At 46.5% G+C, this 140,389-nt stretch overlaps 14 protein-coding genes, 2 long non-coding RNA genes and 1 pseudogene across 19 annotated transcripts; 9 read left to right on the top strand and 8 right to left on the bottom strand.

Moving 5' to 3' along the window:
* Positions 1-8,638: 8,638 nt before the first annotated feature.
* LOC117834544 (uncharacterized) lies at positions 8,639-10,284 on the bottom strand. The gene has a single exon (XM_034714098.2). It carries the CDS (start codon positions 10,001-10,003, stop codon positions 9,080-9,082), a length of 924 nt encoding a protein of 307 aa, XP_034569989.1. The 5' UTR covers positions 10,004-10,284; the 3' UTR covers positions 8,639-9,079.
* A 21,267-nt stretch (positions 10,285-31,551) lies between these two features.
* LOC117833764 (disease resistance protein Pik-2) lies at positions 31,552-35,425 on the top strand. Its single transcript, XM_034713364.2, has 2 exons — positions 31,552-32,844; positions 32,989-35,425. The coding sequence occupies exons 1-2, from the start codon at positions 31,973-31,975 to the stop codon at positions 35,177-35,179; spliced, it is 3,063 nt and encodes a 1,020-aa protein (XP_034569255.1). The 5' UTR covers positions 31,552-31,972; the 3' UTR covers positions 35,180-35,425.
* A 1,371-nt stretch (positions 35,426-36,796) lies between these two features.
* Positions 36,797-38,577, bottom strand: LOC117833837 (uncharacterized). Its single transcript, XR_011898897.1, has 2 exons — positions 37,452-38,577; positions 36,797-37,338 (listed from the first exon to the last, which is right to left on the bottom strand). It is a non-coding gene; the product is annotated as an uncharacterized lncRNA (long non-coding RNA).
* Positions 38,578-39,238: 661 nt separating this feature from the next.
* LOC117833240 (disease resistance protein Pik-2) lies at positions 39,239-49,652 on the top strand. 2 transcript variants are annotated; one of them, XM_034712671.2, is made up of 3 exons: positions 39,239-41,083; positions 44,193-46,453; positions 48,927-49,652. In XM_034712671.2, the coding sequence occupies exons 1-2, from the start codon at positions 39,825-39,827 to the stop codon at positions 46,435-46,437; spliced, it is 3,504 nt and encodes a 1,167-aa protein (XP_034568562.1). In that variant the 5' UTR covers positions 39,239-39,824; the 3' UTR covers positions 46,438-46,453; positions 48,927-49,652. The 2 variants fall into 2 exon arrangements, with proteins under 2 accessions (XP_034568562.1, XP_034568565.1); XM_034712674.2 differs by lacking the exon at positions 48,927-49,652 and having other exon boundaries at positions 39,239-39,620; positions 39,748-41,083; positions 44,193-46,760.
* Positions 49,653-69,240: 19,588 nt separating this feature from the next.
* Positions 69,241-73,507, top strand: LOC117867084 (acyl-coenzyme A oxidase 2, peroxisomal). The gene is made up of 7 exons (XM_034751415.2): positions 69,241-69,770; positions 70,906-71,021; positions 71,195-72,078; positions 72,235-72,414; positions 72,492-72,658; positions 72,905-73,028; positions 73,127-73,507. Exons 1-7 carry the CDS (start codon positions 69,295-69,297, stop codon positions 73,280-73,282), a joined length of 2,103 nt encoding a protein of 700 aa, XP_034607306.1. The 5' UTR covers positions 69,241-69,294; the 3' UTR covers positions 73,283-73,507.
* Positions 73,508-73,654: 147 nt separating this feature from the next.
* LOC117867083 (uncharacterized) lies at positions 73,655-78,568 on the bottom strand. Its single transcript, XM_034751414.2, has 6 exons — positions 78,400-78,568; positions 76,221-77,325; positions 76,042-76,122; positions 75,741-75,958; positions 74,883-75,106; positions 73,655-74,459 (listed from the first exon to the last, which is right to left on the bottom strand). The coding sequence occupies exons 2-6, from the start codon at positions 77,188-77,190 to the stop codon at positions 73,793-73,795; spliced, it is 2,160 nt and encodes a 719-aa protein (XP_034607305.1). The 5' UTR covers positions 77,191-77,325; positions 78,400-78,568; the 3' UTR covers positions 73,655-73,792.
* Positions 78,569-79,303: 735 nt separating this feature from the next.
* Positions 79,304-82,039, bottom strand: LOC117867087 (thioredoxin domain-containing protein PLP3B). Its single transcript, XM_034751418.2, has 8 exons — positions 81,815-82,039; positions 80,588-80,662; positions 80,427-80,474; positions 80,204-80,346; positions 80,039-80,111; positions 79,897-79,958; positions 79,720-79,817; positions 79,304-79,613 (listed from the first exon to the last, which is right to left on the bottom strand). Exons 1-8 carry the CDS (start codon positions 81,896-81,898, stop codon positions 79,507-79,509), a joined length of 690 nt encoding a protein of 229 aa, XP_034607309.1. The 5' UTR covers positions 81,899-82,039; the 3' UTR covers positions 79,304-79,506.
* A 572-nt stretch (positions 82,040-82,611) lies between these two features.
* Positions 82,612-86,453, bottom strand: LOC117867086 (uncharacterized). The gene is made up of 7 exons (XM_034751417.2): positions 86,130-86,453; positions 85,925-86,010; positions 84,111-84,257; positions 83,915-84,023; positions 83,661-83,784; positions 83,025-83,298; positions 82,612-82,949 (listed from the first exon to the last, which is right to left on the bottom strand). Exons 1-7 carry the CDS (start codon positions 86,239-86,241, stop codon positions 82,848-82,850), a joined length of 954 nt encoding a protein of 317 aa, XP_034607308.1. The 5' UTR covers positions 86,242-86,453; the 3' UTR covers positions 82,612-82,847.
* Positions 86,454-86,856: 403 nt separating this feature from the next.
* On the top strand, positions 86,857-89,425 carry LOC117867085 (F-box protein At2g14290). Its single transcript, XM_034751416.2, has 2 exons — positions 86,857-87,016; positions 87,930-89,425. Exon 2 carries the CDS (start codon positions 87,945-87,947, stop codon positions 89,028-89,030), a length of 1,086 nt encoding a protein of 361 aa, XP_034607307.1. The 5' UTR covers positions 86,857-87,016; positions 87,930-87,944; the 3' UTR covers positions 89,031-89,425.
* A 5,047-nt stretch (positions 89,426-94,472) lies between these two features.
* On the top strand, positions 94,473-106,257 carry LOC117833714 (disease resistance protein RPM1). 3 transcript variants are annotated; one of them, XM_034713307.2, is made up of 6 exons: positions 94,473-94,585; positions 94,765-95,953; positions 96,040-98,878; positions 99,077-100,146; positions 100,318-100,541; positions 105,987-106,257. In XM_034713307.2, exons 2-3 carry the CDS (start codon positions 95,941-95,943, stop codon positions 98,853-98,855), a joined length of 2,829 nt encoding a protein of 942 aa, XP_034569198.1. In that variant the 5' UTR covers positions 94,473-94,585; positions 94,765-95,940; the 3' UTR covers positions 98,856-98,878; positions 99,077-100,146; positions 100,318-100,541; positions 105,987-106,257. The 3 variants fall into 3 exon arrangements, with proteins under 3 accessions (XP_034569198.1, XP_072146283.1, XP_072146285.1); XM_072290182.1 differs by having other exon boundaries at positions 94,765-98,878; XM_072290184.1 differs by having other exon boundaries at positions 94,484-94,594; positions 94,765-98,878.
* Positions 106,258-107,165: 908 nt separating this feature from the next.
* Positions 107,166-111,318, top strand: LOC117833715 (disease resistance protein RPM1). Its single transcript, XM_034713308.2, has 2 exons — positions 107,166-110,505; positions 110,704-111,318. Exon 1 carries the CDS (start codon positions 107,735-107,737, stop codon positions 110,480-110,482), a length of 2,748 nt encoding a protein of 915 aa, XP_034569199.1. The 5' UTR covers positions 107,166-107,734; the 3' UTR covers positions 110,483-110,505; positions 110,704-111,318.
* Positions 111,319-116,567: 5,249 nt separating this feature from the next.
* On the top strand, positions 116,568-118,592 carry LOC117866839 (uncharacterized). The gene is made up of 2 exons (XM_034751128.2): positions 116,568-116,722; positions 116,881-118,592. Exon 2 carries the CDS (start codon positions 116,965-116,967, stop codon positions 118,114-118,116), a length of 1,152 nt encoding a protein of 383 aa, XP_034607019.1. The 5' UTR covers positions 116,568-116,722; positions 116,881-116,964; the 3' UTR covers positions 118,117-118,592.
* A 3,602-nt stretch (positions 118,593-122,194) lies between these two features.
* On the bottom strand, positions 122,195-122,821 carry LOC117834543 (agamous-like MADS-box protein AGL80). Its single transcript, XM_034714096.1, has one exon. The coding sequence runs from the start codon at positions 122,819-122,821 to the stop codon at positions 122,195-122,197; it is 627 nt and encodes a 208-aa protein (XP_034569987.1).
* Positions 122,822-123,742: 921 nt separating this feature from the next.
* Positions 123,743-124,918, bottom strand: LOC117834542 (probable LRR receptor-like serine/threonine-protein kinase At3g47570; annotated as a pseudogene).
* Positions 124,919-125,454: 536 nt separating this feature from the next.
* LOC117834174 (uncharacterized) lies at positions 125,455-127,348 on the bottom strand. Its single transcript, XR_004635731.2, has 2 exons — positions 127,009-127,348; positions 125,455-126,019 (listed from the first exon to the last, which is right to left on the bottom strand). It is a non-coding gene; the product is annotated as an uncharacterized lncRNA (long non-coding RNA).
* A 1,638-nt stretch (positions 127,349-128,986) lies between these two features.
* Positions 128,987-133,254, top strand: LOC117867035 (disease resistance protein RGA5). The gene is made up of 3 exons (XM_034751346.2): positions 128,987-130,225; positions 130,928-132,968; positions 133,056-133,254. Exons 1-3 carry the CDS (start codon positions 129,399-129,401, stop codon positions 133,107-133,109), a joined length of 2,922 nt encoding a protein of 973 aa, XP_034607237.1. The 5' UTR covers positions 128,987-129,398; the 3' UTR covers positions 133,110-133,254.
* A 3,958-nt stretch (positions 133,255-137,212) lies between these two features.
* LOC117866618 (F-box protein At2g26160) lies at positions 137,213-139,127 on the top strand. The gene is made up of 2 exons (XM_034750874.2): positions 137,213-137,349; positions 137,556-139,127. Exon 2 carries the CDS (start codon positions 137,569-137,571, stop codon positions 138,748-138,750), a length of 1,182 nt encoding a protein of 393 aa, XP_034606765.1. The 5' UTR covers positions 137,213-137,349; positions 137,556-137,568; the 3' UTR covers positions 138,751-139,127.
* Positions 139,128-140,389: the final 1,262 nt, after the last annotated feature.

The following is a 140,389-nucleotide window of genomic DNA, read 5'->3' as shown; positions in this document are numbered from 1 at the left end:
GGCACATGGCGCGTGTAGGCTCTAGATGGGACACACGGCATGGCATATGGCGTTGGCACTGGACGTACGGTCGTGCGCTAAGAGGGAACAATCCTGGACATTTGCCCATGTGTGGGTAAGTTGGACCGATGAGGACGTCAGGTTCTTTGAGGGGGGGTGTATGTGACACCCGGCCCAATTTGGTTAGCCCAATCTGGTCCATGAGCGTAGGTGTGCATGTTTAGTACCACCTTGCTAGTTGCGCAAGGGTGGAGCCAACTTATAAGCCTTTGTCAACCAGCCATAGCACCTTCGGGTTAACCCTTTTACACGAAACGAGGACGAAAGTGTAAGAAGGGTCCTATGTGTACGTGGGCCTGCCCCTCGGAAGGGCTGGGCGGTGCGGCTTTAGAGGACGGGGTGTTACAAAAAGCCTATTAATAGTAATTTGATCTATGTACAACATTGATTAGTCATTTATTATAACAAATTGTATAAGTATATAGTCATTCTTTTTTATTGGATTTTATTGTAACAAATTGTATAAGTATTAGTCATTTTTTTAGTCAGTTATTTTTACAAAATGTATATGTTTTAGCCATTCTTCTTTGTAACAAATAGTATAATTCTTTAGCTCTTTTATTGTTGTCATTTACTAGCAATTCACAGTAAATATTGTTGTAGTCATTTATTGGAACAAATTGTATGGGCGTTTAATTTTTTTTGTTGTCATTTACTAGCAATTCATAGTAAATATTGTTGTAGTCATTTATTGTAACAAATTGTATAAGTGTTTTATTATTTTTTTAGTCATTTATTGTTTGAAAATTGTATAAGTTATAGTCATTCTTAGAATAATTCTATTTGTATTATATTAGTTACAATGGCATGATTAAAGGATGAGCAGGCCCGATTGGATGAGGAATACCTAATGGACTTGATTGCTCAAGGTTGCACTAACGATCCACCAAATGAAGAGGTCGATCACAGCCAGACTGACATCTACCTCAACATGTCTTGTGATGGCAATGAGGAGCAACCAATTGCCGAGGGAGGCAATGATGGGCACCAAGGCGAGGTACAGCAATTATTATACGTAAACATGATTTGAATTATCTACTTATCAAGATTATTAGGAATTAATAGTTATTTCGTTTTTCAGCCATCTGGATCGAGTAGGCCTAAATGGAAATGAGGTCCAAAGAAGAAGTTAGAGGGTCATATCATCATCACAGAACTTAATGAAGAGGGTGAACCAACTGCTCCAAATAATGCTAAGACCAAATTGGTGAATCAAATTGGATTTCTTGTTAGGGATAACATCCTAATAAGCTTTCAGAACTGGAAAAACCCTAAAATCGATGAGAGCATGGTCCCCACAAGCACGGTCCCCATAAGCATGGTCCCCGAGTGAGAGAAGGAAATGATATGGGAGCAAAAAAAGAAAACTTCACGTTCAAAGGTGTAGATGAAGAAAAAGTGAAAGATTAGGGCTTTCAGAAGGGTGCAATTGTTTTTCAGACATACAAGAAGAACCTAAACAAAGACTACATAAAGAAGGGCCTTACACCAGATTTCATGAAGCAATCGAAGTTAAGAGATCACTGGGATTCATTTATGCAGTTCAAGCAATCGCAAAAGAGCGCTAAGGCAACTAAAACCAACACCAACAATGCTCATCAGAAGAAATACTTTCATCATCTTGGACTAGGAGGTTACAAGAAGGGGATCATCAAATGGCAGAGGATGGAAGATGACATAATTGCTAAGGGAACAGTATCGGCGACTCTCGAAAGGCCAGAATGAGCAAAGCATTGCTATTATGCTCATGGTGGCACGCTCAATCCGAAAGATGGATCATTTGTGTTTGGCCAAGAATTAAGAGAAGCGGCTACGAGGCTTGTTGAGTTAATAAAGGCTACGGTCGAAGGATATGTCGTGTCTGATCGAGAGAAGGACGAGCTTACAATGGCACTAGGTAATCCAGAACACCCTAGGCGTTGCCGAGGCAAAGGAGTAATTCCATGGAAGTTTGCCTTTCGTGAGCACATTGATTCCTACAGAAGTCGCCAAAGAAGTAAGGCTGAACATGCATGACAGCTGCGAGAGTTGCAAGAACATGTAGCTTTGACAGAGGCAAGAATGGAGGAAGTAATCGACCGGCGTGTGGCTCTAGCTCTTAGCAAACAAGCCAGTGAACAAGCAACTGCATCATCAGGGGCTAATGTCGACCTAAGCCCCTCTCAGCGTTGAAGCAGCGTTGCTTCCATGGAAGCCCCAGCTGGAGGATCTACTGACATGGTTGAGAACAACCAATGCCACCCCATGGACGACATCACTAGGAGGGCCCCTTGTGAGCTTGTTACTCCTGTGAAAAACAAGCTCATCGTGGTGGCTTATGGTGTGGCTGAACAATCGACACAAGGCCAAACAATTCATGGTGTAGAGATTCCAGCTCGTGGTTACGCCAAAGTTGGGGTGTACCGAGTGGTCGATGATTGGGATGACCTCAAAATGGAGGTACCTGGACGTGATGGGGAAAAGAATCTAGGAGAAGCCATCCACAGTTGGATTCTAGGACCTAAGCGCCACATAAGGATTCCACAAGTGAATCCCCTGACCTTGGGATCATCTCCTAAGGGCTTAAGGCAAGATCACATATGCCATCTGCCAGGGCACCCTCTCCACTAGCTGACAGGGACCCTAGCATGAGTCCACTAGCTGACAGGGATCCCAGCACGAGTCCACGCTCTCCACCAACTGACAGGGATCCTAGCATGAGTCCACCTCCCCCTGTTATGAGCAAGGCTACACGGCGAAAGACACCTTCAGTTCCGCCTACTGCGCCTACAAAGAAGAAGCAAAAGAAGCCGAAGAAGAAGCAACCATAGCCCATGAAACCTTATGCTATGACTGATGCGGAACTCAATGCAGTAGTGGATGCTCAAGTTAAAGCTCACTTCGCACCAAAGCCTCCTATGAAGAAAGATCCACCACTTGATAAGTTAAATTTTAGGCTTTCATTAGAGGTATAGAGTTGGAGAAAAAGAAAAAGCTAGAGAAACCATCGCTATTTGACTACGACCGCAAATAACAAAGGCTTTTCAAAAGAAGAAGAAAAGTGGGTCAAGTATTCCACAACTTGGAACTCAATCTAACCAATCGATTGCCCCGCTCCAGATGCTTTCAGAGTTTGATAAGAACCTGCTTCTATTAGCCAAAGATACAAATCTCACCGCAGCTCAACTTCAAGGGAAGGATCACATCCAAAATCACCTTGGGGCTGCTAAATGGAAATTTGAGTTAGGGAAAGAGTTTGTGTGGCCGCAGTTGGTGGACTGTCTTCCAACGAATATGTATAAATGCACCAATGGTACATGGAGGCTTCAGCCACCAATTTGCTCATGCTAGAAGTTTGGATTGGAGATCAGCATTATTTCTGTGGTGATGCCATTATAAATGTGCCACTCAAGAAACTTTATTTCCTTTACAATCAAGATGCACTTGACAAATCACTCATCAGTTCTTGGGTTCTGTAAGTGCTTAATTTGCTATAACTTCAAAATCTCTGCTCTAGTCATTGTGCGATGTCTTATCTCCTATTCTATTTTGTATCATGCAGGATAGAGATTCAAGCTTGCTGGAGGATAGGATTGTATGACGTCGGCTTCATGGACCCGGATGTTATAAATGAAGCAAATGTAAGAGATAAACCAAATCAGACCTTGAAGAATATATATAATTTCTTGGACAAGCAACATTACAAGAAGTATATAGTTCTGTCTTACAACTTCAAGTGAGAGTGTTTTCCATCTCTTTTATTTTTCGAACTAGCAGTTAAAAATAAGAATAAATAGCTTTTCACCATGCATATATGTACAACTTCCACTGGATACTCCTTATTATCATGGTTGATCGAAGCATGGTTTATATCCTGAACTCTCTAAGGAAACCAAGAAATCAATACACCAACCTCATAGACATGCTTAACAGAGCATGGGCTCGCTTCCGTCAACATCACTCAGGTGAATTTAAGCAGCAACTTCATATCCACTCTGAATTCCTAGTATGTATTGAATTTCACATCTCATGTCACTTCCTTGAACACAACAAATATTTCATAACTTCTTTTGCCATATATATAGTGTTTAGAGATAGAATCTGGGGAATAATTTATGCGGATACTACGTATATTAGTTCCTCCATGGCTTTATATGTCCCAAGCATATAACTGACCACGAATTTAGAGTACGTATACAAATTTCTTAACAATAAATTAGTTCTAATTGTGTAGATCCATTGATCTAATACAATAACCTTTGCTAATGATATAGATTATGCACATGAAGGAAGAACTCCTCGAGACGGAAAAAATCAGGGCAATTCAAGACCAACTTAGTGAAAAAAATCCTTGGCCACGCGTGACATGGCAGCCAATTTAGTACCGGTTGGTCTCTCCAACCGGTACTAAAGGACCCCCTTTAGTACCGGTTATTTGAACCGGTACTAAAGGACCCCTTTTAGTACTGAATTAGCAATACCGGTTGCACAACTAGTACTAAATGGGGTGTTTGGACCCGGTACTGAAGGCACTTTTTCCAGCAGTGTAAACAAAGCTCGTTTTATGCCTAATAACCCAAGAGCCCCTCAATTTGGAAATGCATGATGCGGGAGAAGATTGTCAAATGAGATTTTAGCGTAGAAAAGAAAGAACAAGGAATAAACAAAATGGATCAATGACGTAACAACTCAGATTTCGGCGATGGATGGTGAAGTTAGATTTAGATCAGGGGTTTAGGGTTAAGTTACATATGGTGTCTGGGATAAAGGGAGCTGCGAGATAGGTGGACGGATGGTGATGGTGTTAGGGTTGTTGGCGCGATGGCAAGGCAGCCACTACTGAAAAACTGAGCATTGGTCCTAGCTGTTAGTACCGATTGGTTTTTGACCCGGTACTAATGTGAGCATTAGTACCAGGTCTAACAGCTAGTTCCCCATTAGTACCGGTGGAGGCTCGCCTCTACCTATAACTAATGGGTGACCTTTAGTACCGGTTGGAGCCTCCAACTGGTACTAACTTTCCTCCTATAAATCAGGCATCTTCTTCCTCCTGCCCGAGCCATTTCCTCTAGATCGGGTTTCATCCATTCATGGTGAAATAGGCTTGGTGTTGCCGGATTTTTAACCATTTTGTGGGGATTTCACTCATTTAAGTGTTCTAAAGATTAGAAATTTCATCCTCCCTTGATACATGGTTAGTATACTAAGTTGTATGCTTTAGAGCTAGAGTAATTTGTGATTTTTAGAATAAGGTACAATGGAGAAATTTTTCATTTATATGCATGTGTTATTTAGAGCTCATATTTGTGATTTTTAGAATAAGCTACAATTTTTTGGATGCTATGTTTCATATTAGTCAAAGAAATTGATATGAGGTTAGAGGAATAATTTCATAGTTTAGTCCTTTACAAATATGAGGTAAGTAAATTATGGGAAAAATATAATTTATTCATATTTTAGTCATTTGCAAATATGAATGAGATAAAAGATGAAACAAAGGTATGTAATTAGTTATTTTTAGAATAAACTACAATGGAGAAATTTTTCATTTATATGTTATGTTTGAGCTAAATAAATTGTGGAAAAAAATATAATTTGTTCATAGTTTAGTTATTTTCACATATGACTAAATAAATTGTGGTACATAGAGTGGTTCGCTCCTCGTGCTGGTGAAGGTGACGCCAGGAGTCAAGCACGCGTGGGTCATGGTCGAGGGTAGTGGCTCCGGTCTAGTGGCAGATCCACCGCCGGAGCCAAGTGGGAAGCGCTGGCAGCGGAGGGTGTTGGATCCCTCACATTAGCCGTGGTCATGGGCAGGAGCTCCGGCAATGGTGGTGCTGCCATAGCTGGCTGGGAAGGAATCGGCGCACGGATAAAGAATGCGAGGCTGGGAGGGAAGATGCGCGAGGACGAGGAAGTCAAGATAAGATGGTGGTGGGACCCACACGCGTCTGTGGGTCATTTCTGGACCCTCATGATAGCTTTAAATGAAGAGCACTTTTCATGTAGTTGCCTCCAAAGAGAAATGAGTTTAATATATTTAGCATTCTGTCATTCCATTGCACGATTGGAAGAGAGCATTCAAGTCGTAAGTAGCTGAAATGCAAGCTCCATTAGGAACTAATGGCTGACTGAAGCCCGATTTTACCACATTGTACAGGTTGCAAACGGAGCCACCAGCCCAGGAATGGACATTGTGTTGGTCCAAGCTGTTCGATGTAGTCAATCAAAATCGATATTGTGCTGATGTAGAGGTGAAAATGATTAGAAATATCAAGTTTTATGTTTAGGCAAAATCGGAAACGAAATGAAATCAATTTTTTTTTAAACCGAAGCTCAATTGGTTAAGAATTTCCATCACCATTTTCACCCGGCATTCCCGTCCATCATCCTCCATGGCTGAGGTCAAGAAATAATGCTCGAGGAATTAGCGCGTCTCCTCCACCCAGCTCCTGGCAGATTGACTCAATGTCTGTTTTGTTACTGCTCACTGGTATTGATCCAAATTCACACTGCACCGGGGCTTATGGTCCCTGGATGACCTGGAAAAGTTCTTTTTATGGAAAATCCCTTTCTGCACCTCTTACTATTATTTACGGCTTTGGTATGATGCCTGAGAGACAAGTCGTCACGTACACTATTAATAATTTGGTTTAATACAAACCAGGATAATAATTGTGCCCGCTACAAGATCATGTGGGGATCATGACCACCTTTGCTTTAATACAAGCATTTGCTTTAATACAAGCATTTCCGAAATGATGTTTAAAATGCTGTCAGCGAGATGCCCGGATCAGAGTCGGTCTCAGCCAAACGTTGGAGGCATTATTAATTCACGACTTCGATGGAAGGAGAAAAATGCCTGCTAGTAGCGTGTGAAGCGGTAACTAGCATAGTTATATTAGAAATGAGGTCTCCTTGCAAAGGAAATTTATTAGAACCAAGGACAGTAGTGGTTGCAGCTGTAGTAGAATATTGCTTATTGACAACCATCACTTCTGTCGAATGTCCATCCAGCTGTACATGCTTATGGTGTTTGGTTCTATGGATTGAAGTTTAGTCCCTGTCACATCAAATGTTTAGATACTGATTAGAAGTATTAAATATAGGTTAATTACAAAACCAATTGCATAAATAAAGACTAATTCACGAGTTCGCGAGACGAATCTATTAAACCTAATTAGTTCATGATTTGACCATGTGATGCTACAGTAAATATGTGGTAATCATGATTTAATTAGGCTTAATAGATTCGTCTTGCGAATTAGTCACGGCTTATGCAATTAGTTTTATAATTAGTTCACGTTTAGCCCTTCTAATTGGTATCCAAACATCCAATGTGACCCGAACTAAAAATTAGTCCATGGATCCAAACACCCCCTTAAGCTACTAAGCATTATGTGTGGCAAATTTTATGGTGCAGCTAACAATCTATGCTCCTATATAGGAATAGGACTATTGTTTTTAGAGACCCTGGCCCTAGAGCATATAATATTGGCAATCATTTATGTCATATCCAGAATATTGACAATCATTTTGCATAATTATTTGGAGCAACCACCAATGTGTTTGACTAATTCTCTTGAGATCACTGGAGTATACCGGGAGCTCCTATCTATCTAAGATAGATAGGAGTTACTTCCAGCCCACCAAGGCCCATCTCAACCTTATCTTCTTCTTCCTCACCTTCTTCCCCAACCCTCCTATTTGATGATGGCTCACTGAAAAAATGTTGGATAAAAAATGTTGTCCAATAATTTTTCAAAAAAGTTAGACCAATATTTTTTCCAAAAAGTTGAACCAACATTACTCCGGAAAAAAGTAGAGCCAACATTTATTCGAAAAAAGTTAAGCCAGCATTTCTTTAGACAAAGTTGAATCCAACATTTTTGGGAAAAAAGTTGCACCAATATTTTTTCAAGAAAAGTTGATCCAACCTTCTTCTCTGGCTCCGGCGGCCGGTAAGGGCGGCGCGCTGAGCGATGGAACATAGGCCCGCGGTGTCGGTGTTTAGACCCGACAACCTACCGAGGGATTGCTTGAGGTAGTGTTTTGGTTAGTAGAGCTCGTCAAGATCAATAACTCGAAGGTAAACATAGACACACGATTTAGACAGGTTCGGACCGCTGAATAGCGTAATACCCTGCGTCCTATGTGTTGGTTGGATTGAATTGCTTTGGAAGGGATCCCTGCCTCACCTTATATTGTCGGGGCACATTTTTTGAAGAAATATTGTATGTCTTCTTCAGTATATCCAATGAATTAAAAGGGAGAATACAGAACAGAACTACAGAAATTTAAAGTGAGTCAGATGCCTTCGCTGACTAATTAACCACGTGAGAGCATGTGCAAAGATGCATCCACTTTCACTTGAAAACAATCTGCTTGTGCTCAACTAGAATCTTTGTAAATCGAGAGAGACTCAATGCAAGTGGTGAAGTCAAGTCAAGCAAAAGATATACTATATACAGGCAAATGGAACTACGGGCAGGCAGAGCGCACGATGGATATAAAATGTGTCGAATGCATAAACAATTTTTCCCTAGTGCAGGTATCACATTGTGCTGCCACCAGTTGGACTCTTGGTAAGTGGTGACTTGGTGCATATATACTCTTTGGAACTAGGGTTCTCTCTGGTTGATATATCAGACTTGTGTGATCCATGCAAACTATGGGCGGAAAGCAAATACCGAAATTAAAGAAACAAAAATTTAGGTTAGAAGATTGGCTAAACCACTAGTTAGTTCATTTGTTAGCCGTAAGGTGTTTCAGTTTTGATAGCCGAAATCAGCCCTCTAGTAATATGGTGCCATCTGAGGAACCACTTGAATGAGTACCTGAAGAAATACTTGAGGAGATTTGTCAAGGAACCATGTGGGAAATCTCTCCAGTCTCCACTCAAACTGACGTACTTGAGATACTCAAATCCTTGCTAAACTGTCTAGTAGTTTCCTAGTACAAATTTTTATGTGCCACTGATAATTTCAGCAAGGATAACCTACTTGGGGCTGGAGGCTTTAGCTAAGTTTTCAAGGGCCAATTAGATTACGACCTTGGCCCACCGTGATTGCGCGAAGTTAGCCTCGAATACTGCAACCTCAGGCTCACACAGTCCAGCAAAAGTGTGTATCTGTCCTTTGCCGTTAACATGACTATGGAAAATGCTTCTGCGTACCAACAGCAATGAGCCACCCGATTCAACCAGGTAGAGCATCCTCTTGAAGATCAAGGGATCATTAAATTTGTTCAAGAAGAGATCATCAAAATTGTTAACTTTGATGACCTGCCCACTCCGAGCAACCTGTGGGTCGCCGGTGTTGTCATCCAGACTGATGTCCAAAGCTAAGAGGTCCTCGCCATAATCAAGAGCATAGAGCTTTCCCTGGTAGAATGCCATGTCAGTAATCCATAAAGATAGGTCCCATGCTACTGACCACAGGCACGCCCCTGGCTGGCACACTGCGATCCGATTGCTACTACCAGCACGGAACGGTGCAGCAATGAGGTCAGATGAGCAAACGATTAGTTTGATCACTTCAAAGTGATACCCTGACACCGATGGCACATCAGACTTGTAGGTGACGCTAGACTGTGCAGGAAGGGTCATGGTAGCACCAGAAAAGGGGTCCACCAAGAGCAAGCGCCAGAATTGACGGTACACCAGCCAGCTACCAGAAGCTGTGGCGAAGTCACTGTCTTCTCTCGAGAACGTGGGGAAGCCATCCTCACAGCCAGGGAAGCGGAGGCGGAGCGGCTCTCCCGAGGGCATGCTGTAGAAGGTCGTGCCGTTCTTGAGAGCGAGCAGCGGCAGAGGAGGGGGCAGACGGACCTGCCGCGCGGCGGAGCGCCACTTGGGGCACACGGCGGCGAAGCGGACGCGGTCGACGTGGGAGGGCAGGCGGCCGAGAACGAGCCCCGCGAGCTCCAGCGGGAGGTCCTCCCACGAGCGCAGTGGCCCCGCCATGGGCCGATCTCGGATCGTGAAACCAACGAACGCGGACGCGTGTCAGTGAGGCAATACATCGAACACCTCGCACGCGCGACGCGGTGCGGGCTGCGGGAGCAAGCTATGGTGGGAGAAGTTGAGTCGCAAGGCAGGTGTAATCGTGTAAGTGGAGAAGGAGGCCGATGATGGAAGGAGAGGGTAGTACCAAACGCAGCTACGGGAGCGGGGAAGCTGCGGATTCCGGTGACCCAGCGGCGTGCTCCTCGCCGCCTCCTGCTCCGGGCGCTGCGGCTGTGGCGCGCGTCGGGAGAGAAGGGAAGGGGAATGGAGTGAGACTTGGAAGATGGCTTGGGCCGAAAAATATGTGGACTCCTCTCAGCTCACCGCGTCACATATGGGCCGAGCCCAATAAGAAATCTAGGCCGTTTCTAGTGTTGCTCACTTGCTCTTTCTTTCTGCACAAAACCACTGGTTTTTTTAAAAAAAAATATGAATCGGTTTGGTGAATCTATACAATTTTTTTGTCTCATTAGGAACACGAAGTTTTAATGGATTTCATAATAATCCGTCCAGTTAGTGTAGGATCTCTTCGCATAAAAAGGTAGGATCACGGAAATAGTTTTAGCTTTTCAAAAGGGCCGTTACCAAAAAAAAACGCTCAATTTATCAAAACTAATGGATATGCGGGGACATATGATCGAAGTGTCCTAAATGAAGAGACAAGTGGCCGGCCTTGAACTACTAAAAAGAACTTCAAGAAGAGCAAAAGAGCTCTCCACTTCGCAAATGCATAGATATACAGTTCAGATAATGAACTAATGAAGGTCCTCAGAAGCCAACAACTTGATTTTACTCAAGCGAGGATGATCTCTCAAATTCAAGCAGTTTGACAATTTATATCCCGGTCTCCTCTACTGAACATGTCATTGCAGTTGTCAGTCGATGCTCAATCCTGTAGTGTGTACGGCCAAACACAAATCGCATGCACGGCCCACCTAATCAAAATTAAACAGGCCCCAGTTTGGATATTGGACTCAAGTTTTCATCGCAAACTCTAACGATATTGTCGTCGCAGTCCTGCCTGCCTGTACGATGGAACGCATCAAGATCACAAAGGCGGCAGAGTTTGCTTCAGTGTAGTCCGTGGAAGAGTAGTCTGAAAACATTTACACTCAATTCTGAATATTCCGAAAGTTCTCGGTTTGAATCAGACACCACAGAGTAGATTTTTGCCATCTCTGAACCAGACACCATCAGACCCAGTCCATTCAAACTTCATCTCCCGCCACAGTTGCCGTTCTCACGCTATCACCGGCGAGGCCATCTACCGGGGATGACGGACAGCGTCTCCGAGATCTCCTTAACATGGGGAGCACTGCTGGAACTTCCCTTCGCCCTCCGCCGCCACCGCCGGAGCTCGTTGGGCCTCCTCTGTAATATTCCAAAAATTTATAATATTTATTTGAGTGAAATTTGCAAAATTTTAAAAAAATTCAAATATGAGCCAACTCTTTCCTCATCCCAAAAATTCCATTTTAAAAAATTGTGTGGAATGATTTGGATATTTTTGAATTCTTATTTGGATTTCATGTTTAAGTGTGAGTTTGAATTTTGAATCTAAATCAAAATTCAAACTCAAAACTAAATCTAAACCTAAATCTAAAAATAAACAAACCCACCTAACCTACCTAACCCGCCGACCCGCTAACCTCTTCGGCCTAGCCCGCTTCGCCGCCACCGCCCGCACCGCGTTGCCCGAGAAAGCAAGCCTAGCAGGCCGACCCAGCCCAGCGCTCGCCCGCTCGCACGCGCCCGCCTCCCTCTCCCTCCCACTGACCAGTCGGCCCCGCCTGTCATCCTCGCCCGATCCCCTGTTCTTCTCCTACCTCCCACCCATACACCTTATGCGCCCGCCTCATGCGCGGGTGGATGGGATGGGAGCGCCGGCCACCGAGCTGGAGTGCACTACCGCGCCCTTGTGCGCACCCGTGACCCGCTCCGAGCCCCGCTTTTGCGCTCGAGGCCCTGGATGCGTGCCACGCCGCCGCACCCGAGCCGCCGCCTCATCCCGGCTGCCCACGTCACCGGTGCCGCCCCACAAACCCTAGTCGCCGCTTCGTTATAAATAGGGACCCCTGACGCCTTCCTCGCCATCCAAGCCACCGGGGTCCTCCCTACCGCCGTCGCCCGAGAGGGGGAAAACAAACGAAGAGGGGAAGGAGGAAGGAGGAGAAGGAAGTGAAGCAGAGGAGAAGAAGAGGAGAAGGAAGCGAGGAGGAGGAGGCCACCCGTGGGAGCCGGAGCTGCCCGACGCTGCCACAGACACCATCCACCTCTCCTTCCGTCACCCCCCGTGAGCTCACCTTTCCCCTCTACCTCATGTCCTCTAGCCGTTGTCGCCGTAGTTGTAGGCCACCGCCGCCTTGCTTAACCCCCAGCCGCTGCGGGCTGGGACTAGCTGGAACCCCCCGCACCGCCGCACCATGTCGTGGCCGGGGGCAACCCCGGGACCGTGCGCCTACGGGCGCAAGACCGAGGGACGAGGGCCGGCCGGGCCGCCGCGCGCCATGCCCGCCCGCGCACTGTGACATCATAGGCGCGGTCACTACGTGCTCTCGCCCACCTGCGCGCACCGCAACCATGCCGTGGCACGCCACGCCGCATCGTATCGCTCCACGCAAGTGCCCACGTGGCAGAGCCACGTGGATAAAGAAAGCCACGTGGTACTGACGTGTCAAAGCCTGGGCCCACGCGTGAGGCCTACTAACAGTCTAATGGGCCCACTAACCTCTGGGGCCCACCGCTGACCGGTGGGGCCCACCGCTGACAGGTGACCGATCAACGCTGACGTCAGCGGACACGTGGCACACTCTCGTGCTACCACGTGGACCAATCAAATGCTAACACGTGTCACCCTTTTTAATAAATATTTTCTAAAAGAATTTAAATGATTAAATAAATCCTTTAATCTTTAAAAATTCATAACTAATTCATTTTAACTCCGAAAATATGAAACCAGTTGCATTAAATTCATAAAATTGAGCTCGTGTTGTTTGTAGCTAGTTTGGTGTTATTCGGATCTCTAAATTTGACTTTCTTGGAGTTTTTGCCTAGATGTAATGTCTTTTAATTTACGTTTCATCGTATCTCGTTCTGTTCACACCCGAGCTACGACTCAGAAGACCTTCAAGACCCCGACTACACCGAGGAGGATCCAATCGACTACGGATAAGGTGTCATGTCATTCCCAATCATATAGATCCTATGCATGCTTAGTTGCTAGAACTTTATTTATGATGCTTGATAATGATGGATTGCATAGCCAACATTTTAGCCATGCCTTGATAATTGTTTATCCTGATTTCCTTGTTTACCTACTTTGTGGAGTAGCTACAGACCCCGAGCTAGTCCACCGCTCACATATCCATATACATGCTTTTGAGTTATGGATGGGCATTTGCCATAGTTTTGGAGATGGAATTCCTTGATCACTCTTGCGTGTGTTTTGGGTAAGTGCAACTCCTTGATGTGTTTTGACGGGAGCGAGCCATGATTGGTACTGAGGAGTGCCTTGCTGGGAGAGAGCATTCTAGACTCTCTCTATACCCCGTACCTGTGGTGGGTACCTTATTTATTACTGAGGAGCAGGTGGCGTACTTGTACATTGCATGTGCTTCGGCACATACTTGTTGGTAGAATGCTCGCTCTCAGCCGCTTAAGGACCGAGTCAGTTTACCACTAGTCACAGCAGTTACTTTCGTACAACCGCTCACTTACGTTATGGGTGGGGTTCGGTCTGAGACTAGTGGTGGATAGTGCTCTACCTGTAGGCGGATTGGAGGATCGTGTAAGGAATCCGAGGCATTGGCGTGCTCTGACAAGACCGCACCCCAACGTGGGTAGGTTTCACAGCTTCGAGGTCCTCACTGGTGATGGCGTGCCCTGCAGCTGAGGACGGTTCCAGACTCGAGGAAATAGGAGTGAGCTATCCACCTACTAGAGCTCCAGCTGTTAGCTGGGGTTTGGACGGATAGCTACCGTTGAGTCTCCATCCGTGTGGTTATAGTTGTACAACCTCTGCAGAGTGTATAAAGCTATAGCTATAGTCCGTATCCACTAATTATGGATAGTACTGTTGACTACCGCTACTTCTGGCTAGACTTTTCTTATTCTTCTACCTCCCCCTTTTGAGACAGGCTGGTGTTTGCCGTTGAGATGTGAGGGAAGGGAGCCCTCACATCGCCTAGTGTGTTTGGGTACTGGATCCTTAGGTGAAGGTTCCGGTGATTTGCATCGACTTCCTTGGGTGAGGTGTTGACCTCAGGGATGATGTTGCTTTGCTACTTCCTTGATTGTTGTTGCTGCATAAACCCCTACAGCCATATATAGGTTTTACTCATGCATATAGTATAATTCCACCATTTCCTTGGCTTGCTGCTTTCGGAGTTGACATGGTCTACCTACTTCTCGGCTAGATGGTGCTTTTTATAGTCGAAGCCCGACTACGACTTCGACAACGACGGTTGCAAAGACTAGGGACTGTTCTTCGCTCGAGTTGCATCTGGAGATGGAGTTTGCCATAGCTTCCGTTCATGCTGCGTAAATGTTTTACTTTTCTTGATTCAGTCCAGATGGACTTGTACCTGCATGTGCTGCTTAGATGTACTCGTTACTCATGTTATCTATGATATTTGTACTCTGTTGCTTTTTATATTTCTGTGTTTGTATGGATTTGTACTATCTGAGATAGGGATTTGCACGTGATAGCTTTTCTAAGACTATTACCGAGATGCGTAGGTTTGAATTCCTCAGAAATAGGAATTCAGGTCCGTTATCCTCTGCTTCGCTCCGCCGCCAGACACCACAACCCAGACGAGGGGCCTATGTGCAAAAATATGGATCGCTATTAATAGTCGCAATCCGATTAAGGGGTATATCTGTAAATATTCGGATCGCGATCCAAATTAGGGGGTAATATGAAAACGATAGGAGGCATTATGCCAAATACTGGATCCGTCCAGGGGGTGCTTTGTAAAGTACATTGACCGTGGTCCGCGCCGGCTACGGCGTCGGCGATGGCTCCCGTTCCGCCGCCCGCGCCAGGCCAGCGACGTCCTCCCGAGAAAGTCCGCCGCATTCTCCTCCGCCGTCGCCCTCACCATTGACCCCGAACCCCATGGACCTGTGCGCCGACTTGACCGCAGTCAGCCACCACCGCCACGACGCTCAGGCTGCCGCCGGCGACCAGAACGCAGGAACCAGGAAGGGGACGGATGAGATGGATGCCACCGGCACGGGAACGGGCACGCACGCGCTCTACCGCCGCCGGCCGATCGATTTGCAGCAAGTGTACTTGGACGCTCTGCAAATTTGTCCAAACTTTAGCAATTTTCTGTGTTTTTTTTCCTAAACCACCTAATTCGGCCAATGTAGATGCGATTCTTACTTCAAAAAAATGTAGATGCGATTCTCATGGAATGTGGCAGTAGACTTTCATTTCCCCATCTCAACATGCTTATGGATGTAAAATGTCCGACGCTTGAGCCATCAAACCACGAGGTTTCGTAGAATATGCCCTGAATTTAACCAAAAAGATATAAAAAATGTCTTCTTTTTCATCTATGAAGGATTTGCCCCTAAATCTTATTTGTACTCCATTGTATGATATGATGGAACACAAACTCCATTGTTAGACCTTTATAACGACAAAGTTGGTTAATTTAGATGCAAAAGAACGAGAAAGTGAGGGATGATGGACTGCAGGGCTGCCCAAGGCGACAGCACAAGAACCTGACACCACCCAGCGTCACGTCCAGTTTCCAGTGCATAGTCAAATTGCAGAACAAGATTGTCCAGGCACACTGAAAACTCAGTTTGTTACTACCGTTGGCATTACTGAAGCTCCAATCCACCCAAAATTGGCAGAACAGAAACCTGAACCTGAGACGGAACGAAGTTTTTAAGGTGGACCAGAATCTGAACCTGATCAAAGTGCTCCAAAATGAACAGGATTAGGAAGAGAAGACTGATGCGTCAGTAGTACAGGATTAGGAAGAGAACCTGACCAGTGTCTCGGCTTGTTAGCAGAGTTTGCTTCAGTCAGTCTGAATATTTACAGCATACGCTCTTTTGCGTCGCTTTGAATTTGGATGCACGAGACATTCTCAGGATTCAGAAGCCTCTTCAGGATTCAGGATTCAGGATTCAGAAGTAGCGTGCTGGGTGGCCAGCTGATGCAACACATTCTACACCGAATTCAGATGCACAAACAAAGACATTCTTTTGTTCCAATCAAATGTTCAGATTCTGCAGGCCAAGCACTTGCAATGTGACCCTGCCGCAAAGTCTGAAAATTCTGGGGTGCAGGATTGGAGTGGTGAATTGGACCACGGATCATCCCGCGCGGTGCTGGGAGCTGGAGCTCTGCTTCAACGTCGCGCTCAATCGGCTCCCCACGGCCAATGCGGGTGCTGGGCTCGCCGCTCTCGTCGCCGTCCTCCTCCTCATCCGCGCGTCGTCCACATCCTTCGCGGCGTCCATCCTCCACCAGCCAAGCCCGACGCTGTCTAACGCGCTCGTCGCCGCGCTCAAGCGCGCGCAGGCCACCCAGCGCCGCGACTGCATCGAGCTGCAGACCCAGCCGCCGCCGCCGCCCGCCATCCACCTCGCCGCCGCAGCAACAGCAGCCTATGCTGACCATCAAGGTCGAGCTCGACCAGCTCATCATTTCCATCCTCGACGATCCCCAGTGTGAGCCGAGTTATGCGGGTGGCCGGCTTCTCCAGCGCCGCCGTCAAGACCAACCTCGAGGAGGAGAGCACCACGGACATATCCTCGACATGGATTACGGCGGGAGGGAGCATCCCTTCGCCCAATGTGTGAACAGCTAAAGGAAAGCCCCGCCCAAGTACGCCAAAAATGCACCAGATCAAAAGGGCATGGGCTTGTGTTTTCTCGTGTACTCCCTCCATCTTAAATATACGACACTGTTAATTTTTTTTCATTTGTTTGACTATTCATCTTTTCTACAAATATTTTTACAAATAGATAAACTTAGAAGTTAAATCTAAAGTACATTTGACAATAGACATAATAATACACATTTTACTTTAGTTAACTCACTCGTTCAATAGATATTGGTGGTCAAAGTTGGAGTAAAAAATCAATGGCGTCATATATTTAAGAACGAAGGGAGTACTCACATTGGCCATTCTCCTCAATGCGCTCAGTGTTGTACGTGCAATGAGATCAACTTGATCTCAGTGGTGAATGTTATAAAAAGAAGATATATTCCACTCATGTTCAAAATTCACAAAAATATATGCGAGTTCCATAGAAGAATCTCGAACATAAATCACCCAATCCATAGGGTTTCACATATGAAAATTTCCTATAGAGTTTCAGTTATATTTCTTTCAAGATTGACTTGTTCCAGAGGGACCATCGGCCTTTTCTAGCGCTAAGCTAAAGGTGGTGAGATGATATGGAACCTGACGACTCTGATGCTGCCAATTGGCAAACATGCCTCACTTACATACAAGAAATCAGGGATAGAAAAAATATTTGTTGGACATAGCTTGCCCCAGGACAAACAATCTCAACAGACACATCTCACAAGACCCACCGGATGATTACATCAAAAGTTAGCCTTTGGTTGACATAAGGATCATAACAGCATGATAAGGAACACATAAACCTCTCGAGTCTTGCTTCCCTACAAAAGATCCAAGATAACAAAGTTTCGAGGCGAAGCCGACACGTCGGACTTCCCCAGCTTAATACTACCTTAAAGTTATGCTAACAGAATAGGTCTATTGACTAGATCATACCACAAGGTTCATCTCAAATTCGCAAAGTTGAGCATGGCACAGTCATGCAACGGCAAGTCAGCATTGTAGAAGCAAACATGCCACCATACTACGAGAAAACAATACTGATGCACTCAACAGCTTCCGTTGTACTTGTAACAACTGTTCAACAAACTGCATCAGTTTGAAGGGAAGAGCCACATCGCCGCACTGTTATAACCTCATTGGAAGGGGGCAGGAAAACTTCCTGCTGATTGCCATGTCGTCGGTGCCAGAACTCACGCTGCAGCTAGATTTGAACTTCTTGTAGTCATCCAAGAACCACACACGCCTGTCCAGCGAGTCACACAGAGGCATGAAAACAGCCCTGGAGCATTGTCCTAGAAACAGCATCTGGTCATCCCCGAGAGTCATCACCTTGGCCCACTGTGATCGTCCGAAGTCTGCCTCAAAAACTGCAAGCTCAGCACACTGTTCAGCAAAAGTGTGCATCTGTCCTTCGCCATGGATATACCCACGGAAAATCTTTCTGCACACCATCAGCAGCGAGCCATGCATGTGAACCAGGTGGAGCACCCTCCGGAAGATGTCAACTGTGACGCAACCAACATTGATGACCCGTCCAATTTGAGCAACATGTGGATCGCCAGTGTGGTCATCCACGCTGATGTCGAGAGCTAAGAGGTCGTTGAATTAACTGTTTGCTTCCTCTACTTATTTTTAACAGGTGTCACATCGAATATTTAGATACTAATTAGGAGTATTAAATCGTAGACTATTTACAAAACCTATTACATAAGTGGAGGCTAAACAACGAGATGAATCTATTAATCCTAATTAATCCATTATTAACAAATATTTACTGTAGCAACACATTGTCAAATCTTGAACTAATCATGGATCAAATCCTCGGATATGACGATCCACAAGATCGTGGCCTCGTCGGAGCTCGGGACCACTTCGTCTGCGTAGGGGAGCCTCATGCTTCTCTCCTCTCCGTCCTAAGATCGAGATCGAGGCGCGTGCGGGACTGGCAGATCGGCGCGGCGCGGTCGGATTCGGGGCGAGGCGGAGCGGCGTGAAGTGGCGAAGGGATGCAGCAAGGCCGTCCAGCCAGCAGCGGATCCCGGCCATCGGCGCACGGGACCGGCGGATCCCGGCCGCCGGCACGCGGGGCGCCATGCGACGACCTCAACGCCTGCTGCCACGACCACTGCAACGCTGACATCGAGAAGCAGGCTGGGCCGACGCGTGCTGGGCTGGCGCATGTGGGCCGTGCGAGTGGTGCTGGGCCGGAGGGAGCGTGAGCGAGCTGGGTTGGGATGGAGCGAAGCTGGGCCGCGTGCGCGCGCGCGCGCGAGCGTGGGGCGGGGAGATGGAAAGGAGAAGGCGGGCCTGGCTAAAAAAAAGAATGGGCCAGAAAGAGGTTGGTGGCCCGTGAGTGATTAGAAGAGGTTTTCTCGACCTGTTCGCTTCAGCTTATTCAGCCGGCTTATCAGCCACCAAACAGTATTTTCCTCTCACAACAAATCAGCCGTTTCAGCTTTTCAGCCGGCTTATAAGCTGAAGCGAACAGCCCCTCCTGTTTATGTGAGAGGAGTTTTGAATTCAAATTTGAATAGGGTTTGGAACGTCGGTTTGAAATGGACTTAGAAATGAGATCTTTTAGAGAGGTTTGAGGTTTAATGAATATAGCTAAGATTGGGAATGGACCTTATAGAAATGTTGATGTATTTAATATTCCGATTAAATTTGAATAATAGTTCTAGGATTTTAGGAAGGGGAATTCAGTTTCTAGAATTTGGAGGGTTTGATTTAGAGTAGAATTTTTAAGACAATCAAATGCATAACATATATAGGTTTAATGTATAGTTTTCAAAGTATAAAAATAGTTGAATAATTTCAAGAAAAGAAATTATGTTAGGTTGAAAGAAAATTTTTAAAAAGTTCATATTTTTAAATGCTCTAGAAAGTATTTTTAGGGATGTTACAGCCCTCGCTTTATCTTGATGAGTTGGTCCTTGCAATCAACCTCGAAAGGTTCTTTGTTGCTTCATTTCCTGCGAAATGAACGATTGGAATGGTACCAAAGTCTGGTACAAAATCCGAAGCTTCGAAGGTTTGTATATAAGGAATGCCGGCGACATTCATAACCCTCGAGATCTTAACATCGTGGCGAACATGCGAGGTTAAATAAATTCCGTGGTCCTTCACTTTACTTCAAAGCAGGGATGAAAACGGTTACGAAATTTCCCGATCTACCGAGTTTCGTTTCCGCAAATACAAGAAACAACGAATCGGAAAATGATACGCGTCGGAAACGATACGGAAACGGGAAAAATGCGTCGGGAACGAAATCGGAAATGGGAGATTGTTTGTTCCACCAGATAGCTCGGTATACCGTTTCCCCTCGAAAATTCACGTCGAAATTTCGAATCCCCGGGAGAAAACCCAGAACCTGATGAACCATGTCACCGTTCCTCACGGACACCTCGCTTCTCGCTCATGTTGTTGCCGCCCCCGCCACCATCTGGAAGCCGGGCGACAAGCTTGATGAAGATGACACGCCGCCACGGCCTCATGGCCGTCGGAGAGGTTCCCGCCCGCCGAATCCTGATTCGGGCCTGATTTGTCAACAGAGACGACGAATCGGAAGCTAGGTTGTCAGACTCGCCCCCAATCCCGACGTTTGACCTACCTCACTCACTAGCCGCATGGGGCCCGCGAGGTGTCTCCATCTCCACCAAATAAGAAGAAAGGGAACGAGGGAGAGGCTTGAGACTCGTCGATCTGTTTTTGTTGAGCGGCATTGCCATGGACGCACGAGCAGAAGGTGAGCGGCGGTGGCCTTGCCTTGACGAAAGGAAGGGGAAAGCAGGGGAGCGTGAGCACGGGGAAGGCAAAGGAAGGGCTGATATTTTATTGGATGTAGGACCCAGCTTACTATCTCTTCCCAATAGTATTAAGCATCATAGAAAATTAACTAAAGCATTTTTTTTCTGAACCCACTCTTATTGCCTAGTTCGGCAATATACCTTGCCCACGCACTAACAGAAAGTCAGATACAGGAAAAATGTAGTAATTAAATTAATATTTGTCTGTCAGTTTCTACAATCGCAAGGTGTAAATTAAAAACATGTTGTGATTATGAATTTTGATTTTTTTTTTATAGTGCCTCGTGGGGAAGCCCCTCTATGTTTATATGATTCACTATCAGAGTATTAGTTGTTGAAAATTATTCTCCTTTTGTATATTTATGTTTGTGTGATTTTCGATTTGACTTACCGGTATCGACCGATATGGACATGATTTCAATCCAAAGGTTTCGTTTCCGATATACCGGCTTTTTCGTTATCGGTATCGTTTCCTGACATATCGTTTCCGTTTTGTTTTCGAGTAAAAAAATATGGTTAGGAAATGATAATGAATATTTTGGATGTTTCCGACTGTTTTCATCCCTAAAGATGCGAGGTTTACAATCTGATCCTTGTGACCGATGTTCGAGGGTAGTGATCATTTTAACGATCCCCCAACAGCTATCTTGTCGCTGGAGGAGCATGTCCCATGTACGCAGACCATTGGGGGCTGCATTATCATTCTCGCGACCTACACGCAAGGAAGAGGAAGTTAAAAGCTTCTGACGCACATGCGTATGAATAGGTTTCAACTTAAAAAAAAAGCATAGATCTCAAACTCATTATCCAAATTAAATTTCGATTACATCATAATATTTCTTACGATAAAATTTTCAAAATAAGGCCACACTTAATTATATTTGGATTATAATTTTACGGTTTTTTTAAGTGAAGTTGGAACATCTTTTACTACTCTGAACAATACATGATCCACACAAATAAATAATTATTTTCTGCAAACAAAAGATTATATATGACACAAATAATTTAAGCTCACGAACAAATGGCTCCACACACGATCAAATTGTTGTACATAGAAATGGATGTGTCAACACCACGAATAAATTAGCACACAAATGCGAAAAAAGATGGCTCCAAATGCGAAGAACAGATTGTTCTACATAGCGAACAAACGTGTCCATATTGTGAACAAAATTATTATTAGAGACAGATAATGTAGTCTACAAAGTGAACAAAATAGCTCCACACACGGATAAATTGTTCTAAATAGAGAACGAAACAGTGAAACACCCATATCAAGAATTGATTAGTTTTATAAGAGAAAAAATATGTCGCCGGTCTCTTATATAGTGAAAATTGAGAAAAAGAAAAATTATCCCTGCGGTGGGCCGGCCGGCGTATGGACTGCTGTCCGATGCCAGTTCTTGGGCTGCTATATCGGCCGGGCCGGTACAATCCTCCGACTGGCCTTAAACTCGTCCTCGATCTCCAGCGCTCTCTATCTCTATCTATACACGTTCTCGAAATTGCCAAAAAATAACGATGACCTCCCTCGTATCGAGGCCGTGGGAAAAAAAAAGGCAAGTAAATCCAATTTATACGCAGCACACGAGGACGCATACTTTGCTACTCTTAATTGTCTAGAAAAAGAAAATATTTCCGACCTCTGTGCAGCCGCACCGGAAAAAAAATTAAAATTTGCTACTGCAGTTACAGCATCTAATGCTTGGTCACAATCAGAGGTTTTATGAGGTCTTGATTAGTTCCCAACTTGGGAGTGGTAAAATTGGCATTTTACCATAAATGCGCAACTGTATCGTTTCGTTTGTATTTGTGAATTATTGTCCAAATATTGACTAATTAGGCTCAAAAGATTCGTCTCGCAAAGTACAACAAAACTGTGCAATTAGTTTTTGATTTCATCTACATTTAGTACTCCATGCATGTACCGCAAGTTTGATGTGATGGGGAATCTTCTTTTTATATAGTGTCAAAGTTGAGAGTTTGGAGGGAACTAAACATGACCTGAGATGTACTACTCGTACAGTACAGTTGCTTGGGGAGTACTCCATCAGACAACCACAGTAATGCACTGGATCGAGATGAGTAGATGACCAGGACAGGAGCGAGTCAAGTCTTGAGCTCTTGGCAGTAAGCATCGTCCGCATCCTCCGATACGAAGCAACTGCAACCGAGGGGACGAGCCGATCATGCAAGCGCCAGCCCGAAAGATACATGCAGACCCTCCGACGGGACCAGGCATTCCCACTTGGCAATAACTTGCCATCCACAAGGTCAAGTCCTGAGTTCTTGCAGCTAGCGAACGGCACACTCTTGCAATGTTCCGTCTCAAATACACGACATGAAACAAAGGGTGTGTTTGATGGAGGGACGGGACGGGACGGTCCTAATTTTACAGGTGTTTGGTTGGAGAGATATTGGAACGGGGACAGCATCAAAGTAGCATATTCCACGAAAAAGTGGGACGGATCGGTCCCTCAAAAAAGTGTCCCACGGAAAATCTAGTTCGCTTGATAACTCCAATCTTTATTTTCCACCGTATTGGACTTAGGGCACGTACAACCCACAGACGGCCTTCGTCTTTTTGTTGCCACATCAGCTGAGAAAGTCTACATGTACATCATTTAATGAAGAAAGAGGCGCTCGTCGTCTACCACTACTGGAAATTGCTTTTTCCCTGTGGGTGAAAAACTGACAGGAAAATTGGAAACCCCGACAGGGAAAATGGAAAACAATTTTCTATCAGTTTCCCGACAAGCAAATATCGACAGGGCTAGCTTGACAGGAAAATTAAAATTACCTGAAGGGCAACCGACAAAAATAATTTTCCTGTCGGTTCCACCTTGACAGAAAAATAAATTCTGCCACCGACGGGAAAACCCATATTCCTGTCGTCGAAAACCCGACAGGAAAATACAACATAACCGACAGGGTAAATATTATCCTGTTGAAAGTGTAACCGTCAACGAAATTAGTATCCCTGTTTTTTTTACCGACAGAGAAATATGTCATCCTTGATGATGTCATTCCAATAGGACATTATTCATTTTCGGAAATGATAATTCCAATTAAATCTGAATCATTCACATAATAGTCCATTTATGGCACATCACAACTTAATCATACAAATTGCTATTACTTTGTTCTATGCTATTAGTCAGCTTATGTACTGATTTTCCCCTATTTTTCATACAACAACGAAGATGATGTCTGTGATTCCTAGTGTTCAGCTGATAGTGGATTGTGTACTGTGATGTACTATGACTCATAGCTTAGGAAAATGAGATCTTGTATCTGTCTGCGCCAAAATGTGTTGTCTAAATACATGCCAGCTATAGTGTCTACCTTAATTGTGGCTATTTTTTTAATTAATTGATTTTTTCCGATTATAACTGTTCCTTGTCGGTAGAGAGAGTACAACTGACAGAAAAATAGAAATTATTCTGTAAGTTGCAAGCTGATAGGGAAATGTGTTTTTTCGGTAGATAGGTTATTCCCTGTCGGGGTTTTGTGATGAGGAAATATTTTCAAACAAGATGGAGAATATTTTCGTGGGGGTGGAAAACCGACAAGGAAAATGGATAACCCAGCAGAGAAATGACGTCCACCCAGTTCCGTTTATATACAAATGCGTCAACGATGGTAGGCAGCAATGTTATTGTCAGTGTTGCACATACAAAATGGATAACCCGTTTTGTTGGTGCGGCGACAATTTTGTCCACCCCTAGAAAAACCGGGACGTTCCTACGAATTATTTTTTATAATGCCCTTTTCCGAAGCTGGAGGTTGAGCCACGTTCATCCCAGGCGTCGATATCGTGATTATCAGGTTCCCTACTAAGGTACGGCTGTCATTCGTACTTCCTTTCTTCTTTCACTCTATCTATCTAAAACTGGCATCTGGTCTACCACAGGGAAGTCATATTTGCAGATTCGGAAGACAACACGCTGCGCATCCTAAGAAAATCAGCTTTTTAAACTGGAGGGAGGCATGATTTATCTCGATGGCCTGGTGGGTATGTAGCGCACTTCGTTTCCCTTCTCCTTTTACCTATCTGCTACTCAATCCAGTATTCTCAGCCAAGGTCTAGCTCAAAGTCTCTAAGTGGGTCGTTGTTACTGTCTCTACTGTCATTAGTAGAAACCAATACCTTTTTTTTTTCTCGAACATGTATAGTAGAGCTGTCATCTGTGTATCATTATAATAAATAAATGGTAACCATTATATGCTAACTATGAAATATATATTGGTCTATACGTTGCAAGGCTTTCATGTTCTACCAAGGCGTTGGAGCATATCAGTTGATCATGTGATTCCAGAGTGATCCTGGAGGTACCATGTGGTAGTTTAGATCAGTGTCCTGTGTACACACTCAGAAAAGTCTGAGCAGAGCATCGATGTCATCTGCGCTACACCCTACTCTTTGACCGTGTATCACCTCTGATGGCTGGTGTGTAAACGAAAATCTGAGAAATACAAGTGCTGTCCGGCAGGCTGTTGGCGGCAACTGGTGCAAACGATCGTGGTTTGAAATCTGGGCCGAGCAGAGCGACATACGCTGTGGGCTGCTTGGCCCGGTTAGCATTGGGCTGGCGAGAGAAGCCCAGCCCAACGCAGGAATCACCATCGGCTGGCTGCTGGGAACACCAGGCATATGTGATAGGAAACTATCTGTTGCCTGAAGGGCCAACTAGATTTTGAAAGTCTCTAGCTGGGCCTGTCTTCGCGTACATACGACAGCATGTGCAGCATGCGAATCATTTTTTACGTTATGGGTTGCTATGTGTTTTTGCAAGGCACATGACACTGAAAGGCTGGAAGCGACATCTCTCTCAATGCAGCACGGAGAACCAAAATTTTAGATAGGTTAATTGCTCCACTTACACAGCATGTGCATGGTTAGTAACGTCTGTCCTTCTTCCTTTTTGTTTCTTTTTCTTTTTTCCATATTCGTGTTTCCTTCCATGTTTCCCATGCTCATTTCTATTACTTTTAACTACTTTTTGTTTATTACTAAAGTGCTATTTCTTTTCTTTCTTCTTCTTTAGTTAATTTTATATTATTTTCCTTCTTTCTGTTTTTCTCATCTTCCTATAAATATTTCATTTTATTATTTTCTTATTCCCCATCTCATGTTTCTCTTTTTATTCTCTTAAATATGATTCCATTCTTTTTAATTCTTCATATGTCCTCTTATTCATTTTTCATTTAGTTTTCAGTCTTTCTTTACATGCTTTACATAGATTTATTCATTTAGTTATTTTAAGTAAAATATTTGTTATATGCTCATAATTTATTTTCTTTTATATGTACAAATATTTATTCTATGAGTTCTTATAGTTTGTTTTAGGTGTACATATTTTGTTTTGTATGTTCGTGCAATTTGTTCTAGATATGCATATTTTTTTCATAAGTTCATATAATTTGTTTCATATACGTAACTGTTTTGTCAGCAAATATTTATTGAATGATTTCGTATAATTTATTCTGTGCGCGCATATATTTTCTCCTGGAAGTTATTATAATTTGCACAAGGTGTGTAACTCTATTGTTCCCTAATGTCGTGTAATTTGTTCTAGCTATAAAGATCTCACAAAATATTAATGCTTACTAAGAAAATGTTTTTATCACCCAAATATAGTCGTGTGTAGTCTTATTTTGAAGTTCTTACCATGAGAAACACAACGGTGCAATTGGAATTGAATTTCGATAATTGGTTGGAACCTAGAACTTCTTTTAGTTCCACAATTCCATACATGCGAGATTTGCAAAAAAAAAAAACTAACTTTTCGTAAAATAAACCCGCGATGCTACAGCTAATTACGTTATTTTCTTTTGCAATCATAGAGATCCGACGGGAGAACCTAGGCGCAAACCCGACGCTAAAACAGGAGGAAATCCGGCCTCCACATCAAACCAAAAGCAGCAGGGACAACGTTAACAAGGGGTTAGGGTGGCGCGGCCGTGACGGGGATGACGGCGAGGTCGGGGAGCTGCGGGGGCGACGGGGTGACGGTGCGGCCAGGACGGACGACGACGAGACGAGCGATATTTTCTCCCGTTGCGATCCATGGGCATAGTTGCAAGTTAATAATGGAAGGCAATGTTGCGGGATTTGTCGCCTCGGCGAGATACGCACCCGGGATTTGTCGACGGCGGCTGCGCATCAAATCGATCAGCATCTTCAAATCAACTAGAGCCCCAGCGAGTGCGCGCTTCCAGTGGTGAGGCCGGAATCTAATTCCTTTTTTTTTTAAAAAAAAAATGTGCCATGTTTTGGGGCCCGATGGGCGGTGCTCCATTGGCCCGGGAAACAAACTTTCCCAGCTTCTGCTTAATTTTCTTTTTGAAAGAGAAAAAAAATTGGGCCTACATATAAAGGCTAAAGAAAGGACAATGAGATGCTGCTGCTGCTGCCAGACAGCTCAGCTAGCTGATAAAGGACAGTGATGCTAAAGAACGGGGATCATGCATGGTAGATGAGACGCTGACAGGAAAAGCACAGCCGGCTGGATGGACAAGGACAGCACATCCACCGCATCAAAATAGCACGTTTTGATATCATAAAAAAAATGTTATTATTCTTATCCCACAAGCATTGTTAGGGTATCTTTGGTAGGGCTTCACGAACAACTTCGGCACCGGCTTCTCGAGAAGCCCTACCAAACGCACAAATCAAAACTAGCTTCGCGTGTGAAGCCCATCCGAAGCTGCATGCCGATTTGTACTGGACGTCCAGAGCTGAAAATACCAGCTCCCTGCAGCTCCGCCAAATCCACGCAAGCACTAATACCAAATTGCCCATAAAATCCACCAAAATCACACCCCAAAATGCCACTCCAACTTGCTACCCTGCCACCTACCTCGCCTGCAAAGCAGCGCCGCGGCCGATGGCGTCGCGCGGGGCGCGGCGGTGGAGCACCAAGATGAGCTCAGTGATGGCATCATGCTTCACGCGGGGATGGCGGGGCCACCCCACCAACCAGCTTCTCCAGCGCACCAATTTCCACTGCAGATGAGCTCCCATCTTCCGGACGACTGATTCCACCACAGACTGATTCCACCACGTCCCTATCTTATCCACTAGCACCTGCGCCGCTAGCCTGAGCTCCAGGAGCTCAACCATGGCTGGCCAGGAGCAGAGAGCAGAACGCTCTCTTCTTATTCACTCCTTACTCTCTCACCCGTGTCTCTCTTGGGTCTAAAAGGCTGTAATTCTCTTGTGAAGCCTACTAGATAATATGGACTAGTGTGCTCCGTGGTCCAATAACTCAGCTGGACAAATTATTTGTTAACCTAGAGTTTCTATTCTTATTTTTCATTTAACAGGGCATACATAAAACTCATATACGAACAAGTGAGGGAGCGTTATATTGGATATTTGAATTCTTCCATCTATTTACAAAAAGATAGAAGAAGTCTGTTTCAAAACAGCTTCAACTTCATCAGAGAAGCTGCTTCACTAGAGAAGTTACAGCCGGAGCCTACAGCCACAGCCCTACCAAACGAGCCCTTAGACTAGTGATGGTTTGATTCTGGGTTAAATTAAACTGGCGTGAGGTTTATTTAATTTTTCTAGAGATAAAAGTTTTAAAATAGGATTTTTAACCTTTAATTTCTATGCTAATGCATTGAAATCTCAAAAGCAACATCGTCTTCTAATTTCTATAAAATATGAATGTATTGACCGGACCATTAGTTTTAGTGATGATTGGCGTAATTAAATATTGCAAAGTTGGAGGAGGCGACACTTTACTTCAGCAGCCATCGTAATCATTATCTTGATTACTTTTTTTACACATCATATGCTACTTCTTAGTCTTTAAGTACTTCCTGCTACTTTTTTTTTCACCGTTCGATTTCTCAGGATGGACGGTGTAAGTACTTCCTGGTACTTTTTTTTTCACCGTTCGATTTCTCGGGATGGACGGCTCTTTTTTTTTTTGCAAGCATTCTAAAAATTTTTTAATTTTATTTTTATGCAATAATTCGAAGTGCACTACCACTCTTGCGTTCTATTATTTCTAGGGCTTATTTCTTTTAGGCTGCTTTAATTTTGCCAGGTTGCTTTAATTTTGCCACTTTGTTTTCTTCGGGGCTATTTTTTCACTGCCTTGATCAGACATTGGCCACGAGTTTTGTTTTGTATTCGCTGACACTTCACGCTCTGTTATCTCCCTATCTCGGAAGCCGTCCTCGTAGGCCGAGTTATCCAACAATGCTGGCATTTTTGAGTTCATGTTCTACGGTGCCCAAGCTGCCACTCTTGCCGCCGACGAACCACTGCTGGCCACATTCCGTTGGCTTTGGCTTTCGTGATCTTCCTCTTCCTTTTTCAAAACTCCCCTCACCCTACATAAAATAGTTTTATTAATAAAATAAACCTCATATCCTTTCCTTGATAACCCCAGAATTTAATCTAATTTCAACGTTAGAATTTGCTGGATACCATTCATAAGTATATTCAGCCTGGTGCCCTAAATTCATTCCACCTGTGGAATGGGTAACCACACCGCTCTATGCTACGTAAAGGTAAAACTTATTTTCCAAAATTTTATACGTCTTTTATTGTTATGATACTGATCTTGATGAGAAATGTACTGATCCAGGAACTAATACAGTTAATCATCACAACTTTCAGAGTAAAGCCCCCACAGAGAGCATGTTCTAAGTAGTTGAAAGTGTACTGTAATAATGAATGGTTAGGTGCGTAACTTATGTAGAGAACGGAATAAAATTTCTTTTTGTAAAAAAAATGTGCCATGTTTTGGGGCCCGTTGGGCGGTGCTCCGTTGGCCCGGGCAACAAACGGAGCGTGTGCCAAGAAGCTTTCCCAGCTTATGCTTAATTTTCTTTTTAAAAGAAAAAAAATTGGGCCTACATATAAAGGCTAAAGAAAGGACAATGAGATGATGATGATGCTGCCATAAAGCTCAGCTAGCTGCAAAAGGACAATGATGCTAAAGAACGGGGATCATGCATGGTAGATGAAACTTTCAAAAAAAAAAATGCATGGTAGATGAGACGCTGACAGGAAAAGCACAGCTGGCTGGATGGACAAAGACAGCACATCCACCGCATCAAAATAGCACGTTTTGATATCATAAATAAATGCTGTTATTCTTATCCCACAAGCGTTGTTAGACTGGTGATGGTTTGGTTCTGGATTAAATTATACTGGCGTGAGGTTTTATTTTTCTAGAGATAAAAGTTTTGAAATAGGATTTTTAACCTTTAATTTCTAAGCTAATGTATTGAAATAGCAAAATCAACATCGTCTTCTAATTTCAATGAATATGAATGTATTGATCAGACCATTAGCTTTAGTCATGATTGGCGCAGTTAAATATTGCAAGGGCTTTGCTAAGGCACACCAATTACCTCTTAGGAGGTAAGAGTTTAGATAAATCTGAACCTTTAAATTTCAGAAGATATAAACAATTAATTATAGGTAAAAAAAGAGCAACAACTTTGTTTTCGTTTGGCTGCAACCGACAATAAGACTTGCATATTTCTAGGAGAATTTTTTGGAGAGGGAAATTAAGATATATCAGAGGTGTGACGGTTAATGTTTTCAATCTCATCAAGCCGATTTTGTGATGGAGCCCCCGTGTTTTCATTCAGAGATGGAAGAAAGCTTCAACACATCAAGATAGTAAAACTTATTTTTTTCATGAAAATAAAGAAATAAAGTTGAGTTCATGCCAGAACTGACATGCTAATATTTTTTTGGCTGACTCAGCTTTGCCCACGTCCTCTTAATTTTGTACATCTTTTATAGGCATAGTGTCGCCTGTCACGTTACAAAAACTAGATCCAAACACTTGGTACGATGGGATTCTATAAATTGTTTTCTTTGCATTGTGTTACAGTGATATGAAATCATTTCACGTTACAAAAACCCCATCACCATGTCACACTAATTTCGTGTTAAGATCATGTTACAGAAGCCCATGTGGTATGCACCATGTCACGTTTCAACGCATCACCACGTCAAAATTTCAGGTTAAAAACACGTTACAAAATCCCAAGGACATGTACGTCATGCTACAAAAAACGGCATATGAAATTTGTTGGATCCACTTTAACGTGAAATTATCATGATAGGTTGGATCATTTGCGTCTACTAGCCTAGTTATAATAGTTTATTATCATGTACCGAGAGGAAAAATGTAGTTGCTGTCACGTTCTTCGATGCTGTCCTTTTTTTAACCGGTTTGTAAACAGCACAGCAGACGTCACGTTCTTGTTTTCTTTTTAAAACGTACAGATAGTGATTATTATGTTAGAGAAAAAAATAGATCTAATATATGTTAGCTCCCATGCAGATATTTTTCTATTTCAGAATTTTAATATATATAATAAATATTAAACCTATTACCTATTTTCAAATTTTAAAATATATAATAAATATTAAACCTATTACCTCCTTGCAGGTAATATGTTGTTAGATCAACGGTCCACAGTCATTTGAGAGTGCCTTAGCAAAACCCATATTGCAAAGTTGGAGGAGGAGGCACTTTACTTGATTATCATGTGCTATTTTTATTTTATGTAATAATTCAAAGTGCATTACCAATTGTACCAAAACATGTAGCTATGTGTAGCATTTTGTTCATGTGGTATCAAGACTTTATTACAAGAGATAAAGGTGACATGCATGTAGACCCATACTAACGTTGGAGAACATGTTACATTTGATCTATTAATTGTATATGTTGTCTATTATTTACTCATTTTTGTATATTTAGGGTACCTGTAGTGTGCGAGAAAAAGGGGGTCTTGAGTTCTATGTGACAAACCTTAGGAGCTAGCGACCACATATGCTACACTATTGGGTCCTAGGAATAAAAGCTAAACCTCGACCTGAAGCTTAATACATGGCCTCAACCAATATAATCTAGGTGGGAGATTAGTATTGCAAAGGAAGAAAAGCGTGATCCAGCTTATAGCCCAAAAAGACCTTACAATAAGAATCTATACATGCCACTAAAAGAAGTTTTAATGGCAATTCGGTAGGAGACACTACACTCATTATTAAATTCAATTTTAAAGAGCGTCGCGTGACCACGGTGAAGAAGATTGCGCTTGTCTAAGGGGCTTGTACTTTCTCCTTGAGCATGTCGATGCGGCTCTTGTGCGGGATGTCGGTGGCAAAGAGCATGAGACATCCATTTTTTCATGTCAGGTAGTTGCCATTCCTAACCAGTTGCATCCGAAGCAAACATCTTTGCATACTATACCCCCAGACCTCGTTGATTGCCTTCCATCACGAGGCGGCCATGGACCTCATCGTCGGAGCCTCGAACGACGCCGTGAAATCCCTCGTCAACAAGCTCGGCAGCCTCCTCGCGCAGGAGTACACCCTGATCCGGGACGTCCGGGATGACATCCAGTACATCAACGACGAGCTGGCCAGCATGCAGGCCTTCCTCAACCGGCTCAAGCGGGAGGGAGGCAGCCACGACGAGCAGCGGCAGGACTGGATGAAGCAGGTCCGGGAGGTCGCCTACGACATCGAGGACTGCGTGGACAGCGTCAGCCACCGCCTCGGCGGCGAGCCCCGCGGCAGCGGCCGTCTGGTCGCTCTCCGGCGGGCGTGGTACCTGCTCGCCACGCTGTACGCGCGCCGCTGCATCGCCGCCGAGATCGGCAACCTCAAGGTCCGGGCGCAGCATGTCGGCGAGCGGCGCACCAGGTACGGGGTAGAGAACCCGGCAAGCGGTGGCGGCCCCGGCGGCGAAGCTGAAGGGGACGACGCTCCTCGGGACAGCCCACTTCCTCCGCCACAGCTCATCGGCAACACGGAGCCTGTCGGAATGGACGAAGCCATGGAGGAGCTCCAGCCATGGTTTACGATGGAGAACGTTGATGACCATCGGCATCAGCTGAGGTTCCTTGCCATTGTTGGGTTCGGTGGCCTTGGCAAGACGACACTCGCCATGGTGCTGTACCGCAATTTTGGGGACAAATTCGATTGCAGAGCAACTGTGCTCGCTTCGCAGAAGTTCCATCTGCAGGCACTTCTGAGAGGCCTCGTTAAGCAGCTCCATGAGAAGCAGGCTGCTGCTTCCAAGAGTCAACTCCACGGGATTGAGGAGTGGGGAGAAGAAGTGCTGAAGAAGAAGCTCGCCGATCAATTAAAGGATAAGAGGTATTTAATTTGTGATTATGACCCCTAAAAGATTCCAGTTTGATCTTTGTTATTGTATAAATGGAGTTACTCTTGTTACTCTTTAATTTCCTTTTTGAAAGATGCAGTATGATGATGCTTAGCATTAGAAAATGCTTGAAACAGGTACCTTCTCCTGATAGATGACATATGGTCAGTATCAGCATGGGAGAATATCAGAGATTCTTTGCCAAAAAATGACAAGGGCGGTAGTATAGTTGTTACAACAAGGTTTAAATCCGTAGCCGAAGCCTGCCGGCGCCAACATGGTCATGTCTACGAGCAGAAGCCCCTCGGTGAAAAAAATGCACACAAACTATTCCATCAAATTATCTCAAGTGCTCGTGATGTCCCCACGTTTTATGCTGAAACCATTCTGGAGAAATGTGGAGGTTTACCTTTGGTCATAATTGTAGTTGCAGGGCTTCTGGCTAGTAAACTGAAGTCAGGGACTTACCGTGAAGTAGATCGCTACCGAGAAATAGATCGCCATTTGGTTGAAGTAGGCAAGGATTTACCGGAAGAGTTGAGTAAAAATCTCACCACAGAAGGAGTGACACACATATTGAGTCGTTGCTACAATCATTTGCCAGCTGATCTGAAGACCTGTCTCCTGTATTTGAGCATGTTCCCCAAGGGATGTTGGATCAGCAGAAAGTGCCTGATCAGGAAGTGGATAGCTGAGGGGTTCATCACTGAGAAGCACGGGAAGACTGTCGAGGAAGTAGCTGAGGAATGCTTCAATGAACTCATTGGTCGGAGCCTAATCCGGACTATCAACAACAGCAGTAACGGCAAAGTGAAGAGATGCCAAATTCATGACATGGTTCACGAGTTCATTGTCTTCAAGTCAAGTGAGGAGAATTTCATCACCGTTGTTGGAGGTCACTGGCAGACACCATTTCCATGCTACAAGGTGCGCCGTCTGTCTGTTCATAAAAGTGATCAGCAAGAAAAGGAAACAGTAGAGAGGATGAAATTGTCGCACGTCCGATCCTTGACAGCATTGGAGAGTTTCACAGCTCTTCATTCAACACTGCTCAAGTTTCAAATACTTCAGGTGCTAGATCTTGAGGGTTGCAAGGACTTGTCCTTTCATCAGCTCAAGAAAATATGCAAGATGCCACAGTTAAAGTACCTGAGCCTGCGCCGGACAAGCATCAATATGATCCCAAAGAAGATAGGTAGACTGGAAAATCTTGAGGTACTTGACATAAGGGAGACAAATGTCTGGATTTTACCATCGTCGGTGGAGCACCTCAAGCGATTGGTGCATCTACTTGCTGGAAATAAGAAAAGCCGGATTGCATTAAAATTAACTGAAGGAATCACAAAGATCACAGCGCTACAGACGCTATCTGGGATAGAAATCTGTGGAAGCTCAATCGGTGACAACATGGACAGATCAACTAAAGGAGGAACAGTAACGGTAAAGGAACTCGCTAAAAGCACCGGTGCCAAGAACAGAGATGGTTGTTGTCATTCCCGGCTGTTCACGACACATTTCAGATGCAAGGGAGCTACTACAGGATTAGGTAAACTGGGCCCAGTTGCAGCATTGGAGAACCTCACCAACCTGAAGAAACTCACCATTTACAGACTTGGAAGCTTCACCGATGGCGATAATGTAATGCTATTGTCTGCCATTGAGCATTTGAGCAGTTGCTCCCTCAAGTTTCTTGCAATTGATGATGATTACACAGGCTTCCTGGACAGCAAGTTCAATTCTTCACAGGCGCCACCGGAGCACCTGCAAGCCCTCGGCCTCTCGGGCAAGTTGTCTCAAGTACCTAAGTGGATTGGGCGCCTACACAACCTCGAAAAGCTAACTCTGTCGTTGACTTCACTAAGGACAGATACACTGGTGGTTCTTGCTGGGCTGCCTCAGCTTTTCTCTCTCACTTTCTCACTCGACGCTGCAAACAACGATCAAAGTGTTCTCAAAATTTTGCGCAAGAACACTTTAGAATCAAAAGGGCAGATATTTGTGCCAGCTGGGGGGTTCAAGGGCCTCAAATTACTACGCTTATTGGCACCTGTTCTGCCATCTCTGAGCTTCCTAGAAGGGGCAACGCCAGAGCTTCAGAGGCTTGAGTTGCGGTTCAGAATGATGGAGGGAATTTACGGTCTGGCAAACATTATGAATCTCCAGCAGGTGCTCTTGACTGTCAGCAGTCAGGCACCCCAAATTGCCAAGGAGATGGTGTCTCAGATCAGGATATCAGCTAGCATGATTCGGAAGATTAATGCCCCCAGTGTGGTTATCGACGAGTATACCGAGGATGGTATGCCGGAGCAGGTGGCGAGATCCTCATAGCTTCACATTTCAGTACTCGCACATGAGGAGCATGTAAATTGGGAAGCGTTGAACCCCTTATGGGGGCCGCACCTTTGTTAGGCCTTGTTTAGTTGGTCAAATTGGGAGGTGCCAAATTACTGTGCTGGCACTGTAGCACACTGTAGCGTTTCGTTTGTATTTGTGAATTATTGTCCAAACATTGACTAATTAGGCTCAAAAGATTCGTCTCACAAAGTACAATAAAACTGTGCAATTAGTTTTTAATTTTATCTACATTTAGTACTCCATGCATGTACCGCAAGTTTAATGTGATAGGGAATCTTCTTTTTGTATAGTGCCAAAGTTGAGAGTTGGGGGTGAAGTAAACAAGAGGTTAATATAGCCGGGAACAGCCCACCGGCGTGGCTTACAATCCAAGTAGCACAAGATATACATGGCCAACTACTTATCTAGATACATCTTGGTTTGTTACAACAGAATCCAATCTACAACAACTAAGGCCACGTTATCTTGCGCTACATGGTTCACACGATACATGATACATATCTTAACAGAGCACATGGAGATTGGAGAGGCTCAAAAGGAGCCACCATCATCTGAGACATCCTTTTTCTCTTTGATTTCCACCAGTGAGTTCCATACATCATGATACTCTGTGTTTGAAATGGTGTTGAGGAGTAGACATTCAGATATATACTGTAGTTCAAAACGGATCCTTAATTGTAGAGCTCTTCTATGGTACACAATACTAAGTGTATACCACTATTCGAAAAGGATCAGTATGGAAGCATCCGACGGTCAAGATTAATTGTATACCACTGAAAACTTGACCTGTGATATGGGTAGTATAGGTAGTACAAGGGTATTATGGGAAAGATTACGAGCGGCATCATCGTAATATACTTGTGACATCACTTTTCATTTCTACATTTTTATTTTTTCATTATCATTTCTTCCTCATCCCATCTTCCTGTCGTGTACGGCGGCAGGACCGGCGTCGTGAGCGCTGGGCACCTTGCTCGTGCGTGCGGCGGCGAACTGCTGGAACGGGCTTGCACGGCCCCCTCGGCGAGCGCATGGTTGGGGGAGGGGGGGGGGGGGGGGGGGGGGGGTCCAGGAGTAACATACATGCATTCTGCTGGGGAGAGTACCATCCGACATCCGTCATGGTGATGTTAAGTCTGCTAACATTCTTCTTGACGAAGAATAATTCAACCCAAAAGTTTCAGACATCGGGACCTCAAGTCTGCTGGCACGAGGAAAGGCGGAGATGACAGAGCGTGTCATTGGGGACATGAGTTACATAGACCCGATATACATGGAACAAGGGATCGTCGCACAGAAGAGTAATGTGTGTAGCTTCGGAATTGCTCTTATAGAGCTTGTTACAAGGCGGGCTGCAACGTATGATGAGAAGAGGAGCTACATTGAAAACTTTGTTGGTGCTTGTCAAGACAATAGAGCAAGGTTCTTATTTGATAATGATGTCGCATGTGAGGACGACATTATGATCTTGGAGATGGTAAGTGGAGTCGCTGTGGAGTGCCTGAGGCCTAATCCAGAAGAACGCATGGATATGAAACAAGTGGAACACCACCTTAAGGGTATTTTTGGACAATCTGCACAGAATGGGCAGGAGAGGAAACTTTCGGGGAGGTCTTAGTCCTGCACCGGATGATGTTGCTTTGCTTAGAAACCACACATATGAACAGAGACGGCTTTACAACGTGAACAAACGGCTTATGACGGATGCATGCACCTAACTGGACTGCAAATGGTGTGCTCGCTTGACTTGCTCAGCTCAAGACTCTCAAGCTTTGGCATTGCTCCTTCCAGGAAGCTTACAGGTGGCAGCACTGGTGCCGCAAAGCGCAGCAGTTTAAGCTTTTCAAATCCTCCTGCTACCACAAAGATCTCTCCTGCTGAATCCATTGCATTCTTGCGCAGAATCTGGAGGACACTTGCTTTTTTCTTTGTAGTATCAAGGGTAAAAATCAAAGAGAACTGCTCTTGTAAGTTGTAACACAGGCACCTTGGCCGACTTGCCGTGGCCGCTCTAGCCGCCGGCTCCTCTGAATGAAATGTTCCGATGGGCGCACTCCGCCCCATTGCTTTCTTAAAAAAAAAATTCAAAGAGAACAGCTCAGGCGGCTCGCTAAGAACCATCGAGGTACTTTCTGTGAATGAAGTTAAGGACAGGGTTAGCTTCTCAAGGTTGTGCAGACTGCTGAACCAGTCCGGCACTCTGGACATGTGCTTAAAGGTAACACTTAACAGCAAGCTAACCAACCTCCGACTCCAATATGGCAATGGCAGCGTCCTCGCCGGCAGTGTTGATGGTCCTCTCCAGCGGCCCCCATATGGCCCGGTTGATCCTCCTCTTGATGCCCGTAATCACCAGCGCCGACTCCCCTCGTCTCTGCAGACACCAACAAATCACACGCCTCAAAATCCCCCACGCATCCAGAAAAATTCCAGAAGGGATGCAGACAGGGGACGCTGCAAGCTGCACTGTTGTTGAGCTTTCTTAAGAGTGTGTTTGGATGAAGGGACGGAGGGGACGGGACAGGATTATCATTTTTAGGATGGGATGATCCCACCTGTTTGTTGCTAGTCCCAAGTTCGGTCTGGCCCAACTGGCAGGAGCTCGGTCCGCGACTCCGCGGAGGATTTTTCCGAGACGAACTCCGGAATTGCGCTGGCGGATGGGAAGTACGAACTCCGGAATTGCGCTGGCGGGTGGGAAGTGATGGACACGCGGCCATGGTCACCGTTGCCAACTATGTACAGGTAAGAACGATTATCGTTACTTATCTGAAATTTGATGTTGATGTCTCCGTTAGAGCCGATGAATGTACCACCGAAGTAGAAGAATGCATGATGTGCCGCGCGTGCAGCATCCTGTTCTTCTTTCTTCATCAAAGAACATCTTCACCGGACGAGGCAAAAATGCCTCTTTCTTCTTTGTCGTGGCTGAACTCAGTGGAGAGCGATTTGGGAGCAGATGTCTGCGCCGGCCATCGCAGTTCATCTTCTCACTTCAAGATGAAGCAGTTGTTGCTGTCAGGCAAGACGTGTTTGAATTCGTGGGTGACGCGGTGGATTGCAGCCGCCGGGAAGAAGTTGCTTGTTCTTCTCCGATCTTCTCATGCTGATTGCCTCACCGCTAGATATCAAAAATCTAATTGCGGTCGAGGCACCTCTATATGATAGTTGTTCAATTAGAACATGAAAACGTGACTCAATTGGTCTTAGTTAGTCTTTGGGACGGAGTGGAAGAAGCTAGTAGGATTAGGAAACTTGGTGGTATATTTTTATTAGTGAAGTCGGGAAGTAGCCGTGAAGACTCTCGGTGAAGAGCGAAACCGCTCGGGGAAGGAACGCTCAGTGGAGAGCGTGCTGATAACGTGTTTAGAATTGAGTGCTTGAATGTAAAATGAGATAGAACAGAGTGAATGATTGTCTGTATTGATCTTATAAAGTCTGTACGTGTATATATATACATGATGAATGAGCACCACGAAAGGACAAGGTCATGTCACCGTCCGCACCTCTTGGATTTAGATCACATGGTAAATGTTCTCTAAACAGAAACTTCCACCGTTTGAGATCCGTGCAACGAATAAGAGCTCTTAGATCTATATCCCAAACCCTAGCATCTCTTTTTCCTCCGTGCGTTGCTCGACGCAGCTCCATGCGTGGTCCGCTGGCCACCGTGCCGCTGCGCGTGTCGCCCCTATGGCTGGCCGCCGCCGCCACGCTCGGCCGCGTTGCCGTTGCCTGCTCGCTGGAACCCGCGCTCGAAGAAAAAAAATGTGGATTCAATTTTTTTCGATTGAAATGTTAGTCCAACAGTTTTTCAAAAAATATTGAAAATATTTTTATATTCAGTGGTGGGTGGGAGAGTTAGGAAGGAAGAATATAAAGTTGAGATGGGCATTGGATCTATTTTTCCACGAGATACACAGGAGCCCCTCCTGTCGCGGAGCCCGGTTATGGATGGATACGGACGCGAGTGGCAATCAGATTCAGTTTAGACCATGTTTTCAACTACATATATCGTTTCAGACTGCTATGCAATTTGTGCTTGAATGGATAATTCACGGCACATCATTTTGGCGTATCTCAGCTGCTAGTGAGCACCCAAGTTACCCCACAGGGGAGGCACTGCTGTACAAGGCTGAGCTGGCTCAACCGCTGGAGCCCCAAGCCCCCAACCAACCAAAAGCCCTGACCGGCCAAGAGATGCTCTGCTCTTTAATTTGCTGTAGGAACAGATTCGGATGCCTGTCCTTCCCTGAACGAACTCGGTTGGCCGGAATGCTTTGTGCTTGCCGTTGCTGCTGGTCAAGCGCTGCCTGCCTGCCTGCCTTTGCGCGAAGCTAGCTACTCCATAGCTCTGGCGGCGGCATGAGTGAGGAGCGAGGCTGGCACCACCCGTGAGCACGCCGGCGGCGAGGTGAGGGAGGTTGCTTGTTGCCTTGCGTTCGCTGATGGGAATGAAAGGTTTCGCTGCATCTGATTCTGACCTGACCTATTCTTTCCCTCCCATCCCTTTGCTCTCGGACCGCCGCCGGTGGCTGAAGAACGACTAGGCAGCGAAATACAGCAACTTGACGGCGTGCGGCCAGGAGATCAGGGACGAACAGAGATAGAGGCTGCCATGTCTTGGCAGCAGGACTACTTCGGACCTGAAAGAGGACCCACGATGACGATGAAGGACTGGCTGTTGTTCGGGTACATTCCTTCCGCGTCGGAATATGACTCCCTCTCCGACGAGGAGAAGAAGATGCTCGCGACGGAGCTGGGGCGGGCGCGGGCGAAGGAGCTAGCAGCGCAGCTGGCGATGCAGATGGAGCGGGCGGGGATGAGGGACCAGCTGTTGCAAGGGTACTTTCCTTCCGCGTTCCTCTCCGACGAGGACAAGAAGATGATCGCGACGGAGCTGGGGCGGGCGCGGGCGAAGGATCGAGCAGCGCAGCTGGCGACGCAGCGGGAGCGGGCGGGGATGATGGTGGCGGAGGCCAAGGAGGAGATGAGGCAGGTGCTCAAGGTCATGGACTACCTCCCCGGGAAAATCTCCGAGCTGCTGATGCTGTTGTCGGAGGCCGAGCCCGGGGCAGGCGGCGGCTCCACTCCCAACGGAGCTCGGCTCCGGCGTCGCCTGGCGTTCGTGGGGAAGGAGCTGAGCGCCATCGTCGCCGCGCTGCGCCTGCTGGCGGCACCGGCAGCGCCGTGGCCGGAGCACTGCGACCCCCGCATCAAGGCCCGGCTGACGCACCTGAGGGACCTGGCGGACTGGACCGGGGACCTCCTCCACTACGGCTACACGGCCCGTCTGGCGGAGGAGTTCCCCGAGCTGAACCTGGCCTGGATCGAACAGCTCCTGCTGGTCGCCGGCGGCCAAGATTCTCCTCCTGGCCATTCTGATCCCCCACCTCCTCCAAGTCCTATTCCTCCTGGTGATGATGCCGGCGCCTCGACGGCGGTGGTGTTGCCTCCCAATAGCAGTGGGCAGCTCATGGGGCCCTTAGGCCTAGGCGACGGTAAACACCGTCTCTTTGGCATCGACGGCCAGAGGATGAAGCTCCTCCGGTGGCTCCTCACGGCCACCGGCGGCGAGGACGAGCGCAGACTCAGGATCATCGCCGTCGTCGGGCCCCCCGGGGTGGGCAAGACGGCGCTCGCCATGGATCTCCTGCGCCAGGTCGGAGGGCGACACTTCGACTGCCACGCTGCGGTCAGGGTGTCCCAGAAGCCGCTAGATACCCGCGACCTGCTCAAGCACATCATGTTGCAGATCATGGACACGGCAGCAATGGTGGCGGCGGCGTCGTCGTCCGAGCGCTCGCAAAGCACGTTGTTGGAAGGCGACGAGCACGAGCTGGCGTACGACCTGAAGAAATACCTCCAAGGCAAGAGGTATTTGTGTAGATCAGATAGTTTGTTACGGTTCATTTTAAAGTTCATGTATACGCGTTATTTCTTGTTTCTAACCTGTTAATTTTACTTGAGTCTTATTTCTTTCTAGAAGGGGAAAGCTATACTCTGCTCGGATATTTTATTCTAGAAAGCACTTGAAAAAAAGAGTTCAGATGGTTATAAATATAAGAGATATTGCGGTAGACTGTACTAGACCAGTGAGATGCTTTACTGCATAGTTATTAGGATCGGACCGGACAATGAATCGGTCGAGCTCTTGGTTCGCGGTTTGATTGGTTCAACACGGTTCAAATATGGTAACTTATCAACCAAAATTACAAACACAGCTGCAGCTTGATGGTTGCTATCCACGTTGCCGAAGGCAAGGGTGGGGGGTTTGAACCCCAGCCACGCCATTTTCCTCCCATTTCTTCCTTGTGCGCTCCTTTTTCCCTTGCTAGCTCCTTGCGCTCGGTTTTCTCCAGTCTGTACCGGTTTCTTGTTCGATTTTATACCGGTTTCTTGCTAAAAACCGTCGGTTAAACCAATTTTTTCTGGTTCGATTGCTTATCCGATCTTTTAGGCGGACCGAACCAGTCGAGGCTCTGGTTCGATCTTTTACCGGTCGGACCGCCGGTCCGGTCGGTCCTAATAACTGTGCTTTACTGTGTTCTCTATGCAAGCACCTGCAAGCCACCATGAGCATGTGCTCCCCACCTGCTTGTGGTCCCGCAAACACTCTCCGAGTCTCTTGCAAGCACATAGTTTTTCAAAAAAATCTTCTGAAAAATTATGTATCGAGAGTTTTACTTTTTTTTTCTAAAAAGATTTCTAATAATTAATTTTCCAATATTTTAAAATTTACCACGTCATCGCGCATACGCCCCTGGCCGCCCCTTCCTCTCACCTGGGCCGCCCCCTTCCCCCGCTGCCCTTTTACCCCTTCTCTGCTGTCGTCCTCCGCCACCTCGCTCCCCCCCTCCTCCGCTACCTCGCTCGCCCTTCTTGTAGCCCATCCCGAGCCACCGCCCGCCTGCGCCCTCCCCGAGCCGCTGCCCGCCTATGCGCATCCCCGAGCCGCCGGGAAGCGCGCGAAGACCTCGTCCGACCCCGATTCCGCCACCACCGACGTTGCCGTGGGGGAGGATTTTGTCGGGGCGCTCTCCGACGACATCCTCCCCAGATCCTCGGCCACTTCCGCACGCCCGACGCCGTCCGGACCTGTCTCGTTGCTCGGTGCTGGCGCCGCGTGTGGGCGCTTCTCTCGAAGCTCCGCGTCCCCTTCCTCCCCAAGCCCAACGATTTTCGCGCCGCCCACCAGGTGCGCCTCCGAATCCTCCTTGTTTGGGGCCATGCCGGCGGCACCGACGTCGGCCTGGAGTCCCTCGTGATCTGGCTCCCCACCGCCACGGCACGCGTCTCCCGGCCGCTTGGCCCTCTTCATCAGGCGTCCGTGGGAAGAAATGCGTGGGAAGAGGAGGGAGGCGTTGTTGAGCTGGTCCTGCTTCGATGATGCCGCCTCCATCTCGATGTGTCTTGAGTTTCTCTGCCTTGCTGTGCCTCCCGTCGGCGTGTTCACCCGGCTCACCAACCTCAGGCTGGAAAGCGTCCTGTTCCACAGTCCGTCCGAGCTAGCTTCCTGGGTCCCATGAACTGGTGCTAGCGGGCAAAAAATCTTTCGGGAATGGATAAGGCGCACGCGGGAAAAGGAAGGTCAGGGCCATTGGAGGAGGAGCAGACTCGCGCATATTTGCGGGAGTGCGGAGGCTGGATTCGCGTCGGGGTGTTTTTGCAGCAGGTTTTAGGGAGCCGTTGAAGGCTTCTTTTTTTTTTGTTGTTTTCCTCTAATTAAGATATTATTAGGGTGATTAAAGTGAGCTCTTGGAGTTGCTCGTAAGCACCAAAATATCTGCGTCGTTGTCTAATTATAAACAACTGGTCCACCAAATGCAACTGCACTCCCGTATGGATTAATAATTATGGGAGTAATAATTTTAAAAAATTCATGAAAAAATTGGGATCTATACATAATTATTAGAAATTCATGAAAAAATAGGACCCATAACTAATTATCAAAATTGTTTAGCTTACGCTGTCTCTTTTTCGTTAAATACTCTAAACAGTACTAATATAGGTATGTGCTTATCTTTATCTTATTATGATAGATTTTAGTAAGTAAATTTACTCTATATATTTTTTTCATACGCATTTGGTTGTTTCACATGAAATCCCACATCGGTATGTGTTTGATATGTGTTTAATTGAACTCTTAATTTTAGCTACTATTTCCAGCCTACAAAAACAAAAATTCTTGCATTTGGAAAAAAATCCCACAAATAAAGTAGAAATTTGACCACAAATGGGGCCTACCTAATTATATTGAATGCCTAATCAAGTGACCAAATATATATTTGCCATTCTTAATTACGTTATCCCATGATTTGTGCCAAAAAAAAAGTAAAGTCAGCCTAAATATCTGGAACTAGCTAATTAATAAGGGTCTCAGGGTCATATCTTTTATTCTCCTGGGCAACAAATTGAGCTGTAAAAAGAATAAAACTTGTATAATTTGTGAAGCTAAATAAATATGTATTTGAAAGCTCTTATAAAAAAATCATTTCAATAGTAACCTAGGTGCCTTACTACACATACATAAAAAATCTAGCACAAGAGGTGACTACCTCCTCCACTTTAAAGTTTTGTGTATTGCGCTTCAACAAACAAAACAATGTGATATTTCCTAGGACCATTTCAACTGGATCCTTTATTGTAGTTGCTCTTAAGTAAAAATACTATAGTGTATCGCTACTTTAAGTAAAAATACTATAGTTTTGGTATTATTATTGTGTAATAAACTTATGCTAATATATATCAAGGTTACATGAAAGTAAATAACAACTCCAATACGTACTTTAACAAGGTGAGGGGATATCTAAAATTTTACATTTTGATGCATCATGCACTTTTGTTTAATGTTGTGATACAACTTTAATATAAAACTTTTTAATGTTTGCAATCCTCACTGAGCTATCCGTGGGAAATATTTTGACCCTATTTTTGCGAGAAAAAAAATCTGTCTAATTGCCTCTTTTGTTATGTTCACTGGCAGGTATCTCATTGTAATCGATGATCTATGGCGAACATCAGATTGGGAAATCATCCGGGTTGCTTTTCCACACAATGATTGCAATAGCAGGATAATAATTACAACTCGTGTCTGGAGCATAGCTTGTTCGTGTTGGCCGACTTTGGATGGGTTGGGCGACAAGGTTAAACGAGAATCGCCCTTCAACAAAGAGGAGGAAGAAGAAGAAAGAGAAGAGAGAAGAATTGGGAGGCAAATTGAGGAGGATGAGGAGGAAGAAGAAGAAAGAGAAGAGAGAATAATTGGGAGGCAAACTGAGGATTTGTTTGTGCACGAGGTTAAGCCACTAGGTGAGCTGGATTCCAAACGGCTATTCTCGGATGCAGCATTTGGTTCTGGCGGCACTTGTCTATCAGATAATTCCTGCAGCCTGGTTTTTGATGAAATACTAAGGATATGTAATGGCATACCCTTGTTTATAATCGCGATGGCTAATATGATGAGGCAAGAGCAAGAAGAGGTGGCGGACAAGGTTGCAGCGGGTTGGCTGGAAAGAATCCCAGAACTCAAACAAGTAGAAGAGGCACTATCCCCAAGCTACTATGATCTTCCACAGGAACTCAAGTTACTGTCCTTGTACATGAGTTCATTTGCCCGGGGGCACAAGATTGAAAAACATGATCTCTTCATGAAATGGGAAGCCGAGGGGCTCATTGCTCCGGATACGGGGAGAGAAATTCAGGATTTGGCAGAAGAGCATTTCACGGGGCTCGTCGAAAGGTATATCATCTGCCCGATGACTTGCAGAGAAAATGATTTTGAGGTGGACAGATGGTACTATGTCAATGATTTTATGCTTGAGTTCCTTTCCTCTGTATCGGCCCAGGAAAACTCCCTAGCTACGAGCCGCACGATCAAATCAGCCACCGCCGCCGCCGCAGCAGCAGGAGATGGAGACAAAAAGGCATGGAAACTTGAACGGCTGTTCTTCCACCAGCCTAACGCAAAGCTCCCAGTGCTTCTGGAAAGATCGGATGTTTCTCACACCCGTTCACTCACAGTCTCTGGTTTAGTGAACAAAATACCTCTCGACAAGTTTGTTCATTTGGTGGTATTGAGTCTTGAAGGTTGGCAGAACTTAGAGGACGATGATCTGGAGCAGATATGCAGCAGCAACTTTCGGCTCAAGTATGTAAGTGTCAGGAACACACCGATCAGCAAGCTTCCACCCCAGATCACTGAGCTGGGTTATCTTGAGACATTGGACATAAGTCACACACAGATTAGTAAGCTCCCATCTCAACTGTGGGAGCTAGGAGAGCTCCGGGTGCTGGACCTAAGAGGCACACAAATAACGATGCTGCCCGGGCCTATGCGTCATCGGGCGGTGCACTTGAAGCATGTTCTCATTAACTGTGACGAAACGGATTCAGCAGTTACAGAGGTGCCGGAGGCTATTGTGTATTGTCCGCGACTGGAGTGGCTGGAAACCGTTGATTTAAGCAACTGCTCTGCAACCCTCGTCAAAAAACTCGCTCTACAGGAATCCTTGAAGGTGCTTGGAGTAAAATGGCCGTTTCACAAGTGCTATGACGAACGATACCAGAAAGCCTTACGATTAGCCATCCAAAAATCAAAGAACCTCGAGTCTCTGACAATTCACTGTGAGTTGGGTTGCTCCATGGAGTTCCTAGATACTCTGCCAAATGCCCCTCCTCAGAGTCTGAAAAACATCAGAATTTATGGGAGGTTTCTAACTGTTCCCAAATGGATCCCAGGACTGGACAACCTTAGTTTCTTGCAGATCACAGTCTGCAAACTAGCGCCAGAAGATATAAAGCTTTTGGGGACATTGCATGGATTGGAGTGTCTTGTTCTAGGCTTGGATTTCCTCCCGGAAGAAGCAATAGTGATCGGATGTGATGGATTTATTAACCTCCAGAAGCTCGCCATCGGTTGCCGGATACCATGGTTGGTTTTCCAAACAGGATCCATGCCGAAACTTACAGGCCTAGATCTGAGGATGCTCTCCGCGGACCCGGCAGGGCAGGATAGTGAGCCTTCAGGCATCGCCAACCTACTGAATCTGGAGCAGATCACCATCCACTACTACCCAGGCTACACCAACTGTCGCAAAGTCACGGCGGTGGTCGATGCTGTAAGGAGGCAAGTTGCTGAGCTCGGGTACACGGTCCGGATCATGATTAATGATGTCGAGGACGACGCGAAACGTTCTTGCGGTGACATGCAGCTAACAGCGACAAGTTGATAACACCAATTACTTGGTAATATAATTCTAACTAGCTCTAGCTGTTTTCCTTTATTTCCTTTTTGTTTCAAAACTGCAGTAGTCTTGCGTCGATGTAATTAGTCACTCAATGATCAAGTCCATCAGAGAAAAGATGGACATGATCGCTCAATATAGTTCAGCTAGCCTCACTTGCACTTGGCACGAAATAAAAAATGGTTCACGGCAGGATGCCTAGGTGGAAAATGTTATTATGTATTCTCTTGATCACAATGGCACAAATATATCCCAGCCATGGTACTCATACTTTCCAAATGTGCCGTTTCCTCGCAACGGCTCTTTTATTCTGCTATCGAGCAGCTCTTAGCCTCGCTCTCACCGCCGCATGCAATTTGTGTTTGTGGTCTACTCTTTCGGCATGATGTGTCAGCCTAAATCCAATAGGCATCCTTGAGAAAACAGGTTTATCAAAATGTAAGAGGATAGAAAAGCCAAAGGAATGCAATCCACTACCACCTCAAATTCTAAGATATATCCCGTCTCTGAACAACCCCAAGGAATCTATTATCTTAATATTATCTTGTTCAAATAAGCAACCATCACTACAGCACGGTAGGGATTTAAAGGCGTTCTCTTGGAGGCGTTTTTGGCAATGCCTTTCTATCTGTTCTATGAAGGTGTTTTCTGTAAAATGCTAAAAAAATCAATATCCTTTCAAGGCATCCTACCCAAAACGCCGCAAATAGTCCCTATTAAGAGGCGTTTTGTGAAAATGCCATATACTTAAGAAGGCACTTCGATGAAAACGTTTAATCTTGCCGTTGGGTAAAGTTTGGGCACACTCACTCTTTCCCCTACCCACACCCAGGCGTTGTTTCCCCAATCCACACCCTCCCCATACCCAAACAAAAATTAATTGCCCATACCCAATGGATAATGGGTAATAATTAGTGGATATGGGTAATGGGGTGTGCGGAGGCTATTGGATTCACGTTACAGCAATTGACTGCTGATTTACGTTGAGCTCTTCACATAGAAAAAAGTATACATATAGAAAAGCTACAAAGTATTATAAATACTATTTTTTGTTAACTTAATATTAATACACCAAATGACTTCAGAAATTCTTGTGTGCGGATGACACAACAGAACAGACAAATACTGAACAACTGAATCTTTCATGGGCATTTGACACCATGCATCAACCATTGACACCATGCGTCAACCAATAAACAATACAAATCAAGGACGATGCCATTATCAATAATCAACATTCTATCATCCTACAAGAAAATGCGATACATGTGAACATTGAAGTGATCCAGCCCCTCAGATCTTCAGATCAAATAATGTTAGAAAGGTTCCAGCTTCCCACTAAAGTCTTCATTGCAGCTTACATGCTGTCCATGAATGCAGACATTGAAGCTTACATGCCGACCTTACCTGAAGAAAACAATACTAGTAGTAAGCTCATGTTCTTTCTGTGCCTTTTTATTCAGGCAATCAAAAACACTACTATATTTATGTCCCAAGTCTGAACGACAGTATTTACAGAATGGCAACATTTATTGTGGAATGTAGAACACGACCATAAAATCGAGAGGTGACTATCAATGAATTCTAAACTGCAGTGACACAGTAAAATCGACCATAAAATGGAGAATCAAATGTTAATAACAGACAAACTTAGTGCTAAAAACTTCTAGTTGTTTCAGTTTCAGCATTGCAACTTCGCCAGGAATCAATTGTCATTTGCACAGTACAGTCAAACATGAGAGCTTACCTTCTATCACATGCCTAATCAGCATTGGTCTGACCGTCTTGACTTGGGGCGTGTACTGATGATTCAGAAATGAGCACATCATCTTCTACAGATCTAGGCTCAGCTGTCCCAAATATAAAAATTTAGAAAGCCCACAAAAACAACTAAAGTACCAGAATAATTATAGTTCAGATATGTACCTGGTATGCGACCCTTTAGCCAATCATGTGAGCACATTATAGCCTCAATTGTTTCTGGGAGGAGGTTACAACGATAGTCATCAAGTATTCGTTTTGCTGAACTGAAAGTCGACTCAGATGCAATATCCCAATATTTCTCGAATTTTTCCACCATTGGGACAGCCATTGCAGCAACAAATGCATTATCGCTGAGCTTCCACTGACGGAGAAGAGGATAAATTCCACAGAAATCATTGAAGTACAGACTAGCCGTCGGATATTTTGTTCCTGAAATTCTTTTCGTCACATCATAGAATACGTTAAGGCAATATGCTACAGATCGAACATGCTGCCAATCCTCATCGGAGAGCACAAACTTGTATGAATTGTCGCATTCATGAAGTCTGTCAAAGGCATCACGGAATTTGATGGCTCTTTCAAGCATAAGTAAGTAGAGTTCCATCTAGTTGGGACATCAGACTTGAGAGATAACTTAGGATCATTAACTTGATTTGCAAGCAATTTGAATTTTTCCTTTCTCAATGCTGAACCATTCACATACTTGACAGATTCTCAAATATTCCCTACTGCTGAAGAAATTACACTCAAACCATCTTGGACAACTAAATTCAGCACATGAGCTGCACACCGAATATGAAAGAGTTTTCCGTCCAAGTGCAACGCTTTCTTTGACAAGAGAAATTTCTTGACATCTCCAACAACAACATTGTTGACGGTGCAGTTGTCTAGTGCAAAGGAAAATATTTTCCTATCCAAATTCCAAGGATATAGCCTACTTATGATTTCTTGGGCAATGTGCTCACCCGTGTGGGGAACCTCTGCATGTGCAAACCCTATGAGCCTCTTATGCAAATTCTAGTAATCATCAATATAATGTGCAGTGATACTCATATAACCACTCATTTCAGTGTGAGTCCACATATCAGATGTTAAGCTGAACCGACCTGGTTGTTTCTCAAACACTTGGTACACTTTCAACTTTTCCTCCTCATAAACCCTCACGCAATTATCTTTTAGAGTTGTTCGATGTGCTAGTTTGAATGAAGGCTGCAGGTTATAGATGAATATTCTGGTATAGTAGTGTTCAGCCATATTAAAAGAGTAGCCATGAGCAAGAACCATTCTGGAAAAATCATCACGGCTGCGCTGCAGGTCAAACACAGGAATTAATATCTAGCTTTAACTGCCAAACTTTCTTCTCTTTGATGAAAGAAGCTTAGGACAGACCCCAATGTGATACCCTAAGTGACTAGTTCCAGCCCTATTACCAGCTACAAAATGCTTCTTACAATGTTTGCATGATGCTTTGGTAGTACCATCATCAAGCATAGTGACTTGAAAACCTTTCCAAACTAGTGATCACAACTTTTTATTTGCAAGCACAATATCTGTACTAACATCTTCCTCTAAATTTTCTTCTATCAAACTAACAAAGGAAAAGAAATATATAATGAGAAGTAGACAGGAAAAATACAAAAATAGCCACATGTGAAAGAAGACTCACTTGATACTGACCCCTTCAGGGTACAAGTTAAGTGGGTTGTTTTCCCTCTCTAGTGTGCCTCTGGAGCTTTCAACAATACCATGAGAGCCCACCCCATTGTTAGAGCCTCCAAATGTGATTGACATGATCACTCCACCTAAAGCTGCAATAAAACTAACTTAAATAAAGATCATGTATAGTATTCATATCCATAAGGTCATGTATAGTATTCTTCTACAGATCTTCAGCAGTACATGCAAAAACAGGCTTCCATTGGTGGACGGAGTAGCTTGAGGTAAAAAAACACGTGTTTTTCATTTCATCACAGTAAGATCTTTAGCATAAAAATTGTATCTTACCCATTACGAACTTAAATTGACATCTTAAAGGTACTAACAGTAAGCATTTCAAGCCTCCTCTTGACCATCATGGAAATCTTAACTTCATCAGTCACAAGACATTTGTAGATGATAGGGTATATTGCGCTCGCTCACATGGAGTGTGTGTTGTCTGTAGCCGCTCAGGTCTGGACCGTCTGGACGGCGGTGGCGGCCTGACAGGATCTCCCTCGGCGATGGACAGGTTCGTCTTGGCGGCGCGAGGAGGAAGGTCTCGCGCCTCGACACTATGCTCAACAAGACTTAACCGATCGGTGGTACTATTCCACCAATACCTATACATGCAAGCTTTTTGGCTAGGGGGTTTGTGTCGGGCATGCACCCCAGGCCCACGAGTAGACCCTAAACGGCCCACTAAGGGACGTACTCGAACATGATCAAGACAAGGGGATAGGCATATCCCACTCGGACTAGTCAAGTGTGTATATGGAAACTACTCGGACCATACCGAGTAGAACTATGTAATTGTACTCGACTAGGACTCAGACTTGTAACTCTGCCCTCCCGTGTATATAAGGGCGGGCAGGGACCCCCTCAAACAGAACAACTCCAGTTCATCTAAGATCAATACAACCAAACTCACAGGACGTAGGGTATTACGCGATCTAGCGGCTCGAACCTGTCTAAATCATGTTCCTTGCATCACCATCGACTCCTTGATTCTCGACGGCCCTTACCGCACAAAAGACTACTAGGGTACCCCCTAGGTGGGTTGCCGGTCTAAAACACCGACAGCTGGCGCGACAGGTAGGGGAGCTCGTCGAGGTTCTCAGCGAGAGCTCGATGGCGCCTGTTGTTTACAAGCCTGTCTTCACCATTGAAGTGGGCGCCACCTTCGTTTTTGGATCATGACTCTACATCGCCAACGGCGCTGGATCGTTTCGACGCCAGATCATCAACGCCCAGGAGAAGAAATCAGAGGATTCGGCCAAGAAAAACCAAAATTTCAAAGTCAACAATCCCGAGTTCGACTACGCGTCGAACTCGACCTCAGTTCGGACTAGTCGGTCCCAGTCACTCCCCAACTCGACTTTGACTCCAAAACGGATCCCATATGGACTCCGCAATAGCCGAAGTCTACCAAAGTTTCCTCACCCGAATTCAACTCGAACAGGAGAAGGACGAAGACGATGACTCCGACTCGGACTATCTCCCAGAGATACCACTGACAGGACCAGCCCAAGGACTGGTAATAACTTCAACAGCACAAGGCAGATTCGTACACTGGGCAGGATTGAGACCATCTCTCCTTGCCCGCGACTACGAGTCGTGCCTTGTCGCTCATATAGACAACCTTCCATACCAAGAAGGCGTCCCACTCACTTCAAGCCGCGAGGAAAGTTCCACAAAAATTGCAACATCAAGCTCTGGAAGCTACTACCCAGACAGAGAGGTCTTTGTTATTACTCAAAACAACAACCCGGGTACTAGCCAACAGCGAACCCCCAGGAGATTAGCACAACTCGACAATGTCTCAGAAGACGAGTCAACAGCTAACGCCCCACAAGACGAAACTTCCGATCAAAGGAACCAAAGAAGGATGCGCAATGCTACTCGGGCTGAACGCCGACAAACGCTGGCTAGAAACATTCCCATCACCAACCTCGAAAGAGCATTTGACGCAGTACAGGCTTAGGAATACAACACTCCACTCGCAGCAATCGCCTCTATCAACCTTATATCAACACTAATATCACGAGACAGAGACAATGAAGTCACAGCTCAGCTCGCACAGCGCGGCAATGGACTAATCGCACAACTCGCAGAACAAGCTTACAAGCTACTCGACAAGGAGTCACCGATCCCGTCTGTTCCCCGCATTGCAGCTCATCAAGAAGGCAGTAGAGGTGCTGCAGCTAACAACAACGAAGTACAAAGGAACGACAACGAAGTTGTAAACCAACCAAGGCAACACAGCTAGGGTTCGAGTAAACACAATGCGCCAATACGCCAGAAGGATGTTTGAGAAGTCAGCTGCACCAACTCCGTAAAAAGTCCTCGCCCTACTCGAAAAAATCACGAAGTATCAAATTTCAGTGATCTACGAGAAATAATCAACAGTCGGCGTGAGCGAGAAGTTGACAACTACAACCACTTCCCTGCTTTCACAAACTGGGTAATGAGGACGAGACTACCCTAGAAGTTTAAACCAACCGGAATAACCAATTATGACGGCAAGCAAGACCCCATTCAATGGCTACGATGCTACTCGCTAGCAATCCAAGCAGCTGGGGGCAACAACAACACCAAAGTTATCCACTTTCCCATATGCATGGAACCAGCACCGCTTACATGGCTTGAGTCACTCAAACCTAGATCAATCGACTCTTGGGCAGACTTGACAAAGACTTTCACCAACAACTACGCCGGCTCCATGGCTAGACCGGGTAATAAGATTGACCTGAGTCAAGTAAAACAGAAAGAAGGTGAAACACTACGCGACTACTTGCGACGATTCTTCAAAAAGAAGGCCACCATAGTTGACATTTCAGAAATAGACGTCATTGAGTGCTTCCAGAATGGACTCTACGATCGACGAACATACCAAGACTTTGGTAGACGACGACCAGCTAATGTCAAAGACCTCAAAGTCATGGTACAACAATGGGCAGATGAAGAAGACAAAGAGCGAGAACGGTTCGGCTCTCATCGTAACCGTGGACGCGACAACAACAACAATGACCAGGATAGAACTCGACACAATGATACTCGAAACAAATTTTCGAGTAATCAAAATCACAAAAGGAAACCCGACAACACCGTTGCTGCCATGACTAACTCCGGGAAAAAGGGATCCCGCAAAAACGATGAAGGGCCAACCTTCACCGAACTACTCAAAAAGCAATGCCCATGGCACCCGACTAGCAAACACTCGGCAAATAGATTGCTGCAGCATGCGCCGAGTAATGCAGGACTTACCCGCACCACCACCCCCTGAAGAGTACAACAAGAAAAAAGATAAGGGCAAGAACAAAGTCCACAACGATGAAGAAGAAGAAGGCGACTTCCAGACCGCCTCCAAAATAGTCAACGTCATTTTCGGCGGAATCCCAGGCACCGCATCCAAGCGAGCCAGCAAACTCGTACTCAGGGAAATCATGGCCATCAAGCTGACAGATCCAACACCGCTGAAATGGTCAGAAGTACCCATATCCTTTAGCAGAAAGGACTAGTGGACAAAATTCTTAGAGCCAGGCTGATTCCCTCTAGTACTCGACCCCGTTGTGGCAGGATCAAAGCTGACAAAGGTACTCATTGATGGTGGAAGTGGACTCAACGTCATTTTTGCCGAAACACTAAGAAAGATGTGCCTCGACGTCACGGAAATGCTCACTCCAACACATTCACCCTTCTATGGCATCGTACCAGGAAACGCAGCTATACCGCTAGGACAAGTCGTCCTCCCAGTTACCTTTGGAACAAAGGAACACTACCGCACCGAGTACATCAGATTTGAAGTCGCCAACTTCGAGACATCTTACCATGCCATACTCGGAAGGCCAGCACTAGCCAAGTTCATAGCCATACCACATTATGTTTACTTGGTACTCAAGATGCCAGAGCCCAAGGGAGAACTAACGCTGCGAGGAGATCTACGGCGATCTTACGAGTGCAACACCGAAGCCGTAGACATTGCCGCAACCTCTCAAGCACCTAGTCCCATGCAACAAGTTTTCACAACCTCAAAGAAGCTTCACCCAACAGAACTCGAGATCCCAGAAAACAAGTCGGGGTCCACAAAGGTGAAACCAGCAAGTGAGAAAGACTTCAAACCAGTCGATCTCCAGACCGGTGACTCTTCCAAGACAGCCCTGATCGGAACAGGGCTAGATCCTAAATAGGAAACTGCGCTTATCAGTTTCCTTCGGGCTAACCACAATATCTTCGTTTGGAAACCAGCTGACATGCCCGATGTGCCCAAGGAATTGATTGATTACTCTCTAAAGGTTGATTCCAAAGCTACTCCAAAATGATAGCGACTTCGCAGGTTCGCCCAAGACAGACGAGAAGCAATCAACAAAGAACTAGCCAAGCTACTCGTGGCAGGGTTCATCAAAGAAGTCTTTCACCCTGACTGGCTAGCCAATCCCGTACTCGTTCACAAGAAAAACAACAAATGGAGAATGTGCGTCGACTACACAGACCTCAACAAACACTATCCAAAAGACCCTTTTGGATTACCCAGGATCGACCAAGTAGTTGACTTCACCGCTGGGTGCGATCTACTATGCTTTCTCAACTGTTACTCAGGCTATCATCAGATAAGCCTCAAAGAAGAAGATCAAGCCAAAACAGCCTTCATCACACCATTTGGGACTTTCTGCTACAAGACAATGTCATTTGGACTAAAAAATGCAGGCGCAACCTATCAACGAGTTATACAAATGTACTTTGAAAAGCAATTACATCGTAATGTTGAAGCATACGTGGACGACGTAGTCGTCAAAACAAGAAACCAGGAGGAACTCATCGCCGATTTGGAGGAAACCTTCTCAAGCTTACGAGCTTTCCGATGGAAACTCAACCCTACCAAGTGCATTTTCGGAGTACCTTCTAGCAAGCTACTCGGGTTCATCATTAGCCATCGTGGCATTGAGGCCAACCCAGAGAAAATATCTGCCATCACAAACATTCAAGCACCAGCTAGCATCAAGGATGTGCATAAACTCATAGACTGCATGGCAGCTCTCAATCGGTTTATCTCGAGACTTGGAGAACGGGGACTACCCTTCTTCAAGCTTCTCAAATGACAGGACAAGTTCAAATGGACAGAAAAGGCATTCAAGGCATTAACGCAACTCAAAGACTTTTTGTCAAAGCCTCCAATCCTCACTGCTCCATCTCCAAATGAGGATTTGCTCCTATACATAGCAGCTACTACTCACGTCGTCAGCACGGTGATAGTAGTCGAACAGTCTGAACCAGGCCACGTTTACAAAGTCCAAATACCTGTGTACTTCGTCAATGAAGTACTCTCGGACTCCAAAACTCGGTACTCACTGATACAAAAACTCCTATACGCAATTTTGCTCACTTCATGAAAGATGCACTATTATTTCCAAGAACACAGCATCACAGTCACCACTGACTTCCCGCTCGGCGAAATTCTCCACAATAGAGATGCCACGGGAGAATCTCCAAATGGGCAGTTGAACTCGGAGCTCTAACCTTAGACTTTAAACCAAGGACAGCTATCAAATACGAGGCTTTGGTCGACTTCGTGGCTGAATGGACTGAAAATCAGGTACCAACACCAATCGAGAGGCCAGAGCACTGGGTAATGTACTTCGACGGATCCCTCAAACTCGAAGGAGCCGGTGCAGGAGTACTCCTCATCTCCCCAAAGGTAGACCAACTCAAATACGTACTGCAAATCTTCTGGGAAGCATCAAACAACGAAGCCAAGTACGAAGCACTACTACACGGCCTTCGTCTTGCAATCTCCCTCGGAATCAAAAGACTACTGGTATACAGCGACTCACTAGTCGTCATAAACCAAGTCAATGACGAATAGGATCGAAATAAGGACAACATGGACGCTTACTGCAAAGAAGTCCGCAAACTGGAAAACAAGTTCTCAGGCTTGGAATTTCACCACATCGTCCGCGACAACAACGTAGCCACCGACGTATTATCGAAAATGGGCTCAACTCGTGCAGTGGTTCCAGCAGGAATTTTCGTACACGAACTCCATAAGCCATCCATACCAGAACAAGTCGCTCCACCGGCAACCAAGACTACAGAAGTTACTCGAGAAATCATGATGATAGAAGTCGACTGGAGGACACCCTTCATTGACTACATCAAGGACCACAAGTTACCTTCCGACAAAAATCAAGCTGAGCAAATCTCCCGACGAGAAAAAAACTACGTTCTAGTCGAAGAAAAGCTCTACAGGAAAAGTGCATCATCAGGGGTGCTCATGAAGTGTGTCACCCATGAAGATGGTCAAGAAATCTTAGAAAAAATTCACAAGGGGATCTGTGGCAACCAGGCATCCTCACGAACAATAGTAGGCAAGGCTTTCCGAGCAGGTTTCTACTGACCGATGGCTTTGGCCGATGCGAAACAGTTAGTTAAGAAATGCAAAGGCTGTAAATTCTTCACTAAACAACAGCATGTCCCTACCTACAAGCTAGTCACAATACACCGAACATGGCCTTTTGCTTGTTGGGGGCTAGACATGATAGGGCCATTGCCAACAGCACCAGGAGGATTCAACCGAGTACTCGTGGCCATCGACAAATTCACCAAGTGGATCGAGGTCAAACTAGTCACTTGCCCCAAGGCAGACCGAGTCCTCGACTTCTTGGATGAAATTGTACACCGATACAGCTTTCCAAATAGAATCATCACAGACCTGGGGTCTAACTTCAACAATCACGACTTCTAGGAATACTGTGAGAATAGTGGAATTGACGTCCACTACGTCTCGGTTGCTCACCCACGAGCCAATGGACAAGTCGAGCGTGCCAATGGCATGATACTCGATGCTCTCAAGAAATGACTACATGATGTCGGCAATACAAAAGGAGGCAAATGGCTCAAAGAATTACCTAATGCTCTGTGGGGATTATGGACCCAACCATGCAAGACTACTGGGCTTTCTCCCTATTTTCTAGTATATGGCTCAGAAGCTATACTACCCGCGGACGTCATGTGGCAATCCCCTTCAGTCGAGCCATGCGACAAAGAAATGGCAGAAGAAATGAGACACACGGATTTGGACAGCCTAGAAGAGGTAAGATGCGCAACATTAGTCCAATCAGCCAGATATCTTGACGGGTTAAGACGATACCACGACCGCAACGTTAAAGAATGGTCCTTCAACCTAGGCGACATGGTTCTCAAACAAATCTAAGACACATCAGGATTGCATAAACTCAATTCACCATGGGAGGGTCCCTACATCATATCCAAGGTCACCGGACCTGGATGTTACAGACTACAAGAACTTTCAGGAGAACAAGTACCAAACTCTTGGAACATAGAACATCTCTGTTGCTACTACCCGTAGTAGACAAAAGAACTCGAGTTATTGCTTCAAGCAGAAACTCATTTCAACTACTCGAGCCAACAGCTCGACTACCGACTACAAGATATACTACTCTCGACACAAGACTACCAAAACAGGCATTCCAGCTTTGGCACAAAGTCTCAAAAGAAGAACAATTTTTTTACTCAAGTCCGAGGACAAATCAAAAGTTACATACAAGTAAAGGTACTCAAAATACAATACAAAAGGACTACAAGCAATTGCTTACTAGCGGGCTGCATTTAAGCCTCAGGCTTTTACAATATCATAAGGCCACTCAGGTCTGCCGACTACAATGGAAAGGGCCCACACGCAAGGAAGCTACGCAAAACGCAGCCATATCCAGGTCCTCTACCCAAGGCAACACCAGGTACTCTTGCACCGCCGCTGCCTTGACAGCGGCAACAATGAATCCCGCGTGCTGCGCAAAGAAGGAAACAAGGCTACTCTTTTGCTAGCCTTGTGAAACCGTCCCACACTGCGGCCACACCTCCACCTCTACGAGAGCCGGATAAAGACCACGACACTCATCACCCATCACTCACGAATTCCAGCACGTACCTGGCTGGATCACGAGCTGCAGCTGTAGCGATGAAACCTCCTATGAGGATTCTTCTAGCATCGCGGCTATCCCTACGAGTGCTAGAGTCTGTGGAGGGAAGGTCGCCCCAGTCTACGAGGAATCTTCTAGCACCGGTGTACTATTTGAAGGCTCTCTACACTCAAACAACAGCAACCGAAGGCAGACCATCGCTACTCAAAGCATGATGCGGGTCGATCTCCATGGCGATCTATTTATAGCCAAGCGCTACAACCACCAACCACCCAGGAGTTACTATTCGCCCATGATCGATGAGTCTGGATGACCTCTGACTCTGCCCACGTGAAAGCATTCACACCACAAAAGACAAAAGAGTACAGTACACCCGTGCACCCCCCATTCAAAGCGTAAAAAAGCAGATTACTCGACAACAACGCAAATATTCAAACTCAGCACTCGGAACCGCTCCAAATAACAAAGGATGGACAAGTGTTCATTTCACAAACAAAAATATCGTTCCAAGTACTCGAAAGCTTACAAGAGTACACAAGACCTAAGGTTCCTCCAAAGACACAAATTCAGACATCTTCGACGCGATCGGCTCAGCCTCCTCGAGGTACTGCGCATAGGCCTCCTCCGTGCAGTTGCGAGCAATGCCGTCACCAGCTGCCGTCAAATCTGCTCTCGGGTAATACGACTTGACTACAACAAGGACTTGTTTACACACAACCTTGCAGAGGCCAGCCACCTTACTCGAAGCAGCCTTCAAGCGGTCGACTAGTGAGCGAGGTCCCGCATCCTCTTCAAGAGGGGCAATGGCATTCACCAAGTCTTGAGCGACATCAGTTAACTCTTGAAGTCTTCCTATGGTCTGGCCATGATCTCTACAGGCCACCATGGCCATATCAAGCATCACTCCATTCTAGTTCTTCCTGTCTCACTGATGCTTGCAGGCAGCCTGTGCTTCAGCTAGCGCAGCCCAAAGATGATAAGCCTCATCAGCTACTCGGTCATGCGCATTCCTCCAGTCAAGGAGTTGGCTACTCGTGGCAGCCTCCTTCCTCTTGAGCTCTGCAAAAAACGACCAAGTTCAATAACCGACTACAGTCGGACATACTTGGAGAATGGAAAGTACTCATCTTGATAATTTTTATTCAAAGGCTTTTAACGGCTCTCCAGTTTCTGCTGCAAAACTTCGTGGTCCGACCGCTCAACAGCAAAAGACTTCGCACCATTTTCATGAACTCTTAAGGATTCCGTAAGCCAGGCACACTCCTGCTCCAATTGCTCATTTTGTTCCTGAAGTGCCCGAGCATTCCTTTGAGTCCTGTCATATAGATCCTGCAAAGAAAAGCAAATGGTCAAGTCCCTTAGCTACAAAAGCAGTCAGACAAGCGAAGAAACACACCTGAAAACTCTGCATAGCTCTCTGAAACTCCGACTCTGACGGAAGCCCGAGTACTGAACGTTGAGTACTCTTCACAACATGAGGAGTTGTACCCAGGGTTGTACCTAAAGGGACAAACATTAGTCAGACAAAACAAGCGACTGCAATACCAGTACCCCGGCTACATATTTGGTGCAATTGTCTCTTTGGTCTTCTCCACATCAACTACAGCCAGAACACCGCCAGTAGACGTTGACAAAGGTACACCTCCAGAACCCGAAGCAACTGAAGGATCCTCCACTGAGCGGACCACCTCTTGAAGCATGGACATGGTGGCTCCAAGATGACTTGTATCAACTCCGGATACATCATCAACAGACAGATCATCCAAGGGAGCAGAAAGAGTAGTCGAGGGACAAGACTCTACTCCTGCCTCCACAGGGATAGTCTCCTCTGCATCCCTACATCAAAATAAGTCATCACACGACTTCCAGGAAGCTCGACAACACAAACCAAGAATTAAAAACCCACCGAGTTGATCGTGGCGGCAATCGCACACGTTTCTTCTCAGCAACAGGCGGCCGAGTACTCGGCACCGCAGGAGCAGCAGAAGGTGTAGTTGTCTCGCTAAGTCCTGCAGAAATAGGGTCAAGACTACAACAAACTCAGACCAACAAAAATAGTCGGAGGGAAAGCTCACCACTAGCGATCACATTGGACAATAAGGAGCCAGTAGCAACTACTGGCGATACTCCCTTCGCAACATCCACCACTCCAGCAGGCAAACCCAGAACTGCCTGGTCAGGGACTGGCAGCGCAGTAGCCGACGGAGCCTGAACTGTTAGCTCGGGGGCTACTCCAGCATCTGCTGGCGGCACCTCCCCTGGCACCTCTTCAACAGACGCAACATCAACGCCCTTGGCGGTCACGACTACTTCATCAGAAGTAGCCTCATCGCCATCAGGAGTCGCGTTGACACCCTTTTCAGACAAATAAAATCATCAAGAGAATACAGGGTAAACTCTACCAGTTACCAATGGATACACGACTACATACCTTGGTACCCTGAGACTTCTCAGGAGTTGAAGTCGAGGCAAACTTAGCAGCAGACTTCTTGCGGACTACTCGGCGTTTCTTCACAGGAGGAGAAGGCTCGCCCTCTGATTCCTCAGCAACCAATTCTTCTTCAGAGTGCGCCAGATAGCCAGCAAGAACCCGGGACTACAAAAATAAGCAGATACTCAAACAATATCCCAAAAGCTCAAAAGGTACAAGTCAAGTAAAAGACCATACCTCTTGTGGCTAATACCAGGCATCAAACTGGCGAAGAGCTGAAGGAATAACTGGTACTCCTTGATAGTTCCTGAAGAACTTGGCCAGCAGCACCTCCACATCATCGTCAGAAATGTCATCAGGAGACATACGCGATGAGTCATTAAAACCCGAGTACTGCCCACCCGGGTGAGCCCGCTTCTGCAAAGGTTATACTCTCCTCTTCAGAAAGCTGGCTGCCACATTAATTCCAGTCAAACCCAGTGCCTTCAACCTAGCAATCTGGGTAAGCAAGTTGTTGATCTCAGGAGAATCTTCAGGTTCACTGACCCAGTTCTCTGCATGCTTCGGGGCGTGACCAGTGACTACCGGCAAGCGAGGCTCATGGTTTCCAATGTAGAACCACCTCCTCTTCCACTCCTTATGGGAATCTGTCAAGTTATAATCAAGATACGCGCCCGAGTTCCTGAGTTGGAACCCGGCGCCTCCAAAGACCTCTATCCTAATGGCACTAGGCTGAGGCTTGCAACGAAACAATTTCCTAAACAACTCAAGGCTAGGAGGAACGCCTAAGTAAACCTCACACAGGTGCACAAAAATTGACATATGCAGCACACCATTGGGATTCAAGTGAACCAACTGAAGGTTGTAGTACTCGAGGATACCTCTGAAGAAGTCGGAGGTGGGCACTGTCAGTCCCCTCTCCACAAAGTGCGCAAGCATGACAATCTCGTTGGGATGCTTTTCAAACTACCACGCATTAGCAAATGCAGGCCTCCACTCGAGTACCTCCTTTGGCTACAGAAGCTTGGCGTCGACAAGCACCTGAACGGCCGCCTCCCTCATCACTGAGTTCTGCCACGTCACTCCAGGTGGTGGCGACGCAGTCTGGTTCGTCGGACCCACCTTCGGTGCCAGCAACACAAGCTCCTTCCCCTTCTTCAGTTTCACCTTACCCGCGGCCGGAGCTTTTCCCTGAGTCTTTTCGGGTTTCTTCCCCATCTTCTTGGTGCGCATCCGCCGACTTCAGCCACAGCAGGGACAAGACAACCTCGGATCTCTATCAAAGAAATGCAATGGCGGCGGCGGCGCTGGACAATCGCGACGGCGCAAAAGAGGAACAGAAAAGTGGGGGAAGAAGAAAAACAGATCTGTTATAGTGGAACGCAACCCTAACTGAAAGGGGGCCCTCCAGTTATATCTCCGCCGCCTCCGGATTCCAAGCGTCAGTTACGCAACGGGTAGGTTTTAAACAAATTTATTGCCATAACACCCAACGGCTACTCCTATCAACGGGTTTTGACCACTTCAACGACAAAAATCACCTAAGTGCTCGAGGGCTGCGGGTACCGTACTCGATGGTTAGAATTTTTTTTTAGATTACCAAGAGTAAAACAGCCAAGAAGCAGGATTGACCCTAAGCCTGACTCTCCGACTCAACCTAAGGATCGGGGACTACTCTATATGGAGTGCGATTGTCATCGCACTACCATATAAAATTCTTGGAATAGAAGCAACTCGAAGGAACAAGAAGAGTACCTTCCAGCCACGCGACAGTACTCGAGCACTTTGGACACTACAACCTCTACGAAGAACTACTCGGATGGTGCCCACAGTACTCGAGATTGTGGCGCACGACTACAAAGTACTCGGGGGCTTGTCGGGCATGCACCCCAGGCCCACGAGTAGACCTTGAATAGCCCACTAAGGGACGTACTCAGACATGATCAAGACAAGGGGATAGGCATATCCCACTCGGACTAGTCAAGTGTGTATATGGAAACTACTCGTACCATACCGAGTAGAACTATGTAATTGTACTCGACTAGGACTCAGACTTGTAACTCTGCCCTCCCGTGTATATAAGGGCGGGCAGGGACCCCCTCAAACAGAACAACTCCAGTTCATCTAAGATCAATACAACCAAACTCACAGGACGTAGGGTATTACGCAATCTAGCGGCCCGAACCTGTCTAAATCGTGTTCCTTGCATCACCATCGACTCCTTGATTCTCGACAACCCTTACCGCACAAAAGACCACCTAGGGTACCCCCTAGGCGGGTTGCCGGTCTAAAACACTGACAGTTTATTTTTGCCAAAAGCGACTAGTGTAGGTCCTTACTTTCAATATTTTAACCATAAGTTCTACGTTCATTTACCATTTTAAGTTAGCAACTATACTAAATAAGCATAGTTTCCAAGCAATTTATGACAAGCATCAATATTAAGGTCATCCTCAAGTTCCATTCTTACTCAATGTAGCATAGCGATCAAGCAGTCCCAAACTGTGAGAGGCAGACGAATCGATTCGAATTTCTTAACCATGCATGGCGAACCTAATCCCACGATATCTACGCATCTCGAAAGGTCGCTTCACTTATTAGCCGTCCCCATCAATCCCCAAGCACGTGGACAGGGCCTACTTCCCTTGGCATACAAGGCTCCATAGTCCTGGACGATGCCGTACTATGACTGCACCTGTAGCCACATGATGCATAAGGGGAACTATGTTCTAGAGATAGTAGGGATAAAGCCACGCCCCAGTTCAATCAGGTACTAGGCTTCCTCATCCCATACTAGGTATGAGACAAGTACTTTCAATCACTTGATCACGAACACTATCACATCTCGACCTTAGTCAAATTTCATGTAGACAAACGGGGCAAACCACCGAATACCGAACATAAGCCCGGCCCCATCCATCATCCTTAGAGTTGCAACAAAAGGAAAATCATCCAACTCCTATAACTCGCGAGTGACAGGCAATCACTCAACTTTTACCGAGTTCTATTAAGCATTGCAACTACTCGTCTTATCATACTAGTGTTCAGATCAAAGGGTACTAAGTCCGTGCATCTACGGTTTCAATCAACTCCTGGAACGTAAATGCGCAATCAAAGCAACAATCATATTGCATGTATTTAAAGATAGGAAATCATGCTCCGGGGCTTGCTTTCAGATTCAGAAAAAGTTAGTGGTTCTTCGGCTTGCTCTTGCTCAGGCTCAACTCCCACATGATGCAAATCCGCTGTGGGCTCCTCTTCTTGCGTTGGGTGAAGCTCGTAGGTGCTGTCGGCGAGGTTCACTTCTACATGATATGAAAGTGCAATGATTCAACATGCAAGTTCAGAGTCTGAATGGCATTTCATATATTATTATAAAGCAAACTTCACTATAATACTAAACAAACTTAGATCGACACTTAATGTCATTGCTTCATAAAACAGGTAGTTTACGATTTAAAACTTCGGTTTAACTTGATGGTGATTGTGTTCATATATACCCTAAGTTATTTAAACTTAAGATCGGAAAGTTATCTTCTTTCTAAATATTTTTCTACACCTCTTCCAATTCACTATTTATCCTTAATAGCACTTAATAGTTTCTTTTATTCATTTAAACAAGTTCATCTTCCAAATTTTATTTCACTAACCAATAGTAAGCTATGAAGCTGAACATTTAATAGTGACTCAACCATATAAAGACTAAGCTACTGTAAAAATTTGAGATTCATTGGAGGTGCACAAAAATAATTAAAATTGTTTCATTACTCTAAGGTAGCATGCACTTAACTATTTTTAACTCAAAATATACAGTGAATCTGGGGGTGAAATTTTACCATTAGGTTACAGGGGTGAAAAGGAGGCTTTAGTGAATTTTTCATGATTTTTAGTGAAGGACATATATTTTCCATATATTACTCCTATTTATCTTTCTCTAAAAAGAAAAGTGGTTTTCATTAAGTTTCAGTCAGGGTCTCATATTTCCCCTGTGAACTAATCTTCCTTACTGACCTACTCCATGTGGTTTCATATTTTTCTCATCTCTGGATTGAACTTTATGCAAAAATAAAGATTTATCCTTAGATTTCAATTATAAAACTAAAACAGTGAGTTAAACATCTATGCTAGCTTCCGTGTCATTTTTCTAAGCTTCCATTCTCTGAAACAAACACTTGAGAGTTAGATTCATCATTTTTTTAATTTTTCTTTGATTTTTTATGATTTAAATGGTCTAAACAAGAAATAAATCATAAGTGAAACATTTCTACAGTAACATGTGCAAGATCATTTTTATATGAAACTAGACATTACACTGAGTCCAACAAAGTTGAGGTTGCATTTTTCTGATTTTCTACAACTTTTGGTGCATTTCCAAATGTCATCTCATTTTCTGAAAATTTAATTCAATTTAACCGAAACATATCGGGACCCTTAACAGTTTTGAATATGGCAGATATGCCCTCGACTTCTTATAGATAGGCCCTCGCAAGATCTAAATCTTCTCAACTAAGTCCTTATGGCGGCCGGTGGCGAGGCGGCGTGATTCCGGCGAACCTAGGGTTCTAACTAGAGCAAGAAGTACTTGGGGAGGCGTGGGAGCTCACCGGGCGGGTGGCGCGGAGAGGCTCGTCGGGGCGGAACGCGCGTGGGGAAAGCTTCACGGTGGCGGTGGCGGTCCTTGCGACGTTCTGGCGATGCCAGTCCCTTCGGTGAACAACGGGCGAGCGCTTGAGCTGCACGAGGGGGCGGCGAAGCGATGGCAAGCGGCGGCGCGGGGCTACGCTGCTCGAAGGTAGGGGCTCCACGGCGGGGCAGCCTGGTGGCACGTGGGAGAGAGCAAAGGAGCGGGGCGGAAGGAAACTAGTGCGGGGAAGGGGAGCTCTGGGCGGCGTGAAGCCTTTTATAGGCCGGAGCAGCACGGGTGAGGCGAGGCGCTGCGGGTGGGGCCGGGGCATCGAGCAGGAGAGACGACTTTATCGGAGCGGAGGATTGGCGAAGCTGGCGCTCGAGGCGTCCTGTCCAGGGTGCCGGTTGGTGGAGGCAGCGGTGGCCGGTGCCGAGCGCGTCGCGAGGGGCGCGTGCGCTGCAGCAAGGCAATGGCAAGGCGGAGGCGGTGCAGAGGGGCTGCAGAGGGGCCATGCGACCGTGCGCTTGACTGGGTGGCCGCGGCCGGCAACTGGGTGAAGGTGCGGCGCCGGTGGACGCATGCCACGTGCGGCGCGATGCGGACGCGTTCTGGCGCGAGTAGTTCGCGGTGCAATATCTTATATTAATTCAGTGAGCTAGAATCCGTTGGTTTTGGGGGTTGAGATATCTTATATTCTTGCTATATATCAATGGCTCCCTGCATGATCTCTCATTGTCATTGGCGTTGAAATCTAATCCGAATCGCCTCACCGCTATGGCAGAGATCTCCTTTGTTGTTCCCCTCATTCAAGATCGATGAGCCACGCACTATGCCTCTGGTGCATGTATTCATGGTTCTGTTCTTCCTCGTGTCCCCTTCAAACCCTACGTTTAGGCTTTGCTTTTGCAGTTATTAACAACGTTGGTCAGAAAATAACAGCACCATGATCTAATTAACTTTATCATGCTCTCACAAAATTTAATTGTCTCGTTGGTTCAAATTAAATTTAAATGGAGCAATAAATATGACTTTTGCAGCGGAAACCGTGAAATAAATCTATTTTCAGAAGCAAAACACTGTACAAACTTTATTAATCTCTAATGCACATTATCCCGTTGGTTCAAATTAGATTAGAGACTAAAACTATGCAAAAAACATCAATTAAATGCTTCTGGAAATAGAAAAAACTATTTATCAGACGTTACTGTGCAAAACGCGAAAATCGGCCCAGCCGCAAAAACGGCCCACAGCCCGTTCCCGCGCGCGGCCCGCTCGCCCGACGCCGGCGGCCTGCTAACGCGGCCCACGAAGACGGCCTGCTAAGGCGGCTCGGCGCCGGCCTCTCGCGCGGCCGCGGTAGGCAGGCCACAACCTGGGCCTGGGCCGCAAAAGCGGCCTGCTGCCGCGTCCCGCCTGGGCCGAAACTGGCCCGGACGATCTCGACCGCCCGTCCAAATCCGACGGCCAGGCGTCAATCACGGCGGAACAAAAACCGGCCGTCGGCCGGCTCCCTGAAACCCTAGCGCCATTCCATTCTTTCCCCCGTGCGCTCTCGCCGCGGCGGCGGCGGCGGGGCTGTCTCTCCCGCGCCCGGCGATGGCCGGCGGCGGCGATGGAGGGATGGCCCCGCCGGCGCACGGCCGCGGCAGCCCCCTCCCCCTCTTTTCTAGCCTCCCCCCTTCCTCCCTTCGAAAACCCCGAAAAGACGAGATCCAGAGGGCCATGGCGACCATGGAGAAGGGCCGGCGCCACCGCGGGTCCCCTCGCCGGCGCGCGCGTCCACCCCGAGGGTTGGGCGCGCCACCGTCGAGCGGTCCTTTGGTGGTGCTATTGCCCCCCCCCCCCCTCCCCGAGCCCCGAGCGGATGCGCCGGCGGTTCGGGTGGACTTGTTCCCCGGCGAGCCCGAGGCTCAGCCGGCCTTTGCCGCTCGCCGTCGGTGGACGTGCGGCGGTGAAGGCGACAGCAGGTAAGTCTCCCCGCGTCCCTCTTTTCTTTAGATCTAGGGTTAGGGTTAGGGTTTCACATTTCTGTTTCTGTTCTATCTTCTTCTTTTTCTCGATCTACTTGTTTTTCCCGATCTAGAAGAGCTTCTAGTAGGTGTCTGATACCATTATTAGGGCCTAGCCTAGGATCTCTAGATGCACATCTAGTCGGGATCGTGAGAGAGATGAAGGTCATGGTGTTCCAGGTGAGTGCCGAGTGTGAGTGAGAGAGAAATGGGGTTACCTTCACCCCTAGAGGTGGGAGCAGCAGAGCTGCTGGCCATCGCGGGTTCTGTCGGTGGAGTCTGCGCAAGGCAGCGACGCGCAGTGCCGAGCCCGGTCGCCGGCGAGGTGGCGGTGGTGCTTCCCGCCGCTACTGCGCAAACCTAGATCGGTAGGTGTGTCGGTGGGGCGGCTGGCTACGGCGAACCTCGTGAGCCGAGCCGGGTCCCCCACCCTGTTTATATAGCGCAGCGCGACAGGGGCCCACCACCCATTGCTAGGGTGAGCGCCCCCGATCAGGGCGCAGATCAAGGTCCTGATTGGCCTTTGGGCCCATCGGGAAAGAGATCAATCTAACATTGGCACCTCCCAATTTGGCCAACTAAACAAGACCTTGGACTTTGGCCGCTCAATTGGAGCGCCTCTGCCAAAGTGTCAGTAATAAATTTACGTGCAATTCACAGTGCAAGGGGCTGCACATGTTTTAGAATCTTGGTTATGTGCATCACATGCCAACGATTTGTGCTATCTGTCCATCTATATTTCATTTCTAATGAAATTGTCAGTTTTTAGTGATGATGTCCAAGCTTTCAAATAAAATCTCAGTCAGAAAACAATGAAAGCGTATTCAACGACTATTTGCGTATAGCTAGATAGCTAGCTATATATCGTCCATTACATTTTATACCAGCTGTTACAGTGTTGCTATTCCAGAATTATATGAAATAAATCATATATGCATTTAATTAGTATGGATTACTGAATGAGCAAGGATAATGACTTATCATGCATTATATTTTGGGGCTTGTTGTGTTTCCAAAACTATCCGTGGTCGTGGAATAGAACTTGTTTCGAAACTTGCCTTTTGGTTTCCCTCCGAAGAAGCTGTTGTATGAGCAACTCGTTTTTAGGCAAACTGTCCATCCACTACACGGACAATTTGATTCAGTGAGCTACAATCAGTGGCTCCCTGCATCTCTCTCGTTGTGAAATCTAATCCAAATCGCCTCGCCGCGATGATCCAGCCTCATGGCCGGCAGAGAGATCTCCTTGGTTGTTCCCCTCATTCAAGATCGATGAGCCACGCACTATGCCTCTGGTGCATGTATTCATGGTTCTGTTCTTCCTCGTGTCCCCTTCAAACCCTACGTTTAGGCTTTGCTTTTGCTAGACCTGATCTCGCATTTTGTTCTCCAGAGCAGCCAAGGAAGTCGATGGGCGTTCACTGCAAACATGATCACACTCCATTTGCTCCGACATTCATTGCGCTTCTTGGAATGAAACAGAACGAAGCATGGATGTTCTTCGGCCATGGCCTTGTTTAGCCATCCTAACTTGAGCAGTCTCATCTTGCTAGGTGCCAAAATTGAAATACAAACTAGCAGATGAACATGGGAAAGATGTAAGCACCCGTCGGTGTCCCTCTAAAGAAAACAAAAAAAAAAATCCAAAATCCATCTTCATCGAGTCAATGACTAAAGAACAAAAAACAAAGGGATCATTTTCATCATGTGACTAAGTTTCCGACTAAAATGGAGCCGAATTTGTTGAAGCACCGGCGCACGAAGGGGCGTTCGGGCGTCACCATCCTCATCTACAAATTGGAAAGCGTGCACGGAAAATCATGCGAGTCCAAACCCCACACGCTCTATCCCCTTTCTTCGTCGCCGTAACGAACAGGGAAAAGCCAGCACGCACTAGAATCGTGCCCACCCACCCGTACCCTCACTGACGCGCGGGCCCCAGATGCGCGAAAAGCGAATTTGACCCCACTTGTCATGCGGGCCAGGCGCGAAACCGTCGAGCGAGCCTTATCTCCACATCACCATCCCATGCGCTGACACGTCACCTCCATATCTCCTCGTCGTTGCCTCTCCACCGTCCTAGGACTCCTAGCTACAAAAACAATATCCCCCAAATCACCCTCTGAAGGTACTTATTTGCAACTAGCATCTCCACAGGGGCTAAAACGAAAATATAAATCAGCAGAGACAGAAGCAACGCAAGGGTAGAAACAGAATATAAACAATTTGCAGGGACCAGTCCGTCATACGCGCGTCGAGACCCCAGGCCATTATTAATGGTAACCGCTTTACCGTAACGGCAATCGCTTCCCCCGCTTCCCTTCGCGCGCACGCCTCCCCCCCCGATTTCGTCGAACACCTCCGCCGCGCGCCCGCGCCATGCCGCCCCCCGCGGCCGCCTCCCGCTCCGGCGCCGGTGCCGGCGAATCCCTCGCGGAGGAAGCAGAGTCCCCGGCGATGCGGCGCCTCCGCCGCCTCTCCCTGCACCTCCTCCAGCCCTCCGATCAGGCGGAAACGTCGCTGGCCCTCGCGGCGTGCGCGGGGCGGTCGCGGCGCGTCGAGGGCGGCGCGGACGTGGCGGCGGCGCTGGCGGCGTACCTCCGCGGGCGGCACCGCGCGGCGCAGTTGAGGTTGTTCGACTTCTTCCGCTCCCGGCCGGACCTGCAGACGCCCGTGGAGCTGACCACGGCGGCGCACCGGGAGCTCTGCTTCCGCCAGCTGCGCGCCCTCGTGCGGGACGCCGGCGTGCGCCCGCTCACGCTCATGGCGAGCGACCCCGCCGAGTACTTCGCCGTCATGGAGGCCGCCGGTGGCGCCGACATCTCCCTCGGCGTCAAGCTCGGCGTCCAGTACAGGTGGGTGTGCTATGCTCTCGCGTGATCTTGACTGCTTGCTAGCGTAATGGTTTGGCGATGATTACTGCTAATTAGATGGTGATGCTTCAACAATCCACAAGTTTCATATGGTTTGTTGATGGAGTTAGAGCAGATGTTCATTGGTGTCGGTTGTTGGTTAAACAGTTAAACAGAGCTGCAGAGGGGTTACAGCTAACAATAGTCAATTTTGCTAGCTGGTGATAATTACAGACAAAATTTTCTTCCTGGACTTGTCAATTCGTTGTGGAATTTTTTATCTGCACGACTTTACATCCCTGCTTTAAGGAAAGCCGTAAATTCAAGAACAGGGTTCATCTAACATGACCAATCATAGATGACGGTACATAGTGACATGGTACTTCATTTATGTGTCAATTAAACCGATCCAGTTGTGTCTACAAATATCTTGTTACTTTTTCTTTATAGAGTGCACATGCAGTCAGTTGTCATATTCACAAGGATTCTAAGGATGGTTACTACTGTGATAGTGAAGTTGCATATATCAGTATCTAAATTTGATTACTCTGAGTTGATGCCTACTGCGCATTGGTGCAAGTAGTTTTCTGTAATAGGGTTTGTGAAAACGAAGTTTTGTTTTGTTCTTTTCATTCCTTCTCCACCTTTTGTATAGAGTACTTATGGGTGTACATGGGATTTCAGTTTCCTCCTGGTGAGTTGTAATCCTTTGCAAACAGATGAGCTGCAATTTTCGAATGCGGGCCTGCTACATTGGTACCCATAAAGAGATAATTGATTCCTCATGATTAATGATTTGTTCAGTACCGGGCATTAATGCTTTGTTCAGTACCGTGCATTCAAAAGCTTGCTTTTGGAAATCTTTCTGATAGGTCGGTTCACGGGCTATTTAATTGGCCTGATGGATGATAACATGTTAAACTGGTTACTTTTTTATCTAACTCATATATTTTTTTTATTTCATTTTGGAGATTAACCCAGCTATAAACTCTGCAGCCTTTTATTATCAATTGCACATCTTAACATGCTTGAATTCACAAAAACATTAGCAGAATCTGTTCAAGTTATTTACTGATTCTATTTACTAGCTACTTCCATCTCTTTATATTGGACTAACTTGGTCTGCTTGTTGATGCAGCCTCTGGGGAGGTTCTATCATAAATCTAGGAACCAAAAAGCATAGGGATAAGTACTTTGATGGCATCGATAATTTGGATTATCCAGGCTGTTTTGCAATGACAGAACTGCATCATGGTTAGCTTCTGCACTTAGTAATTTATCCACTAATTAATTTTATCTCTATTCTTTTGTTGTTTATTTTGAATGGTGCACAGTAGAGCTTGGACCCAGCACCTAAAGCCCTGTTACGCGTTCGAAAGCTCTGTCACCATATTTTCTCTTACATTATTAATCTTTTTCTCAAACAGGATCGAATGTTCAAGCCCTACAGACTACAGCTACGTTTGATTCTGTTACTGATGAGTTCATCATTAACACCCCAAATGATGGCGCTATTAAGTGGTGGATTGGCAATGCTGCAGTTCATGGAAAATTTGCTACTGTCTTTGCAAGGTTAATTTTACCCCTTCAAGGAAAAGGAGGAGAACCTGCTGATATGGGCATTCATGCATTCATTGTCCCCATACGAGACCTTGAAACTCATGCTGTTCTTCCTGGAATCGAGATCAATGATTGTGGGCACAAGATAGGCCTAAATGGTGTAGATAATGGCGCACTGAGATTCCGCTCAGTTAGAATACCCAGAGATAATCTTCTGAACCGATTTGGTGATGTATCACGAGATGGAAAATACACAAGTAGTCTCCCCACTATTAACAAAAGATTTGCAGCAACCCTTGGGGAGCTTGTTGGCGGGCGAGTCGGCATTGCATACTCTTCTGTCGGTGTGCTCAAAGTTGCAGTAACAATTGCTGTGAGGTATGCTCTTCTGCGCCAGCAATTTGGTCCACCTAAGCAACCTGAGATCAGTGTGTTGGATTATCAGTCTCACCAGCACAAACTAATGCCCATGTTAGCATCTTCATATGCGTTTCACTTTGCCACGGTCCAACTGGTCGATAAGTACTCAGAAATGAAGAAAACCAATGATGAGGATCTTATTGCTGATGTGCATATTCTTTCATCCGGGTTGAAAGCCTATGTAACTTCATATACAGCGAAGTCTATAAGCATATGTCGAGAAGCATGTGGTGGTCATGGTTATGCTGCTGTAAATCGTTTTGGAGCTCTGCGCAATGACCATGATATATTCCAAACATTTGAGGGGGACAACACTGTTCTTCTGCAGCAGGTACTTATCAGCACATATCCTTTGCAAAGCCATTTGATGGCTTATTAATTTTTCTTACATTATTATCTGAGTTCAGGGGAGGTTTGGATCAGTTTCTAAAAAATGCTATAAAGTTACTTTTCGTTCAACAATTTGCTTCTTCCCATACTCTTGTAGGTTGCTGGAGATCTCCTGAAGCAATATCAGGAGAAATTTAAGGGAGGGACCCTCTCAGTAACCTGGAATTACTTGAGAGACTCCATGGGTACCTACCTATCCCAGCCTAATCCTGTCACTGCCCGATGGGAAGGGGAAGATCATCTGCGGGATCCTAATTTCCAGCTGGATGCATTCAGGGTAACTCCATTATTCATAGTTACTGAGAGTTCTCTCATGTTCACTTCCTGTACTGATCGGACAAACTTTCTCCCCAGTACCGGACATCTCGGTTGCTACATAGTGTAGCTGCTCGACTTCAGAAGCATAGCAAGACGCTTGGAGGTTTTGGTGCGTGGAATAGGTGTTTGAATCATCTGCTCACACTTGCAGAGTCGCACATTGAGTCTGTCATTCTTGCGAAGTTCATTGAATCGGTTAGAAGGTAAAATTCTAATATCGCATCTGTCATGATTGCATTTTCACACCCAAGCTTTGTTTTTTTTTTCCTTTCTGCTTGAGCTATAGATGTGATTCTGATATAGATATCCTTGACTTTTGCTACTCTGCAACAAATTAATTGGTGTCAAACTGTCCTATCTAAGGCTTCATCATTCAGATGCCTTTCACACCTCTTTTCAAAACTCTGGCAATTTGTTCCGACAACAATTGACAACAAATGCTTATGCAGTTGCCCTGATGAAAAAACACGGGAGGTTTTGAAGCTTGTGTGTGACCTTTACGCACTCGATAGGATCTGGAAAGACATCGGAACATATCGGAATGTAGACTATGTCGCTCCAAACAAAGCAAAGGTCTGTGCTCGTCACTCCTATACAGGAATTTCAGTTCTAACTTCAGACTGGAACCGAAAGTTCAGAATCTGACAGCAGTATTCCCTGTATATCTGCAGGCTATTCACAAGTTAACAGACTACCTTAGCTACCAAGTGAGGCTTGTGGCACAAGAACTCGTCGATGCATTCGATCTTCCAGATCTCATAATTCGTGCCCCAATTGGCATGCAATCGGAGGCCTATGCGCAATACACCCAATATGTCGGCTTCTAGATGATATAATTAACATAGCTTGGATAGTTTTATACATAAACCAAGTTGCAATGAAGTGTATAGATGGGAAAATAAGTTGAGTGCTGGTATACGTAAACTGTAAAGCCTGCCAGATTGCTTTTCTGGTACAAATTCTTTTAATCAGTCTAAAACATGACTGTAGAGCCTTGATGTATGCTTGGTTGGATGCCTGGCAAAAAGAATCACATAATAATTTGTGCAAAATTGTGCCAAACTGCAAGGTGAGTATGAGTCCATGCTGAACTACAGAACTAGTAACAGATTGCCTGTCCTATCACTGTTGTGATGAAGGACAGTCACTAGCCCAACCAGCATCAAAGACAGGTCGCGAGGCTAAAAATAATCCAAAGATTTGAGGCATAAAGATTGTCACTAAATATTAGGCCAAAGATTGTACTATAATCTGATCATCCACAAATTATATACCAAAACACTAGAATTTGTCATCCAGAACAGATATGAAAAAGACATGCCACCATCCACATAGGGCTAAGCAAGTTGAGCATTTGGTCCAACTCTCTTGTAATCATCGTGAGCTATCTCGTAGTTCTGCTTGAGCTCCTCGTAGCACTTCAGTGATGCCTCCGAGAACTTCGTCAGGCGATCAAGAACCATCGTCAGTCTCGACTGCAGCCCTTCAGCTGCCGGTACACTTCCGCTCTTTGCCTCCTCCTGCTCATTGTTCTCCAGCATCCCGCACTCCTGTGACTCACTTTTGGGCTTGCTCTGGTCATCCTGGTGGTCAAATGAGTCACGGAGGAGCTGCATCACATCTTTGATGGACTTGCATAGCTCTTCGGCGGGGAGTGACTCCGTCAGGGTGAGCCAGTCTCTGCATAGGACGAATATTGGTGGGGAGACGGCCTGGCGGGGAGGGAATGAGACCTTGCGCTTTCGCCTGCGTCGGTCTTGGGGTGGCTGCAGGACGCATTTCTGGAGCCATGCGTTGAGGGCCTCGACATACGACTGATGAGCAGTGACCCAGTTCCTGAAGCTGGAGGAAAAGCTGTCCATCTCGTTCCACAGATTCATCGCCGCCTGGCGGTGGTGCTCGCCTTGCTGCGCCGAGGTTGAGCTTTTCACATGGTATGCCAGTGTGATTGTGATGAACTGTTTGTGGTGACATTCCAACATAGATTTCCACATTCTGATTAGCCTGTATGAGGTAAATTCAGTGTTAATAGACAAGATATATGAGCATGGTGTTGTAAAATCAACAGAGTCCAAGATAGATTTTGATCAGACTGAAAGTATAATTGTGCTGTCAGACATCAGAATGTTTAGCAAAACAAGGGGACTTCTGAGAGCAAGTCGTTAATTTTAATCTTCTGATTCTCAGTATTTTACTGTCTTACTGGAAAAACTAAATTTGGAGTGATATTTACATTACATTTCAGATTTACTGATTTTCAGTGATATTTACATTATTTTTCTGATTCTCAGTGATATTTTTTTTATTTACACATACTAGAAAGGATATAAGAAGCAGGATGTTTGCATTCTCAATTGTGGTAAAAGAAACTCAAGATTACGTCTATGCAAAATAATGTTTACTAGGTATATGCTATCACGTATATACCCTTGAATCAGCTCAACGAGCTGTGGCTCCAGTTCTTCATCCCTTATCTTCTCAATTCTTTTGGAGATTGCATCAACAGCTTGAATTGCAACAGATACCCTGGAATGGAGATCCTTTACAACAGCTCTAGTCTTATCAATCAGCTGCGCGTTTAGGTCTCGTGCAAATTGGCGCCGGAGGAGGTTACATTTCTCATCATAGGTCTTTCTCACATTTTCACTTGCCTACATAAACCAAATAATGCAGTAAGCCAGTGACAGTGATTCAATATGCCAACAAGAGTCCAACTGGTAAGTCACTCCCAAATGGCACATTTCAGTATTTCACAACATGAGCCCTATTTTCTTTGCTTGCTACTCCCTCCGTTTTTATTTATAAGGTGTACACACACATCAAGATTCAAACTTTGCAATCTTTGACCAATAATTTTACTATTAATTTTTTTATTTTTATAATGTAAACTTTATATGGTTGGATTCGGAATCAAATATACTATACAATGATTATAAGTTTATAACCATAAACAATATAATATAAGATAAATGAATGGTCAAAGTGAAATTTGGAAGACCGTGCCAAGTCATGCCATGCCTTATAAGCATAGACGGAGGGAGTAGCACTTTAGCACAAGTCGCCTACAAAGTACATTTAAGCTATTACATAAAAAATTGCAAGATTAATAAAGATCAAGTATTACATGTTATCCAGTTATCAACCTTTGTGACAGTATTCCACTTATATGTAAAAAATAACAAGCATTCCATGTAGAGAGGGAACTAATGATGAATTCATGCCAATATGCCATGCAACTAGAAAAGTCTGAGATTGATAAGACTAGCAAGTGTACTTATGATGTACCTTGATTTCATCATATAGTTTTCTCTCCCATGCATGTAGCCTGTCCAATGTAGAAGAGTGGCTTCCAGATACCATGGCAAATTCCTCAACAAAATCACTATTACTGTCATCCACGTCGTCTTTAATTATCGATGTCATGAGTGCACTCTTAGATGATGACGATAGAGATGAGACAGAACGCTTCCATGTGACAACCTTTGAGACATGCTGTGCAGTTTCTACAGAAACATTTAAAATTAGTACTTCAAGCAAACATCGTGATAACAAAGGGAAGAGGACAATCAAAACACCAGTCAGTTACCCTGGTTGAGAATGATATCACGATTGCAGCAGACTCGAAGTGCTGACAAAAATGGGGCAGTTGGTAGCTTGCCTGGAGAACCTAGCATTCGAATAGTAAAACAAATTAAACATTTATTAAAAAATGATAACATGATCCTGAAAAAAATACAAGATATATGCAATCCTCATTATTATCACCTGGTATTTTAGGACATATGTCCAGTCTGATCTTCTTGGTCTCGAGCATTCTGGAAACCTCATTCCCTGCTTCAGCTGCACGTATAAACCGAGTTTCAATGTCCTTCATGCTTGCCACAAAATCTTTTGCTCGATGAGTGATGAACTCTGAAGGATCTTCTGTCTCTGCACACAATTCTTTTTCCATTTCGCTTTCCTCCACCTTTGCAGCAATCTGCTGAGAGGAAGTAGCTTGGGATGAAGTATCCACAGGTTGCCTTTGTTTACTGATCCCACTTTGTTTTGGCTCTCTTTCCTGCTTAGGCACTGCATTATCATCAGGAAGTTCTGTATGCCTTCTTTCAGACACGACTGCTTCTTCTTCTTCTTCTTCTTTCAGCGGCACTACTTCAGCTTCCCTTGACTCTCTCAAACCCTTCAATCTACTGAAGTTCAAGGTTAGCCCATTCTCATTGTTGGAGGATGAGCTACCAGCAGCATCAATGGGATCAAAGAAGTCCCATGAAGTACATAATTCTGGAGGTAATGGTGGCGGGGGCGGCACAAAAGCTGAAACTGGGGATTCTTGCCCAACAAATTCAGCAGCAGATGGATCAATCATGAACGTCAAAGGTGTGGTTCCTGACGCTTTCATGCAATGGATTCTTGTTGAGGGCGGAGTAGTCAATGGACTTGCTCGATGCACCGGAGAGGCAACATTCTCTACTGCATGCGAAGGCGAGGGAGATGCCATAGAAGAATGCGACGGTGACTTATCCACTTCCGAAATAGAGAGTGATGATTCTGGTGAGATCTCAGACTCAGCATACCGCCGCAGTGCTGTCCCAACAGTACGGAGGGATTGAGTATATGATAAGTGCGCTGCTGACAGTGCATCTCTTGAGTCAATGGCTCGCCTGATATGGCGCATCCGATCCTTGCACAGAACCAGGGCATCCTCTCCAGTGGCTTTGGAGGGAGAAGAACCCATGAGTCCCACAGAACTGCAAACCCCCTACTGCAATATACTAGAGACCAGTAGACTCATCGAAATCCAACTACTGCTAACAGCTTCCACCAATTAAAAATCTTGCTTGTGATCAGCAGTGGTTTTTGCTCCCAGATCCTATCAATAACAAAAACAATGGTTGTCAGACTATGGAATATATAAATGTAAATCTAAATTTAACAACATTGACCTAAAACAAACATCAGAACACTTAAATAAATTTAACTAAATACTCCATGTAGGTCCACCGTCCCCAAAGTTGACCAGTTTTCTGCCAACTTGAGCAGGTGTGGACATTTCAGCCACAACAGAGCTTGGCAACAGTCATTTCAGCCAGGCAATTAATCCACTACACAAAAGAGAGAAAACAAGGCAGAATAACTGCCATTGCTCCAAGAGCTCAAACTGAAACATGGTGCAGGTCTAAGAACCAACCACTCATACATCTAAGGGGGGAAAAAGGCAAAGAAACTCTTTTATTCCTTCACTTGATAACAACCTGAAAACGCTCAACACAACAGAAGCCAATGATCAAAGTGTATTTCTTGAAGGTCTGAACCATGATTAAAGCAAGCAGTTCTACGATTAAAGCAAGCAGGAACTGTGCCAGCAAATAAGCTGGACCAAAAGAGTGAGAAAAGGAACCAGGCAAAGCGAGACCTTTCCCCAATTCCAACCTCTGATCAAGCAACTGTGAGAAAAATAAAAAACCACCACCACCTCAAAAAGCAGCACTTCAACACCATGATAATCTGACCGATGCGGCCCCCAAATGCCCAGGAGATGACCAGGGCACTACCCAAATCTTGTTTTTGAGAGTCGAAATTACCATTATCCTACCAGCAAGACGCAATGGGCAAAAGGTGAAAAGCCAAAAGGGGGCCAAATCAGAATATTTCCCCCCTCCCTTTCCTAAACCTGCTCCTCTAATCCAAGCCAATGTGGTCCTGAAGAACCACCATCTCCCCTCCGAATCAGCAATTGGAGCCTCTACGGAGTCAATCAAATGCACCTCACCGAAGAACAAACCAAACCCAAACCCGCCCTAGCATTAACCTAAAACCCGCCCTAAACCACCAGGATTCAGCACACCAAAGAAACCTACTTTCCTCCCCTACCTGACACCCCCAATCCAAGAACCTAGCACCCAAGAATCACAGCCCAAAACAACGACGGGAGAACCTCACTCACCGAGAAAGAAGAAATCCCTTGCGGCGGCGGTGGCACTGCAGCCGGCAGCGGGGACGCGGCAATGCGGCCGCCGCGGCTCAATCCCGTGCGGCGGGTGGCTCACGTGCGCACAGTGGCAAACTGGGGTTTTGGTGGGTTCTTGGTGGCGAGGCAGCAGGGGGTGGGGGGGCGGAGGGGGAGGTACTGCCGCTGCAGTGGCAGTATCAGGAGGTGAGAGTGAAATGTGAAGATCTCTCTTTTGTTCCCGTTTTGCCCTTGGCATTGGCAAATGCGCGGTCTGAAGTGCAGGGGTAAAAGGGTAACTAGCACTGGGCTGTGGGAAAGCTTGCCTGCAATTTGGTCAGTGTGTCACGGTAGTTTTCCTTTTCCTCGGTTACTCTAGGTCTAGGAACTCTGTAAAAAGTCCTGGTAGTAAAAAACTGTTTTGCATGAGAAAAGAAGATCATTTTCACATCAATCGTACAAGGATTTTGCTTGATGCAGACAGCAATTTGTTGAATGGCTCCAACAAACATCCACTAGATGCCGGTTGGTCAAACAATAAGGGGTAAAAATTCAGCAACCATAAAGAAATGACGACTCCCTATTTGGTCAAATGAGGCACAGTCAGCAGTCAACGAGCAACTGGAGTTTAACCGGGTGTTTTGGTCACGGGCAGTACCTGATCAGTCAATTATTGCTCAAACCCTAATAATGAGAATCTCAAGTACGCAAAGATTGCCATGTGGGGACCACATAAAATCTGGCCAGGCGCCTAGACCATTTGGGGTGAGTCATGTGATCTTTTCCATAGACGAGTCTAAAAGAAAAATCTGAGCTTTCAAAAAAAAAAGAAAAATCTGATAATAGCCAGCAATGCATCAGGCCATCAGTAATGCCATCCTAGCAAATGAGAAGCCAAGGCAACCACAAAGCACAGGTTTTTACACAATATGGATGCTGAGTTAGTAAAAAATCACTTCTACATGCAGAAACTCTCTTGTTCTTTCTGGTAACCGGTATTGATACAACGCTGATCGAACAAATCACAAAGAGATTTTGACAATTACATTACAGAGCAGCAAACATAAACTAAAAGTTACAAAATGGTGCACTCCCATTTCATCTTCAGTCTGAGTCGGAATCTTGGGCGGTTGACGATCTAACCCTCCTGTTCTTAGACTCGCTTTCATCATCTTCATCATCGTCGTCTTTCTTCTTCTCATCAATTATTCCTACAATTTTTTTTTGTTTGTGGGGGGGGGGGGGGGGGGGGGGGGGATTAGAATGTTTTCCATTCCAAATTGTGGAATGCTGCTTAAAACGGATTAAGTTGATTACCTTTCATCTTGAGAATATTTTCCAATGCTCTTGTTGAGAAGTCGTCTTTCCTCCCAAGGTCTTCAAACCCAATTAACCGGTCAACAGCAATACCCTTCCTGAAATAGGACATATCTCAGAATTGAAATGGGAAGATTATCCAACAGGCAGCAGTAATAAAAAAGCTTACAAACTTACTTGAACAATATGATGCATGGCAATGTTTTTATTGCCAGTTTGGCCACGAAGAATGGAGCATTCTGCAGTTTGTGATTTATAAGATTAGGCTTCACAATTGTTACAAGAAGTAATTTAAAGCTAACAGTGATAGTATGCAGACTTCAGCATCAAGCTTGACAAATTTTGTTCCAACATAGACTGGAGCAAGGGCCTTCAGATGTTTATCCATGATCCTAGCAAATATTTGAAGAAAATCATTTCCGTAAGTACCAAAAGCAAAAAAAAAATGTATATGTGAAAAAATAGAAGAGAAGTTATGGCATACTTGCAACGGTAAAATTCTCGGTGGTAGAAATGGCATATGACCTTTTCACTGCCAGTAACCTCCCCAAGGAAGTCTCCTTCAGTTATCTCCCTGTATTCACCGTGCCCTTGCCTTTTTAGCACCTCACGCTTCTCAGCCTCTTTCTGTTCCATAGAGAGTTTTGAGGAATAAAGAGGAAATGGCACTTGCATAAGCTTCATAAGTGAACGATGCAGATCAGTACCTTCAGGGCAGCAATTCTCTCTGCGTGCAACTTCTCAAGTTCTGGGTCCTGGTGAGAAGTTCCATGAAATTTGACAACTGACAATATGATACGATACAATGTGCTGTACACAGAAGGCAAATACAAGAGATAAGTAAATAAATGTTTGTGCTTCTACTCACATCCAACAACTCATCAAGATCAACTTCATCATGGCTTGCAGGTGCACCTTGAGCCTTGTCCTTAGCCACCATTTCCTAAGATGGTGTACATCAATGTCAGCATCACAAAATTAAAATCCATAATGGAACACAGAACAAATGCTCTGCATACAATGTGAGAAGCGAAATCCAAAGAAGAAGAAAAGAAAAATGTAATCTGTATCCTATGGCAAGAACTGAAACTGACGGAACAAGATAAGGACACTGCCAAATGCCAACCACAGTACAAAGAGGTAAAAAGTATACCCAAAAAAACAACATAACAGAACTGAACAATTGTCAAAAATAAACAAAATTGCTAAATTAAGTTCTCCATGATAGCCTGGCAATGTTGTACACAGGTGCAATCTATGAAAAACATACATCTTCTGATATATAAAAGGGGTATAAATTGAGGTGGCTTCAAAAATTACCAATTTTTACGACTTCATGTTCCTCAAACAGGCGTTCTAAATTTTCCAATTTCAAGAAAATCCTAGCCATTGCCATAATAAATCACAAAAGACATCACAAAAACACACTATTCTCTAGACTAAACAACATTATAAGTGAGTTTTCCCCCAACATACGGATCACCTAATCAAAGATTAGATATTCCTGAGCAGACCGAGATCTCAAAGGAGAGCAACCCAAACACCAGGATTTGACACCAATAGATACTAACAATTCCAAGGAGGACGACGAACCACGCGCACACCACCCAAAATCCAGAAACCCCAGCTAAACGTATCTCGTTTTCGTAAACCCATGAAATGGGTTTATTCACATGAATTGTTTGCGCATAAAGAGCAATCACTCTATCGGACTCCTGACATGCAGGTGATTCCGGATTGCATGGGTGTACAATCCATTACTCCCATGGATCACACCCCACTCCACTCTCCAACATAACACCCAGATTACATTCGAACTAGCGACCAGAGACTGATCCGCATGAAAACATGCAAGCTTTCCCCCACGGCTCAATTCAGCGCCACGCGGGCCGAAATTAGCAGCTGGTTCCTCAAAAAAAAGAAAGAAATTAGCAGCTGTTCCGCGTGCGACAGCCTCGAGATCCAGGGCGCGGCCGCTGGATACCTCGTCGGCCAACCCCGCAATCCAGCGGCGGGATCAGAGGAGGATCCGCGACAGAGCAAGGCGGCGCAGGGATACTGGGGGTGGGGGATGGCGGGTGATCCAGTGAGTCACCTTCTGGAGGTCGCGGGCGGCGGCGGCGATGACGTTGCCGAAGGCCAGGTTGGAGAGCGTCGACTTCACTGCGTCCGGATCCATGGCTGCTGCCTCCTCCTGTTCCTGCTCGCGCCGGCTTCTCCCTCCTACTCCGCCGCCGCTGCCGCCGCTGCGCCTCGCCGGATTTGCTTCGGTTTCGTGGGGGAACGAGGAGCGAAGCGGAAGTGAGCTGCGGCGGCCTCGGTGGCAGAAGTTCTTCTTCATTACTCTCGCTTCGGTAGAAATGGGCCCATTGGGCCAAAATATTTAAGCCCAATAGGCCTGATTTCCAAGTTGGTTTGGAAAAACTTGGGCTTGAGTTTTAGCCATTTTTCCAGTCCAAAAAAAAAAAGTTCTATCCATTTTTTATTTCTTTTCAAGGCGATGAAATCGTCACTCGTCAGTAGTCAAACTGCAAAAAAATTTAATATTCTGAGTGTAGAATATCATGAAGTATGAGTGAATTTGGTAGATGGGAGGGCCCAGCTGCAGAATTTGAGTGAAAAAGGGTGGATTTTGCAAGCATACCACGGGGTCAAATCCCAGTTTGCTATTTTGGCACTGGATGTCTCTGACAGGTGGGACAAGGACCCCCTGTCATCGAGGCACCCAACTTTAAAATAGCAAACTGGAGGGTTGACTATCAGGTGCGTTGCAATTTTCTCAAAAAAAAAATATACCGGATCATACCAGGATTCCAGTTTGTCCTTCTGACTGAACAAAATGAAATATGTGAGTATTCCTGCCAAAATTACTTGCGAAGGTCACGCACAGACTTCGGTTAAGTAAGCCATTCACTTGGTATAAAATTTACGGTTTTGTCAGGCAGAATTTTTCCCGTTACAATGTACAAAAGAAGAGAACAACATTTCCACATCTCGCCGCAGAAACCTTGGAACGCCTGGACTTCCTGCTATGTATGATTGGAACGCCTCCTGTACAGCTGGGTGATGCCGCGCTGAGTCCTAACTTAGGTCATCATCATCTGCCGTTGACATGATGGCGTGAGCTATTATAGAAGCCCCAGAGACTTGAGCTGGCTGATGTGCTCTGCGGGGAGTGGCGGAGGACACCAGTCTGTGCGCTCACCATCGACATCCTCTACGACATATTCCTGGGAAGACACGAAACTGGATTTGAGTAAAACCATGGTAGATATGCTGGCAGAGGAATTAACAGTGGCACCCACCTTGGTTAGCATTCGTTTGGCGAGAATGTGGTAGTGCCGCTGCCAGATCCGCTGGCCAACCATTGTCGCTACCAGGACGCTGTAGAATATGCCAATAACTGTGAAAAGCCCGAGCACAATCACCCCCATGATAAGGAGCAATGGTAGCCCAGCTTCCCCAGCGCCTCCCAAACAACCACCACATTCTCCAGCTGTAGTTGCGCAACCTTCAAAACACGTAGTGCAGTCGGTCCACATGCAAAGTGTGCCCGGAAGATGGCAATCTGCGCACATCCTGAAATAGAAAAAGTGTGGGTACATTATGAATGGCTAGTACTAATACCACGATTGCAAAAGAAAAGGTATGTCAAACATCATTTCAAGACGCACACAATGAAACATGCCTTTTGGGTCCAGAAATTGTGCAAGTGCTGCAACAGTCCATATATATCTTTTATGAAGTGTAGCATCCATTCCATTATTTAAACAACAAACAGTAAATGCACTCTTTGTTACTTTTGGGTCATATTTTGTGCATCACATTTCAATCTAAAAAATTGTGGACTACATTAACTATATTGACCTATTCTTTTCAGGGTTGAGGGACAGCTTTAGCTTTAAGACAGTAATTTCATGTGTGAGCTAATTGAAGCATACCCTGGCTGACAGCAGCAAAGACATAGTTCTCGACAAGGCTGAGCCAAGTCATTTCGAACTCTTCGATCATAACAAGTTATGAAGCATCCTGATAACCCCAACAAAGCAAAAAACAATAATGCACCTGCAATCAAGACATAAGTCTGCATCAGTACAGAAAAACATTGTGTGCAGAGATGACCTGCTATAGTTTTCCCAAACAGCCACGCACAAACAGGTCAAAGTAGTAACAATGGAATGATTAAGTAGTTTACCACATATGTAATAAAAACTAACTTCATTGTCAAAACCCCAGGCTGTCCTCAACCAATATTGCTGGTACCCATCAATAAAATGTACCAGATATGCCAATGCAGAGATGACCTGGATGAAGGAATAAGAAAATACTACTGATCACTCAATATAATACAATCGATGGATACTGAATGAAATAACATTTCGAAGACTCACCATCTGAACTAGGGCAAAGATGAATAGTATATCTCTAGTAACAAAGAAACGAAACTTTAATGTTCGCCATTTCCTGTCAGTGTGGGAATGAACCCTCAAGTAATATGGAGCCTTGCAGGTGGTGCAATGAGAAAATGCAAATCCCTCCTGTGTAGGAAGAAGCATCAAAGCATGGTAAGTTACCAATTTGAAAGAAAATCAACAATTCAATTGCAGAAGAAAGCTCCAGGAAAAGATATAATATTTAATTTTCATTGCACAAAAGATTTCACATGTTCAAGGTTGGCTTTGCAGAATAAAAAAGGTGTGTCCTTTCTAATGCAAACCGTCTACATTTGTCATAAGTAACATAATCTTAGCATAACCTGAATCATCCAAGTTCAACTTACAACCCCATCTGAGACTCCATATGCAGTTACCTACCAGCACAACTTCCAAATGGATGTAGACATTCCAACATCCTAACAGAAGCAGGATTCGCAATACTAACTACCAGATTTTGACCTGTGAACCCCTGTCTAACCACTATGACACCCACATTTGGAATTTTCAGATGAAGAGTAAATTATAAGCTAAAGAAACGAGAAAACTGACCTAACTGTTACTACTCAATCAAACAACTTTTCTGAAAGCAAAAAACCAGCAGGAAAAGTCTTCACAAAACACAGAAATTGACAAACTTTACAAAACTACCCTTTTTGGTCAACTCAAATAATGCCATGTCAAAATTTTGCTTTAATCTGATTGAGCAAGAACTTTGTTCCATACGGTGTATGTAAATGGCAGGCCATAAATTTCTAGTCAACAATGAACAAGGATATAGAAAGCCAGATTGAGAAAGCTTTTTATCAGATTATTGTTATTTGTAAAAGTTTGGAATTTATATTTATACAATCAAAACTTACATCAAACATAGATCCAACTGCTAGAATTTGTCAGATAAACGAATAGTTCAAGATATTTGTAGGAAAAAGAACCTAACGCATAAAACACAATTAGCAATCAAAATTATGTTACCAATCTATCAAACTGACTAGGGCACAGTCAAATTTAGTTACATTTCTTAGGGCTAATAAAAATGAAAATTATGGAAACATACAATGCACCTTGTTAAAAGCTATACCTAGTTATTTTGATCTGAACAGAACAAGTGAAGCTTTGTAAACATGAGACGATCCCATTTCACTGTTATATGGATTAAACACAATATGGCATTAACCAAACATAGAAACAGATTGAAAAATGGCATGAAAAGGAAGTCGATATCTAATCCAATGTATCCGATAGACAAAAATGTAGAGGAATTAAAAGTCTGTATCTGTCATCTCAGACTAGGTAGCAACTAATGTCTCATGACTCACTACTACATAAAAACAATTATTTTGACAATCATATCTATATTCTATACACAGAACCACCTCAAGAAGGTAAAGCTTCCGTGAAAAAATACCACAGCAGCAACCTTCATCACCCTTCTCGTAACACAAAAACACCACTGCAGCTCAACGCAAAGAATGAGGTCAAAAGAATCGACAATATCTACAAGGGATGCTGGCTCACCCAAATCCTAAACAACAGCAAACCACAATGACAAGCTATCACATCTAAGCACACATCAAGAAGATAAATCCTCCGCACATTCACAGGATCAAACAAACGGAGTAACAGTTTCAACCTTCGCCGGATTCATCATGCAATTCAATCAATTGCTGCACTTGGAAGCCACTAAATTAGCTAACCACGGAAAATGCCCATTTTGCCCGATTTCCACCCAAACCCTGAGCATCGCGGAGGAGAAGGGGAGCGGCGCTCACCTTCACCGCCCTCCAGTGGTCGAGGCAGTCGCGGTGCACGTACTTGGACGTCCCCTTGCACTTGCACGGCGCGATGAAGTCCCTCCCTGCACACCCCACACGAACCAGTGAGATCCCCTCCGCACTACCAGAAACAGCCACCCAAAAAATCAGGAGACAAAAGTAGCAGGCAGCAGCGGGCACGCGGCCGCGGAGCCTCCCTCACCGTCGGTCTCGAGGCAGATCCGGCACTGCAGCTGGTCCCCGCCCCCGCCCGCCTCCAGGTCGATCTCCGACGGCGGCGGGATCAGCGGCGACGACGCCTTCTTCTCCTCCATCGCCCGCCCGCCCGCCCCGCCGCTCCTCCTCCTCCCTGCCGCCCCCAAAACCAGCGCGGGCACCGCCTCTAGCACCTCCTCCTCGGCGCCGCGCCCATCCGAATCCTCCCCGCCCTAGCGCTCCTCCGCGCCCCCCACCGCTTCGACCGAACCGAATCGAATCGAGGCGACGGGACGAGGAGGTTGGGAGAGGAGGAGACGAGCTGTAGTTAGGTGCGCGTGCGCGTGCGGGTGGTGGACTAGCGCCGAAGCGAGGTATAGCATCCTCCCGCGACGCGGCGGCGGGCTAGCCGCAGGAGAATGACGCGCGGGGCCCTCATGGGACGGCCGGCGCGGGCCCGAAGTGTCAGTGGGCGTGGGTGGGGTGGCCGGGCGCCCGTGCGCGGGCGGAATGGTTGACCGGGCAGCGGGAAGCTTCGCGGTCGGGGGGAGGGGATTGGCTGCTGGTGCGGGCGGCGGGTGGGTTAGGTTGGGCCGCGATGGGCTAGTGGGCCGGGTAAGTCTTCTCATTAGGCTATATAGGCCTGCTTGACAGCATCGAAGATGTGGCAATGTGGGTGGGCCGACGCGTCTTTCTGCTTCTCGGCCCGAGCAAGCCTCTCACTCCACCTGCTTCTATTGGCCTGCCCACCGACGACACGCACACATCCGCTCCTGGCCCCGGCATTCTCCACCGCTCCGCTGCCCGGAGCAGGAGGAGCACGCGTGACGCGCCGGCGCCGGCGCCGCCGGATCGCCGGGATCCGCCGGACCCCTCCGCTCCCGTTGGATCTCGGTATTGTCCTCTTCCTCCCTCTGCCGCTCAACTCGTTCCCATGCTCCGCGATGCGTCCGACGTATATATTGCCCCTCGCGCGCGGGGGCTCGCATCGCGTATGCCCGCGCCGTGTTGGTAAGGTTTCGGTTGGGTGCACGTGCACATGCCGCAGCCCGTCCCCATCTCCCGTTCGCTTGCCCTTGCAAACAAAAATTTGGTGGTATATTGTGGTTTTTAGCCTAGATCTAGATCCGCACTTTTTCATTCAGTAGGGTTGGTAAACTTCGCGTTTCATGTCCTTGTCAGATGCATGTTAAATCCGTATTCCAGAACGTGTGCTGCACATGATTTATCATTATTTATTAGGATGCCTAATTCCTTTGATTTGTAGTGCTGATACGACATGGTTTTCGTACACCGAGCTTCTCGGATTTAATAATCATCTAAAATGGAAATAAAGTTAAGCCAATGCTGTACACCGAGCTTGGGTCCGTGCCAATGCTGTGGTCCTAGTATTGTTTTGACATGTGTCCATTCAGATGATGTTTTGATTTCATTGAGCATACGCTGCCCGGCACGTGTAGCGTGTATCCGAGCTCAATTTTGCTGTTCTTTTGTTTTCAGTTATCCCAATGCTATTGTCGAGACAAAAGACATGTGGTTGTTATTAACTCAACAGCTTAGTTGTCACTACTCTGTATGCAATTATGCGTTCTTTGTGAGTAGATTTAGATTGAAGCATTTGCCACATGTAGTGATGATGGTTATATCTATAATTTATTCATGTCGGTTTCTATACTTCCATTTCTGGCTCCTGCATCTATTTTTAACAGTACCTACAACTGGAAAGACGTGTACACGTGTACTGGTTCCAGATGAACGATGTAGCCTCGCTGACACATGTCCTGTTCCTCTTTTTCTCTGATTTCAGAAGCACCTCAGCCCCATGAAGGGGGCACCGAGTCCGTGGTCGGAGATCCCGCCGGAGCTCGCTGGCCTCGTGCTCCACCGCTTGCATGCCCACATAGACCGTGTCCGCTTTGCTGCTGTGTGCAAACAGTGGCGCTCCGCTGCGCAGCAGGTCCCCCTGCCTCCGCCACTACCAGTGCTCGCACTCAAGGATGGGACCTTCTATAGCATGCCCCGGGGCGAGCCGCTCCACTTCCCTGGCTGTGACGGTGGCTTCGTCATGGCTTCTGGTAACTGGCTGGTGTACAATCGCTTGCACTGCTTGCTCTTGGTGGACCCCTTCTCTGGCGCCACCATGACCCTTCCTGCACTGCGTAGCATTTATCCACTGGAGGAGAGCATGGACATGGTCGTGGTCAAACTAATTGAGTGCTCACCCCACCTCATCGCTGCACTGTTCAAGGGTGGCCGTAACTTTTGGATTGCAGTGTGCCAACCAGGAGACTCCTCGTGGTCAGCAGCACAGAAGCTGCCTATGGGGATTTTGGACATTGCATTCTACCAGGAGAAGCTCTACGCCCTCAGTTTTCTCCAGGACCTCTTTGCTCTTGACATAAGCGTTGATGACAACACTGGCAATCCACAGGTTGCTCTGATTGGAAGGGTCATCAAGGGTGGTTACATTTACCTTGACCACAACTTCATGAGGGTGCTCTACCTGATTGAGTCCCGTGGCTCATTGCTGATGGTGCGTAGAAGCATTTTCCATGAGCACGGCCATGGCAAAGGACAGATACACACTTTTGCTGAACAGTGTGAGCCTGAGCTTGCAGTATTTGAGCCTGACTTTGGACAGTCACGGTGGACCAATGCAATGACTGTCGGGGACGATCAGGTGCTGTTTCTAGGGACGTTTTCCAGGGCTGTTTGCATGCCTCTGTGTGATTCGCAGGACAAGCGCATGTGGCTCTTGGATGACTACAGGAGGGATCATTGTGATGGCGAGACATGTTCTGGCACCGGTGACATGAGAATCGGCAAGTATTCCTGCCCCCTGCCAATGATCTCGTGGAGGGCCCACAATCTTTGTGCCGGTGCAGTGTGGCTCTTCCCTTCAAACTGATGCTGTTTGGTTACAACAAGAAGCTGTTAAGTGCATTGGTATTGTCCTCTCGTGGTACGGCGGCCTGCTAACTTGCCATTTGATGATTGTGCCATGCTCAACTTTGTGAAGTTTTTTTATGAACCTTATGGTATGATCCGATCAATTTTTATTGGTCTATTCCGTTATCTTAACTTTGAGGGAGTATTGAACTGGGGATGTGTTGATTTTATTTCGAAACTTTGTTATCTTGGACTATTGTAGGTGATAAGACTCTTAGTGTGTTATGTGCTCCCTACCACCACCATGCTGTTATGATCCTTGTGTGAACTAAGGCAAACTTTTGATGTAAGCATCCTGTGGCTCTTGTGAGATGTTTCTGCTGGGAAAACTATGTCAAACAAATATTTTGTCTAGCTCTGGCATACTTCTTGTGTGGAGATGAGGTATATGCGTGCCAAACTTGCACCACAGAGTTGCCAGGCTTTATACCAGTCCTTAAGAAATATGAATGAAACTCTTGAAATGTCTCGTGTGATAATTATGGATTGTTCGTTTTGTGCTCAGAGTTCGACGTGTTGCCTCTCTGTGCGCTCGCGCGCGGGGGATCGCATATGCCCGCGCCGTGCCGCCGTCTAGAGCGTTTCTGGCTGGGGGCATATGCCTCAGCCCGTTCCCCTCTCCGTCTTCCCGCACCCTTGCAAAAGTTGTTGCATATCCTGGATCTTAACCTGGATCCTTTCCTTTTCATTCAATAGGGTTACGGACCATTGATTCGTGCTGTGGGCTTCTGGATTTACTCAAAAGTAAAAGGAAATGGTGATCTTTTTCAACCACTGGAGTTTTATTTGTATACGTTTGCTGTCCTTGCCAGATGCATGCTAAATCCCTGTCATAGATAGCATTGTTAGGACGCCAAATTTCTTTGATTCATACTGTGGATGTGTACCGTGGTTTTTGTATGTGGAGATGCTCTGATTTAATTTGCCTGAAATAGTAATCAAATTAGGCGTGGCTCCATGACAATGATGCCATCTTAGTTTTGTTTAGCATAGCATGTGTCCCTGATGATGAGGTTTAAAATCAAGCCTGAGCATATATTCATGTCAATGGTGTGTGTTAGTTTCATTGAGCATATGCTGCCTGGCACGTTTAGTGTGAATCCAAGATTATTTTGCTCTTCTTTTCTTTTCATCAGCTGTCCAAATGCTAATGCGAAACTAAAGGCACATGGTTGTTATTGACGCCATGCCTTAATTTCCACTACTCTGCATGCACTCTTTTTGAGTAGATGGATGGACCTTTAGTTTCCATACTTCTATTTGGAGCCCACATGGACCGTGTCCGCTTTGCTTCTGTGTGCAAACAGTGGTGCTCCGACACGCAGCAGGTCCCCCTGCCTCCGCCGCTACCGCTGCTCGCACTCAAGGCCTTCTGGTATGATCTAGTCAATAGACCTAGGTCACCTCCAAATCCTAACCAAATCCTAATTTTGGCACTATGCAAAAAGAAGATTCTTCATCACATCAAACTTGCGGTACATGCATGGAGTACTAAATGTAGACGAAATTAAAAAATAATTGCACAGTTTTGTTATACTTTGCGAGACGAATCTTTTGAGCCTAATTAGTCAATATTTAGACAATAATTCACAAAAACAAACGAAACGCTACAGTGTTGCTACAGTAATTTTGACGCTACAGTAATTTTGACGCTACAGTGTTGGACAACTAAAGTAATTTTGACGCTCCAAAGTTGGACAACTAAACAAGGCCCTAATCTGTTAGCATAACTTTAAGGTAGTATTAAGCTGGGGAAGTCCGACATGTCGACTTTGTCTCGAAACTTTGTTATCTTGGATCTTTTGTAGGGAAGCAAGGCTCGAGAGGTTTATGTGTTCCTCATCATGCTGTTATGATCCTTATGTCAACCAAAGGCTAACTTTTGATGTAATCATCCAGTGGCTCTTGTGAGATGTGTCTGTTGAGATTGTTTGTCCTGGGAGCAAGCTATGTCCAACAAATATTTTTTTCTATCCCTGACTTATTTCTTGTATGTAAGTGAGGCATGTTTGCCAATTGGCAGCATCAGGGTCGTCAGGTTCCAGATCATCTCACCACCTTTAGCTTAGCGCTGGAAAAGGCCGATGGTCCCTCTGGAACAAGTCAATCTTGGAAGAAATATAACTGAAACTCTGTAGGAAATTTTCATGTGTGAAACCCTATGGATTGGGTGATTTATGTTCGAGATTCTTATACGGAACTCGTATATATTTTTGTGAATTTTGAACATGAGATGGAATCTATCTTCTTTTTATAACATTCACCACTGAGATCAAGTTGATCTCATTGTACGTACAACAAATGAGCGCATTGATGAGAATGGCCAATGTGAGTACATGAGAAAACACAAGCCCATGCTCTTTTGATCTGGTGCATTTTTGGCGTGGCGTACTTGGGCGGGGCTTCCCTTTAGCTGTTCGCACATTGGGTGAAGGGATGCTCCCTCCCGCCGTAATCCATGTCCGTGGTGCTCTCCTCCTCGAGGTTGGTCTTGACGGCAGCGCTGGAGAAGCCGACCACCCGCATAACTCGGCTCACACTGGGGTCGTCGAGGATGGAAATGATGAGCTGGTCCAGCTCGACCTTGATGGTCAGCATAGGCTGCTGTTGCTGCGGCGGCGAGGTGGATGGCGGGCGGCGGCCGCGGCCGCGGCTGCAGCTCGACGCAGTCGCGGCGCTGGGTGGCCTGCGCGCGCTTGAGCGCGGCGACGAGCGCGTTGGACAGCGTCGGGCTTGGCTGGTGGAGGATGGACGCCGCGATGGATGTGGACGACGTGCGGCGGAGGAGGAGGACGGCGACGAGAGCGGCGAGCCCAGCACCCGCATTGGCCGTGGGGAGCCGGTTGAGCGCGACGTTGAAGCAGAGCTCCAGCTCCCAGCACCGCGCGGGATGACCCGTGGTCCAAATCACCACTTCAATCCTGCACCCCAGAATTTCAGACTTTGCGGCAGGGTCACATTGCAAGTGCTTGGCCTGCAGAATCTGAACATATGATTGGAACAAAAGAATGTCTTTGTTTGTGCATCTGAATTCGGTGTAGAATGTGTTGCAGCAGCTGGCCACCCAGCACGCTACTTCTGAATCCTGAGAATGTCTCGTGCATCCAAATTCGAAGTGACGCAAAATATTCAGAAAAGAGTGTATGCTGTAAATATTCAGACTATTTCTACGGACAAATACTGACTGAAGCAAACTCTGCTAACAAGCCGAGACACTGATCAACATCAAATCCCAGTACTACTGACGCATCAGTCTTCTCTTCCTAGTCCTGTTCATTTTGACTTTGATCAGGTTCAGATTCTGGTCCACCTTAAAAACTTCGTTCCGTCTCAGGTTCAGGTTCCTGTGTTCTGCCAATTTTGGGTGGATTGGAGCTTCAGTAATGCCAACCGTAGTAACAAACTGAATTTTCAGTGTGCCTGGACAATCTTGTTCTGCAATTTGACTATGCTACTGGAAACTGGACGTGACGCTGGGTGGTGTCAGGTTCTTGTGCTGTCGCCTTGGGCAGCCCTGCAGTCCTATCATCCCTCACTTTCTCGTTCTTTTACATCTAAATTAACCAACTTTGTCGTCATAAAGGTCTAACAATGGAGTTTGTGTTCCATCATGTCATACAATGGAGTACAAATAAGATTTAGGGGCAAATCCTTCATAGATGAAAAATAAGACTTTTTTTATATCTTTTTGGTTAATATTCAGGGCATATTCTACGAAACCATAGCCAAAAACTACAGACAGTGACCATAGCCAAAAGCCATCAAAGACGGGACGTGAAAGAAGTGGAAGTACAGTAGTTGGGAATCGTGACCATTGGTCAGCACGAGCAGTGCTGCCCTGAACAGTCGTTGGAAATTCTCATCACGAAGCCATGAGAGCTGTACTAGTTTCTTTCTCGAAGAAAAATATACAATTTTCTAGCGAGGATGGTGACCGACTTTTCTTGTTGATTTTGAGGAATATAATTTTACTATCGTTTTTCCCGGGATAGGAATATGTACCAGCTAATTTTTTAGTGAAGTGTGTAAAAAAAAATGTACCTGTTCGCAATCGGATACTGGATCCAATTGTTAGCTGGGCTGTGTTAAAAATCAGCCCAAGGGGGGGGGGGGTGGGACACAAAAGCCACTTGCTCTTTCCCGTGGTATCTGGGCCGTTCTAAAAGATTCAGCCCACGCGGGGGCTTGCGCTGCGCTCTAGCGCGCTTACGGGAACGAGCGATATGGAATCGAAGTTTAGTCCCATACCGGCCAGTGAGCGATGTAAAGACCAGCTTATAAACTCGGCTGCAGCTTGTAAAGACCATTGCTTCTTTTTGGGCCACTTATTCACGCTGCAGCCCCCAGATGCGACTTGAACCTTGCAGATATGCCCCTAACTGTTCGTTGTAGGCAAACTCTGACGTACAGGCGTACAATCGGATAAAAAGCTGAGACACTATAATCAATAAAAATCCGAGTACTACTGATGCAACAGTGTTCTCCTCCTAATCCTGATTGTTTTGTAGAACTTCTATCAGGTTCTAGTTCCTGCTCTGCCGATTTTTGGGTGGACTGGAGATTCAGTAGTGGCAACCTTGATAAGAAACTGAATTTTCAGTGTGTCTGGATAATCTTGCTCTGCGATTTGACTATACTACTGCAGACTGGACTTTGATATCTGCATGATCCGATTGATTGCATAGACTCATTGACTCATTGATCGAAGCAGAAAGAATGTAAAGTGCATTAAAAAAAACGCATACGGTCCTGGAGAAATAGCAACTGTTTTTATACTGTCAAAAATAACGGTTTGCGATGAAAACTTGAGTCCAATATCCAAACTGGGGCCTGTTTAATTTTGAGAGATCATCCTCACTTGAGTAAACTGGGATCTAAATTGTCAAACTGCTTGAATTTGAGATATCATCCTCGCTTGAGTAAAATCAAGTTGCCTTCATTAGTTCATTATCTGAACTGTATATCAGTGCATTTGCGAAGTGGAGAGCTCTTTTGCTCTTCTTGAAGTTCTTTTTAGTAGTTCAAGGCCGGCCACTTGTCGCTTCATTTAGGATACTTCGATCATATGTCCCCACATATCCATTAGTTTTGATAAATTCATCTTTTTTTTGTAATGGCCCTTTTGAAAAGCTAAAACTATTTCCGTGATCCTACTTTTTATGCGAAGAGATCCTACACAAATTGGACGAATTATTATGAAATCCATTAAAATTTCGTGTTCCTAATGAGACAAAAAAAATTGTGTAGATTTACCAAACCGATTCATAGTTTTTTTTTGGCTTTGTGCAGAAAGAAAGAGCAAGTGAGCAACACTAGAAACGGCCTAGATTTCTTATTGGGCTCGGCCCATATGTGACGCGGTGAGCCGATAGGAGTCCACATATTTTTCGGCCCAAGCCATCTTCCAAGTCTCGGACCATTTCCCTTCCCTTCTCTCCCGACGCGCCCGGAGCATGAGGCGGCGAGGAGCACGCCGCTGGGTCACCGGGATCCGCAGCTTCCCCGCTCCCGTAGGTGCGTCTGGTACTACCCTATCCCTCCATCATCGGCCTCCTTCTCCACTTACACGATTACACCTGCCTCGCGACTCAATTTCTACCACCGTAGCTTCTCCCGCAGCCCGCACCGCGTCGCGCGCGCGAGGTGTTCGATGTATTGCCTCACTGACACGCGTCCGCGTTCGTTGGTTTCAGGATCCGAGATCGGCCCATGGCGGGGCCACTGCGCTCGTGGGAGGACCTCCCGCTGGAGCTCGCGGGGCTCGTGCTCGGCCGCCTGCCCTCCCACGTCGACCGCGTCCGCTTCGCCGCCGTGTGCCCCAAGTGGCGCTCCGCCGCGCGGCAGGTCCGTCTGCCCCCTCCTCTGCCGCTGCTCGCTCTCAAGAACGGCACGACCTTCTACAGCATGCCCTCGGGAGAGCCGCTCCGCCTCCGCTTCCCTGGCTGTGAGGATGGCTTCCCCACTTTCTCGAGAGAAGACTGACTTCGCCACAGCTTCTGGTAACCGGCTGGTGTACCGTCAATTCTGGTGCTTGCTCTTGGTGGACCCCTTTTCTGGTGCTACCATGACACTTCCTGCACAGTCTAGTGAACTAACTGGTGGTTTAGCCAATCTTCTAACCTAAATTTTTGTTTCTTTAATTTCGGTATTTGCTTTCCGCCCATAGTTTGCATGGATCACACAAGTCTGATATATCAACCAGAGAGAACCCTAGTTCCAAAGAGTATATATGCACCAAGTCAAGTCACCACTCACCAAGAGTCCGACTGGTGGCAGCACAATGTGATACCTGCACTAGGGAAAAATTGTTTATGCATTCGACGCATTTTATAGCCATCGTGCGCTCTGCCTGCCCTGTAGGAAATTTGCCTGTATATAGGAGTATATCTTTTGCTTGAATTGACTTCACCACTTGCATTGAGTCTCTCTCCTTGCTACATAGGAATCCGCGATCTATTAATTCTCAAGGTCTCGAGATTTACAAAGATTCTAGTTGAGCACAAGCGGATCGTTTTCAAGTGAAAGTGGATGCATCTTTCTATGAGGGCACATGCTCTCACGTGGTTAATTAGTCAACCAAGGCATCTGACTCACTTTAAATTTCTGTCGTTCTGTTCTGTATTCTCCCTTTTAATTCATTGGATATACCGAAGAAGACATAAAATGTTTCTTCAAAAAATGCACATCTCGCGTCTCAGGTTAATTCATGCCTCAATGAAAATGGAAAAAAAAAAGCTGTTCACAAATGTTTTTGTAGTGCCAGTTTGTTTTGCTGACATGGACCACCGTACGTGGCTAGCTCTATCGATGCAGTGCCCAGCAAGCAATAGTATAAGGCACTGTAAAAGAGATCCACTGGTAACGGCGAGATGCCCGCTCTAGGTGAGCTTTGTTTATTCAATGCAGTGTGGTGATCTCTGTGAGATTCGTTCATATGAATGAAGGCCTAACTGCTCAAAAAAACACAGCCTTTGAAGAACCTAGCTCTCACATAGTCCATCCACTTGTAACTGAGCTCTCAACCATCCACGCAACAACCACCATGGCTGAAGCAGTTGTAGGGTTGCTGATTGGCAAGCTCGGTGCGGCTTTGGTGAAAGAGGCAGCAAGTTCTGGTGCATCACTGCTCTGCCACGAAGCATCTGCCCTCAGGGGTCTCTTTGGTGAGATCCATGATGCCAAGGAAGAGCTTGAGAGTATGCAGGTTTATTTGAAAGCGGCAGAGCGGTTCAAGGACACTGATGAGACCACCGGCCTCTTCGTCGACAGAATCAGGGGCTTCGCTTTTGAGATCGAGGATGTTGTTGATGAGTTCACCTACAAGCTGGAGGACAAGCACGGAGGGTTTGTTTCCAAGATGAAGAAGAGGATCAAGTATGCCAGTACCTGGCGCCGGCTTGCGCACAAGCTGAAAGATATCAAGGGCAGGCTTCAAGGGGCTAAGCAGCGGAACCAGGACTACGCCATGAAACAACTGGACAGAAATGCTGGAGGCATTGCTTTTCATGCCAATCAAGCTTTGAATTTCACAAGGGATGAGGACCTTGTGGGGATTACCGAGCACAAGAAGCAACTGGTTCAATGGCTAGCAGGTGATTTAGAACAGAGATGCAAAATATTCGCTGTTTGGGGCATGCCTGGTGTGGGGAAAACAACTTTGGTTGCTCATGTGTACAAGACCATCAAAATGGACTTTGATGCTGCTGCATGGGTAACCGTGTCACAGAGTTATGATGTTCAAGAGCTGTTGAAGAAAATTGCTGGAGAGTTTGGCATCACAGCTGATGCTGCCAACATGGAAAAGGAAAGACTAGCTGAGATCATCTACCAGTACCTCCAAGGTAAAAGGTACATCTTAGTTCTGGATGACATTTGGACTGCAGATGTCTGGTCAGAGATAAGGACTGTTTTTCCATCTAATTGTATAGGTCGATTTGTTATCACATCAAGAAAGCATGAAGTATCATTATTAGGAACCAGTAATTCAGCTATTCACTTGGAACCACTTGACAAAGATAACTCTTGGGAGTTATTCTGCAAATCAGCCTTTTGGAACGATGGTGACAGAAAGTGCCCATTGCACTTGAAGGTTTTGGCTTTGAAATTTGTCGAGAAGTGTGAAGGGTTGCCTATTGCTATTGCATGCATCGGTAGCCAATTATCTGCGAAAGGACAAACTTCTGCCGAATGGGAAAAAGCATATGATGAGTTAGAGCTGCAGTTGGTTAAAAATGTGATGCCTCGTGTTGAGACTATTATTAAACTCAGCTTGGAGGACCTTCCATGTGATTTGAAAAATTGTTTCTTACACTGTGCATTATTCCCAGAAGATTATCCCATCAAGAGGAGGGCAGTAATGAGACACTGGATTAGTAGTGGGTTCGTCAAGAAGAAGGGGATTCAAACTTTGGAGGAAGTGGCGGAGGAGTACTTGACTGAGCTTGTGAACCGAAGCCTATTACAGGTAGTGAAGAGGAATCATACTGGGCGGTTCAAATGTTGTCAAATGCATGATGTCATACGTCTTGTTGCGCTCAGAAAAGCAGAGAAAGAATGCTTTGGTAAAGTGTATGATGGCTCTGGAGATTTTTCTGGAGGGCCCACACGTCGTATATCAATCCAGAGTAGAAACCTTGACCGAATTAGTCCATCAAATGCATCACATATCCGTTCACTTCATGTTTTTCAGAGGTATATCAATATTGATTTGCTGAGGCCCATCCTAACATCTTCGAATTTGCTGTCAACGTTGGATCTGAAAGGTACTTGTATCAAGATGTTGCCTACTGAGGTATTCAACTTGTTTAATCTGCGGTATTTGGGCCTTAGATATACTGCTATTGAAAGTCTACCTGAAACAATAGGAAGGTTGCAAAACTTGGAAGTGTTGGATGCTTTGAACGCTCAGTTGTTGTATTTGCCAAATAACATTGTAAAACTTCAGAAGTTGAGATACCTTTATGCATGTAATGTCAGTCAAGAAGGAGATATTCAAATTTCCAGTGGTGTAAAGGTGCCTAGTGGCATAAGGCACTTGACGTCACTGCAAGCTTTTCAATGTGTGGAGGCAAGTTCAGAAATTTTGCGTGAGGTTGGAGATTTGACAGAGCTAAGAACATTCAGTGTCTGCAATGTGAGAAGTGAACACTCTGGTAACTTAAGAGATGCTGTCAACAAAATGAGTCATCTTGTTCATCTAGAAATTACAACTCTAGGGGAGGAGGAAGTGCTGCATCTAGGGGGACTTTGTTTACCTCCAACCTTTTCTAGGCTTGGTTTACTAGGACAGCTGGAGAAAAAATCAATACCTAAGGTTCTGTCATCTTGGTCTCGCCTCAGTAGCCTCACAATGTTGCAGATGGTATTCTGCAGAATTGATGAGGAGTTGTTTCCCAGTTTGTTGGTGCTACGTGGTTTATGTGGCCTTGAACTTATCAAGGCTTTTAATGGGAAGAAGCTGCACTTCACTGCAGGGTGTTTCCCAAGACTTCAGTTTCTATCCATATGGCACGCACCACAGCTCAACCAAGTTCAAATAGAACAGGGTGCAATGTCAAACCTTGCTCAGCTCTACTTTGATGACTGTCCTATGTTGAAGTTTCTTCCTCAAGGTATTGAACACCTTAAAAACCTTGTGGAGTTAGGGCTGAAGGATACATCAGAAGAGCTCGTAGAGAGGCTTTGGCGGAAGGGAGGACCAGATGAATGCAAGGACGATCGTATGAACATTAGCCACATCAGAAAGGTTTTTGTTATTATGGGCACCCGGCAATGGATAATGTGATCGAAAGACTACCTACTGCTAAGGTAATATTTTGTTTTTTGGGACCTAGATAGAATTTGAGCAACAGCAGGTTTTTGCCGGGGGACTCCATTCATTGTTCCCCTCTTGCATCATCCACCAATAATGTACATCCGTCATGCTGTTATATCCTCTCGTGAGCATATATCATTTATATCGTTTAAAATGATACGAAGATTGACTTTTCTAACTTTGATCGGCAGGCCGTATGACTGTCAGAAGCTGCACTGCCTTGCAGCAATTCCACTCCCGGACTTCCAAACTCCAGATTGTCTTCTCGTTAGCTGTATACCAGAGTTCGGAAGTCCCAAGCAAGATACATTTCTCAGAATGCCAGCTGCTGCCTGTCAGCATGAAGGAAATCACAGGCCAGCAGAATTCCAGTATCGGCATGAAGGAAATCACAGGCCAGCAGAATCACAGGCCAGACGAATGACAATTGGTGCTTGGGGAACTCAAGGGAGGATCTTTGCTAATTTTAAATATCATAGATATCGTGAGTGTCGTCTGTCTAGCTTCCTCCCAATGAGTGATCAGGGGGTTTTGAGTCGCCAATGCGGTAGACTGGTGAAGGTTGTTGGCTTCTGAGGGCCTTCACCATTTCATTATCTGAACTGTGGTCTATATCTGTGAACTCGTGAAATGGAGAGCTCTTTTTGCTCTTCTTGAAGTTATTTTCAGAAGTTAGAAAGGCGTTGTCTCTTTTCTTGAAACTTTTTTCGTTTCAAAAGTTCTCTTTTCTCTTTTGTGGTTGTCGCCTTACCTCTCTGATTAACAATGTATAGTTCTAGACACACTTGAATTTGAATTCTTGTCGAATCCAACATTTTATGACACTTCGATCATATGTCCCCTCATATCCATTAGTTTTAAAAATTCTATGTTTTTTTTTATAGCCCATTTGAAAAGCTGAAATCTTTCCATGATCCTACATTTTTTTTTTGCAAATGGATCCTACATAAACTGGACGAATTCTTATGAAACTAATTACAATTGTAGGTTTGCGAAACCGATTCGAAGTTTTTTTTCCCCAGAAAAAACAGTGGTTTTTGTGCAGAGAGAAAGAAAACAACACAAGAAACGCCCTAGATTTCTTATTGGGCTCGGCCCATATGTGACGCGGTGAGCCGAGGAGTCCACGTATTTTTCGGCCTGCCACTGCTATTCCCTTCTCTCCCCTGACGCGCAAGCACACCACTACCGCAGCGCCCGGAGCAGGAGCACGCCGCCGGGTCACCGGAATCCGCAGCTTCCCCGCTCCCGTTCGTGTCTGGTACTACCCTCTCCTTACACCTGCGGCCTCCTTCTCCACTTACGCCTTCTGTGCCGCTCAACTTCCCCGGCCATAGCTAGCTCCCGCTGCCCGTACCCCGTCGCGCGCGCGAGCTGTTCGACGTATTGCCTCACTGACACGCGTCCGCGTTCGTCCTTCTCTTGGTTCCAGGATCCGAGATCGGCCCATGGCTGGGCCACCGCGCTCGTGGAAGAACCTCCCGCCGGAGCTCGCGGGCCTCGTGCTCGGCCGCCCGCTGCCCTCCCCCGTCGACCGCTTCCGCTTCGCCGCCGTGTGCCCCCAGTGGCGCTCCACCGCGCGGCAGGTCCGGTTGCCCCCTCCTCTGCCGCTGCTCGCTCTCAAGAACGGCAGGACCTTCTAGAGCATGCCCTCAGGTGAGCCGCTCCGCCTCCGCTTCCCTGGCTGTGACGATGGCTTCCCCACGTACTCGCCAGAAGACAGTGACTTCTGGTAACTGGCTGGTGTACCGTCAGTTCTACCGCTTGCTCTTGGTGGACCCCTTTTCTGGTGTTACCATGACCCTTCCTGCACAGTCTAGCGTCACCTACAAGTCTGATGTGCCATCGGTGTCAGGGTATCACTTTGAAGTGATCAAACTGAGAGAAGTGGAGATACGATCGACGACCTCCATTGATCGGTGTTACAGGAGTTTTATACACGAGCTGAGCACCTGGCAATTGGCCGAGTGTGCAAAGCGATGCAGTTAGTTACAAGCGGGCAGCAATTAGCGGAGAAGACTGAATCTACATGCACTACCCTGAAGAACCGGACGCCAATCTAACTGTCAGCGCTTACACCCCCCTCAGCCAATGCATCTGCAGACTCGATGCAGAGGCTGGATCTGAATTCTTCAAAAAGAGCAGTTGGCAGACCTTTAGTCATAATATCCGCAAATTGATGTTGCGTTGGCACATGTAACACCCGGAGTTGTCCCAGAGCTGTCCGTTCACGCACAAAATGAATGTCGAGGTCCACATGCTTGGTTCTTTTGTGGTGAACTGGGTTATCCGAGAGATAAACAACGGAGACATTGTCGCAAAAAATGACACTTGCCTTGTGCACGTCGATGTGAAGCTCGTGCAGCAAGTTACGCAGCCAGCAGCATTCAGCAGCAGCATTAGCTACCCCGCGGTACTCCGCCTCGGCATATGATTGTGAAACAACAGCTTGCCTTTTGGAGGACCACGAGACGAGTGCATCACCGAGGTAGATGCAGAACCCGGACGTAGAACGCCAAGTGTCTGGACACCCAGCAAAATCGGCGTCCGTGTAGGCTGTCAGAGTTCTCGACGGCGAGGCGTGCAGATGAACACCATGGCATGGCGTACCGCGCACATAGCGTAGACTTCGTTTGAGCAGCAGCTAGTGTTCTTCGCGAGGATCATGCATATGTAAGATGGCTTGCTGGACAGCGTATGCGAGATCCAGCCTTGTCAGTGTCAAATGCTGAAGAGCTCCAGCAATGCTACAGTAAAACGTTTTGTCCTCCAGTGGGGCGCCCGCCGAGGACGAGAGCTTCGACTTTGTGTCAACTGGCGTGGCCACCGGCTTACAGTTGCTCATTCCGGCGCGCTCGAGAACATCTTCTGCGTACTGTTGCTGATGGAGAAAGAAGCCACTAGACGTGCGATGTACCTAAATCTTGAGGAAGTAATGGAGATGTCCAAGATCCTTCATGGCGAAGGCGCTGCGCAACTCGCTGATGATATGCTGCAGCAGTGTCGTCGTGGAGGCGGTGAGCACAATGTCGTCGACGCAGAGGAGCAACCACGCAGTGGCAGTGCCTCACCGGAGAACAAACAAGAAAGTGTCAGACCTGGTTGCAACAAAGCCGAGAGAGAAGAGGTGCGCGGCGAACCGCTGGTAACACGCTCTCGGAGCTTGTCGCAGGCCATACAGAGACTTGTCCAGAAGGCAAACATGATCCAGACAAGAGCTGTCGACGAAGCCCGTTGGTTGCTGGCAATAGACTCGTTCCCGGAGCTCGCCATGCAAGAAAGTGTTCTTGACATCCAACTGGTGCACCGGCCATCCATTGGAAGCTGCCAGCGTGAGGACAGTGCGAATGGTCGCCGGCTTGACGACCGGCGAGAACGTCTGTTCAATATCCACTCCAGGTCGCTGATGGAAGCCATGTACGACCCAGCAGGCCTTGCGCCGCTCAAGAGTGATGATATGAGCGCCCCGTGGCCGAGGAACGAGACGCTAGGTGCGGTTCCGCAACAAGGCGTCGTACTCCTCTTGCATCGCCGCGCGCCAGGCATCGTCCTTCAGGGCAGCATGCACTGAACGGGGCACATCGACGGGATCAGCCACCATCGCGACAGTGGCGTAGTGCGGGTTTGGCTTTGTAATGCCAACCCGAGCGCGAGTCACCATCGGGTGCCCTGAGACAGCGTTCGGTAAGCCTTGCGAACGAAGTGGTGCAGGTGCCGACGGAGCGGCGTTGGCAACGGCGAACGACTTCGCGGAGGGCGTGGCGGGGGAGCTATCGAACGCGGGCGTCACATGCGGAGACGACGACGGCGCCGATGGAGCGGGTGTTGGTGAAGGCACCGGCGGAGATAGCGCCGACAGAGTGGGGGTCGGAGAAGGCACCGCCGGCGATGAAGGAGTTGGTGTCGTAGCCGTTGACGAAGCGTTCGTTGGGGAAGCCCGCCGTGTCGCCGCCACATCCGTGGCCGCCCCATGGAGCCGTGGGAATGCTGTCGAAGCAGGTGGCGGTGACGTCGGCAGCGGTGCCAATGGTGTTCTCGCAGACGTCGACGGGGCCACCTGTGGCCGGGGCGCGCGCTATGCATCACAATGAAGAAGTTCAAACGGCCTGCGAGCTACTTTATTCGAACGGGAAAACGGAAGACGTACATGTTTGCCAAGGAGACAGGCATGGCAAGAGTGATCATTCGAACGAGTGCACAAAAAAACAGAGGAACGAGCTAACTGAGACAGGGAGTCATCGCAGAGGTGTCCGAGGCGAGCATGCCATAGCTTGGAAGATGCAGTGGCGAGGAGGCAGTGTGGAGGAGTTCCGGAGCCGGTGCGTAGTGGGTAGAGTTTGCCAGTGGAGTCACTGCGGAGGAGCACCGTCTTCGTTCGAAGATCCTTTATGGAGAAGCCAAGTGCATCAAAGTCCACAGTGACAGGATTATCTCGAGTTAGGGCATGAACAGAAACAAGATTCTTGATCAGAGAAGGGCATACAAGAATATTTTTGAGCTGAAAAGGAACGGAGGAAGTGGGGAACATGACATCGCCCGTGTGGGTGGCGGCCAGTGGGGCGCCATTGCCGACAATCACATGGGTGTAGTCAGGAGGGAGAGGAGTGCACGAGGCAACACCGAGGTGAGAAGCCATGTGTGCAGATGCGCCGGTGTCGAAGAACCAGTCGCCACTGCTGGAGTAGGCGGCGGTGGACGACGGCTGGCCGTGGAGCGCGGTGTAGAGGTTGGGTGGCGTGCCAAAGGCCGCAGGAGAAGCTGCTCTGGGTGCTTGCATCAGCATGGCTTGAGAAGGTGCACCCGGACGGGCGCCTAGGATGCCGGTGTTCTGGGGGCGCCAGCCCGCTGGCGGCAGAGGCCTGGCCTGGACGACGCCGGTCCAGGGGTTCTGCGCCATGGCCCACGATGCGGGCGGCGTGGGAGCCTGGTTCGACGGCGAGGAGGTGTTGTTGAGGCGCGGCTTGCCGTCGGATTGTTTGCGCTTTTTCTTGCGGTCATTGCTAGCCTTGGATGGAGAAAAGGCCAGGGACGACGCGGACGGCTTGGGGGGTGCGCCGGCGCTGGACCCCGTGGTGACGAGAGCGAACGTCGTGCTGGCAGAAGTTAAGGCGGCGGCGAGCAGTGCATTGGCCGCCTCCTGCTTGTGAGTGCGATCGATGCATGTCTCCTCCTGCAAAAGGTAAGAATGTACCCACAGGAACGACGGTAATGGATTCATGGCGCCGATGACTCCCAGCGTATTACTAAACTTGGAGCTAAGGCCCCGCATGGTGTAGACGACGAGGTCTTGATCCGTGACGGGGTGGCCGACGTCGCTGAGGGTGTCAGCGAGGCGCTTGAGGCGGCAGCAGAAATCACCGACGGAGAGCTCGCCCTAGTGAAGGTTGTGGAAGTCCTGAAGCGTGTAGACGTCGCGCTGGCTTGGCGTTGTTGAGGAAGAGGCCACGCACGTTGAGCCAGAGGGAGTGCGCCGTGGTGCGGCGCTGGAACACCATGTCACGAATGGTCTTGGACACGGTGAGGTAGATCCAGGAGACAATATAGTGGTCGATCTGTGTCCACTCGACGTCGTGAAGACGAAGGCGCGCGTCGACAGAGCCATCAACATGGTCGAGGATGCCGAACTTGGAGAAGGTGAGCTCGAACATGGAGCTCCATGAGGAGTAGTTGGAGTCCTGCAGGTCGAGAGTGTCGGGCACATGGGAACGAATGTTGATGAGTTGCACGGTGGAGACGGCAACGGGAACAGGGGGAGCAACGCCAAAGGGGTTGAGGTCGTGGTTCATGGCGTGGTCACTGCTGGAGGTGGAAGAAGAGGAGCTGTGCGCCATGGAAGGGAAGAAAGAGAGGCAGTGGAAGTTTCGGATCGCAGTTAAGCTGATACCATGAGAGAAGTGGAGATACGATCGGCGACCTCCATTGATCGGTGTTACAGGAGTTTTATACACGAGCTGAGCAGCTGGCAATTGGCCGAGCGTGCAAAGCGATGCAGTTAGTTACAAGCGGGCAGCAATTAGCGGAGAAGACTGAATCTACATGCACTACCCTGAAGAACCGGACGCCAATCTAACTGTCAGCGCTTACACAAACTAATCGTGTGCTCATCTTACCTAATTTCTGCACTGTTCCGCGCTGGTAGTGGCAATCGGATCGCAGTGTGCCGTCCAGGGGCGTCCTTGCGGTCAGTAGCATGGGACCTATCTTTGCGGATTACTGACATGGCATTCTACCAGGGAAAGCTCTATGCTCTTGATTATGGCGAGGACCTCTTAGCTTTGGACATCAGTCTGGATGACAACACCGGCAACCCACAGTTTGCTCAGATTGGGCAGGTCATCAAGGTTAACTATTTTGTTGATCTCTTCTCGAACAAATTTAATGATCCCTTGATATTCAAGAGGATGCTCTACCTGGTTGAATCGGGTGGCTCATTGCTGTTGGTACGCAGAAGCATTTTCCATAGTCATGTTAACGGCAAAGGACAGATACGCACTTTTGCTGGACCGTGTGAGCCTGGGGTTGCAGTATTTGAGGCTTAACTTGGCCCAATCACGGTGGGCCAAGGTGACGACCCTAGGGGACGATCAGGCGCTGTTTTTAGGGCCATGTTCCAGGGCTGTTTGCATGCGTCAGTGTGACTCGACAGGCAATTGTGTCTGGTTCTTGGATGACTACAAGGACTTTCACCGTTGGGGGGGAGGATCTGAAGAGCAGCTCAAGTTCTGACATCAGTGGCATGGCATATCACCACAAGCCCTTGTCCCCTCTTCCCATGATCCTGTGGAGAGACTACCTGGGGGGCGCAGGTGCAGCCTGGCTCTTCCCTTCAGAGTGATGTTGTTCTTTTGAAAGTTGGTACAATCGAAGCTGTTAAGTGCATCATGTGCTTCTCTGATTGGCCTGCTGGTGTCTGCAATGTTGACTTACTGTTGGATAATTGTGTCATGCTCGACTTAGTGAATTTTTTTTGAACTTGTGATAGAATCCTGTCAGGTGTTGTTGACCTATTCTGTTAGCTTAACTTTAAGGGCAGTATTTAGCTATGGAAGTAGGTTCTATCTTGGAACGCTGTCATCTTGAATCGTTTGTATGACTTGACAGGTGTATGGATTTCCTGTTATGTTATGTTAGGTGGAATGTCCACGAACCTTGTGAGAACTAAGGCTGTCATTTGATGTATGCATCCAGTGGATCTTGTAGAGTTGAAGTGAGGTGTTTATGTTGAGATGGTTGGTGTTTCTGACAGCTTCAAAAGGTTGGTGACTGATGCTCCAACCACGTTTCTGAGAATAATGAAAACTGTGTAGGCCCTCTCTATGAATTATCACTGTGTGACTGAATGAGAATTCCGTATGTATTGGTTTATTCACTATGCATGTAATCATGTACTGTATCATACTTGCCAAAGATGCCTAGCAACATTGTGTGCCACATTAGTTGGTACCTTGAAGCAGAGGGTGGTTCTGGTTATCCCCTTGTGCAGGTTGCTGCTCCAGGTAAGTCATCTCATGTTTGAAACTTTGAATAACGGAAGCTGGCCGGCTAAGTGTATCCGTACTTGTCCTGATTGCAGATTTGCAGTATGGTGTGGCTACTGGTGCATTTCTGTAACAACATTACTATGAGTTGGTTGTCATGGCCAATTTTGTGAACTCCGGATGAAACTTTGTGGTAGCATCGTATCAATCAGCTGTGACCTGTTCTGTTATTTGACCTTTTTGTATAGAAAACGATTTGGGTTGGTGGCAGAGTTATGGATTGGGCTAAGATGGTGGGCCGGCCTAGTTCTCTCACTCGGTCACTGGTTTCTCCGCCGACGAACTGCGCCGCCGCAGCGGCCGGAGCCGGAGGAGCACGCGCCGCCGCGCCCCCTGCATCTGAGCCTCCCGTGCCGCTGGTTTGCTGGTACTAACGTCTCCCACTCTCTCCCGCCTTCTCCCCTGCCGTGCATCGCAGCGCGCGAGGTGTTCGACGAATTGCCTCTCCCACTCTCTGTCCTCTATGCTCGGAGAGGAGGAGGGACAGGCAGAATGGCCCAATTTAGCTATTGGGCTGGAACCGTTGTACAGGGAAGAAAGGAAGGAGCGGACCATGTGGGCTTTTTCTTTTGTTTGGGTTGAACTATAGCATGTTTATTTTTTTTATATACATGTACATATGATACATTACATATACAAAGTTTTGGGGTAAAAATAATAGGCGGTAGTTCATGATTGTTTTGCAGGAAAGTTCCTCACTTTTTTCTAATCAACCCATCCCTCACACCTCCTTGATCCGGACGCATGGCGCTCACGAAGCCTGCATGCATGCAGCAGTTGGTGGACTTGCGCTCCACGGCTCTGCGCGTCGATCCCAGCTGCGCGCACCAGGTAGGTAGAGTCAAGCTTCGCCAAGGGGATCCGCCATTGAGCTGCAACTACCGCGTCAAACGAAATTTCTCAGAAGGTAATGAACATAGCGTCAAGGAAGACCAAGTCCTTGGCTTGGAAATAAAGTTGATGAGACTTTGAGAGAGACATGACTGGCTTGGAAACAAAGTTGATGAGACTTTGAGAAAGACATGACTGGCTTGGAAACAAAATTGATGAGAGAGAGAGAGAGAGACATGATTAGCATGGAAACAAAGTTGATAAAACTTTGAGAGAGACATGATTGGCTTGGAAATAAAGTTGATGAGACTTTGAGAGAGACCTGATGATGGATGAGTTTGTGAATGATTCAGCGCCCCATGACACAAACAACTCATAACCTGCTAATGCTAATCCCGCACGCCAGTGCGCGCTGGTGTTGTTTCGGACATAGTCCATCCACTTGTAACTGAGCTCTCAACCATCCACGCAACAACCACCATGGCTGAAGCAGTTGTAGGGTTGCTGATTGGCAAGCTCGGTGCGGCTTTGGTGAATGAGGCAGCAAGTTCTGGTGCATCACTGCTCTTCCACGAAGCCTCTGCCCTCAAGGGTCTCTTTGGTGAGATCCATGAAGCCAAGGATGAGCTTGAGAGTATGCATGCTTATTTGAAAGCAGCAGAGCGGTTCAAGGACACTGATGAGACCACCGGCCTCTTCGTCGACAGAATCAGGGGCTTCGCTTTTGAGATCGAGGATGTTGTTGATGAGTTCACCTACAAGCTGGAGGACAAGCACGGAGGGTTTGTTTCCAAGATGAAGAAGAGGATCAAGTATGCCAGTACCTGGTGCCGGCTTGCGCACAAGCTGAAAGATATCAAGGGCAGGCTTCAACGGGCTAAGCAGCGGAACCAGGACTACTACGCCATGAAACAACTGGACAGAAATGCTGGAGGCATTGCTTTTCATGCCAATCAAGCTCTGAATTTCACAAGGGATGAGGACCTTGTGGGGATTACCGAGCACAAGAAGCAACTGGTTCAATGGCTAGCAGGTGATTTAGAACAGAGATGCAAAATATTCGCTGTTTGGGGCATGCCTGGTGTGGGGAAAACAACTTTGGTTGCTCATGTGTACAAGACCATCAAAATGGACTTTGATGCTGCTGCATGGGTAACCGTGTCACAGAGTTATGATGTTCAAGAGCTGTTGAAGAAAATTGCTGGAGAGTTTGGCATCACAGCTGATGCTGCCAACATGGAAAAGGAAAGACTAGCTGAGATCATCTACCAGTACCTCCAAGGTAAAAGGTACATCTTAGTTCTGGATGACATTTGGACTGCAGATGTCTGGTCAGAGATAAGGACTGTTTTTCCATCTAATTGTATTGGTCGATTTGTTATCACATCAAGAAAGCATGAAGTATCATTATTAGGAACCAGTAATTCAGCTATTCACTTGGAACCACTTGACAAAGATGACTCTTGGGAGTTATTCTGCAAATCAGCCTTTTGGAACGATGGTGACAGAAAGTGCCCATTGCACTTGAAGGTTTTGGCTTTGAAATTTGTCGACAAGTGTGAAGGGTTGCCTATTGCTATTGCATGCATCGGTAGCCAATTATCTGCGAAAGGACAAACTTCTGCCGAATGGGAAAAAGCATATGATGAGTTAGAGCTGCAGTTGGTTAAAAATGTGATGCCTCGTGTTGAGACTATTATTAAAGTCAGCTTGGAGGACCTTCCATGTGATTTGAAAAATTGTTTCTTACACTGTGCATTATTCCCAGAAGATTATCCCATCAAGAGGAGGACAGTAATGAGGCACTGGATTAGTAGTGGGTTCATCAAGAAGAAGGGGAACCAAACATTGGAGGAAGTGGCAGAGGAGTACTTGACTGAGCTTGTGAACCGAAGCCTATTGCAGGTAGTGGAGAGGAATCATACTGGGCGGTTGAAATGTTGTCAAATGCATGATGTCATACGGCTTGTTGCGCTCAGAAAAGCAGAGAAAGAATGCTTTGGTAAAGTGTATGATGGCTCTGGAGAATTTTCTGGAGGGCCCACACGTCGTATATCAATCCAGAGTAGAAACCTTGACCGAATTAGTCCATCAAAGGCATCACATATTCGTTCACTTCATGTTTTTGAGAGGTATATCAATATTGATTTGCTGAGGCTCATCCTAACATCTTCGTATTTGTTGTCAACGTTGGATCTGAAAGGTGCTTGTATCAAGATGTTGCCTACTGAGGTATTCAACTTGTTTAATCTGCGGTATTTGGACCTTAGATATACTGCTATTGAAAGTCTACCTGAAACAATAGGAAGGTTGCAAAACTTGGAAGTGTTGGATGCTTGTAATGCTCAGCTGTTGTATTTGCCAAATAACATTGTAAAACTTCAGAAGTTGAGATACCTTTATGCATGTAATTTGTGTCAAGAAATTGAAGATTATCACCGTGTCATTGGTGTAAAGGTGCCAAGTGGCATAAGGCACTTGACGTCACTGCAAGCTTTGCAATGTGTGGAGGCAAGTTCAGAAATTCTGCGTGAGGTTGGAGATTTGACAGAGCTTAGAACATTCGGTGTGTGCAATGTGAGAAGTGAACACTCTGGTAACTTAAGAGATGCTGTCAACAAAATGAGTCATCTTGTTCATCTACAAATTACAACTCTAGGGGAGGAGGAAGTGCTGCATCTAGAGGGACTTTGTTTACCTCCAACCTTGTCTAAGCTTGGTTTACAAGGACAGCTGGAGAAAAAATCAATACCTAAGGTTCTGTCATCTTGGTCTCGCCTCAGTAGCCTCACAAGGTTGGAGATGGCATTCTGCAGAATTGATGAGGAGTCGTTTCCCAGTTTGTTGGTGCTACGTGGTTTATGTCACCTTGAACTTACCAAGGCTTTTGATGGGAAGAAGCTGCACTTCACTGCAGGGTGTTTCCCAAGACTTCAGCGTCTATTAATATGGCACGCACCACAGCTCAATCAAGTTCAAATAGAACAGGGTGCAATGTCAAACCTTGCTGAGCTCTACTTTGCTGACTGTCATATGCTGAAGTTTCTTCCTCAAGGTATTGAACACCTTAAAAACCTTGTGAAGTTAGGGCTGAAGGATGCATCAGAAGAGCTCGTAGAGAAGCTTTGGCGGAAGGGAGGACCAGATGAATGCAAGGACGATAGTATGGACATTAGCCAGATCAGAAAGATTTTTGTTCTTATGGGCACCCGGCAATGGATAGTGTGATCGAAAGACTACCTGCTGCTAAGGTAATGTTTGTTTTTTGGGACCTAGATAGAATTTGAGCAACAGCAGGTTTTTGCCGGGGGGACTCCATTCATGGTTCCCCTCTTGCATCATCCACCAATAATGTACATCCGTCATGCTGTTATATCCTCTCGTGAGCATATATCATTTATATCGTTTAAAATGATACGAAGATTGACTTTTCTAACTTTGATCGGCAGGCCGTATGACTGTCAGAAGCTGCACTGCCTTGCAGCAATTCCACTCCCGGACTTCCATACTCCAGATTGTCTTCTCGTTAGCTGCATACTCCAGATTGTCTTCTCGTTAGCTGCATACAGTTCTCGGAATGCCAGCTGCTGCCTGTCAGCATGAAGGAAATCACAGGGCCAGCAGAATTCCAGTATGCGGCCTCCGGGACCTTCTACAGCATGCCCCGGGGCGAGTCGGTGTCATCATCTGTCAAGCTTAGAAATTACTTGGAACTTAATCCTGTCGTCTCTACACAGTTGATTCGTGCGTGTAATTACCTGCGGTAATTAAATAAGCTCGTTATATTGGGCTGAAAGTAGATGGCCGGCCCACCACGGGATGGAGAGCGCACGCCGCCTGGGTGGAGCCCGCTGGGTGGGTGGGGAGCTAAACGCGTGGGAAGCCAGATGTTTACTACCAAATTGCCTCTCCAAACACCGGTAAATCAAGCTATAAGCCAAAGATTCATCCCTCGCAATGTCTCTTCGGAGACATCCTCCTAAATTGGAACAATATTAGCATGACCCCTCTCGAAGGATGACGTGCATAAATTGAGGGCTCGTCCAAAGTCCAATTTTTTTTAAGTTTTCGTGCACCAGTCCCTGGTTTATTCACATCCATGCTCATGGCACCTTCTTTCCACGTCCTTGGATCTTTCTCCACTGATCTACAGGTGACTTCACATTTTTTGTGTTCCCGCTGTTGTCATCTTTCAGCTTCCTTCTTTCTTTTTAACAAAATAACTCAGTTTACTTCCAATAAAAATAATAAACATTCATTATCTCCATCACAAAAAATCAGCTAAAACACTAATATCCATTTTAAAGCACATATTTATACACAAACATGCATGTGGCAGAGAGACCTTAGATGGATGATAATTTACGTGTCCCTTGAACATCCACACGATGGCATGACCTTAGAGTTGACATTTCGATGGGCGTATCGTAATACAATCTCTTTTAGAATGCATGTCAAATCCATGCGTGTGTTCTTCGTTTCTTCAATTTAGCGTCTTTTGGTAGCGCAAGTCCATGCACGTCGATCTCACCACAGTCCACCCACGCAACCAAACAGTGCCCCTTCCCTGCTCACCCAAAGGCCACAAAATCATATGAAAACTAGTAACTGATGAAGAGTCAGCAGAGAATAATAAGGAAGAGGCTACGTTTCAAATGTCAAAAGGGAGTAGAAGATGAGTGGGGAGCACATCGCAACATGAATATATATGGAAGAATTCTTTTTTTTTAATTTGCAGACCGGATTGGCAAATCATCAGTCGAAAACCGTATGTCGCATCTTGATGATCTTTAGTCATCATCATCAGCAGTTTGGTAGTGCATTGTTGTTCTTTTGTGTCTTATAGTAAACTGAAACAAGATGCGATACACGTAGTGCATTGTTGCTCTGTGGAAACGTGACGTGTGACGGAGCTGACCTTGGGATCGGCGCGGCCGGGCCGGATAGGCTGGCGGTCGTCGCGATCGGCGGCGTCGCTGCGGAGGCGGCGGTGGCGTGGGCGGTGCCGGCGCCGCCGCTCGCGGTCGTCGTCTCCCCCCTCGCTGGCCGCCGAGGACCAATGATGCCGGCCTGTCCCTGTCTTCGTCGGCACCGGGTGCCTCGGCCGCGGCAGCGTTGGCGGTGGCGGCGTTCCCGACGAAGCTGGACCAGGAGAGCGCCTTCCTGCGTCGCTGCATCCGTGCGGCGCCGATCTTGGTGAAGTCCAGCGAGTAGTCCGGCGGCGCGCCGCCCTCCCACCCCCCGAACGCCGGCACCGACGCCCGCGGTGGCCGCTGCTGCTGCTTCCCCTGCACACACACACACGCACGCACGCACGCACGCATGTTACAGCTGACACCGACCAAGCTGCATGAGTGAACGGAGGCTGCGTGCACCGGCCCTCACCTCCGTTTGTCGCGCCATTGACGATGGCACGAAGGTCGACCAGACGACGAGAGAGTGGAGAGGACAGGAGAAGAAAGATAGCTGCTTGCCGTTGATGGTTATAGATTACAAGCCTGTGTGAATTGATTTTATACAGGCTGCGTTTTGGTGGAGCCTTTCACCGGTGCCACCATGACCCTTCCTGCACCATCCAGCGTTTACCTCCTCGCCGTGGTTGATTATTCCATGGACGAAACGCGCCATCAATGGCCAGTGATCAAACTAATGGTGTGCTCACCTGACCTCATCGCTGCACTGTTCGGGAGTAGCACCAATCGGATTGCAGTGTGCCGGCCAGGAGCCTCCATGTGGTCAGTAGCATGGGGTCTGTCTTTGTGGATTACGGACATGGCATTCTATCAGGGAAAGCTCTACGCTATTGATTATGGCGAGTTCCTCTTAGCTTTGGACATTAGTGTGGATGACAACACCGGTGACCCCTGCATTGCTTGGATTGGACAGGTCATCAGGTTTAATCACTTTAATAATCGCCTTACCTCGAATAGGATGCTCTACCTGATTGAATCACGTGGCTCATTGCTGTTGGTGCGCAGAAGGATTTTCCGTACGCACAGTCAAGGCAACGAACAGATACAAACTTTTGCTGGACAGTGTGAGCCTGAGTTTGAGGTATTCGAAGCTGACTTGGGGAAATCTCGGTTGGCCATTGCGATGAACCTCGGGGACGATCAGGCATTGTTTCTAGGGCCGTGCTCCAAGGCTGTTTCCATGCCGCAGCGTGTGACTCGCTTGACAACCGTGTGTGGTTCTTGGATGACTACGGTGTGTTTGGTTCTAGGGTCGAAGTGGGTTGGGTTGGAGCCGACCCACTTCGATCCATGTTTGGTTGGAGAGGGTGAGGGTTGGGTTCAACCCAGTAGAGGAATATTTCTCCAAGATCCGGGTCGAGATGATCCCTTGAAATCGAGCGGACCATCTCGACCCACTTGCACGGCGTCGGTCTCCGTTCGCGAGCGAGGCGCGCCTGGATGCCGCTGCGGCCGCTCGAGCTCCGTGGGAGAGGAGGAGGCGCCGTGGGGAGGAGCCGCGCGGGGCTCCAGCCGGCGGCGGGGGGCACGAGCCGGCGGCGCGGGGCTCCAGCAGGGGGCGTTGGTGGCCGGCCGCGAGGCTCGGGCCGGCGCGGGGCTTCGGCCAGCGGCGGGGGGCGCTGGCGGCCGGCCGGGGGGCGCAGGCCGGCGGCGGGGAGGGCAGGGGCCGGCGGCGGGGAGGGGGCGCAGGCCGGCGGCGGGGAGGGTAGGGGCCGGCGGCGGGGAAGGGGCGCGGGCCGGCGGCGGGGAGGGGCCGGCGGTGGGGAGAGCAGGGGCCGGCGGCCGGGCAGGAGGAGCGCGCCAGGAGGATGAGCAGGAGCGGACCGTGAGGGAGGAAGAAGAAGATAAGGAAAAAAAGAGAGGCTGACAGGTGGGCCCCGTAGCTGACAGGTGGGGCCCACAACTAACGGTGTTAAAAAGACATCCACCCTACCCTCTCAATCTCTCCAACCAAACAAAAGACTGGGTTGGCTCCAACCCACTCATCCAAACACGGGATGGGTCGGCTCCAACCCATAAAAGTGGGTCGGCTCCAACCCAACCCACATCATCCCAAAACCAAACACACCCTACAAGAACTGTCACCTTTGCGAGGAGGAATGGGAGAGCAGCTCGAGTTCTGGCATCAGTGGCATGGCAAACCACCACAAGCCCTTCTGCCCATGATCTCGTGGAGAGACTACCAGGGCCGTTCAGCTGCAGCGTGGCTCTTCCCGTCCAAGTGATGTGGCTCTCATTGGACAGTTGTCACAATTGAACCTGTTAAGTGCATCAGTTTTTTCTCTGATCGTAGTATGGTGGCCTGCTGGCGTCTTCAAGCTGACTTACTGTTGGATGATTGTGTCATGCTCAAACTTGGTGAATTGTGATGATCTTGTGGTAGACTCCTGTCAGTTGTTGTTGACCTATTAAAATTGCTTAACTTTATGGGCAGTATTTAGCTGTTGAAGTCCGTTCCATCTCGAGAAGCTGTTATCTTGAACCTTTTTATATTGAGTAGGACTCGATAGGTCTATGGGTTTCCTGTTATGCTATGTTAGTTGGAATGTCCGTGAACCTTGTGGGAACTAAGGCTAACTTTTGATGCATGCATCCAGTCCAGTGGCTCTTGTAGTGTTCAAATAAGATGTTTCTGTTGAGATGGTTGGCGTTCCTGAAATCTTCAAAAGGAGGATAACTGGTGCTCCCGGCTCCAATTACATGTTTGTGATGAAAATGAAAATGATATAACTTTGTTTGCCCTCTCTATGAATTACCACTCGTGTGACTGAATGAGATTGCCATATGTATTGGTTAGTTCATTATGCAATGAGTCATGTACTGTATCATTTTTATTTTTATTTTTATTTTTTTGCCAAAGATGCCCTAGCTTCACTGCACACGTCGGATTAGGTGGTGGTTGTTATATCCTTGTGCAGGTTGTTGCTCCAAGGTAAGTCATATCATGTTTGAATAACGAAAGCTGCTAAGTGTGTCAGTACTTGTCTGATTATAGTATAATGGTATAGTGGTGCATTTCTGTGATATTAACTGCGACTCTGTGAGTTGATTGTCATGGCCAATTTGTGAGTTTAGTATTGATGTAACTTGTGGTAGGTATACTATCAACTGTTAGGAACCCATTCTGTTATGTTCACATTATTGTATAAGGAAGTTGTTTCGACCTTTAACCAGTACTATTGTACGTGTTATCTGAATCTTTTTTATAGGGAGGTAAGGGTAAGGCGTAGTTCTTGAGAAGTTTGTCACTGATCCTTGTGGAACTAAGGCTAAGTTTTATGGTATTAGATTATTGGTGCTTGTGGAAGTTTGTCAACAATCCTTGTGGAACTATCGGTGCTTGTGGAAGTCCAGCTGAAAGAACGATTAGTGCTAATCACATTTGTTCAAGGGAAATGAACATGCAGTCTGTGGATTGTCAGTTGAGTACTGAAGAATATTTACTGTATTTCATTTCTTTCTTGCTTTCATAGACAGTGGATTAGACTGATAGCCTAGTGTTTTTACAAGAATGCATCAAAATTGGAATTTCCTTAAGGTCCTGTTTGGATCCTTTTATTTTGAAAGAATTGGAATCTACTTAACGGATAATTGTATTGACAAATGAAATTTAATTGGAAAAAAATGACCAACTTAATGGATAATTGTATTGACAAATGACCATATGCCTTCTGTGAAAAAGACAAAGAATCTATCATTTTTGTGAAGAAAATTGATAACTAATTTGTCCTTTTTGTGTAGGTCACATATTGTAATGCTTTTTTTAAAAAAAGTAATTGTGTAACACGAATGGCCATTAGTTATAAGTATATATTTATTCATTTCGTTAATTTTGAAATTGTGCAACTTCATTTTTGAAATAAGGTGCTGCTAAACCCTGATTCAAATATTTCCTCCTCTACCGATAAGGCGATAATGCACATGAATAATGTGTTGTACATCATTTTCTAATTTTCTAAGGGAACACTTGTTTGAGATTTCTAGCAGCTTCTCAGTGTGAAAAGTCAAAATCTCAAATAAATAACGAATTTCTAGTGCAGCTTCTGGAAAGCTGGAAGCTCAGAAAAATTATGGAAAGTTGGAATGCTCAATTTTATGAGATTTTCTAGATAGATATTCTAAAAACTAATGTTGGCTTTTCAGAAAAAAAAAGTTAGCAACAACTTCTCCGAAAGGCCTAATTGAGATTAACGGTTGTTGGTGCCAAGGTAAATAATATCGTGGGCCACATTGTTTCCCTTGTATAGTTGTACGTCCGGTTACCCAAATCGTTTCAATAATGGGTGAAATACTGAAATTCTTGTCTTGTCGGGCTGGGCTTGGCCCATATGTGACGCTGTGACTTTACATTGCGCTGAGCTGGGCTGCGCTACAATTTGCTTCTCTCCCAACGCACTCCACGTCTCCACCGCCGCTGCGACCGGAGCAGGCAGAGGAGCAGCACGCGCCGCCGGGTGGCCGGAACCCACAGCTTCTCCGTTCCCGTTGGCTTCCGGTACTAACCCACCTCGCCCTCCCTCCTCCGTCTCCTCCCTGCCGGCTGCCGCTCATCTTCCAAATCCACGTTGCCGCGCGCGGGCGCGCACGCGAGGTGTTCGACCTATTGCCTCTTCGTGCACTCTGACACGCCTCGTCCCTTTCTCTTCATTTCAGGATCGGCTGAGCACATGGCGGCGACACCGCAGTCGTGGTCGGACATCCCGCTGGACCTGGCGTGCCTCGTCCTCGGCCGCCTGTATGCCCACGCCGACCGCGTCCGCTTCGCCGCAGTGTGCCCACAGTGGCGCTCAGCCGCACGGCAGGTCTGGCTGCCCCCTCCAGCGCCACTGCTCGCGCTCAAGGCCAGCGGCACCTTCTACAACATGCCCAGGGGCGAGCCGCTCCGCTTCGCTGGCTGCAACAAGCTTCGCCACAGCTTCTGGTAGCTGGCTGGTGTACCGTCGCGTGCGGTGCTTGGTCTTGGTGGACCCTTTCTCCGGTGCCACCATGACCCTTCCTGATCCATCGGACGCTCATCTCCCTGACAAAGGTCATGGTTCCGAAGACGAGGGTGATGATTCGGACAACGAGGGTGATGATTCCGAGGACAGTGATGATTCTGAGGGTTATGATTCCAGCAGCGAGTCATATTTGAAATCGATTGACACGCAAGACTTCCAAGTGTTGAAGGTAATCGTGTGCTCACCAGATCTCGTCGCTGCACTGTTCTGGAGTAGCCGTAGCAATCGGGTTGCAGTCTGCCGGCCAGGAGGTTCCACGTGGTCGGTAGCTTGGAACCTGTCTCTGTGGATTACTGATATGGCATTCTACCGGGGAAAGCTTTTCGCTGTTGATCATGAAGAGGACCTCTTAGCTTTGGACATCAGCGTGGATGACAAAACCGGCGACCCGCAGGTTTCTCGGATTGGACAGGCCATCAAGGTCAATCACTTTCATAATCCTGATACGTTTCATAGGATGCTCTATCTGGTCGAATTGCGTGGCAAGTTGCTGCTGGTGCGCAGAATGATTTTCCACGAGCATGCTCATGGCAGCGGACAGATGCACACTTTTGATGGACAGTGTGAGCCTGAGCTTGTGGTATTCAAGGCTGACTTCCGGCGATCAAGGTGGGCCAAGGTGATGAACCTCGAGGATGACCAGGCGCTGTTTCTAGGGCCGTGCTCCAGGGCTGTTTGCTTGCCTCAGTATGACTCGCCGGGCAATCGCGTTTGGTTCTTGTACATGGATTATTACCCTTCGTGGCAATGGGACAGCAGCTCGACTTCTGGCACCAGCGACATGGCAAATAACGGAAAGTTCTCCTCTCCTCTGCCAACGATCTCATGGAATAGGCATGGTGGCCCTGCTGATCATGTCGGTGCGGTGTGGCTCTTCCCTTCGAACTGATGCTGTTTGCTGAATGGTCTGTTGCCTGCTGGCGTCTGCAAGGCTGACCTGCTGTTGGATGATTGTATCATGCTCAACTTTGTGAACCTGTGATGAACCTTGTGGTAACCTATTCTGTTAGCTTAACTTTAAGGGGATTATCTTAGCTCGGGAAGTTGTAAGCGTGCCGGTTTGATCTTGGAACGCTGTTATCTTGAACCTTATATGCCGTTTCAGGTGGAATGTCCAGGCACTTCTGATGTATGCATCCAGTTCCAGTGGCTCGAGTTGAGGTGAGACGTTTTCTTTTAGGTTGGTGTTTCAGAAAGGTCCATTCGGGGAATGGCTGATGCAGAATCACATGTTTCCAAGGAAAATGAACAAGTTATATATAGTTTGTCTAGGCCCTCTATGAACACTGTCGCTTGCGTGGTGAGTGACTTGAATGAGTTTGGCATATGCATTGGTTCACTGTGCATGCTCATTCCAAATTGTAAGTCGTTATGCATTCCATCCGTTTTGCACGTCGTTTTAACTTTTTTGATACATATCTTTTGCTATACATAACAACCTACAATTTGAAGCGGAGGGAGTAGTCGTGTGTTGTATCATTGTTGCTAATGATGCTCTAAGTGGAACATGAATTTCCCAACTTAACACAGAATTTAAAAGATATCCTAGAGTTGTAGGTCTACCCGACTCAAAAGCCTAGCCAAAACAGAGAGATTCCTCTGATCACCTCGGTCCTCCTTCACAGGTGGCTCGACACCGCTCGTCCGGTGGCCGCCGCCGCCAAAGCAGCAGTAGGATTACGATTACGACTCCGCCACAGCGGCGATCTCCGGTACGGACGGACCTCCCCCTTCCCTTCCCCTCCGTTCGGCCGCATATCTCCCGCCCTCTACTCCGCCCTTCGCTCTCTCGCCGTGGATCGCGCACGCAAGGTGTTCGGTTGCGCGCCCCGCCCCCGCGCCCCCCCCCCCCCCCCCCCCCCCCCCCCCCACACACACACACACACCTCTGCCCCCACCGCTGCCGCTGCTCGCGCTCCGGGACGCGCACGGCCTCCCCGACGGCGAGCCGTTCCGCCTCCCTCGCCGACTACACCGACGCGTCCGGCGATTGGATGGTGTTCATGGACGGGGATTCCTGCTTCTCGAGGAACGCCTTCTCCAATGCCGCCGTGACACTTCCGGCTCTTTCTCGTGTCCGAGCCCGGCATGTGAGCCGTCTGACGGGCCTTGCAAGGTTGGAAACCGATGGCGCAAAGAAGCTGACTTTGCACAAGCTATTGTACTGCTCGCCGCACCTCGTCGTTTTTCAGAAGGAAAGCACTCGGGTTGCAGTGTGCCAGCCAGGAGCCAACTCCTGGTGGTCGGTGCTCGTGGATCACCGCAGTCCTCGGTTCGTTGACATGGTGTTCCACCGGGGACAGCGCTATGCCTTTGATGAGTACAAGAATGGCCTTTTTGCTATTGGCGTTAGCGTGAACCAGAGTACGGGTGATCCTTGGGTTTCTGAAATCCGATGGACCATTGATCCCGTTCGTAATGGTCCTTCAACTTTTGTGCATCGTACAGCCATAATCATGCTGAGTATCTACTTGGTCGAATCATGTGGTGAGTTGCTGATGGTGTGCAGAACAATGCATGGAAGATGGAAGCCAATGCCCACTGCATTTGAGAAACGCACGGTTGTTGCAACTGAGCGGAATGAGTTCGAGGTGTTTAAGGCTGACTTGGAAGAGAGGCAGTAGAGACCAAGGTAACCAGATGCTTTCTCTACGTCGACGGTGCTCTAGATCTGTTTGTGTCTCGGAGCATGAGATGCCTGGGGATGGCATCATTTTCATGCAGAACGATGATGAGGACCGTAACTGGTATGATGAGGATAGCTTGAGCTCTTGCAGTGTCTACAACATGAAGGACACAGCAAGGTCTCCCCCCTTCTGCCCGATGGCATCGTGGAAGCGCGGAGCAGTGCCTGCGACGTGGCTCTTCCCTCGGGAGCCAGGACTAAAGTGAGATCATTTATGTGCAATCTTCTAAATGCATTTCATATTTTATCTGATCTTTGTATAATGGTCTCTTCAATAACACTGGAGTTTTTAGTGCTCTAATAAGTAATAATTTTTGCTTTTAATTTAAGTCAAGTGATTGCATGAGTATTGATTCGATTTGAACCATTGCCATGGCCATCTTGATTAGTGGAGTCTTTGTTACGCTCTTCTCTCTCTCTCTGTTTTTTTTGGGAATGAAATTTGTATGAACCATAATTATATGGAGAATAATATTTCAAGCTTATCTGTTTGATCTTAACCATATTTGTATCTTGTTGGCGAAATGCTCGAGAGTTGATTTGTTCAGGGTGGACTTTCCATTCAAAATGGGAAAGAAATTTAACTTTCTGGGTAATCATTCAATGTCTCTCGCAGTTTTTATATCTTCTGGATAAATTATATCTTCCGTGATTAGTTGATGTTCTAATCCAATCACTAAAATGAACAAACTAATTGTGCAGGCAATTTTTATGAACATACTCAGTAACCATCGATCACTACTATATTTTTGTGTACAAGTAATTCAATGCCTACCAAAACATCGGTATGACAAATGCTGCTTAGTTACTGGGAACATCCTCATAAAAGTTTCAATTAGGACGGTGTGGGAGAGTAACAATTATTACAAAAAAGTTAGTAAATTTTGTAACTAAATCATTGAGTTTTTTTTGCATGACTTGAAAATGGTTATGCTTTAGAAAAACCTGTTGTGGTTACTAGCGTCGAGGGAGCAAAATTCTCAATCGGCGCATGAGTGCTGCTTACACTGATGTATGATATTATACTTTTTTTTGTTGAATGGCATAAACATACACACACACCACCACAAAAATGATGCTATCAGCTTTAATGATGAAATAAACCAACTTTACGACATGTAATTTTTTCTAATTGAAATAAATTATTTTAGGAATATTATTGGCTAAAGATAAAAATATTTGACTTAGGACAAATCCAAAAAGACTATAGTTTGGAACAGAAAGAGTATATATCAATTGATATAGGCCAGTCTACTAATTTTAGGCGACTAAAAATGCTTGATGTGATTGCCTACATGTGAGATGGGTGAATGATGTATATTAGTTCGAATGAAATTTTCTCAGACTGTTTCATTTTCTTAAGAACGGACTTCTGGTAACCCGGCAGGGTTTTCGGTGTGCCGTTTCTCTTGTGGTCGGCTGCTGTTTCTGGTGGACCATGACGCATGACGACCGGGGCAACATGATTCGTGCGATGTTATTTTTGCTGGCTTCTAAATTCTAATCAGCGAGGAGCTAGCCTAGACCTACCTGTACCGCTGTACGGTAAAACAAGTATACATGCCACATCATACGATATACTTCAAGGTTCTTGACATGTCTCGCTACGACTAGCCTTATTAGTGGAATATTTAGCTTAATGATACTTCTATTTTTTTTCCTTTAATAGTATTTTAAAAATGTTTTCGTTGCATAATTTTTCCCAATATGAGAGTAGGGCCGTACCTCCGTGCGTCCACTAAATAGTAGGCTTTCTTGTATGCTCATGCCTTCACCCTGCATTAAGGGGTGGTTTTGTGTATATTATACCTTTTACTTGATTGCTCAGCAATGGTACCAAAATTTCTTTCAACAAATTATTCAACAACAGCATCTCTTGGAAGACCAACCTTTGGCACTTGGCTACAATTGCATGCATGTTAGAAAATGGAGAACACCATGCAACTGCATATATATGACATGGAGTCATGGAGAGAACCTCACCATTCATAGTTTCATATGAACATAGGCATCTCACATTCCCTACGCGCTTGAGACCTATACTGGATATGCACAAAAAAATCCGACAACTACAGAATATAAAAATATAACAGGCCAGCAACATAATATATCATTGATCAAAGAAACAACACGATTACAAGAAATTATCTGAACGACCCAAACGATTACAAGGATGCATATGATCATCCATATTGGTAAAGACTAAAGAGACATCAACTCTAAGACAAGACCTAACACAAAAACTAAACCATTTAGAAGCTGGCCCGGCACGCATCCTTCCTCACTCCTGAGCCCATGGGGACCCCAAGTCACAGCCCTGATTGGAAGCCTCTATCGCTTCACATCCACTGCCGCTCGGGCCGGCGCCGTCGCCACCTTCGAAGGCACTGCAGAACACGGCGCCAAGCTCCCCTCCGTTCGCCATCGGCGGCGCCGCTCGTGGGTGTGCAGCTTCCCCGACGCCAAGCTGCTGCAGGCGTGCTCTCACCTTGCTCATCTTGGCCTCCACCAAATCCATAAGGCCGGCGAGCTCCTTCTCGGTGACGCCGACGAGGCCGGGGCGGCGCCCGGCCACGCACTCATGGAGGAGCGCCGAGGACTCGAGCTCGCCGTTCACGACCGCCGACTTCTTCACCTGCTCACGTACCTTGGAGACGCGGTTCTGGAGGAACTGCAGCTGGCTCATGGTCTTCTTGAACCTGCCCTCGGGCATGGCCTTGAGCTTCCTGAAGAGCCGCGCGGCCTCCTCGGCGGAGGGCCACACCTCCGGCTGCGCCGCGGCAGCGCCGGCGTCCTCGCTGTCGTACACCACCACGCAAACCTCGGCGCCGGGGAGCGCGGCGAGCTCGCTGGCCTTCTTCATCAGGCTCTGGCAGCGCCGCTCGTACGTCGCGCGCCGGGTCGCCATGGCCCTAGCTTAGCTACGAACGAGATTGAAATGCTTTTGGTACGATGCTGATGAATTGAAATGAGGGAAGGGGCGTGTTTTTTTTTATAGAGGTGAGTGGAGGAGCCTGGATCATCAGCCATAAATTGTCTAAAATCATACCCAGGACATATTTTGGCAGGTATTTAATTAGTACTACAGTATTAGTGACTGTTACTGTCAACGGCAAGAGAGATAATCATTTCTTTCTTCTTAGATAGGTTCATCCATGAATGACACGGAAAACATTCCTTACATGCATCATGAGTATTGCGTGATTAGGCTAGACAGTGGTCCCATCTTGTGCTTAATTGCTTCTTAAATCATTTGTAATTAATTTTGATTGAATCTTTATTATTATTTTTGGCATTAGCCAAAATTTTGTTGGGCTTAGAAAGAATCCATTGCGATTCACCGCGTCGAGGGAGCCCCGCTCCGCCCGCGACTGGCTAGAATTTTGTTAAGCTTTGAAAAGAATCCATTGCAATTCCCCACATGGAGGGAGCGAAAATCGCGCTCAGCCCAAGAGTGTTGGATCCGCCGATGACTCCGTGCATAAAAAGCAATATACTTCCCTCTAGCTGCTCATATACAAACACCTATGAATTTAGAAAAGTTAAAACGACATAAAATTTGGGACAGAGGGAGTATTAGCTGTGGATAGTCTTGATAGTGATTTATAGTGGTTGATAAATATTTTGGTTCGTTTTTAGTTTTAGTTCTTCTCCTTTTTCTGCATTATTGTATCCTAGGATTATATTGTACTTTCATGTTTTTAAGGAAATTAAATCACCGAGACTATATATTACTTAGACTTGTGCGAGTGACTCGCTACAATGTTAGCAAAGCATGCTAGTACATGAGTAACAAATACATGAGTACCAACACCTATTTTAGTCCCGCTCATGAAGCGGCATTACAATTAGGATCATCATATATCTGTCATGCATCATATCAATATGATAGAAATGTACACCGTCTGGTATATTTCATTAAATAAAGAAAAAAAAGACACGGCTCTCTGTGATTGGCCTCCGTTACGTTCCTCACTAATGCTGATGGCCTCTGCATTGCCTGCACTAACGCAGAATAATAATGATCCTTCTCGATGTCCTCGAGCCTCGTGGCTACTTCGTTCATCGACATCCTCTGCCCAACTGACTCGCTCGAACACATCAGACCCAACTCAAACACGGATGCGAGAATGCTGTTGCTTGTGCTAATAAACGAAGAAGATCCCAGAGAAGTGTTGGTCTGGTGATCAAAGCAAATGTGGCGGATTTCTTCGTCTTGCCATAGCTTGCGATCTACAACGTCTATGAGCCTAGCTGGAAACGCTTGAGAGACCCACTGTCTCAGGCTCAATCCTTCGACAAACATGAGATCGGTAGGTCTCTTCCCTGTAAACACCTCAAGCAGCATGATTCCAAAGCTGAACACATGCATCACTCTTCTGCGAAGCCTTTCCCATGAATGCATATTCTGTTATAGAAAGTTTTGAACAACATTAGGGTTGTATATGTCTTGCTAAAGTAACAGTACGTGTCTCCAAAACTATGCAAGCAATGAATACCTGGCGCCATGTATCCAATTGTCCCTGGCATGCTTACTGAAATCAAGGAGTTGTTGTCTCCTGACAATAACTTTGCGATGCCAAAGTCTACCACACGCGCAGTCATCTCATCATCAAGAAGCACATTGCTAGGTTTTAAGTCACAGTGCAGGATAACCTCGTGGTGGTCATGCGCAGATACTCCATCGCCATCAATATGTCTAGCATGATGCCCGGCCTCGTGAGGAATCCCATGCACGGCCTGCTTTCAGTGTGCAGGTGTTCGTCTAGGCTACCGTTAGGCATGTACTGTAGTAGCAGTGCTCTGAAATCCAAGTTGGAACAAGTGCCAAGTATCCTTACGAGGTTGTGATGCCTGGCCATCCGTACGCTTTACATTCGGCATTGAAGCTTTGCATGGCCTGGATGACCTGTGTCTTGAGTACTTTTATAGCGACAACTATACCATCATCTAGTTGGCCCTCACAACACCTCCGGTTAGTCGTTAGTATAATAATCAAGTACATATGAAATATGGACTCAACCAAAAAGTAGTCATCCAGTCAATCACTCATCACAAATAGACTAAGGTAATCTCAACTTGGTCTCTCACTGGTGCTCAAAATCGATGTCTAAGCCTAGAGTTTTTGTAAGAGCCTGTAACTAGACTCTAATCCTAGTCCTCCTTTCCTTCTATTTCCTTCTAGACCTTCGGTTCTAGAGTCCGGGTGTTTTACAACACTGAAGGCATACGGTTTTGTGACCACTACTATAGTGTCAACTCACAACCAAAGCAGTAACCATTCCAATTTTGGAGGTTAATGCAATCAAAACTTTCTTGTCGTTGCTTTTGAAGTCCATAACTTGTCTTGCATACATATCCTAGCTACGTAGCAAAGCCTTCACTGCGTATGAAGGTCCAATTTGATACTCCTATATAGTCCTAGCTAGCTGGTCTGCTCCGTGTGATAAGGAATTTTCTAATCTCCATATTTACCTATTTTATTAATTTCCAACTTTATCAAGAATTATACTAGTGCTTTAAATACGAGTGGGAGATGACTTCAGGTTCATTGCACACGTCTTACATAGCTCCCAATAAACCTCAGGCGTGAAGGCAAAGATCCGATACGAGGAGCAAACGTGCCGATGCACCTGATGAACATGTTCTTGTTCACTCTGTTCTTTGGATCCCTAGCACTGACTGCACATGGTAAGGTTCTTTTCATTAAATCTATTATAGAAAAATGCATATGATTGCCAATATACTTAGCAGCGCTGCCGGGGTCGGGTTGATCTGCCGCTGCTGCTCCGCTCCGAGCACGCGTGGGTCCATCGCCGGGTAGGACCACCGCCATCCTGAAGCTCTTCCATGTCCCCGAGCGCCGTTCGCCGACCCCAGGCGGCACGTCGCTCGCTGCCCGACCCCCGAGCCCCACCAGCCGATGGCCCCGCACACCGGTCGGCCCCAAGCCTTGCCTGCCGGTGGCCCCACGCTCCCCGAGCCCCGCCGCGCCATGCCGATCCGACGGAGCTGGAGCCCTCCTCAAGCACCGGCCGTCGAACCCTGCCGTCAGCCTTGCCCTTGCCCTCCCCAAGATTGAGCAAGATCCGCCACCCTGACATCCCTTGTGAGCACGGTGGAGGAGTGGAAGTGATCAAATTAACAAGTTAGTTACTCACAAATATTTCACCGAACACCTAATATGCATAGAACAAAACAACCCCTTAACATCAAAACTTCAAACAAGGTGTTGTCCATACTTCACATAAGCAATATACTTGTAGCAGTAGCTTACTAACACATCAATCCTCATCATTGAATCATCAACCTATCAAAGAACCCATGTATGCCTCATATGACAACCATACATACACTATTCACCCATGAGCAAATGGCACCGTTAGCAAGCAAAGATAGTGGGCAACCAACACATATGGCAAGAGAAATAATGTGAATTATATATTATGTACGATGCAGTTTTGAATAATGTGAATTATTTATTACTCAAGTTTGTTGTTATGTGGTTGGAGATACATATTTCAATTTGACGGCTAAAAACTGGAGGGAAATAGAAATTATAAATAACTTACTAGAAATAATATATTGAATGGGAAAATACATATTCCTGGCGGGCGGCAAAAGCACCCGCCAGCATAGAAAGCATCTGCGTTGGCGCGTGGCTAACGTCGCTATCCAGCACAAAGCGATCTGTGCTGGCGGGTGGGCACCCACCAGCACAGACGGTATTTGTGCTGGCTCAAGGTTGCTGGCAGGTGCTCGACCCACCAGCATAGACCACTTGTAGCTGCTAGCACAAATCTTTTATGGTCTAGTATTATATAGTTTGCTCCGCACACCTTGTTGGTCAAGCCGCATATACATGCACTACTGGACATCTTTCACGTTACCTTCAGATATACTCCGACACTACTGCAAGCCTGGCCTTGGTCCTATATACTCCGACACTACTGCAAGCCTGGCCTTGGTCCCCAATGTCGCTTACACAGGCTATTTGGGACCTTCAATTGTTAAAGTAATACTTGGGAATAGAGGAACATATCGTATGATTTCCAATAGTTCATGGCTAAGGTAATGTATTGGTAGAGAACTGACCTTCCATCCAGGTGCTTTTTCCACTAGGTACCTCCCTCTCTCTCCATCTTATTTTCTCCTCACTCTTCCTATCCTCGCACAAGTAGCGTTCTCCTCCTCTTCACCTTATCTTCTTCCAGTCGTCTCCCCTCCTCCCTCTCCTCCTCTCCTCCCTCTCTACGCACCGTTGCTCCCTCCCCTCCCTCTTTTCTCTGCCTTCCTCTCCCGGACCCTCCCCCTCTGATGCCCTTTCGTGCACAGTGACGCCTCCGAGTATGGCTCCCAGAATATGGATTTTTTTTTTCGTTTCCCCGTGACCTGGATGGCGCGGTGCGCAGGCGAGTGGTCGGATGAGCATGCGTATGCAAGCGAAAAGCTACTGGGCGTTGGCACAACTGGCAACCGAACAGATTCTCCTGCTGCCCTAGCTGTATGCACGACAGCAACCAAACAAAAAGCTCGTGGTATGTAGGAAGCCTGGCTCTCGAGGTCATGCATCACCGATATATACAAGCCAAGCTACGGTTATTTGCAATTCTGCTTCCTTCTTAGTGAAATTTCTTGCGCACCAGACAAGTCCCGAAGAAAGAGAGCCGAAGACCAAAACTTACTCTCACTATGCCAAAGTCCCGATGAATCGGGGGGTGTTTGGATACGAGGTACTAAACTTTAGGAGTATCACATCGGATGTTCGGATGCTAATTAGGAGGACTAAACATAAGCTAATTATAAAACTAACTGCAGAACCCCTATACTAATTCGCGAGATGAATCTATTAAGCCTAAGTAATCCATCATTAGCAACCGGTTACTGTAGCATCACATTGTCAAATCATGGATTAATTAGACTTAATAGATTCGTCTCACAAATTAGACTCCATCTGTGCAATTAGTTTTATAATTAGACTATATTTAATACTTCTAATTAGTATCAAAACATCCGTTGTGACATGTCCTAAAGTTTAGGATGTGTTTCCCAAACACCCCCGAAAGCTATTGCCCAGGCACGCGTGACCGTGTGGAAGGTCAGTGTGTGCAGCGAAAGTCCAAAAGTGCACTTGAATAAGTGATAAAGTTGCATGGCCACAAAGTTGACTCTTGACTGGCGGCCAACCAATAATGCAGCTACAAATATTGTACCTTCACAGGGCGCATTGCTCGATGCTTCACTGAGGAGGCGTGCTTATTTTTAGCACGTGTCACATCGAATGTTTAGATACTAGGAGTATTAAACGTAGACTATTTACAAAACCCATTACATAAGTGGAGGTTAAACGGCGAGACGAATCTATTAAGCCTAATTAATCCATCATTAGCACATGTTTACTGTAGCAACACATTGTCAAATCATGGACTAATTAGGCTTAATAGATTCGTCTCGCCGTTTAGCCTCCACTTATGTAATGGGTTTTGTAAATGATCTACGTTTAATACTCCTAATTAGTATCTAAACATTCGATATAACGGGTGCTAAAAATAAGTCACGGGAACCAAACCAGGCCTGACTTGTTTCTCGACCAATACAGAAAATAAAGAAGTGATACAGGTTCGTTTGGCAAAGCTGCAGCTGTGGTTGAAATGGCTGCAGCTGTAGCTTCTTCGGTGAAGTACTTTTTTTTCTTCGACTTGTCAGGATAGAAATAGGAAAGATAAGATAAAATATCTATAGTACTTTTTTCTTTTTTTTCATCCTATTTACTTTTCCTACCTAAAAATTTCCTTTATTTTTCTCGCTTCCCCTTCTCTCTTCCTTATCCTCCTACCGGTCTTCTTTCCCTTCCTCTGCGGGTCGCTCGACCTCTAACTCCCGCCGCTACCTCCCGCCGCCGGGCTGCCCCCGCCTCCCGCCGCCGGCTAGCCCCACCCTCCCGCCGCCGGCCAGCCCCCGCGTTCCGCCATCCCCGCCGGCCCGCCCCCGCCTCCCGCCGCCGGCTAGCCCCACCCTCCCGCCGCCGGCCAGCCCCCGCGTTCCGCCATCCCCACCGGCCCGCCCCCGCCTCCCGCCATCCCCGCCCGCGCGCGCCGTCGCCGCCCTCCTGCCCCATCGCCTGCGCCGTCGCGGCCCTCTGGGCTCCGGGCCCCGGCGTCCGCGGCATCGCCGCCCTCCGGCCTCCCCGCACCAGGGCGACGGCGTCCTCCGCGCCTCGCGCCAAGGGGCATGGTGGAGATTTTGGCCCCACAAAGGGGATGAAGCCGCGGGGAGCCAGTTTTTTGGGCTTCTCCTCCCTCAACTGGCTCCTTTCAGCGGGAATTGCGGGGCTTCTCCGGTGAAGCCGTTTTGTGTTCCCCCGTTCGGTACGGCTTCGCGAGAAGCTGGTGGAGAAGCGGCTCAAGAAGCCCTGCCAAAGTCATCACGTTAGGTCCTGCCCGAGTGACCCATCATCAATCAAACTAGCTGGTTGAGCGCGAGCAATGGAGTTGGGGACGGGGGCGATAGGGAGCCTTCTCCCCAAGCTGGTTGAGCTGCTCAAGGAGGAGTACGGCTTCCACGAGGGCGTAAGGAAGAAGATCAAGTCTCTCTCACGGGAGCTGGAGAGCATCCATGCCGTCCTCCGCAAGGTCGGCGAGGTGCATCCGGACCAGCTCGAGGAGCTGGTCAAGCTCTGGGCACACGATGTCAGGGAGCTGTCCTACGACATGGAGGACATTGTCGACACTTTCTTGGTGCGCATCGACGACGGTCCTGAGCATGTTGATGCACGCATGCTCAGGCGTCTCCGGAAGAAGATGGCAAAGATCTTCAAGAAGTGCAAGCATCAACGCAAGATTGCTGGAGCTATCCGGGACATGAACAAGAGAGTCGAGGAGGTGGCTGCAAGGCGTGACAGGTACACGGTCGACAACGTTATCGCCAAGCTTGCAAGTCCTGCTACCATTGATCCTCGCATGCAGGCGCTATACAAGAAGACGGCAGAGCTTGTTGGTATTGAGAAGCAGAGCGAAAAGCTCGTAAAGATATTGTCCCTTGGGGATGGTGTTCATGCGTCCGATGAGGCGATGAAGATTGTCTCTATAGTTGGATTCGGAGGACTTGGCAAGACAACTCTTTCCAAAGCAGTCTATGACAAACACAAACCGGCATTTGATTGTGGGGCTTTTGTTCCGGTTGGCCGGGATCCTGACATGAAGAAAGTCTTAAGGGATATTCTCATTGATTTTGACTACGTGAATCCAAATGTGATGATATTGGATGAAAGGCAGCTCATCAATGAACTAAGGAAATTCATCCACAACAAGAGGTATGAGAACCTACTCATCAGCATGAGATTTTTGTTTTAGTACCTGAACATGTAAGACCCTGCCTTCAAATGTTGCATTCGGAGGATAGGATTTGTGTGAGCATGAGGATACACGCTTATATATAGCTATAGCATGTCACAACCTGTTGATTGCAACCGATAGTAGTGCTATTCCCTTTCGTGTAAAGAAGTTAACCCAAAGATGCTACAATTATATCTAAAGCTTTATAACCTAGCACAAACCCGTATATATTTTCAAAATGCCATAAACATTGAGAATGAAACTAGGTTATAAAGCAAAATGCATCTAAAGGAACTTAACTGAGGCATCAGAGTTGCCTGACTGTACAAGAACATTGAAATATGATCGTTATCTATTATAGTTATGAATTAATGTACCTTTTATTTGATAGATTATGGATTATGTGCTGCATATGTTTTCTAAGTTATTACAGAGTATGATTTTTTAAGAGTTTCTTCCATCAAACATTGTTTGAACGAATTTCTATACAATGTTCGACTTTATGATATATATTTAATTTATCTGGACTAGATTTCTACAAGCTGTTGATTTACAGTGCCATTTTCGTGTGTTCTTACAAATGGTTGACAACTTGGTGTCATTCATGCTTTGCATTCTTGCCACTTTGGTGCGGTTACTAACTTATGTTTGTGTCCTTGTACTGTCATGTGGACGCCTAGGTGTTTGTTTGTTATTGATGACATATGGGATAAGAAATCATGGGAATTGATCCGATGTGCTTTGCAACATAGTAATTGTCGAAGTAGAGTAGTGGTGACTACTCGTATTTTTGAAGTCGCTACACATATTGGTGATATTTACAAGATGCAACCACTTTCTCGCGATGACTCTGAAATATTACTATATTCTAGAATAACTGGTGGTGAAGACAGATTTCTAGACAGTCTTTCAACCGAGGCATGTGATAAAATTTTGAAGAAATGTGGTGGTGTGCCATTAGCTATCATTACAATAGCTAGCTTATTGGCAAGTAAATCAGGGGAGGACTGGGCTAAGGTGTACAATTCTATAGGTTTTGGTGACAGAGGCAATGACATTGTGGAGAATACTAGAAGAATATTGTCATTTAGCTACTATGACCTCCCTTCACATCTAAAGCCTTGCTTGCTGTATGTAAGTTTATTTCGGGAAGAATATGGGATCCAGAAAAATCTTTTGATATGGAAGTGGATAGCTGAAGGTTTTATTCAGAATGAACAAGCAACAACAGAGATAGAACTATTTGAGCTCGGGGAAGGGTACTTCAATGAGCTAATAAATAGAAGCATGATCCAACCGATGGAGAGAGAGGATAACGGGTATGTATATGGTTGTCGTGTTCATGATATGGTGCTTGATCTGGTCCGTTCACTATCGAGTGAAGAAAAGTTCACCACTATATTGGACAGCAATGACCAACAAAAACTCATAGGCGGTAGCAATACTCGCAGATTTGCCGTGCACGGTAGGAGTGTTGAAGAGAGCACAACCGCACTCAGCTGGTTAACATATATGGGTTTGGAGAAAGTGAGGTCGTTTAGTGCAACGAATATTAATGTGGTAATATCATGTTTCCGAGTTCTACGTGTTTTAACTATAGAAGATTGCAGTGTTGGGGAAGCTTGGGGAAAACATAGATTACAGCATTTAGGGAGTTTACGTCACCTGAGGTATCTTGGAATTTTGGATACACAAATTGATGAGCTCCCCAAGGAAGTTGGAGACCTCAAGTTTCTACAAACACTGAATTTGTCAGGTACCGGAATGCAACAGCTGCCGGAGGGTGTGGGCCTGTTGAAACAACTGTTGTGCCTACGTGTCAATGACAGTATAACAGTGCCGTCTGGTTTGATCGGGAACCTTACTTTGTTGCAAGAGCTGAAGATATGGCCGGCTGATGATGCGTCAACAAGGCAGCTCATCAAGGACCTGGGCGAGTTGAGAGAACTAAGGATGCTCCAGTGTACCATTCATGTAAGCGATGAGAGCATGGAGAGAGATTTGCTGGAATCGCTTGCAAATCTCCACAAGATCCGCACCTTATTTGTTTTTGGCTCAGCATTGGCGAGAGGCATCACAAGTGAAGAAGTATGTTTTGTGGCTCCTCCTCGGTGCCTTGGACAGATGTGTTTGGAATGCTTCAAGTTCTCTGCACTACCGGTATGGATGGACTCGACACTCGTTTTGAACCTCACCCATCTGGATGTGACAGTGAATTTGGTGCAAGAACAGGACATGGAAACCCTTGGGAGGCTACCAGAGCTCTGTTATCTCAAACTGAGTTCAGATCACACCAGACTATTAAGCATAAGGAAGACCACTGGTGATCTGCACCGCTACTTCCGGAAGTTGAGATTCTTTCACACTCCCTTTTCGTTTGTCCAGTTTGATTCACACGGCTGCGAAAGCGACGACGATGCAACCATAGCACATTCCATCATGATGCCAAGCCTTGAATCCCTTGTGTTTTCTGTTTATGTGCGGTTCATAAAAGATATGGACATTATTCAGCCTGGCTTTGAGAATCTGCTTGGCTTCGAAAATGTTGCTGGTACTTCGCTCCAGAGGGTTACTGCTACGATCCAGTGTGAGGATGCTACTGCTGCGGAGGTGGAGGAAGCGAAGGCAGCATTGGCACATGCAGCTGATCTCCATCCCAACTGTCCCGCCCTTAGAATTCAGATGGAGAATAAGCATAAGATGCTCTCAACTGACCGAGAGGTACTTACCTATCGATCACGCATGCCCATTGTGATGATAATCCATCAGTATCCATTGTTGTGCTTACATTTTCTTTTTGTTCCGCAGGTTTCTGGAAAGATCCAGAATGGTGCCCATCAGCACCAGAGGAAACCAGACTGAATTTAGTTGATTTATTGTGCACTTTCTTCTCACCGATCTCTGTTGCATCCTTGTATGTGCGCTTGTTTTAACTCTCTTCTTCTTTAGACTGAAATACTGAATACAGGAAGTGACAACATATTCATTAAGGAAAATGATTTTTCAAGTATGAGCGTTTGGTTTATTGACAATATACTCCATCCATTCATAAATCGTTTTAGTTTTGTCTTAAGCCAAACTTTTGTAACATTAACCGAGTTTGTAAAAATAAAGTATATTAACATGTACTATATCAATCTACAACATCAAATAAATGCGCTATGAAAATATATTTCATGGCTTAGCTAGGAAAATTAGTTGATGTTGTAAATGTTTATGTATTTTTCTACAAATTTAGTCATAGCCAAAGAAGTTTGTCTCAGTACAAATCTTAGATACCGTATGCTCTGTGACTGAGGAACTACTGACCCCAAACCAAACACTGGCTTTGCTCATGTTTTGAAGTGCAGAGAAACATTGGGAATTCATGAAGAGGTGGTGTTCTAAATACATTCAAAATTTATTTCAAGTTTTAATTACATTTATAAAATTATAAAAAACATAGAAAATCATGTGCCACTAACCACTATAGCATAAAAATCACATTTAATCGGTCTTTCTAAAATATTTGTACTTAGACCTTAGCAAAATAGGCCCAGACTGACCTGGCCTGAGCCCGACAGGCTAAGCCTAGCCCGACACTCATTTAGGGCCGAGTGTGGTGCTGATTTTCGCGTCAAAAAAATGGGTGGGCTCGAGCCGGCCCGAATAATAAAATGAATTAAATTTATACTAGAAAATGATGGGGCGCTTGTCCTGAGCCCCGGATCGAATTAGGCCCGATAGAGTTAATGGCCGAGCTTGGGTGGAGATTTTGGAGATTTTGGACTCGAAAGAAATCGGGCTTTTTGATGGCCTAGCCCAAGATTTGCTTAGATCTATTTGTACTAGAATTTTTGTAAGGGTGCATACAATGTAACATCTCCACCGACACATAATTTTTGTTTTAAAAATTAGAACATCTATGTAGGGTTCCTTTTGAATTTACTTAATTTATAGATTTTTTATTAGCTCACTCGCCACGTGGTGAGGTCAGCTACTTCAGCCGTTCAAACCGTTCACACTACTGACTACTCCACCCCGGCTCAGCTCTCTCCATCCCAGCTCTGCCGGGGGCCGCCCCCACCCCCGCCTCCGCCCGAGCAGCAGCAGCGTGCGCGATTCCTCCGCCACGGGCCGTCAATTTCCGGTAACCCATCTCCATTCCTCCTTCCCTGGACTCACCGGCCCCACTCTCCTTCGTTTCCTCCTGCCCTCGCCGCGGGTCGCGCACGCAAGGTGCTCGACGCATTGCCGGTGTGTCCGCCCCCCCGCGCGCGGGCCGCGTGCTGGCGTTTTTCCTCCGGCTTGCGATTTCTTCTCTGACGGCGTGCTGTGTTCTCGATTGTATTGCAAGGTGGGCTGCACCCATGTAGGAGGTGCCGGCGTCGTGGTCGGACATCCCGGTGGGGCTCTCCGGCCTCGTCCTCGGCCGCCTGCCTGTGCACGTCGACCGCGTCCGGTTCGCCGCCGTTTGCCCCCAGTGGCGCGCGGCCGCGCGGCAGGGGGGCCTGCCCCCGCCGATGCCGATGCTCCTGCTCCCAGGCGCCACCGTGTACAGCCTCCCAGGAAGCGCCGTTCCACTTCCCTGACTGCACGGGGTACACTAACGCCTGTGGCACTGGCAACTGGTTGGTGTTCTCGGGCGGGGACGACTGCTTCCTGAGGGATCCTTTCTCCAACGAGACCGTGACACTTCCAGCTTTGACCCACGCGCTCGAATGTGGGATGTGGGTGATGAGTCCGTTGACGAGGCAGGCCATGCATGGATGGAAATGGACGAAGAAGAGGAGTGGAGTGCGTCCAAAATTATGTTTTGTTCGCCTCACCTCATTGCAGCGATATTCATGTTCACGAGTGACAGAGCAGCGCTCGGATTGCAGTTTGCCAGCCAGGGGGCACCTCCTGGTGGTCCGTATGTATGGATCAACGAGCTGCTCTGTTTGTTGACATTGTGTTTGTCCGTACGTCCGAATTCTAAGTTTGACCTACCTAGTTAAATCTCGTGGTGCGTTGCTGTTGGTGTGCCGAAAGATAGACCTCCAGTTGAAAGCACTACACTGGGATAGAATTGATGTTCTTTAAGATGAACGGAACAGGTTTGAGGTGTATGAGGCCAATTTCGGGCAGTCATGGTTGGCCAAGGTAACCACACTAGGGGAGGACCAGGTGTTGTTTGTATCGTTGACGGTGCTGCAGATCTGTCTGCATTTCTCATAACAAGATGCCAGGGGATCACATCTTCTTCATGGAGAACGAGTATTACCATTGTTACAGTGAGGACCCCTCAAGTTCTTGCAGTGTCTATGATGTGAGAGACGGCAAGGTGTACAACCCTCTGCCAATGGTGTCGTGGAGTCCCCGCGCGGTGTTAGCCACATGGCTCTTACCCTAAGGGCTGAAGTGATACTGTCACTGTACTAACTGAATGCTTTGATCGGTTTTAATCTGGTCTTATTATAGTGCTATCTGGTATAATGGAAGCTGCTAAGTGTCAGTACTTGTCTGATCATAGTATGGTGATCTACTGGTGCCTGTGATGATGACTATGGACTAATTGCGTCGTACTCAATTCGTAAACTTCTGATGAACAAACCTTGAGGTACCATGCTATTGGTTGTTATTATGAACCTATTCTGTGAGCTTGGTGATGTAAGGGTGTCTCTAGTTGGGTGGATCGCAAGCTTGTTGTTCAATTTTAATCGATGTTATCTTAAATCTTCTGTAAGTGGTGCGACTTGAGAGGTTTATGTATTTCTTGTAATGGAGTTTTTGCGTGGAATATCCATGATCCATTTGAGGGCAATATTGCTAATTTGTAATATCGCTGGCTTTTATGGACCTATTCTGTTACCTCGACATTGTATGGGATGGGAGTCTCCAGTTGAGGAGAGTCTAATTTGTTAATTTCGATCTTAACCGTATTTCTTTTGAGGGCATTGTATGGACCTAGTTATTCTATTATTTAGAATCTTTTGCAGCTCTGGGGCAAGACTCAAGAGGTTCCTGTGTTTCTTGTTATGATGTTTTAGTGCTCGGTATGTCTGACCTATGTTGCCTCTTGTATTGAGATGTTTGTTGAGTTTGTTGGTGCATCACTCTAAATGCCAGCATTTTGGAAATTGAACGTGCAATCTGTGAACCCGTTTCCCCATAGCTTTACAAAAGGAGGAGCTGTCAACCGAAATGGGCATGTCAAAGAAAATGGTGCAAATTCTGAATAAACACTATTTAAAAGATTAATTTTTTGAAGAACATTAGAAGTTGACATCTTCATAACAAAAAATAATTTTTTGAAGATTATTTTTTTCTGAATAAACACAAAGGATGGATTTTCATTAAAAATACATAACAAGAATATTAGAAGTTGACATCTGGGAGTATCTTTTGAGACAATGAAAATTCTAGAATTTCATATAAACATTGGAAATTCCGAGTGTTTATATTATTTTCGGACCATCCACCAAAGACCCTCATAATACCATTATCGATCATTTACTCCCACCATCGATGACTGAGCCAAACTCATTAAATAAGGAAGGTTAATAGGTGGGACAATTACTGCATGCATGCATAATTAATTATACTCGATAATTCATCCTATTAAGAAGAATTACTAAGTGTACTTTGGACTTTTAGCATTGCTATTATCTTCTCTAATTTTTTTTCTAAATGAGTAGTCTTTGTGGGACAGAGAGAGTACGAGGTTATGGTCCAAATACATTCAAATTTAATTCCATATATGAAATTTAAAAAACACACAAATTTCATGTGCAACGGCACTATAGCACAAAAAGCACATGTAACCTGCCGACTTTTAAAATATCCGCACTTGAAATTTTCAAGGGTGTGAAATGTAACATCTCCACAACTCATAATTCTGTTCTTTTTTAAAAAAAAATAGAACTTCTACGTAGGGTTCCTTTCCTTTTGAATTCACCTAGTTTACAGCTTTTTGTTAGCTCACTCGCCACGTTCAAGCCAACTCCAGACCCGACACCCCGCCCCACCCCCCACACCCCCCGGGGCTCAGCTCTCTGCCTACCACCCCAGCTCTGCCGGCGGCCGGCCCCATCCCCGCCTCTGCCGGCGCGATTCCTCCGCCGCGGGTCGTCAGTTTCCGGTAACCCACCTCCATTCCTTCCCGTGGACTCGCCGCCTCACTCTCCTTAGTTTCCTCCTGCCCTCGCCGCCGGTCGCGCACGCAAGGTGTTCGACGCATTGCCCGTGTGTCCGTCCCCCGCGCGCGCGGGCAACGTGGTGGCGGTTTTTCCTCCGGCTTGCGATTTCTTCGCTGACGGCGTGCTGTTTTATTGATTGCATTGCAAGGTTGGCTGCACCCATGGAGGAGGCGCCGCCCCGCGGGCCACCGGTGTCGTGGTCGGACATCCCGGTGGATCTCGCCAGCCTCGTCCTCGGCCGCCTGCCTGCGCACGTCGACCGCGTCCGGTTCGCCGCCGTGTGCCCCCAGTGGCGCGCGGCCGCGCTGCAGGGGGGCGTGCCCCCGTCGATGCCGATGCTCCTGCTCCCAGACGCCACCGTGTACAGCCTCCCCGGAAGCGAGCCGTTCCGCTTCCCTGGCTGCGTGGGCTACACGGATGCTTGTGGCACTGGCAACTGGTTGGTGTTCTCAGGCGAGGACGGCTGCTTCCTGAGGGATCCTTTCTCCAACACCACTGTGACGCTTCCGGCTCTGTCCCGCGCTCGACTCCTGCAGGTGGGTGATGAGTCCGGTGACGAGGCAGGGCATGCGTGGATGGAAATAGGCGAAGAAAGGGAGCTAGATGCGCACAGAATTATGTTATGTTCGCCTCACCTCATCGCAGCGATATTCAATTTCAGGAGAGAGGGGATCACTCGGATTGCAGTTTGCCAGCCAGGGGCGTCCTCCTGGTGGACCATACTTGTCAGTAGTCCTCTGTTTGTTGACATTGTGTTCCATAAAGGAAAGCTCTATGCCCTTAACTGCATGGATTCACTTTTTGCTGTTGACATCAGTGTAGACCACAGCACGGGCGATCCATGGGTTTCTCAAATCCAACAAGTAATCGGTGACCTTCACACTTGCCACATGATATTCTTACCTGAGGGAGTCCTAATTCTGAGGGTGAACTACCTAGTTGAATCTCGTGGTGCGTTGCTGTTGGTGTGCCGAGAGATGGACCTCCGGTTGGAAGCAGGAAACTGGGATAAAATTGAAGTTCTTGAAGCTGAAGAGACTAGGTTTGAGGTGTATGAGGCCAATTTTGGCCAGTCACGGTGGGCCATGGTGACAACACTAGGGGATGACCAGGTGCTGTTTCTATGTCAACGGTTCGGCAGATCTGTAAATGTTTCTCATAATGAGATGCCAGGGGATCGCATCTTCTTCATAGACAATGACGAGGGGTTTTCCTCCGTTTACAACAAGGGGGCCTCTAGTTCTTGCAGTGTCTACGACATGACAGACGGCAAGGTGTCCTCCCCTCTGCCAATGGTGTCGTGGAAGCCCGGCGCGGTGTTTGCCACATGGCTCTTACCCTAAGGGCTGAACCGCTGAAGTGATCTGTCACGGTGCTAACTGAATGCATTGACCGGTTCGTATCTGGTCTTCTTATAGTGCTATCTGGTATAATGGAAGCTGCTAAGCGTCAGTACTTGTCTGATCGTAGTATGGTGGTCTACTGGTGCCTGTGATGATGACTACAGATTAATCATGTTATGCTCAATTTGTAAACACCTGATGAACCTTGAGGTAGCATGCTATCTGCTGTTATGAACCTTTTCTGCGAGCTTGTCATTGTAAGGTTGTCTCTAGTCGGGTAGGTTGCAAGCTTGTTTGTTGATCTTACCGTTGTTATCGGTTTATACATTTCTTATTATGAACTTTTGGGGGTGGAATATCCATGATCCATCCGGGTAGTAAGGCTATCTTAAGGTAAACAATCAGTGCCTTGATTGCTAGCTGAACTTCTGATGCTCAAGTGGTAATAATGCTCAAAAATAGAAAGATCATTTGTGTTCTATAGTCACATTGTTCAAGCAAACCGAACACGCAATCTGCGAACTCCCACTTGAGTAACTCGATGAAATTGCCATACATCTTTGATTTCATAATGCATGCAATCACACTGTGAGCCTATATAATTCCCACAAGGATGTATGACTTAGTGCATTAGTGTGTTTCACTGTCTCTTACCTCAAATTAGATCCACGCACTTGGAAGTTTCTTTATAGGATAATGGTAGTTTTATATTCCTACATTTGTGCAATTTACTAAAATTGATGAATTTGGATAATGATTTAGCAAGCACCTTTTTTACAAAGAATTCCCCAATAAAATAAGAGTAGATGTGAGAACTGGCTAAGATACTCTGGGCGGCGGTGTCCTTTGTTACAAGCATACAAGACTACAACCATGTCATACAGTGGCTTACATAATCTGACTGGAAAGGTACATAGTTTTTTAGCGATTGAAAATAAAAAAAACCCCCAAAAGAGAGTGTTTCGTTCAAATGGAATAGAACAAGAAAATTGAGGAGCGGCAGTGTGAATGTTAACCAAAAACCCATTGCCTCCAAGTTTTACAAACATCGACCATAAAAAGGAGTGATTGTTGTTCAAAAGGAAAAATACGAGCGAGTCGACCATGTTTAACTCAGGTGAAGACATATTATAGAAAATGGCGTGGATTTTTATTAAACACTTATTTAAAATTTCATTAAAAAGAAACTCTTGAGTACATGGTGATGTATGTGAAAAATTTCAAATTTAAACTGAAAAACATTTATGGATGCAAAGGAAGTCTCATATTTTAAAAGACGAAGATTAGGCTAATCCCAGTGGGAGTTTCATAGATGTTTCATGCACATTAAATACAGTGACACATCAGCATATGTGATGACATGGCATGGTAGTTATGAAGTGAGAGAGGGAAGGAGTTTCATCAGGATGAAACTGTGTATACACTGTTTCCAAGACTATGAAACATATTGAAACTTGCATTGGGGGCTATAGAGTTTCAATTCATCTAACCATATCCAATCACATGCCTCACAATTAAATGTCATGGGCATCCTATGAAATCGTGAAATGAAATTGTGCACTGGGACTCCCTGTTTTATTCATGAGAATACACCTCATGGGATGATGTGACATCTTTGAAAATAGTGCAATGAAACCTT

This window comes from Setaria viridis, chromosome 8 (genome assembly GCF_005286985.2).
Source record: "Setaria viridis chromosome 8, Setaria_viridis_v4.0, whole genome shotgun sequence".
Lineage (NCBI taxonomy): Eukaryota > Viridiplantae > Streptophyta > Magnoliopsida > Poales > Poaceae > Setaria > Setaria viridis.
This window is presented reverse-complemented; position numbering and strand designations above follow the sequence as displayed.

Coding starts and splice junctions, on each gene's coding strand:
- LOC117834544 (XM_034714098.2), bottom strand. CDS start 10,003: ATGGCGGGGCCACTGCGCTCGTGGGAGGACCTCCCGCTGGAGCTCGCG.
- LOC117833764 (XM_034713364.2), top strand. CDS start 31,973: ATGGACCTCATCGTCGGAGCCTCGAACGACGCCGTGAAATCCCTCGTC. Junction 32,845..32,988: donor GATCAATTAAAGGATAAGAG/GTATTTAATTTG, acceptor TGCTTGAAACAG/GTACCTTCTCCTGATAGATG.
- LOC117833240 (XM_034712671.2), top strand. CDS start 39,825: ATGTCTTGGCAGCAGGACTACTTCGGACCTGAAAGAGGACCCACGATG. Junction 41,084..44,192: donor AAATACCTCCAAGGCAAGAG/GTATTTGTGTAG, acceptor GTTCACTGGCAG/GTATCTCATTGTAATCGATG.
- LOC117867084 (XM_034751415.2), top strand. CDS start 69,295: ATGCCGCCCCCCGCGGCCGCCTCCCGCTCCGGCGCCGGTGCCGGCGAA. Junction 72,079..72,234: donor ACACTGTTCTTCTGCAGCAG/GTACTTATCAGC, acceptor ATACTCTTGTAG/GTTGCTGGAGATCTCCTGAA. Junction 72,415..72,491: donor TCCAGCTGGATGCATTCAGG/GTAACTCCATTA, acceptor CTTTCTCCCCAG/TACCGGACATCTCGGTTGCT.
- LOC117867083 (XM_034751414.2), bottom strand. CDS start 77,190: ATGGGTTCTTCTCCCTCCAAAGCCACTGGAGAGGATGCCCTGGTTCTG. Junction 75,959..76,041: donor TGATATCATTCTCAACCAGG/GTAACTGACTGG, acceptor ATGTTTCTGTAG/AAACTGCACAGCATGTCTCA. Junction 75,107..75,740: donor AACTATATGATGAAATCAAG/GTACATCATAAG, acceptor TGGTTTATGTAG/GCAAGTGAAAATGTGAGAAA.
- LOC117867087 (XM_034751418.2), bottom strand. CDS start 81,898: ATGGATCCGGACGCAGTGAAGTCGACGCTCTCCAACCTGGCCTTCGGC. Junction 80,475..80,587: donor ATCTTGATGAGTTGTTGGAT/GTGAGTAGAAGC, acceptor ACTTCTCACCAG/GACCCAGAACTTGAGAAGTT. Junction 80,347..80,426: donor AGAGAATTGCTGCCCTGAAG/GTACTGATCTGC, acceptor TCTATGGAACAG/AAAGAGGCTGAGAAGCGTGA.
- LOC117867086 (XM_034751417.2), bottom strand. CDS start 86,241: ATGGAGGAGAAGAAGGCGTCGTCGCCGCTGATCCCGCCGCCGTCGGAG. Junction 84,258..85,924: donor ACCACTGGAGGGCGGTGAAG/GTGAGCGCCGCT, acceptor CTTCCTACACAG/GAGGGATTTGCATTTTCTCA. Junction 84,024..84,110: donor TCTTTGCCCTAGTTCAGATG/GTGAGTCTTCGA, acceptor TCCTTCATCCAG/GTCATCTCTGCATTGGCATA.
- LOC117867085 (XM_034751416.2), top strand. CDS start 87,945: ATGAAGGGGGCACCGAGTCCGTGGTCGGAGATCCCGCCGGAGCTCGCT.
- LOC117833714 (XM_072290182.1), top strand. CDS start 96,006: ATGAATGAAGGCCTAACTGCTCAAAAAAACACAGCCTTTGAAGAACCT.
- LOC117833715 (XM_034713308.2), top strand. CDS start 107,735: ATGGCTGAAGCAGTTGTAGGGTTGCTGATTGGCAAGCTCGGTGCGGCT.
- LOC117866839 (XM_034751128.2), top strand. CDS start 116,965: ATGCCCACGCCGACCGCGTCCGCTTCGCCGCAGTGTGCCCACAGTGGC.
- LOC117834543 (XM_034714096.1), bottom strand. CDS start 122,821: ATGGCGACCCGGCGCGCGACGTACGAGCGGCGCTGCCAGAGCCTGATG.
- LOC117867035 (XM_034751346.2), top strand. CDS start 129,399: ATGGAGTTGGGGACGGGGGCGATAGGGAGCCTTCTCCCCAAGCTGGTT. Junction 130,226..130,927: donor AAATTCATCCACAACAAGAG/GTATGAGAACCT, acceptor GTGGACGCCTAG/GTGTTTGTTTGTTATTGATG. Junction 132,969..133,055: donor TGCTCTCAACTGACCGAGAG/GTACTTACCTAT, acceptor TTTGTTCCGCAG/GTTTCTGGAAAGATCCAGAA.
- LOC117866618 (XM_034750874.2), top strand. CDS start 137,569: ATGGAGGAGGCGCCGCCCCGCGGGCCACCGGTGTCGTGGTCGGACATC.